At 47.7% G+C, this 141,499-nt stretch overlaps 3 protein-coding genes across 13 annotated transcripts; 1 reads left to right on the top strand and 2 right to left on the bottom strand.

Annotated features, from left to right (window-relative positions):
- Positions 1–8,518: 8,518 nt before the first annotated feature.
- THOC5 (THO complex subunit 5) lies at positions 8,519–33,532 on the bottom strand. 2 transcript variants are annotated; one of them, XM_090062283.1, is made up of 18 exons: positions 32,828–33,532; positions 32,612–32,707; positions 31,542–31,685; positions 30,296–30,409; positions 29,386–29,483; positions 23,573–23,719; positions 22,170–22,284; positions 21,491–21,623; positions 19,262–19,339; positions 18,684–18,724; positions 17,088–17,187; positions 15,940–16,048; positions 12,911–13,012; positions 12,264–12,360; positions 11,687–11,801; positions 10,723–10,826; positions 10,506–10,593; positions 8,519–8,682 (listed from the first exon to the last, which is right to left on the bottom strand). In XM_090062283.1, exons 2-18 carry the CDS (start codon positions 32,705–32,707, stop codon positions 8,534–8,536), a joined length of 1,830 nt encoding a protein of 609 aa, XP_089918409.1. In that variant the 5' UTR covers positions 32,828–33,532; the 3' UTR covers positions 8,519–8,533. The 2 variants fall into 2 exon arrangements, with proteins under 2 accessions (XP_089918409.1, XP_089918410.1); XM_090062284.1 differs by lacking the exons at positions 19,262–19,339; positions 32,828–33,532 and having other exon boundaries at positions 32,612–32,821.
- A 1,408-nt stretch (positions 33,533–34,940) lies between these two features.
- NIPSNAP1 (nipsnap homolog 1) lies at positions 34,941–52,678 on the bottom strand. Of its 4 annotated transcripts, none has more exons than XM_090062287.1 (10): positions 47,813–47,992; positions 45,000–45,130; positions 44,065–44,110; positions 43,000–43,094; positions 41,727–41,797; positions 41,258–41,398; positions 40,763–40,794; positions 38,984–39,078; positions 37,243–37,326; positions 34,941–36,847 (listed from the first exon to the last, which is right to left on the bottom strand). In XM_090062287.1, exons 1-10 carry the CDS (start codon positions 47,872–47,874, stop codon positions 36,783–36,785), a joined length of 822 nt encoding a protein of 273 aa, XP_089918413.1. In that variant the 5' UTR covers positions 47,875–47,992; the 3' UTR covers positions 34,941–36,782. The 4 variants fall into 4 exon arrangements, with proteins under 4 accessions (XP_089918413.1, XP_089918414.1, XP_089918415.1 ...); XM_090062288.1 differs by lacking the exon at positions 47,813–47,992 and adding an exon at positions 46,872–47,741; XM_090062289.1 differs by lacking the exon at positions 47,813–47,992 and adding an exon at positions 45,578–46,865.
- Positions 52,679–59,858: 7,180 nt separating this feature from the next.
- Positions 59,859–132,096, top strand: NF2 (NF2, moesin-ezrin-radixin like (MERLIN) tumor suppressor). Of its 7 annotated transcripts, none has more exons than XM_090062279.1 (17): positions 59,861–60,169; positions 79,863–79,988; positions 81,170–81,292; positions 83,723–83,806; positions 89,319–89,387; positions 89,928–90,010; positions 90,919–90,994; positions 91,401–91,535; positions 93,899–93,973; positions 95,465–95,578; positions 97,769–97,891; positions 98,299–98,516; positions 101,928–102,033; positions 107,613–107,734; positions 108,930–109,089; positions 111,079–111,123; positions 128,417–132,095. In XM_090062279.1, the coding sequence occupies exons 1-16, from the start codon at positions 60,056–60,058 to the stop codon at positions 111,112–111,114; spliced, it is 1,764 nt and encodes a 587-aa protein (XP_089918405.1). In that variant the 5' UTR covers positions 59,861–60,055; the 3' UTR covers positions 111,115–111,123; positions 128,417–132,095. The 7 variants fall into 7 exon arrangements, with proteins under 7 accessions (XP_089918408.1, XP_089918405.1, XP_089918404.1 ...); XM_090062278.1 differs by having other exon boundaries at positions 107,610–107,734; XM_090062277.1 differs by lacking the exon at positions 111,079–111,123 and having other exon boundaries at positions 59,862–60,169.
- Positions 132,097–141,499: the final 9,403 nt, after the last annotated feature.

The raw sequence follows: 141,499 nt of genomic DNA, 5'->3' as shown, positions 1-141,499 counted from the left end.
TGCAGTGGTGGTTTCTCTGCCTGAGCTCCCAGCCATGGAACAGCGGGAGGCAGCACCTGGACTCTGAGCTCCCTGGGTCCATTATGGGCACGATAGCAAAGAGGCAGCTGGATTGGTTCACTGCAGACTGCTGACAGGCATCAAGGCTGCAGAGAAAGTTTCTCCTGTCCCTTTGCCAGTGAGAGCATTTACTAATAAGCTAGAGCTGGGCAGGGTGAGCTAGGGCCACTGGGGAGATCTCTCCTGAAGTCATGAGATCATCTGCTACAGCAAGGGACAGCTTATCTGCCCCCATCCCTGCCCAGAGGCTCCTCCCAGTCTCCCTGCACCCCCTTCCCTTCTGTGTGATCCCTATTTCCATGATCACCCATGCTCTGCTCCTGTTCCCAAGGTGGGACATCCTAGATGTTCTCTTCTACTTGTGGAGGGTCTGAGAAGCAGCTGCTCTTGATCCTGCTAGCCTGGATTGCCCCGTGTCAAAAAAATCCCAGGAGAGAATCACGGAAGCCGAGGGCTGAAGATGAACCTCTATGGCAACCTCTTTCAACCCTCACACAACCACAGGAGTTGCTGTTCTTAGCTCCATCCCAGGAAGATGCCCATCTACCCTCTTGCAGTCAAACATCTCTCTGACGATCCCTCTCATGCCTCCCATTGGAGGAGAGCATCTATGGGAAAGTTGATACCATCTTTGTAGGATCCACCAGGGATCCCCTGGGACCAAGAAGCACTCTGAGCCAGGGCCCTTTCTGAGGCTCCCCAGGTGTTGCTCCTTTCCAGCCCTGCTTAGCCTGTTCCCTCTGGGTAAGCCTTCCTAATAGCCATGGCACTTAGTTTTCTTGCTGACTCATGCCATGAGCCTGTGCCACCTTTATCCTGCAGGGAGCAGCAAGCCAAACTTGGTTTTCTGCTGCTTTGCAGTTCAGTGTTGAAAAAGGCTAGGCATTGCCATCAGGGTCTGAGCTTTTGAACCAAAAGACCAGCTTCCTTGGACAGCCCTGGTGACAGGGGAAATCAGGAACTTGCATGACCCTACCCAATGGTGACAGCTTGTCATCACCACAAAGGGCTTTTACCAACCAGGGAATGAGGCACCCCATCAGATCAGGGGGCAAGAAATCTTCCTGGAGGCAAATACACCCCTATCCATGAGTAACGCTGCCTGGAGCAGTGACTCTCAACCGGAGTTCCCTGTGGTGCTACCAGATCGTTTCAAGGGTGCCTTGAGGTGCGAGGAGATAAACATAAAAGCTAAGCAAATAAGCACAATCTCTTCTGCAAGGAGGTAAGCACTGTAATATGTACGTTTTGAAATTGGGTGCTACTCAATGCACAAAAAGATGTGGAAAAACTTGGGAAGGTCCAGTGAAGAGCCACCCGTATGATCAGAGACTTGCAAGGCAAACCATTCAAGGAGAGACTGAGAGACTACAGAAGAGAAGGCTGAGAGGGGACTTGGTATCAGCTTACCACTACGTCAGGGGAGTACATCAAGAGCTCAGTGAACAGCTGTTCACCAGGGCACCCTTGGGGAAGACCAGGAGTAATGGATACAAACTCCTGGAAGGCCACTTCAGGCTCAATTCTAGGAAAACCTTCTTCACAGTCAGGGTGTCCAGACAGTAGAATAAGCTCCCTCCAGAGGTGGTGCAATCGCCTACCCTGGAAATCTTCAAGAGGAGACTGGACAGTCACCTCGCTGGGGTCACCTGACCCCCAGTTGTCTTTCCTGCTTGGTGCAGGGGGCTGGACCCAATGATCTTGCGAGGTCCCTTCCAGCCCCTTACAATCTATGAAGCTATAAAATATATGAAGGGTACCACAAGTCCAGCGAGGGGGTGCCTGAAGCCCAAGAAGGTTGTGAACCACTGGCCTGGAGAGTCAGATGCTGCATCTACTCAAAATCCCTGTGAGGCCCAAAGCAGGGCCCCAACTACTTGATAGATAACAAGGGGACAGATTCTCAGAAAAGCCGAGCACCTGCAGCACCTAGGAGCTTTGTCTGATGTTTGGGCTAGAGAGAACCTCTAAAAAAAAAGTCAACTGGAGGGACTTTTCCTCCCAGTTTGAGTCAGCATAACCAAGTATACCAAGAAGCAACACAGGTATTTGTGGGCAGAGCAGCACCAGCCTTTAGCATTAGCTCTTTCCCAAGCCCAGCTCTGCTGTCTAGCAACAGCATAGTAAATCCTCAGTTATAAATTACAGCTAGCACAGTCCATTTCAGGTAAACTGAGAAGGACACAGCTACTCCCCCATATAATCAATCACTGTGGTACTGGAGCCAAGCATTACTGCACTGATCCTCACTCCCCACCCCAAGCAGCATGGTGCTCTTATTAGGCAACTGGTGCAGATGGTGAGTAAGTAATTTGACTGAGGACACAGAGGGAATATGTGTTGAATACGGGTTGAATTCAGCATCTCCCAAGCGAAGGCCCTGTGCTTGCTATCATAATTCATATTCCAGTAGCCCCTTGAAGTCCCAGGTGGGGGGCTATAGGCACATAAGGAGTGAGTGTCCCTCCCCTGAAGAAGTTATACTCTAAAGCAGGGATCAGCAGCCTACAGCCCCTGGGCTGGATCCAGCTTTCAGAACCAGTGGGTCTGGCCTACGGATATAGGGTTTCAGCTGTAGACACCTGCTCTGTGCGGCAGTGGAGACAAGCAGCAGCAGCCAGGTCATTGTGCCCACCCTCCACCCACTGGGGTGGGTTATTCTGGCCCACAGGCAGAAAAGGTTACCAACTCCGATCTAAAGGGACAAACAAGCCAAGGAAAATGTTATCTAGGCCCATTTCACAGCTGAGGAACAGCAGCAGTGAGAAATAAAGTGGCTTGTTCAGGGTGGCCCAGACAGTATGTAGTAAAGCTTGGAACTGAACACAGGAGTCCTGTGTCATAGTCCCATGCACCACAACTGTCATGCTCCTCATTCTGTGAGCACCACAGCTCTTCTGTCCAAAATTACATTTCTTACTAAGGCAACTGAGAATAAAAGCAGACTCCCTGTGAGGATGCAGTGCCAGGCCACAGTCACTTGGTGAATGTAGCCACTGCTTCTGTAGGCAGGTAGCTCCTAGGGCTTTCAACTGGCAGTACCCATGGTGAGAAAGTATAGCTTGTCCTCCACTGCCTCTGCCCCATTGCAGGGCTCGTGCTCCCCCATTCTTCTAAGGAGTGCCGTGAGATCCCAGGTCCCCACAGAGGAACAAGCTTTTTCATGTTCATCCCCCACAACTCAATTCACTTGACTCAGTGTTGTTGGGATCTGGAGAGGGTCATTCCAGGATGCCTTGATGCTTCTAGGCTGAGGTTGCATGACTAAATCAACCTCCTTGACAAGATGGGTTTGGAATTAAGGCCAGGCTCACTTTCTGGTACTGATCTGGTCTCTCACCAGGTCCGAGTGAATAATGGTATAATAAAGCAGCTCGCTTAGTCTCCGCAGTGATGCAGGAAGGATTCCAGGAAGCAGAGCCCTCCCCACCTCCCCTTTCTCTGCCTGCCTGAAAGCAGGGAAGCTAGATTCATATTTCTTCAAAAGCTCTGGGTACTGAATTAAGCTGTAACGCATCCCAGCCATCTACAGCGTGACAGCCTGTCCCGCCACCGACAGAATCTGTCCCTACAGATCTCTCGCTGTCACTCTCACTTAGCTTCCAAATTTGCTTCAAAGCCATGTTGGCTGCTTCACTGCCTGAGCCCTTGTCTTGGGAATGGGGCATTCAGGGGAGAGATAAGCAGCACAGCCAAGGGAAAGCAAATACTGCAGCTACTTGAAGATGAAGACTCAGGAGAACTTCAAGATCTGTGATCACATAAACTGTCATTGATGAGCTGGTGAATTCTCTCTGCTGCAGACAAATGAAGTTGCCTGCCACTGAGACCTGTGGCATCCATTCAGAGACAAAACAATCAGATCAATTAACGCAATGGAGTGGGAGCCAGGAGGAGTTGGCAGTTCCTGGTGCTGCCTCAGGTTTCCCAGGTAGCTTTGGTCAAGTGACTTAATCTCCATGCCTTAGTCTCCACTTTCATAAAACTAGGGCTGATGGTTCTGTCTCGCCTATTTGTACTGCAAGTTCCTTGGGTAGGGAATGGCCCCTGTCCACCACTGTGATCTCAGCTAACCTTCTCCAGCCATAGCCCTAACAATAAAGCCAAGATGATCCAGCAGAGCAGTGAGGAAGCAGCTCCCAAGCAGTGTCCTTCAGGCTAGGAGCTCCCCTGTTCTCCCATTCTACTGCCCCCACACTCCAGTGTCCTACACACTGCATCAGTCTAGGAGAGGCTAAGTCCATAGCCCCAGAGGAACAGGTCCTTCTCACCCTCTTCCCATTGCCTGGGAGTAAGATTACATGTGGGGGTCTATTTGCAAAGTGCTGTCTGATCAGGGAAAGGTGGTGGAGCACTTGAACACATCATTGACTCCAGGGCATTGCAGATGCTCTACCCACTACACTCTACTGCTAGACATGACCTGCAACAGTTGGTGTCTTATTTTCCAACAAAATGAAATGAAGAGAAATAAAATAAAATAAAACAATCATGTTCCAAGTCAAATCAGCCAAATCAATTCCAAATCCATGAATCATCCAAGAACCACATATGGCTGTACTACTGGCAAACATCCTCTACCCCAACCTGGGGCTTCAGATGTTTCCAAATCATGTGGCGGGCATCCTACATGCAGAAGCCTACAACACGGGCATTGTAGGCTTCTTCGGGTGGCTTGTTCTCTACAATTCTTCCAACTTCCATGTCACTTTGGCGTTAATGCAAAACGAGTGAGTCAGACACAGACCCCCATCTGGAGTCCCTGGTCACCCCTGCACAAACTGCCTGATTGCAAGAGCCCATTGGCCACTGCAGGGCTGCTGACTGCAAGGTGGGGGCAGGCAAGATGGTATGGCGAGGACATGAATTCAGCCAAAGGCACAGGGACAAAGCCCTGCTGCAGCAAGCACCCACGGGACCTCCCACAGCTCTGCAGGACCTTGGGATGAAGGTCTCACTGCAGAGCACCACCCCCAGCTGTGCAAGTGGCATGGGATGCCCTGCACTGCTTTAGAAGAGCACTGAAGCCCCTCTGCCAGGATGCAGTCCTGCTTTGCTACTGCCTAAGTGGCACTGCCCTCTAGGCTGGACAGAAGCAGTGCAGCACCCCCCTTCCGCCTCCCTCCACAGCCATGAAATCCATTTCCTGGCTGCACAAAGTGCTTTTTCTGTTGAGTCAGCTGGTGCACTGCCAGCACAGGAAAGGCTGAGACTCCGGCTGCAGTGCAGATTCTATTAAAGGGCTATTTTTATCTCGTCTCAATCTGATTCAGCACACGCAGCAGGGAGGGCAGGCAGCTGAAGGATGCAGATGAAGCCAAGACGAGATGGGGAAAGTGTAGAGGGGAAAATCTAAAGGGTGAATGCGCTGCAGTGACATTTCAGGAGGGGACAAAGGCAGACCCCAATATGGGGCAGCACCCTATGGCCTCCTGAGCCCACTGGTCACATACCAAGCTCCTGAGCAAGGCCTGCACCCACTTTAAACCTGTCACAGCCTCTTAGCAGGGGCCCATGCAGACTCCCACAGCAGCGGGCTCACTATTTCATCACCCCAGTCCCCTCTCTCCATGTCAGGGAACTCACAGGAAGAGTGGAAGAGGCTCTTTTATGCTGGAAAGTCTCCTCAGTTTCAGCTTTTCTGAAAAGATCCGCCTTCTCCAGAGGCAGGTGGGACAGGCTTTTACAGCCCTGAAACAAAGTCATCTCTCGGTCCCAGAAGGGTTTGGAGGGGATAGGTGGAAAGGACCTGATGGGCATAGAGATAAGAAGTAACAAGTGTCCAATGGTAATGAGCATCCTCTTCCCCAAGGGAGCCAGGCCCCCGGAGAGCTGGCTGGGACTGCTTCAGAGAGGCTGTGAGCACCCTGCACAATACACCCATTCCCAGCCAGCAAGCCAGGCATCCTTCTCAGCAGTGGCACAGCTACTCCCTTCTCTGCAACCCCCACCAGGTGCTAGGACCACACTCAGAAGCACGAAGCAGAGACAGGGGTTCCTTTATCTAAGATTTAATACTTAAAAAAACAACAACAACAAAAAACCTTCTGGAAACAAACCACTCTGGAATGAATGGATGGGAACTCTGAGCTGGGTACGAGACTAGCGGCTGATTACAGACTAAGGGGCTGAGGAGTCCAGTGACTTGAGGCTGTGGGGCTGAGTGATGCATCAGCGATGACTGAAGAAGCCCTGAGGATGGTTAAACTTGAATGGCTTCATCCGGCTGGGCCCCCTGGAGGAGGAGACAGGACAGAAGGTTAGTGCAGGGGTCAGGATGCATTAAGTGCTGATGGCTCCGTGGTGAGGGAGGGGCCTGTTTCCATCAGAGCCCAGCACAGAAACGTAGAGGGTAGCCTTGAAACCTGTCCCAAGCCCAGGGACCGAGGCTGATGTGGACTCACTGCAGCTGAGAGTTTTGGTTTCACTCGTGGGGCCTGTCCGCAAACACAGAACTGCCAGGGCAACTGGGCTCAATATAGGCCAGGGCAGAGACAGCTGGGAGTTGGGCTGGATTCTGGTGCAGTTGCCAGGAGGAAAGACGGTCAGGACTGAGATAGCTGTGCTGTACAGGGGAGGCCGGTACAGCGACAGCACCAGGGCTTAGAGTGTGTGGGGGCAACTGGCCACAGAGAGACTAGTGTTCAGGATCAGATGGGGGGAGATGAGTGCACATTGTCCAGACAGAACCTGCTGGGCAGAACCAGAAGTGCTCAGCAGGAACCCCCAGCAAGGGCAGACCCATGAGAGGCAGTTTCTGGAGCAGGACTCCTGTCTGGAGGATAAGACAGGGCACAGGGACAAACCAAGGAGGTTACTTGTGATTAAATGTTTGTCGAGGCCCCGCACAGCCTCCTTGGCAAAGGAAGAGGAGCTGCCATCTATTGCATCCCACAGCACAGAGCAAGGGCCAGCTACCAAAATGCAATAGTTTCAGCTCGCAGGTAGGGCACTGAGTGGCTCCGCCATGGACCAGAGGTACCTGAAGTTCAGGATTCAATCCAAGCCTTTGTGATGCAGCTCAGTCATGGGAAGAGAGAGCTTCAGAGATGAGAGCACAGAATGTGCTCCATGGTGGTGCTGTGCTGGCTCATCTCCAGGTGGGACATGAGCTCTATTTACAGCTCCTACCTTTGCTCACAGAGCTCCAGCAGCAAAACTCCAAGTGTGGGCACATGTGCAGCCCCTCTTCTCTGCTGGGAGCCACCCCACCTCTGCCCACCAGGGAAAGGTTCTGCTGCCTGGCAGCCAGTTACTTCCTGTTATACCCTTTTCATCTGCGGGACCCATGCCACTTGGCACATCTTAGTGCTCCCAAACTCCATGGCCTGCTCCTGGCAGCCAGCTGGGCAAAAGATCCGTGCAGATACTCACCTGACAAGCCGCAGGCACATCTTCTCCTGGGGGAACTCCTTAGGGCCCTCCACGCTGTTGTCATGGGACTCTGTTTCCAGGTAGACATCCAGAATGACACACAAGCGCTGCAGCTGATTGGTCAGGAGCTGGTAGCCAGGCTTTGGCCCACTCAGCTCCTTGTAGAAGACACTGACCTCGCTCTTCCATAGCCTGTAGGAAACAGTGGGTGAGACTACCCCTGTGAGGCCATTTTGGGGAGCTCCAGTCAGCTCTCATGCATTACTCTATCCTTCCTGCTTTAGGGCTCATCACCATCTCCACTTCCCTGCTGCAGGAACCTCAAGGGTCATGTACTCCCTCCCCCTCTACAGATGAAAGAGTCATTGCTTCTGAAGCATCCATTTCTGCTCCCTTTGTTGGCAGCTGGAGAGGCAACTCCACACCTTCTCTTGGCAGTCTGTTCCATTTCCTACTGTTCTCAGGGTAAAGATGTTTTCTCAGAGGTCTGATCTAAAGGTGTGTTGCTGTTGTTTAAGCACGCTGCCATGGGGTCTCCAAGTCAAGGGAAATAACCTCTCCTCTCCTTCACAGCAGCCTTTCAAATACTTGAAACCTACAGCTAGGTCCCCTTCCCCCCAGATATTCTTGTGTCAGACTACAAATAACCAGTTCATTCAACCGTTCTTGGTACAACTAGCTTCCCAATCCTTTCTTTACGGTCACTGCTCACCTCTGGACCTTCCCCAGTTTCTCTACATACTTTTAGTCACATGCAGGGCTCCAGCTGAGTCCTAACTAGTGCCAGCTTTCCCTTCCTTGCAAGGGGAGACTGGAATTCTGCCCCTAGAAGCCCAGTTCCTTTCCATTCTTCCCCCAAGCAGGCTCATCTTCTGCTTTCCTCAATGCCACTCCTACTCATGGACTCTATCTAGGTTGCTCACAAGAGGGGAGTTCATACTTCACTGCCCATTCTACAGGTTAAGCAGACCTGCCACCTAGGAAATGCCCTGTGATCACCTGGTTCCAACAGCCAGGGTATAAGTAATGTCCCAATCAGATCTGCCTGAACAAGGGAGCATGCCTCAGAGGCACACTACTTTCCAAGACCCAACCCCTCCTATGCAGCCCCTTTCCCCATCCCCCTGCTTACCCGAATGTTGTCATCATTGTTGTTGGTCCGTTCCCCTTTCCAAGTCAGGCAGAGGCTAAAGATGGGCGGCACAGAGGAGTAGCCAGGGTTTAGCACAACAGCTGCCTGGAGTTTGGCTGTGGCAGGAAAGAGAAGAGAGGTTTACATGAAGCTCATGTTGTCCATGCACCACTCAGACACTCCCCTTGGCTGGATCTCACAGGCAGTGGACAGCAGTCAACCAGCACACCTCTCTTTCCTCAGCCCTGTGTGTCACCTTCTTATCACATCCAAACTGCAGCCAATCAATTCTGCCACACTGTGAAATCTGGGCTGTAACCCCTACCCCCAATCACTGCAGAGGTGCATCTCAAGCCAGACCTTCGGATGCATGACAAGGTATGGTTGGCCTTGCTGGCTGCGGTCTGGCATTGGCGGCTCATGTTCATCTTGGAGTCAATAATGACTCCAAGATCCCTTTCCGCCTCTGTGCTTTCAAGGAGGGAACTCCCCAGTCTGTACATATGCTGTGGACTTCTTCTCCCAAGGTGCAGCACCTTGCATTTGTTTACATTGAACCCCATCCTATTCTCATCTGCCCACTGTTGTAGTCTGTCTAAATCCGTTTACAGCCTCTCTCTCCCTTCAAGTGTGTCCACTTCACCTCACATCTTTGTTATCAGCAAACTTGGACAGTGTGCTTTCCACCCCCTCGTCCAAGTCACTGATGAAGATGTTAAACAGTGCGGGGCCGAGGACTGAGCCCTGAGGTACCCCACTGCTCACCTTGTCATGCATCCAAAGGTGCATCTCAGGCCGGTCCGGAGGGGTGATACTCTCCCTCTATGTGACTTTGGTCAGGCTGCGATTTGGTTGGGCCCAGTACTGGGCGCCGCACCTCAAAAGGGATGTGGCCAGTGTGGAGAGGGTTCAGACGAGGGCCACCCGCTTCGTGAGAGGGCAGCAGGACAGGCCCTACGAGGGGAGACTGAGGGACCTGAACCTGTTCAGCCTCAGCAAGAGAAGGCTGGGGGGGGGGGACCTGGTGGCTGCCTACAAACGCAACAGGGGAGATCAAAAGCAAATAGGTAGAGCCCTTTTCTTCCAAGCACCACCTGGTGTGACGAGGAACAATGGTAATAAGCTGATGGAGAACAGGTTTAGGTTAGAGATCAGGAGGCAATATTTTACAGTTAGGGTGGCCAAAATCTGGAACCAACTTCCCAGGGAAGTCCCCAGGTCCTCGCCCCTACCTTGGTCAAATTCAAGAGGAGGTTGGATGATCACCTGTCTGGGGTCTTGTGAACCCAGCATTCATTCCTGCCTGTGGCAAGGGGTCATGCTAGATGACGTGTTCAGGTCCCTCCTGACCCTAGCTACTGTGAAACACATGAGCAGGAAGCTCTGGGGCACTCACTGGTTGTGCTGCTTCACTTCCTGAGGGTCCCTAATACCATCTTAGCCTTTTGGGTCACCTATACACATATGCGGAGGTTGCTCTGATGCACTGGAATTCCAGTGCATCGGAGCACTCAATTACTTGAGTCTGCTGGAGCATGGCAATTGCCACATTCCAGCAGCCTTCTGCATCTTACATTTCAGCACCCTGAACTTAAAAATGGTGGCAGGGGCTCTTGAACTAAAGCTCATTGAACAAGCTTCAGTTCAAGCATCCCCACTGCCATTTTTAAGCATGGGGACACTAATAAACAAGATGCAGTGGCACTTTAATTACAGCAGCTGTTTGAGCCACTCTAATTAAAGTGCCACTCCTCCACACCCCCAGAGCAAATGTAAAAGTGCTCTTGGTGATGGGCAGCCCCCTCCTCAGGAGGCTTGCCATGCTGTGGAAGGATTGGTTAGAAAGAGCTGCTATCTTGATTCTGGTTATGGCTTAAGAAAACACTGGGGAAGCCGAGGTGTCACTCACTGGCAACAGAGGAAGTAAACAGGCACCTACCTGTCCCCCTTTCTATCAGTGCCATGTAATAAAGGTGGGTGTCTTCAGCCAAGCCAGCCTCCACAATGTCTTTGGTATAAGACAGCTCCTGCAAGGGGAGAAGCACCCAAGGGGCTGAGCAGAGCAGCGTGCTCAGAGCCCTGGCAAGGGAGCCAAGGACAAGGACAAGGTGCTGGGAATGGGAAGAGGAAGCCAGCTCCTTGCCCTCTACACCTACCAGGTAATCTTCATAGGTGATTGCTGTCCACTTCACCAGGTGTGACACAACCTTGGCAGGGAAGAGCTGCTGGCACTCGCTGGAGACTGGCACAATGCCATGTTCTGAAAGCAAGTGACAAGCCAGCAATGACCTACATGCGGGCAGGATCCAGCCCAACTAACATTCTTACCAGGGCAACAGGAACAGAATGTGGCTGGCAGTGGGTTGATCACCAGAAAAAAACTGGGTTCCACAGGCCTTTGTCTGTCAATACCTAACGCTGACAGTGAATTGGCTGGGCTGTGATCACATCAGGCCTCACAAACTGGGTGGTGGTGGGTGAGGTGATGGGGAAGCCTAGCATGCTTCAGGAAACTATTTTGAAGTGATTCCTAGCGCAGCGGTAGAAGAGAGAAAATACAGACTGGGAGAGGTGGTCCAGGTATGGTACAAATCAGCTGGAGTACAGCTTGTCTCTTGACCCAGCAGAAAAGCATGGTAGCACTGTGGCTGCTGAGTCTTTACTACTGGCCACAGTGTCGAAGACAGTAAGATCAGCTGGAGTTTCTGAAGGCAGGTAAGGATTGTAGCACTGGCCAAATAAGACAAATCTGCTGCAGGTACTTGGGCTGGCTGCTGAAAGGGGAGTAAACACAGTGCTGTTTGTATAGAGGCACAGGAAATAGCTCCCCACAAGCTCAGAAGGGAAGAGGAGACATTCAAGGTCTGAGGGAAGAAAAGCAGCTGCAGGAATGCAGACCCTGGCTTTCCTCCTCTAAAAGCAGGAGCTTCAGAATAAAGCGTCGCGTGGTGGGGGGAGGGGATGGTGGCAGAATAGGAATGAACAGACAGGAACCCCTTAAAGGTTGTTGCCTCCCCAAAACCCCATCCAAACAGCTGTCCCTGATTTTACAGTCAAAGTCCTGGGCTGGAGTGGGGGTACCAAGGGGAGGGAGTCACAGGCAGGCTGGGACGTCCTCACCTAGTGAAGCAAACTGTTTGTGGAGAGCCAGCCGGGACTGCAGCCTTGTCCGGAGCAACTTCATGGTCATTTCCATGTGGCTTGCACTCAAGGAGTTATCTGCAGTCACTGTGTGCTGCAGAGGAAAAGAACCATTATATGCAGGCATTCCCTACTGCCCACCCCCCTACTCACTCAGAGAAGCAGACAGCTGTACTTGAATCCCTTGAGCATCATACTGCACATGCCTGGCAATACCTAGCCTCCTCTGGGAGGAAGAGCTTAAAACATAGGTCCCTTTTCCTCTGGAATGACTCTGACCCCTTCAACTTAGTTTGCCTGAATTGTGCACGTAGGAAGTAGACTGAGATTTAGCTCCCACCAAGCTAATGAGCCTGGGCCATGCCAGAAGCACATCATCGATCCCCCTCCCCCATTCATGTCCCCTAAAGAGCAGACACATGATCATCAGTGATGCTACAGTAGCAAGCAAATGCCATTGCACCCTGGCTCAAGCAAGAGCACTGCTGCAGGGACAGCCAAGGGAAAACAGCCTGGCAAGACTTCAGCAGCTGGAGAGCTGGAGCTTTCGACATACCTGTGGCTGGTCTTTGGGAAAATGCAAGCCTCCCAGCTTCTGCACCCAGACATAGGGGTGCCCCAGCTCTGTCACATAGTCATTCAAAGTCAGGATGCTTCAGAGACAAAATGGAAGCATTACACAAACATGGTGAAAAAGAAGCACAACCCCACCCCCTCCGACCCCTTGTGTGCAAGCCAGAGCTGCTGGGCCTGAAGATGTTCATCTGAACCGTCAGCAGCAGCCCCTTCCCTTAACGTCCTACTAGACAACATCTAATGGTAGGATACAGAGTTCCCAGTGATGCAAGGTACCCAGCCAATCATTGAGATGGTGCCCTCAAAGCCAGGACCAAGGTGTTTGTGCACCCTGAATTCCAGGCAATTGAGCTCATTTCCCAACTAAGAAAAGTTTATAAGATAGCCACCATCTTGCCCAGCTGGGCTTGAGACAAGCAGCCCACAGCCTGCCACTTAGCCTAACTACCCTCTTCCACTAGGCAAGCAGGCCCTTAGAATAGACTCTGATCTGCACTCAGGATGCGCAGCACATCATACAAAACAGCTGCCAATACCCCAGAATCCTGCTCTAGGCTGCACTGTCTTGACAGGCTTCTGCTGATGGCACTGGGTGAGACTGAAGGGACAGAGACTGGATCAACTTACCCAACTTTGTCAAACTGGAACTGATTGGCTGGGTTAGGAGTCTTCTTCCCATGATCCCCAGGATACAGGCAATTCAGAAGTGAATCCGGAGACAGGAGGTCTCTGCCAGAGGGCAAAGGGTAGAGTTAGCCATGCACTTTTCCAGGGCCAGAGTTCTTCAGCATTGTTATGAACAGTTTTGTACGGCCAGGGATTATGAACACTACAAGCAGGTCCCAGGATCACTAGGTTTACTTCTTGCGAAAGCTTTCACCAAGCACAGATGGTGGAGGCTGCTTCTACCTCCAGCTCTTGTGGCTGTAAATAACATAACCTAATTGAAGGCTGTCCAACTTCTAACCAGTTGGGTCCACCACAAGCCATACAGGCCGCATCAGCAAGGGCCACACCCATATGAGCCATGGGGCCCCTGGGCCACATGCCATAAGAGTGCCCCAGCCCCCACCCTCAGTTCCCCAGCTGCAGGCTCCTCTAACACTGCAGACTTTGCCTGGGCTATCATGCCCCACACCTGGGGCAGAGGCAAGAAGTAGAAGCTGGTGGAGGGTGGGGGAGCACAGGGACCCTAGCTTCTGCATCCAGAGTAAGGGAGTAGGGCGGAAGCAGCAGGGAGGGGGAGCCCAGGGGCCAGCATCTGGACAACCCTGACATAAATGTACCTGATGCATGAATTCCTGAGTTGGCAGAGACTCAGGAACAGCTGGGAGGTATGAGCCACAGCCAGGAATGCTACCTTGGGAACCCAATACAGGCAGTCCTCGACTTTACAGCATTTGAATTATGACAAACAGCACTTACAACGTTTATAAACTAACACCGTTTCTACTTTCAGATGATGGTTTCGACTTTATGACACTTAGCCAGACGCAGAGCAGCGAGGACGGGGTGGTGGCTGGACACAGAGCTGGGGGCTTGCAAGCAGATGTGACATGGGGCAGTCGGTGGCAGTGGCGGTTGCACATGCAGCTCCCTGGGCTGCTGACAGGCCTTACACCCAGCCAATCACACGTCACTTGTCAGCAGCCCAGAGCCGGATGTGTGGCCAGCTGCGTGAAAGTGGCGTGCAGCAGCACGAGGTGGTAGATGATGGCAGTGGCTGCCATGCGTGATAAACAGGGTATTAGGCTTTGGTTCAGGAACCAATCCCTCATTACTAACATTGTTCCTATGGGAAAAATCAGTTCCATGTTACAACATTTCAACTTAAGACATGGTTTTCAGGAACCAATTGTGTTGTAAGTTCGAGGACTGCCTGTAATGCAAATCGGTGGTGTTCTGAACACAGACCACAGCCATGATACAAATTAAACAGGACTTAAGAGCCCAACAAACCCAAAGCTACCTGCATGGATCTCACTGCTCATTCTCATATCAAATCAAGTGAAACCCGTCTGGATAAAAGCTGTCTTAACTTGGCCATGACCTCCACCAAGCATCAAGGTGCTGAGGAACCTTGCTGCAAGACTGAGCAAAGTACCTCAAAAAACAGTAGCTGGGGGGGGAGAGGAGAAACGAAGTGCCCCAACTGGAAGAGACTGTAGTCAGACCCCCATCAACTCACTGCAACACAGGAAAGGTTTGCCTCAAAGGGGACCCGCCCAGTAGGGAGTCAGCCACTGCCAACGTCCATGGCCAAGAGGAAGGTCATAGTAGCAGGAGCAAACATGCTAGCCTCTCATCTGCCATTCCAAGGAGCTCTCAGCACCCAGACCAAGCAGCTGGGCAGATGGAGATTTTCAGCTGAATTAACATCCAAGCCAGGCTTCTGCAACTGCAGTTCCAGCCAAATTCTTTCACTAATCAAGCTGAAGTAGTCTCAGAGGAATTCCCCAGGGATAAGGCCTTATCTACAGCACTTGAAACAAGGCGACCTGCAGAACAAGGAAAGGAGGGGGAGCAGCAAGCATAGACGTGGGGATGGGAAGAAAGCTATTCAGCTGCAAGATGGTATCTGCCCACCTCCCAGGGGGTGACCTGGGCACTGTGGCAATTGCAGCAGAAGCACGCCAGGAGGCCATTCAGCTCCCAACGCATGCCAGCTGTTCTCTCACTCCAAACCTCAGGGAATCTCTCCCTTTAACTCCAGCTCCTCTCCCTTCCTGCAGGGGATAAATCAGGGATTAAGAAAGGATTCTGCCTCTTGTCCTGAAAGCTCAAAGACCCTGGGGAGGAGTGCAGCTCAGCAACTAGCTGTGTCACCATCGTGGCTGCCTTGCACAGGCTGGTTGGGATGGGTCCTGGTTGCTGAGGGGAAAAATGCTGTGTGGGCAAAGGGACCAATTGCCTCCTTTGGGAAGACCTGGAAGTCTGCAGTTCCCCCTGCTGGTAAAATGGGGGAAGTACAGCTGCTTCCTTCTCCCATCTGATCAAGAACAGGCTGAGATGGGGTATTGAGCAACCATCTACAGCAGGGGTGGGCAATTATTTTGGGTAGAGGGCTGCTTACTGAGTTTTGGCAAGTGATCAAGGGCCACATGACAGGCAGCCAGGGGCAGGTAAATATTAAATTTTCTAAATTTTTTAGGGGCCCGGAGGGCTGGATAGAATGAACGGCCTGGCGGGCCACATTTTGCCCATCCTTGATCTACAGGCTCTTCCAAGTTCCTCTACCCAGGGCAGAAGCATTAGTTTGGTACAGAGCATCACAAAACCATAAGCTTGGAGAGAACTCAAGAGTGACCCTAAGCCATCTCAGACAGATGCCTGTGCAAGTAGCTAGTAACTGCTTCTCCAAGGAAGAGTCAGGGAGACGGAGGTTTCCTCTAAACACTGGAGGCGCTGCTCTGCACAGGCAGGAGGAAGGAGTAACCATTCAGCTCAGCCCAGATCCCGTGAAATGTATTCTGAGAGACACATTCACACCCTTTTGCCCTGGCTCCTCCACAGCTCTGCCAGCTAGTTGCTCCAAGTGAAACATTGTAAAGCAGCAGCATTTTCCTGGCAAGAGATCAATGCCAGACAATAATTCCAGCCACAGTACAAGGGCCAGGACAGACTGGGTTCTGTGCTCTGCAGTGTTCTCAGCTTACCCAGCGCTGATGGGTGTAGTCATCTCCACAGCAGTAGTCACCTTGGTTTTCACAGTCATGACATTGAGGTTCATTAAGTAATAGAAGGTCAGGTGCAGCACGCTCTCATCTGCACAGAAACAGAAGTGGTGGAATGCTGCCTTTTCTCCCTGTGTCCAGCCCCAGCAGCATTGGGGAGAAGGAGCAGAGCAGAGGAGAAAACCCCTCAACAGAAGTGGAAGCTCCATTAGGGTTTCTGCTGGTTCACCCACGCTTTGTGATTCTCCTAATGGAGGGACTTAGGATGTGGACACAAACAATTCTATTGCTTGTGAAGAGATGGGGAGACTTGCCAACAGCTGATTTGTTGCAGTCATCTGCCCCTTCTTGCAGTAAGTCCAGCAGAACTGCACCAATCCACCTCTGAATTAAATAGGCAGGAACTTACTGGAGTTTACCATATTTTCTTGCATACAACATGACCTGGAATAGAATGCACACTTTGTTTCTGAAAGGTACAATGAAGGGAAACAAAAGATCTTTCCTTGTATGAATAGAGTAGCAGCAACTCAGAAGCTGAGGCTGCCCACTGTTCTGCTCCCTATGAGTTGCAGCAGATTTTACTTTTGGTTTCCCTTGGTAAGCAGCAGAACCCACTTTGACTGTATTTTTCACATATAGGATGTACTCCAATTTCCAGCATTTGGTTTTTGGAAAAAGGTGCATGTTGTATATGAGAAAATACAGTGATTTCCACACTGTGAAAGAGACCCAGGTTGAAGCAGTTACAGCTGATCTATTAGCCCCCCTCCTTTAAAACTGCAGACTTGTCTGGTCTCAGACACTGACACTACTGGTGTGAAAACAAGGGAAGTAATAATCAAAGATGTTGGTCTGATTGTTCTTCTTCACCTATCAGGAATAGTTTGGCTCGCTCTTGGCAGGGCTACCATCAAGACCACTCTTCACTCCCACAGGGGACACTAATACAGCTTGTGCAATTGGGCATACAGCAAGTCTGTTTTTCCACTGTTTCTATCGAGTTCTAGTCCTGGGACCAGATTCTGAATTTGCATCTGCTAAAATAAGCCTGGAGTGGCTCAGCTGAGATCAGCCAGTGGGCTTATACCTGGATCAGAACCTGACCTGGGGAACCACCATCCTTGTACCTTTGCACTTCAGGTCAATGGTGACAGACAGCGGGTGTCTCTTCAGCATTTCCTTGCGCTTGTCATCCAGCTGAACTCCCAACGTGGGCCGGCGGCGCTTCTGCAGCAAGGGCAAGAAGAACCACAGCTTCTGAGAACATGGGTCCCTCTCACCCCTTTCCCCACTGCAACTCCTCCAGGCAGGCTTATGGGGGAAACTTCTGTCTGACAGGGAAAACGCTACTCACTAAGCACACTGTACCCAATCCACACAACACTCCAGTGTGCTAGTTAGTGCAGTATCACTCTCCACTTTTCAGATGAGGAGACTGAGGCATGGAAATTACGAGACTTGCAAGTGATTAAAGAAGGGTCTCGCGTCAGATCTTGGAATACCTGGTGCCTGCCCCTCTTGTCAGCTCACTAGCTCTTGATCTACTCCTAACCATCTGACCTCCCACATCCTACTTACATGTGCACCTAGAGGAGGGATGTTAAGCACACTGCCTGAAGAACCATTTTGTCCAGCCTGCCAGCAGTCCAGTGGAATCCCAGAAGTTGAGGGGTGGCCTGTCACAGAATTCGTAGTTTCTGGACCCCAATGGACATAGCCACTGGCATGAGGCCCTTGGCACCAAGCTGGTGCTCAAACATGGCCCCACTACAGTTGCTGCTGGCCCCACAAATCCTGCCCAGGGAAAGCCCCTGCAGTCTAGATCCAACCTGGGGCCTGGGGTGAATTTGACACCACTGCTCTAAAGCACTCGAGGACCTGAATCTTGGCAAAGTCACCTACGGATGATGCAGATTCTGTACAGCAAGTAAAAAGTTTCCAGTGTTAGCCAGAGAGACAAACATGTCATAACTATTAAGCTCATAGACTACATCTTTCCTTTCTTCTCCCTGGTCCAGTGACTATTTTTATAAAATGGAACGGTTCCAAGAGAAGAGACTGAGACCAACACTATAGACAGATGGCTAAAGCACTTCCCTAGCCTGTAGGAAATTGAGTTGAAGTCCCTGCTAGGTCTTATTTGGGGAAAGAACTTGAAAGCAGAGTCTCCTGTCTCCCAGGAAAATAGCCTTGCTCCTAGTCTACTGGTTGTTCTGGGGCAGGTCTCTCTTCTGCTCTCATTTGGTCATCAAGTGCTTATAAAGGGCTTAGTTTCACCCTGCACTAGAACAAATGCAAAATTTCAAATCCTGGAGATCTTCCCCACTGGGAACAGCTGCTCCATAGCCAGCTCTGTGCACACCTGTGTCATCCCGAAACATCCACAGAGCCACTCACACAAGACCTTCATATTTCCAAGGCACTAATGGCAATTCAGTGTGAAGTTCCCATTGCAACTGAAGACAGGCCCCTGAAAGGACTCTGCAAGCATTGATCCTCTGTCAATCCCCTTTAGGAGGCATTACTGAATGCTGCAGAAGTAGACATTCAAGCACAAAGCGACTCTGCCAAAGCCCCCACAGCAGATTGGTGGCAGTGGCAGAAACAGCCAGCACCAGCTCAGACTCACTCACTCTGGGCACTGGTGGAAACAGCACTTAGTTCAGTCCCATGAAGCAATATTTACTGTACAACCCAGAGTATCAGAGTTGAAACTGCCTTACCGTAGTCTGCTCCTCCTCAGCGTCAGAGTCACTTTCATCATCTGCAAGTTCAAACAGAGACGGATAATCAAGGGCCACACCAAGATACACTCCAAGTAGCCCAGCTCAGTGCATTTCCAACAGAGATACCCAGGTATGGAGTGCATCAGGGCCACTGACAGTGCCCACCAACCCCTGCACTACAGTGCTAAGTCCTCGAGGCATCAGCACAATCCACTGAGAGAAAGCTAGTCCTTCACAGGGGCATTCAGGGAAGAGACTCCCAGAGGGTCTTGGTAGGCTGTCAGCCCCTTTAAAGCCATTTGAAAATCTCTTTGTTCTCAAGTGCTCCCCCACAAACCACTAGGATGGAGAGACCTGTGTTAACAGCCCCCAAGCTGAATGCCATGCCGCTCACTGAGCTGTCAGCCTCTCCTCTAGAAGGTGCCCAAGTATCAAGACTGCCTAGGCAGCCAGCATGAAAAGAGAGACTAGCGGCCCCTCCCAAGGAACCCTCCCTGCCCCCCTGCCCCTCCCACTTTTATCAGTTGACTGCCTGCCAGACAAAGCAAGGCAAGGCAGACTGACTTGTGATGTACCTTGGGAATCCTCTGGAGGTTTGTAGAGGGCTTTGGCTTCTTCCACACTCCCTTCAATCGCTACAGACAGCTTCTTATCTGACGAGGGAAGATTGTCATTAACCCGCCCCCAGGGTGGGAAAGTCAGCCAGCCAAAGTGAGCACTGGCACTGCAGGCTGTCATGGCCCAGAGAGGTATTGAGGGTTGGAAAGGGGGAGGTGGACAGGGTGCTAAGAGGTTATCAAGTTATTACCATAGCCCTCTCACCACTTCATGGCTGGTAGATTCAATGCCTTGGGGACAAATAACCTTAACCTTCAGGGTCACTTGTGAAGTCACGCTACTGAGATGCTACTCCGACACTGGCTAGCAGGCTGCAGGACTGCAGCAAGAGCACACCCTTGGCCCAATATGTCATGCTCTTCTCCATAGTAATGACGACACTGGCCACCATGCAAAACAACAGTGTTTCAGACCCAGGGCAGGGGAGTAATTCTCCAACCATATTGGTTCCCATGGTTAAAGGCCTTATCTAAACTGCATAGATTAAAAGTAGGTGTGTGCTTCACCAAGGGGTAAAATGCTAGATGGGTTGTAGTACCATCTTAAAGTATTTGGGGCAACATAGCACCTTATCTAGGTGTTTCTGCCAGGCTCCCCCTAAGCAAATGCACTGGACTAAGGAATCTGAAATGAGTAGGTCAAGAAAAGAAAAAGCAGAAAGCAGAGCTGGTCTCAACAGGATTGAGCATGTTCATCTCCCTGCATTCCGCACTCAGAACAAGGGAGGGAAATTCAGAAGGCTGGACTGGTTTGGGACCATGCCAGTGAAATGCTCTCTCACAGGCAGTAGTTAGACTGCCGGACTTGCTGTCCACAGATGCTGCTGAGGCCCAGAATTTAGTGACTGTCAGAAAGGGATAAGGATATAGGTAACAGAACCAGCCAGCATTGGAGAATAAAGTAGCAGCAGTTTTGGAGATAGAGTCCAGTGTTCTTGGGCTCAAGCCAATCCTCAGCTGTTAGGGACCAAATGGTGGGAGGGGGAAGGGACTGGCTGGGCTCTTTCAGCTCCCCTGGGACATCTGAAACTGGCCAGTGGCAGACAGGAGACTGGGCTACACAGACACCAGGTTTGATGCATTCTGACAAGGTCTTGAGAGTCTCAGCACCTCAGGGACTCTACCATAGGGTCCCTCAGGGCACTCATTGCTATGATAACCAAGCTCCGCAGAGAAGACCCAGAGGAATTCCATGAAGGGGCCTCTCTGGGCTCTAAAATACTCTGCCAGGGGATAGGAGAAGAGGTTTTTATTTTAATATAAGCCATTTGGGTCTAATGGAGCAGCCTCAACCCCACCATGCTCCTGCAGCGCTTAGATACAAGAAATGAAAGGTACTCACCCTGCCTAAGAGGCTGGGAGGAGGGTTTCATGTGGGCTAAGGGGACAGGTCAGAAAAAGGGATGGAAAGGAGGGAGGGAGAAAAGGAGGACGAGGGGGGACAAAAGGGAAGAAGACAGAACAAAAGAGGCAGTAACACATCGCTGTGTATTGAAAGGCAAACAGCGGTTAGACAAGCTACAGCTTTGCCAAGTAAGGAGTGGGGGTTATCCTGGGCTGCCAATGCAGGAGCTTGGACTGAGGCCCGAAGAGAATGGGGTCTTGCCTTCTTGCTGCACAGGTGCAACGAAATCCATAGCACACCCTGGCTCCATCTTAGGCTATCTCTGGACCTAGCAGTTGTTTTTGGCTTTGCTTTACTTGGGAACCATGCAGGGTTAACACCTCTCCCCTCCCCCAGTGTGGACCCAAGATTAACAGTCCTGCCAAAGGGCAGAAGACCGCAGTGCTAATCCCCCCAGGGCAGGGGAAACTGCCAGTTATTTAAAATGGCATGGCATTCTGTAACTGGGATGTGGGCCCTCACTGCTGTAACAACCAGCTTCATGCAAGCTTGATGGGGGACACCAGCAAATGGAGTGGCAGAGATCTAGAATGAACTCTCATGGCAGAGATCTAGAATGAACTCTCATGGCAATTCCTCCAAGGCAGGCACTGGAGAGACTCACCTGAACAGCCAAACCAACAAAACTTCAGAAACCCAGTACTTTCTTCAGACATCAGAGAAACATGACAGGGGGGTGCACTCTACCCACCCCCTTAGATTGCTGGCTTTCAGTGACTTGTATGGAGGTTGCCTCAGACCCCCCAACATGCTCCCCGCAAGAATCTGATGTCAGTACTCACCACAGGCCTGGCCATAGGCATTGGCCTGGACAAAGAGAACATAGAGAGGCGGTGGCAAATGTCTAGCTGTCTCATACTGCTTGTGTGCCTGGTCAAATGGCATGAAGAGGTACTCCTGGACAGGGAGGGAGGCCTGGTGGGACACAAGGCAAACACATGGCATTGGTACTAAAGTAGTGTGCACAATGGCTACTCACCCAGCACCTCGTGTCTGTGGAACAGGACCCGGAGAACAGACACCGTGTCACTCAGCAGCAGCAAATAAGCAGTGCTGATAGCCTGAGTGAAACTTGAGGCAAGTCTCCTTCACTAGATAACTGGCTTCAAAGAAAGAAGATAACCCATCTCCTTCTCTTGCTCCTCCCAAACAAATCAAGGCAATGTTCCTACACACTGCTCTCCAGAAAAGGGCCCATTTAATGAACCCGTTGCAAAGGCTGCTGACAAGGGAGACTCAACGAAAAGTCCTCACCTAGGACAGGCAACATAGCCAAGAGCAGACATCACTCTTCTCAGCAGCCTCAATTCACCTTTCAGGTTTTCTCCTAAGTGAGCTACCTCCATTAATTGTGGGTTTTAGAACAGGACAGCACAATGTGCTCTGACCCACCCCAGATTCTCTGCAAGTGGCCCAAGCTTCACAGACAAAGCAGAGGGCCAAATTTGGCTCAGGGAGTACCTGCATGATGCTGTTCAGCCGAGGCTGGAGGCTACTCAGATATTCCTTCTTCACCTCAATCTCCTTAAGGATCTTCTCCTTGCTGGTTAGACATTCCTTATACTTTTCTGCCAGCCTGAATCGGGGGGGAAGCTCAGTTAATGACACACCAAATTCACAAGGAGAACAGTTGTTAGCTGAGAATGTTTGCTACTTATCAGTGTATTACTAAACCTTGACACCTTGTCTGATTCCACTGCCACTGGTTCCTGGATTGTGATAGCTCAGTCTGTACTCTGAAGTTAGCTTTAGAAACTACTTCAATCATTACCTGACCTCAATGTCACATCTAAAGTGACAAAATAAAGAAAAAGGTTTATTTATTTTTTTTAAGTCGGGGGTAAAAGGGAAGGCAGGAAAAACCTGAGTACATCAGGAAAATAAAACCAAAGAAAAACTGCCTCAAATCTAAGGAGTATAGAATGTCATTTAACAAACACTGCAACCCAGACCAAGTGCGGGTCTACTCTGAGAAGTATCTTATAATTGGCCCTCCTTACTTACCAAGCTTGCTCCAATACCAGTGTCACATCTGTTGACTTTACTGACAAAAATCTCTACTGCCTTATAGTTTCTGCTAGTCCTAATGAGCCAAAACAATTCCTCAAGACTCTTTTTCATCTTGTGCCCTCATTAAAATTGAGTTTGTTATTTTAAATTAAGCACAGATCAGTGATCCATTTGCAAACCAACAGAAGGCAGTGAGGTTTTACAGATCACTGAGAACCTTGTCTGGCCCATGGAACCATTCATGTGGACTATGACAAGTAAGATGGAGAGAGACCTGCTCCAGACTTAGAGCCCAGGACTCACAGCCTTTAAGCAAAATACTAATGGTTATCTGAAACGTGGGAGACCTGAACACTGGAATATGTTGATGTAGTGTCACTATAGTCCTGGGTGGGACGACTGCAGCTTAGATGCTTCATCCTCCTTGGTTGGAGACTCTGCCTTCCACAATGTACTCAACTCCCCTGCAGTGAAGGAGGGCCTGAATCAGAGCAGTCCCATGGATACAGCAACAAGTGGATCTCATGGATGGAACAATGGTCTCATGTTGCAGCAAGGGAAACATAGGTTAGATATTAAAATTCTCTCGTGAGGAGGGCAGTAAAGCCCAGGAACAGGCAGCTCTAGGAATAAACCAGAAGCTACATTACAAGTGAAAAAACCTGATCTGCATGTACTACAAAAATGAACAAAGAAAAAATATTCACCAAGTCTGAATGTGATGCTCATTTCAATTAGTAACTGACAATTTATTTTATAAGAGGATGCCTGTGGAATGTGACATATGCCAAATGCTTGGTGCCAGGTAAACAAAGGGCCAATTCAATTGCTGGCCACATGGTCTAAGAGCTCACCTTTTGCGTTGTTCTAATTCCCAGTCAAGGCGGGCAAGAGTCTGGTGGTGAGGATCATTGAGGGTGATATCAGGTTTGCTTATTTCTGGGGGAGCCTCTTTGTAAAACTCCTCCACACTCACCAGCTCAATTTCTTCGTGCTTTGATCTGGAGAAATGAAAGAGGCATCAGTCTCACAAGAAACCTGCTTTCCAACTTTCACACCCAATTTAAAACCTTAACAATTACAATTCCACTTGCAAAATGCAACATGTCCTATTTCATGCATGCAGTGTGTCTGCATGGCCAATTGTCCGGTGATTTCCTGAAGTCAGTCTGGAAAGAGTCACAGGTAACTCAAAGAGTTACCCAAGGAATGTGCATGAGCAGAAGCAACATTGCAGAAGCAATTCAGTTACTCATTTAAGAACCAGTCCCACGTCAACTTCCTTACATCTGCATGGTTCCTATAAAAAGCCCCATTTACACATTGTATCTGACTCCCCACTATAACCCAAGGTGTCCTTCCCATTCTCCCCCTCCCTCTCCCCCTCCCCCTCCCGAGAACTAATGCAAAAACCTCCAGAATGCCCACATCATAGCCAGATTCTAGTCTCCCACTACGGAGGCTGTAACAGGGTGACACGGCAACCCTGTTACTAAAAATGCCTGGGAGTTACCCTGCTGTGCCTAAATGACCAGGAGTAACCTGGCAGGGTCAGGAACAGGACAAGCACGTCAAATATACCAGTGCAACTGGAGAGAAAGCAGATGCTGGTAACTAATTACTTTGATTTTCGCAGGCAACTGCCCAACTTCCACAGGCAAACCCACAGGAGGGATAAAAGGCAGCCACTCCAAATGAGCGGCTGCCCCCAGGAACACTATGGGGACTAGAGACCCAACGCGACAGGCGGATCATAAGTCTCCAAACAGATCCCAGCCAGGTGAGCAGACCATGGCCAGGTCCCATCTTCAAGGAGGTAAGAAAAAATGAAATTACCACGACTGGATAGCCCCAAGACACCACCAGGGGAACCAGGGCCCAAAACCCTGAAGACGGGGGAAAAGGGTTCAAGAGTAGGCTCTCCAGGACTCAGGAAAGATGTTGGAAAAGTGGTGGGGTGCCGCTTAGAGACAGACACTTATTTCTTTTGTTAAAGGAGAAGAAATTGTTTAATAAAAGAATTCATGGTGACCAGCTCAGATCTGTTGGCATCGATCGTATATTTTGCAGAGGGAGGGTATTAACTCTTCTTTTCTCCCATCATAAAGTCATGGCAGGTGAGTCCCTTCCCAGAGACAAAACTGAGAGATTAACACGACAGACCCTCCTACAACTGGTGCACTGGCTGGGAATGCGTGGATGACAAATGACCCGTGGATAAAATGGATTCCTTGGAGGTGCAAACCACGATGGATTGGCAGCAGACCCATACTATGAAGCTGTGCATACTTGAGGGGCAACAAGCCCAGCTAGAAGAAATGGTGAAAATACAAAGCCCAGGAGGCAGAGACTTGAATCCGCCTCTTCAACTGGCAGCAAGACCTGAGTGAAAAGATCAAGGCTCAGTAGGTAATGTCCCGGGAGAGGGATGGAGAAAAGTTCCCCAAGATGAGCCCAGAGGATGACCCCTGAGGCATTCTTGGAAGCCTTCAAACGCTGGCAGCAAGACCTGAGTGAAAAGATCAAGGCTCAGTAGGTAATGTCCCGGGAGAGGGATGGGGAAAGGTTCCCCAAGATGAGCCCAGAGGATGACCCCTGAGGCATTCTTGGAAGCCTTCAAACGCATGACTGTGGCTCTGAACTAGGGCCCAGCTACCTGGGCAGTTAGGATCAGGTCCCTACTGATCAGATCAGCCCAAGCCGCCTACAGGGCTCTAACCAGAGCAGAGGCTTGGGACTACGGGAAAGTGAAAGCTGTGATACTATACCAGCTGGAGATTTCCCCTGAGACCTATCACCAAAAGTTCAGGGCCAAGAAACATGTAGAAGAACTCAGACCCCACCTACTGGCCCAAAGTCTGAGATACCTGGTAGGGTAGTGGCTCCATCTCAAGGAACGGACAATGGTGGGAATAACTGATCTTACTGCGTTAGAGCAATTCCTGGTGGATCTAGGGGACCAGACTCAGAGATGGGTCAGGGGACACCGACTAAAGAATACGGAGGAGACACTCCAACTGGCAAAAGACTATGTGGTGGCCAAAGTCAAAGGAAATAATGCGAGGAGAGAGAGGGGAACCAGGACATCTCAAGCCCTGAGGCCCAAAGGAAGTCAGAGGGTAAGGAAGTGGGAAACACCCCAGAACCCTACATGTAAGGGTAGAAACTGGGATAACAAAGAACTCATTTGCTACTGGTACAGGGAGAAAGGCCATATAGCCAGGGCCTGTCCTCAAAAGGCGCCACAGAAGACACCTTCCGATTGCCCCCATGAAGAACAGATGGATCGTAGCTTTGGGAGAGACAAAGGACCTTGGAGAAACAACAACCTGGTGACAGAAGTCAAGATGGGGGAGACCATAATCCCCACCTTAGTAGAAACAGGTTGCTCTCAGACCATGGTCTGAGTGGATTTAATACTGCCCCAAGTAGGGAGCCCCAAAACTGCCGTAAGCATGATACATATACATGGATCTTCCTATAGGTACAAAAGGCAGCGGATGAAACTCAGTGATGGCAGCAGATGAAACTCACAAATACAAATATGATTATGCCACCTGGTTCTCTGAAGCAGTGCCCTTATGAACAGTGACTGCCCCAAAGATTGCCAAGGCCTGGATGAAATGGGCGGCCTGGGTAGGGCTACCTCAAGAGATACTAACTGACCAGGGAAAGAACTTTATGTCTAGTGTCCTGAAGGGCATATGCAAGATGTTCTGGATCAAGCAGCTGTGGACTTCAATCTACCACCCCCAGACCGATGGCTTGGTGAAACTATTCAACCAGACCTTAAATGGTATGATCCGGGTGTGTATACAAGGGGACTCCAGTAAGTAGGATGAAATGCTATCAGAGAAGCCCTGCAAAAAAACATTACTGGGAATTCACCCTTCGAACTGGTATATGGGCATCAACCATGGGGGATCTTAGATCTAATTTGCAAGAACTGGACAGAGCCTGAGGTAGGGAGGCTGAGATGGCCCCAAACAGTGACAGACTTCCAGGAAAGGTTAGAAAAAGTGCAAGACATAGCCCAAGGTAATTTGGAGCGAAGCCAGGCTCAACGAAAGAGGAACTATGATGTTCATACAAGAGAGTGGGAACTTAGGTAAGGGGATTGGTCTCTGGTATTACCACCAGACAGCACTCACAAGCTGTTGGCCCGGTGGCAAGGTCCTTTTCAAGTCTTGTGGAACCAGTTGTCACCAGTTAGAAGGAAACAAATATATCACATCAATTTATTGAGAAAATGGCACCAGTGAAAGAAGTGGCTAATGCAGAAGGATATGAACACTGAGGATTTTGAGGAACTGGGAGTACCCTGGGAACAACAGGACCCACCTGGGGAACTGGGGATAGGTGAAGATCTAGGCCCAGATCAAAGAGAGGCAATATGGAAGATAATTAGGGAATTCTGGGATGTCTTTAACGAATGCCCTGGGGAAGCCAAAGGTATAGAACACCAGATAAAGACACCTGCCAGTACAGTGGTATGGAATCACTGGTGAAGGCTGCCATGTCACCTGTGGCTGGTAGTTAAGGAAGAAATTGATAAGATGTGATGCCTAGGAATCATAGAAGAATCCCAGAGTGCCTGGCAGAGCCCAGAGGTGATTGTCTCCAAACCAGACGGGTCCATGTGCCTCTGCATAGACTACTGAAAAGTAAACGAAGTTGCAGACTTTGATGCTTTCCCTATGCCCCAAACAGACAACATGTTGGAAAAGGTAGGCCAGGCCCAGTTCATTTCCATGCTAGGTCTCACAAAGGGCTACTGGAAAATTCTGACTGCACCAGCAGACTGGGACAGCATTTGGGACCCCATGGGGGTTGTGGCAATTCAAGCAGATGCCTTTCAGCCTCTACAGGGTAGAAGCCTCCTTTCAGAGGCTTAGGACAAATTGCTGACTGCCCACCAGGACTATGCAGCAGCCTACATAGACAAAATCATAATATTCTCAGCAACCTGGAGTGAACATTGCCCACACCTCTAAGCGATATTGAAGGAACTCCGACAAGCCGGGTTGACAATCCCTGCGAGTGTGTACTGGGGACAAAAGAAACCCAATATTTAGGGTTCATAGTGGGGCAAAGGAAAATCCAACCAGTGGCAGATAAAGTGGCCGCCATACGCCAGTATAAACTGCCTAGAACCCTGAAGCAACTAAGATCCTTCTTAGGATTCGCTAATCATTACCATGTTTTATTCCTGAGTTCTCTAGGATTGCACCCCTATAACTGAATTAACGAAGGGCAGACAGAACCTGGTGAGGTGGACTCCCAAGGCTAGCTGAACTTTTGAACAGGTGAAGCAGACATTGTGTGAGGACTCCATACTGTACATGCCCGATTTCCAAAAAGCTTTCTTTTTACAGACAAATGCATCTAACACTGCCCTGGAAGCCATTCTATTCCAAAAGGAAGGCCCTGACAAAAGGCCCATTGCTTATGCTAGTAGGAAACTGACTGCTGCAGAGGTCTGATACTCCACTATAGAAAGAGAAAGTTTGGCAATCCAAGTGGGGGGGGAGGGTGTTGAACTGTTCTGCTATTATTTAATGGGCACAAAATGTATTTTGATTATAGACCACGCTTCATTGCATTGGCTGTGGACCATGAAAACAGACAATGCAAGATTAACTAGGTAGTTCCTTGCTTTGCAACCTTTTATTTTTCAGTAGAACACCAGTCAGGGAAAAGGAACAGGAAAGCGGACTTCCTCTCCCACCTTGAGGAATGACACACTGGGAACCCGAGAACCCGCAACAGGACAAACCACTATGTGTACATTCCAAGTTTTTTTTCTCTTTTTCCTTCTGCTTTCCTTTTTCCGTGTGCTCCTGCTCCCTCCTTAGTGATGCCAAAAACTGAGGGGGGAGGTATGTAACAGGGTGACACAGCAACCCTGTTATTAAAAATGCCCAGGAGTAACCTAACAGGGTTAGGAACAGGGCAAGCACAGCGAATATACCAGTGCGGCTGGAGAGAAAGCTGACACTGGCAACAAATTACTTTGATTTTCATGGGCAAATCTGCAGAAGGAGGGATAAAAGGCAGCCACTCAGAACAAGTGACTGCCCCCAGGGGCACTACAAGGACTGGAGAGGTCTGACATGATGGGTGCATCGTGAGTCTCCAAATGGATCCCAGCCAGGTGAGCACACGACAGCCAGGTCCCATCTTCAAGGAGGTGAGAAAAGATTCATTACTTCCCATGGCTGGATAGCCCTGGGGCACAGCCGGGGAACGGGGGCCCGAAACCCTGAAGACAGGGAAAAGGGTTCAAGAGCAGGCTCCAGGACTCAGGAGAGACGCCGGAAAAGGGACAGGACACGACTTAAAGAGACAGACACTTATTTCTTTTGTTAAAAGGGAAGGAATTGTTTAATAAAAGAATTCAGGGTGACCAGCTCAGATTTGTTGGCATCTATCGTATATTTTGTCGAGGGAGGGTATTAACTCTTCTTTTCTCCCATCATAAAGTCGTGGCAGACGAGTCCCTCCCCCACAGACGAAACTGAAGGCTTGACACCACCGACCCTCCTACAGAGGCAATTTATGATCTTTAGGCAATGAAGCTCAGCTCTGCTTTTAACCCAAGGCTCCACCACTCTGCAAGCGTCTAACACAAGCCCCAAATTACTCCTTGCTCCCAAACTTTACTTACTTAAACTCCAAGCATTTGGTGATCTCCTTTTGCAAGTGCATGACTTCATACAACAGGTTCTGGAGCTGCAGGTGATAGGCATCTACCTTCTGCTTTGCCTGAAATAAGAATATGATCAACTGAATGTAAAAAATAAATAAGGCAAAGTTCATGGACGAATCAATAGCAAGAGACAGATGCTGTCACATGGGGAGGGTAGATGTAGGTAAGGTCCCAATGACCATGGTGCTATCGAGCCCATCGTTAGTAGAAAGACCAACACATGGGAGGCAGGAAGTGTTTAAAAAAATGGAAGCTGCCAGATCAGAATAAAACTAGCTTTGAAACCCTAAGAGCATGCTGAAAAGGATTCCAAGCAAGGGATTGTGGTCCTATGGATATTCCTCACTGCAGCAATGTCTTGAAAAACTGCAATTCAATTCCCAGCTCTGCCAATGAACTGCTGGGGTACTTGGGCTGAATCACCTAACCTCTTATGCCTTGGCTTCCTACTCTATCCAATGAAGGTAAATACTGTTCACCTCTTTATAAAGATCTTTGGGATCTGCAAATGAAAAGCTCTGTAAGAGCCAGGTTTTACAATTTTCTCAGAACTACTGTTGGTCAGGCTGTCAAGACAGCAATCTCTTGACTTTATTTGCATTCAGTATATACAGAAAGTGCTGTTTCTCTGCAATTCACTGTAGTTATGAGCGCACCTGATTCACTGAAATGTAATTCCCTTGTATGCCTCTAACTCAAGGACAACTAAAGCTAGTCCAGTTTTTGGCAAGATACTGGGCAATGATGACCACCACCACCCAGTCACCCATCCACACACACAATCCCTTATAGGCAGGGATTACCCTAATTCCTTGAGGACTTCACCATCCACTTCTGCATTTCTTTCAGCCTCTGGCCTTCAGCATACCTCATGGGTTTGATCTCTCCCCTTCTTCAGCCGGATGTGAGCCAAACGGTTGAGTTTCTTCAGCGTCATGAAATGAACACAGCTCTGGATCCGCCGCTCCTCAATCTCAGCAGCCTGAAGGGCAAGAGTGGGGAGTCTGAAGTGGATGACGTTCCTTGCAAGCAGCTCTTGTGAGTAACTAGCTACTGCAGAGCTAGTTGGTTATTTAGCAGAACCTAGAGCAAGCAGGGAGCTACAGAGATGAAACTTACAGGAGAAACACTGGTAACATCTCTTGAGCTTCTGCCAGAGCCCCCTCTCTTTCCCAGTCTCAATGTTCAGTCATTAGAAATAAACAGAGGTCCTCCCCACTGTGTCCATTCCTTAGTCCACGATTCTCCATGTACATAAGACAGAACTCAGTCCCACTAGAGGGCCCTGGGTGCTGCTTTAATGAGAGCTTTCACTAATTGAATCCCTAATTCAGAGACAGTTTTACACTCTGGTTCAATAAAACAGGTTGGTCTAAGACTCCCTGAAGGTCAGATGCAGACACACAACCTTACATCAGTGTAAGTCACACTATTGTGGGGAAAAGTTATTCCTCACTTTTCAAGGCATACCTGATGCAAGTTACAAGAGCTGTGTGTGTCTGTAGGAAGCTATACACACTTCTCCATTTCTCAATTTCACCCCAAGGTAGCATCTGCTCTGGTCAATTTGACCTGAGCCCTTTAGTGACTGACAGTGTAATCATATCTACTAACTTGGGAGAGCTGGTCATATGTCCACTACTTAATAAGGTATAAATATCCTATGGAATAAAATCTGGGACTAGTGACTCCATTGCAACTGCCTACAATCACAGATATCACTCAGTGACTTGTGCACCTTCTTTCTGTTGTCCTAAATATAGCAACAGCCGTTAACCTGACAAGAATCAGAACAGACACAGCATGGGTAGTTACCACATGAGGGGAGCACAAGGGGCCTGCAGCCTTCATACTCTTGCCTCTCTAGCCGCATTGCCACAAACAGAAGCAGTCAGCCACCTGGGATATTCCCTGTCTAGGAGGAACCAGAACAAAATGCACCTATTTGTTTTGCACAGGAATTCAAAGAAGTATCAGAGAGTAGTAAACAGGGCTGGATTCATATGGTTAAAACTTTCTGTCCTAACCCCAATGAATTATTCAATTTTCCCACTTTAGTGTTTTGTTGTGAGCAAGCACTTCACTGGCACAGTACTCCAGAGGTCTCTCCTTACACTGTCTTTGCTGCCTTTACTCTTCAGATCCTGGATTTCTGCCATAAGCCTCTGCAGCTCCTCGCAAGTTTCCTTGTAGAGTTCATAGTCTTTGCCAGGGTCTCTTAGATCCACCTCTGTCTCTTCACTATAGTACTTAACATCCTGTAAAACAGCAAGAAAATAGGTTTCAACTGGACTCCCTTCCCTTCTCAGGAAGAGTCCCACAGAAATCACACTGCAGGTCTTATATTTAGCCTCACTCTGTCCACTCCGGAATCCAAATGCTTTATACATCAGTGACCCAACCGCTAGTACTGCAAACTCCATGGGAGAGCCAAGCCTGGCAAGTTCATGCTGTCTCACCCATAATCCCATTAAAATCAGCATCCAATCTGCACAGGTCCTAGGTAGGCAACCAAGCAGCTAGGGAAGAGGGGAGGGAAGGGAAGAGCAGCAAATAAAACATTTGTAAAGGGTTCAGAGATGCTTGCAAAAAAGATATGAAAGCAACAAGCAGAGTCAAACAACTGTGAGAAGACTGCTGAGGACTGAACTGCCTGGACACAGATTCACAGAAGTTTAGGGCTGGAAGGGACCTCGTGAGATCATCGGGTCCTGCTCTGGGCGGGAAAGACTGTTGGGCCCAAACCATCCCAGCAAGGAGCACGTCCAGTCTCCTTTTGCAGGTAAAAGACACAGTTTGCCCAGCACAGAACAAAGGCTTTGGAGGGGAAGGGCAGACAAGCTGAAGGCAGCAGGTGCATCAGAAAGACCCCGCACCGCGTCCAGGAGGGTTTGATACAAACTTAACTTTGCAAGTGGTGGAAGCAGCTGTCACTGCAGAGCAGGGCCCCGCTGCGTCCAGCAAGCTGGTGCCTCGCTCCGCACAACCTCAATGCTTTTCAAAACCAACAGATGCCTGCTACTGCCCAGCGGTCAGGCAGCGAAGGCTGCTCCCAGCACCAGCTCAAGTGAGGCAGGCCCTGCCCTGCGGCACAGGGCCGGTCGCCCCGCACCCGGAAAAGCTCGGGCCCCTCCTCCCAGCTCAGGGGCCGCAGACAGGCCAGGCTGGCCTCGCCCCACGGTACCTGCTCGGCGTCGGCTTTGCTGCGCTTGCCGTCGGGCGCGGCACCGTCCGTGCGGATCACCTTGGGCTTCCGCTTCTTGCTCGAGTCCGACGACATCTGCGGGCGGGAGGAAGCGTGAGAGGCCGCCGCTCACCGAGCCCCGCCCCCACCTACCGGGCCCCAGGAGAGTGGGGGCCCCGCGGCCGGCGGGGAAGCACGAGCCCGCAGCACGCTCACCTGCGTCCCGGCTACCGCTCCAACCGGAAATGGCAGCGTAACAGCAGACAAGGCGCACGCTAGAGCGTCCGCCCGGGCCGCAGGCGGCGGAAGGAGGGAGCGCCCCCTGCTGCCCCGTGCAGACGCGGTCTCCCCTGGGGAGCGTCACCGCCCCCGACGCGATCGCTGGCGTCTCGGGCCAGTACCCTTCAGCGCTGCGTCCTAGCGCCGGGCACGGGCAGACGGGCACGAGCTCCAGCAGCCCCGCGCAGCGCTGGGGGAGGCCCGATGAGCTGCCTCTGGTCACCCCCGTGCCCCCTCAAAGCGTGTGGGGCTGCTGGGCTCGCCCTGGCTTCGCTTCTGCCACCAGGGCCTCAGCTTGTCCGTCCGTGAAATGGGCCTAATGCCTCCATCCACTGCAACCATGAGGCTTTCTCCTGTCAGTACGGCTGGGAGTGAAGGAAGGGGCAGGACAGAGGCCCTTCCCACTCTCAGCCTGGCAGATGACCCAGCTGGGCAAGGCCTCCTCCCCACCAACTTGCCAACTGCTGGCATCTTTGCACAGAAGCTGGGCTGAGGCATCTGGGGCAAACACTGCTGCCAGCTGGGCCACCATCTTCTCACACTTGACACTGTAGTAGGGTCTGGTTGCCAGTTTTGCCTGTTTTCAAGGGGCTCAGGCCAAGCTGCAGAACTGGGGCTAAACAGAAGGCCCCAAACTCTGTTTTCTGTACAACTAATGTAAACCTTTTCAGCTATAACAACTAGCTTGGTCAGCAAAGTAAGAGGAAACCATCAACATCAATTAAACAAAGCATGAGGCCTGAAAAGAGAGGTTATAAGGGAAGACCATAAATTAAATAATGCACATATAGTATCACAGCTTTATCTTAAAATAGTAGCAGTGATTGATGTAACCAAATGTATTAGATGCTATTTTGCAATAATAGATATATTTTTGTTAAGGTGCTTAGATAATTTGTAAAAACAAAACAACGTTGTCAGAAGAGACTATAAGCTGAGGTAAAAAAGAAACAGGATAGTGTTGAACACCATTCCATAATGGGGAAGGAAAGAGGTAAGAAACCCCATCTTTTACTTTCCCAAGGATATGACTCTCAGTTGGCACTTCCAAGTCCACAAGAGATCTGGTTCAGTTCAGTTCAAAAGTTTCAGTAAAACAAATTTAAAACCAAATCAAAGGTCATTTCTTGCGATATTAGCCATCTATAACTTTTTTTATTTTTAAGGAAAATTATTTGTGTCCGAGGTCAAATTAGCCAGATCAGGTTCAAATCCTTTTGAATCATCCAGGAACCATATGTGGCCCTGCTACTGGCAAGTATCCTCCACTCCAGCCTGGGGCTTCAGATACTTCCAAATCCTTTGGGAGGCCTCCTACATGCAGGCCCAAGCCCAGACTTGGGGTTCAGATGCCCCCAAATTTAGTTTGCCCTCAGCCATATGGCTGCAGGAGCAAGCTAGGGAGAAGTCTCCATTTTCATAAAGTTGTTGTGTAGCTGAGATCCTCCCACTGGAAGCTGGCCAGTGGGAAGCTAACTACGAAGCTCTTGTAGGGAGCCCCATCTGCAAGCAGACAAGGGGTCACCATCCACTACACAAAGTCATTTCTAAGACACCTGCTTGGTCAGGGTACTGTCCCCTGCCACCTTTGTGGTCATGGTATTTTTCCTGCCAGGTAAGTAAATATGGGGGTCTAGGCTGGAGGGAAATATAGAGAACTCAGCAAATTCAAGACCCGCTGCCAATCTGTGAGCTGCCCTCCCACCTCTCGAGTCACAGGTGACCACATAGACTTTGGGTTAAATGTTTGTTTTTGTGTTTTGAAGTAAAAGCAAATAAAAGGTCAGCTGTAGACCTGTTTCTGTCTCTCTTATATCAGTAACCAACCTACAAGGTTACCTGTAATGTGTGTAACACACTCTTGTGGAGAAGGCAGTCATGTTAGGGGCCTAAAAAGTTGTTTGAGCTGATCTTGTTACTTCTTGGTAATAAGGCCAAAGCAAGTCTGGACTCTACCAGCTGCCATAACTAAACCTGTACAGCAAATTGATGAAGGCCTGAAAGACCCCACCCACCAGATACAAGACCCCGCCCAAATGCAAGACTCGTGTTAGCATATTAAATATTTAATTACATTTGCAATCAGACCTGTACAAGTTCCTTCCAGGAAAATGCTTGACACAAAATAAATGCCCGTGCTTTGCCACTTTCCCATTAGCTGCAATTACCATAAATGTGCTAGAGGAACTGACATCTGTCTGATAGGCCCCCCCTGAATGACAGCTGCCTCTCCATGTGTTCCAACTCCCCTTGCTCACTCACATACACATATAAATGCCCAGGGAGCAAGGGCATTTGCACCCAGTACCAGTGATTGCGCTAGGAGATACAGACACTCAAATTCACCTCCACTGCAGTCCAGTGGAAGATGCAGCACTGACAGGCTTTAATTTCCAATGCAAATGAATTTTTTACTGCTTTGTGGTTGAATGCCATTAGTCCAAGTTACACAACTGTTGTTACTACTCACTATCAAAACTACATGTTCCTTTCAGGTTCAGGCTTTGTCTTTTCCAGCCAGAGTCAGTTCTGCTGACACAGTCCAGCTTGTACCTTTCATTTCTACTAAGCTTATGCAGTTCTGGGAGGCAGGTGCTAATGTTAGCTAATCTCTGATCAACTGCATGGATGACACAAGGGGAAGAAGAACTCAGCTTCATTTTAATTCCTGAATTAAAGGCTTGATTCTGGTGGGTGTCTAGCATTCCCAGCTCCCCTTGAGCTCATAAAAAAGGTGTGTTCAGCACCTTAGGAAGGCAGAAGGGGGAAAATTAAGTATTCCAGCACCCCCTCCATCTTAGTATCAGGCTGAGGCTAAGTAGCAGGATAGAAATATATATACTGTTAAGGTCTGTATATTAAGTCTAGGAGCCACTGCGAATGAGGGTTGGATATGGAATACAGCATCATTTCATCATGAGGGAGATAGCTCAAGGGGATGGACAGCCTCATCATTAGACAGGAGAGATTCTTTCTCCCCATACAAGCTTGCCCATGCTTCCACCAGAGCAGAATGCCAGGGTATCTTGCTCAGGGATGGGCTTCTTGCTTGCAGCAGGCTATCCAAAGGTAGAAGGTCATGGTGGCAGACACAGAAAGGAAGCATGGTAGAGGATCGCTCCCAGAGGCAAGGAAGAGACTATTCCCTGTCTGTGATGGAAGGGGGTGGGGTGGAATGACTTGCTAGAGGGTTGGGCAAAAAAAGACTGAACCCTGTCTCTTCACCCAGAGAGCAGCTGGGTATCTGTATCATGCCTTCTGCAGGTGGCATAGATCAGCTGTGTTCATTTCTATGTGCAAAAGGGGAATTTGAGCTCCAAAACATTCATCTGTTCACAGCTGGGGATCAACATGAAGCCATATGCTAGCATGATCCACATCTCCCAGCAGACAGAAGCAGCCCAAGGCCTGGACTACATTGCAGCTCTGCTGGAAGAGCCACAAGTGCATCCGCACTCCTAGGTCTCCTGTGATGGCAAGAGCCATTAGCTTTGCAAGCAAAGACAAGCAACTGCTACCACAGGAAAGTTGTCAGGAAGTGGGTGTAGATGTGTCTGCACTTTGTCATCTGCTGCAGCCCTGTTAACAACTGATCCTGCCCAGGGTGCTCTGGGTGTCCTGCTGGGACAGCTGCTGCCATGGAGCTATATGTAGTCACATGAAGCTGCATGGGTGAGAACATGCTCTGGTGGCTGCTCTCTACCAGCAGAGTTTGTAATGCAACCAAGGCCCAAGACCAGGCAGGTGTATGGGCTAAGGGGATGGGTAGTGCCAAGAGGAAGAGAGAAGCAGGCTCCTTCAGTAGAAGTGCAGAGAGACCCCAACAGGCCATGCACTCTTGTCCATTTGTATCCAGTGCTGGAGGGAGAACACACAGGGTCAGGGTGAAGGGTCATTGGAGGGGTGAGATCTTCAGGGGAATCATGATTCGAGACTCCATGTTCCGAACAAGGGGCACTGAAAAAAAAAAAGTGCATGACAACGCTGGGCACAGGGCATTTTCTACCAACTACCCACAAGTAACTAGTGAGCTCAGAGCTATTCCAGTCTGTCCCACTAGGAGGCACTGAAAAATTATTTATATGCGACACATTCACTCCAGTCCTAGTCTCTGCCAGGAGGAGATGAAGAGCAGTGCATTACAGAAGTGGTAGTGGCTGTCACATCAATTGAGTACCCAATTTCTGGCAAAGAGCAGTTAACACTTAACACTTCATAGGAAGGTATAAATTCTGAACCACAGAACTGCTTTCTGATTCTAGCTGGAAACTGGCTTTGGCCCAGGGATGCAAGAGTTAAAACTTGTGGCTACTCCGTGTCCAGCACCAGCTACTCAAAAGAACAAGGCCCACCTGTGTAATACACATTCTCATCCCAGCCCCGTTTCCTCCAAGCTGCATTCCTTGTCTCCTCCCGAGACTGCAGGTCCCTGTAGGCTGGAAAGAAAAAAGGGAAAAAGAAAATTAGAGAAAGAGCTTTTTTCCATGGAACTGCCCCAGAGCAAGTTCTCCCAAGAGCTGGACAGAGAGCAGCAATTATGTTTTGCAGAATTTCAAATCCTCTTCAAAGCAGAATTCCTCACTTGTACCCAGCTCTATTTACTATGCACAATTCTAGGGATATGTGGCAGCACCCTGCCTCCAGAGTCACTTGTGGGTGACATACATATTTCAGTTACACTCAGTACTATAAGCATTAGCCTCTAATCCAATGGAAGATCGGCCTTTTTGGCAGGCATGCTACAAATTAACTCCACCCCCCCCCCAAATGTCACTCTGATCCTTTTCCTGCACTCTGATCTGCTGCTTTGATTTCTATTCCCTGGCCTATCTGCAGCTCTGCTGCCTGCTTCCTCCCTAATCTATCACCCACCACACACAGAGGCTGCCTGTGCCACTGGTTGGCCACCCATGTTCTAACACAATGGGGTGACGGGCAAAAAACCAGAATGGGGTAGAGATGGAGATAAGAGGAAAACAGTAAGTGAGAGGCAGAGACAAGACAGGAGATTTAAGTTTAGGAACCAACCTCAGGATCCCCTTTAAAATGAGCAGGGTCCTCAGATTATTACATGCGGCGCTCAACCAAGGCTGGGGTGTGCAAAATACGGCCCGTGGGCTGGATCTGGCCCACCAGGCCATTCTATCTAGCCCACGGGATCCCTAAAGAATTTAGAAAGTATTTATCTGCTTATGGCTGCTTGTCGAATATGACAGGAGGCAGAGGCAGTAGGACCTAGGGGGAGCTGGCAGCAGGAGGCCAGCCTCACCCCACCCCCTGGTCCAGCACCACCTGGCTCCTGGCTGCATTGTGGGACTGGGGTCTGTGCCAATAAGGGTGGGGGGGCAGTGTTCATAGGGCAAGTCCCACATGCACACTCCACCCACAACCCCCCCTTGCACTGCCATACACACAGATCCCCACACCTTCTCACACACCCCAGCCACCCTCCTGCCCACAGTCTCCCACAAACCCCATACCCACCCACACTCCACATATCCACACCCACCTGCTCCCTCACTCCACACCCCAGCTATCCATCCCCCAGAGACACACCCACACCCTTCCCCATGCACCCACAAACTTATACCCCCCACAATATACAAGAGTAAGACTTAATTTTAAGCTATTAAATACAATCACTTCTATGTACACTACAGAAATGCATGTAAAACCAGGACAAAAATATTTTTTGAAGTCAAATTAAATCAATGTTCTGGATGTTCACTTTTTAGAATATAATTAGGTATTTTTTGGGTTCTGAGATGGCAAAATCCCTTGCTGAAAGGAGTACTTCTGGAGGCAAGGGGAGGGACTTCTGGTAGCAAAGGTCAGGGGGCAGGACTTCCAGCCTCAAGATGGTGGCCAGGGGGCGGGGCACCTGTGAAGAGATAGCGCTACCCCTGCGGCCCTCGGCAGCTCGCCAAAACTTGATAAGCAGCCTTCTGCCTGAAATAATTGCCCACCCCTGACTAAGGCACTTTCCTGCCCTGGGATGCACCTACCACAGCAGGGTGGGGCACTGCTGCAGAGGGGGCTCACCATGAAGCTCTCATCAACACAGAGGAAGAGGTCAATGCAGAGGCTGCCTACCCCAGAGATGGTGCACCACGTAGAGCTCTCCGATTTGGGAGAAGAACCCACCCACAGCTTCCTGGTTCTCTTGACGGTACTTAATAGCTCGAGCCCTAGCGGAAACATAGGAGAAGAGCAGTCAGTCAGTGCGGCCTGGAGACACAGCTAGTAGTGCCAGAGGTTTGTCAGAGCTCCAGCAGAACCCCAGCTGCCTTTTTCAGTGACTATGGACTGTCCATTAACTGGATGTACCTGATGGCATCCACAGGAAACAAGCAGGGGCACCTGCACATGGCCATGGTCATCAGCAGAAACTGAACCTGTAAGCTCAGCATGACACAGGCCTTTCCCATCAGCTGATGGATGCAGGCAAGGTACTTAAGATACTGTAGTGATGAGAGCCAAAGAAGCATCTAACAAGCCAGCATAACTGATACAGTTGCAGCTTCCACTCCAGGTGACTAACCAGGAGGGCACTTGTATCCAAAAGATGATACATGGAACTCACCAGTCCTTTGCAGAACAGAGTCCTGTGCCATTCACTGGCTATCCCTGTACTATGACGGTTCACCTCTTGACTATTCCCAAAGCCTTCCCTCAGGTTCATTAAGCAGAACAGGACTGCCTCGCATTTACAGGAGCTTCCTCAGTGCAGGTTCAGTGTGGTTCCTAAATGCCCCTAGAAGCAGCAGTCTAGGAAACCCCAGCTGCCACCCAGACCAGCAATGTGCCAGGCTCTTGAACTCCGACAACTCCTGACCCAAGGATGCCCTTCCCCCCTCCCCCCATGACAGCTCTATCATTATCTCTGCCTCAGACACAGAAAAACGCAAGGCCAAGTCAGTTAATCTGGTCTTGGCAAAATTGTATGGGTGGCCTATGCCAGATCCAGTGACTGCAGTTCTCCCAAGTCATTGGGGCATCTAAAAGTTCCCTAGCATTGGCCTACAAATTGCCACTGATCTTCAGTGCCACTCTGATTCCAGCTTGTTGCATCCCACAGAAGCTGAAAGCATGTTACCACTGGGACATAACTGGCCAAACTTCACCTGGAACAGCACTCAAATAAAAATGGAATACCCATTAAGGGGGTAATTCCCAAGAATGAAGCTGGGTGCTAAGGAGATGACAACAGTCCTTTGCCTTCCAAGAGCTTACAGCCACACTTCTTTGCTCCTTCCTGTCTATCAGGCCAGAAACTGAGTACAACAAGATGCTATGACCTGTCCAGCCTCACTGAAGGAACATGCCTCCAGCCAGCAGACTTACTCCAGTGGACATGACTCTAGCCAGCAGACTTACTCACCCATCTCAGGAATACTGGGTTTCTACATACTAAAGGTGTTTTTTTGAGCCTCTCAGGTTTTCAAATCTTCCTGTATTTTGGAACATGGTCCCTAGCCCTTCTTGGAAGAGGAGTATGCCTAACATATAAAGCTGGGGAAAGTCCTGTCACTAAGCCAGGGGCCAGTTTGCTTTCTGCTCCAGTGCCCTGGGACTGTGCTGGGCTGGAAACTCTGAGGTAGCATGCCTTACTACAAGCATGCAAATTGTATAACAGTGGAATCCTGATCTGCTTGCAATATTCAGGCACTACCACAATACCATCAGCAAGGAAGGCTCTGCCAGGACTGGGACTCTGGTCTCCTGGCCTTAAGTCCACTGCTGTAACCACTTGGGCAACATAACCCCAGCCATGGTCTGCATTCTTAACCCCAGCTTTGAACTTGATTTCCTAGACGGTGTGGGATCTTTTCTATGCCCCGCTGGATGCAAAGAGTCTCCTCTGCTACTTACCAGTTATTTCCCCACTCAATCATGGTCCCTGGCTGGAAACAAAGAGAAGACATGAAAACCCAGGTCACAATTGCCTTCACTACCAAGTTACAGCTCAAGGTCTCCCACATTGTCCCTGCTGCCCTCTGAGATCAGAAAGGAACTGGCCCCACTGGGCACCAGGGCACAAGTGACTCACTGTACTGCCAGGGTCACTCATCCCCTTGAAATCACCAGGGACTGCTGCTGGAGGAGATGGGAGACCTGACCTAGCAGAACCCACCCTTGCTCCTCAGCCTCCCCCTTAATTAGAACTTTCTATGCGAATTCAGGGGCTGAAGGTCTGCTACCAAAGCTTCTCTGGTTCTCCCCAAGAGCAAATCCCACATCCTCCAGAGGATGTCAGGCCTGGTCTGTGTGAGGCAGAGACCTTGAGAAGCAGAGGGGCCAAGACTTTGGGCAGATGGAGTAAAACACCAATCTGCTAGAGAGGAAGCAGAAAAGGGAGTGGTTCACCTTTAGCTTGTAGGTTCTCAGCTCGTAGATGTTGGGCCCTGCCCGTGGCAGAGGCTCATTCCAGAAGCTGAATTCCAGGAGGAGCTGGTTCCGGCGAGACAACAACATTTTACTCCTCTCCTTCCGGAACTCCAGGTATTCCTGCAAAGAGTAGCAGCTGATGGAGTCATGCTGGTAACTTCTGGGAATACAAGTCCCACCCACAGCCACCACAGACACCCTCAGTGGCTGTGTGCCACCCCTCGTGTGCCGCTGGGGGCAGGTGAGATGCTCAGCACCTGCAGGGGCAGAGGGTCAGTCAGCCAAATAGAGTCAATGACAGGCTACTCCAAGGTAGGAAGATTAGGGTCACTAATTAGGGAGTCAGAACATCTGTGTGTAGCCATTGGGATGGGAAGGACATGGCAAAACTGCAGCCAGTTTGCTCCAGTGGAGTTCCAGCTCAGAGCAGTGTGGATGTGCACACTACCTTGTTCTGCTTCAGCTTATTCATGCAGTCCGAGAGGGCCGGGTACCCACCAGAGAAACGCCACAGGTGCACTGCAATGAGACAGCAAGACCTGGATGGGGAGGGGCTTGTGGCTTTTTCCCCACCGCAATCACACTCCCAACAGCCCATGTGACATCCCATTTCTACCACACCCCCCATATGGCCTGACCAGCAACATCAAGGGAAGTCAGTGAAGACAGAGAGCAGCCCATCCAGGAGACCTCCAAACTCAAAGCTTCTCTTCCTGGACTAGTCCAGAGAGTCAATGCAGCCCTGAGCATTGCTACAAGCCACTCAGCCAATTTCACTGTCCTTGGGGCTTTCCCTGCCCTCCAAGCCACTGCTGACCCACTGAGCCAAGCTGGCCAACAAGAACTTTCTGAATGACTTTGCTTTATTCCCTCCAATTTCCCCTGTGCAACTAACACTACCACAAAGGCGGGGCTAGTTGTGCCCAGGAGAGAAGTGTGCTAGACTGGTACCATCCCCTTTCCTGCAGGAACTGCTTTCAAGCCCCAGGTGATTAGCCAGTTGGGCTGACACCACAGGTTTTTCCACAAGACAAGACTTGCACAACTGTCAATATCCACTCAAGATACAGCCCAGAATAAAACAGCAGGGGTCTTGGAGCAAGGCTGGAGGACACCACTGGGCCTGCAGGAGCCAAGAGTGGTACAGGAGAGTTCAACTTAGGGTCGAGATGCAATACAAGAGCTGCATATGAGCAGCCTTGCTGGCTAGAACGAAAAGACCTCCTCAGGCAAAGTTCCTATAGCAGACATGACTCTAACCAGCAGACTTACCCATATCAGGAGTATCAGGTTTCTACATATTAAAAGGGAAGGGGGTTTTTTTTGTGCCTCTCAGATTTTCAAATTTTCCTGTATTTTGGACTGTGGTCCCTAGCCCCCCCCCCTTTTTTTTTTAAAAACACACATCTGGACTCTGACCTCCTGCGTTTCAAACTATTGCCACCAGAGGGCAGGAGATCCCAACGGCAGGACACCGCACCAGCATTACTGATTCTGCAGCACCGGACACTGGGGACCAGCCACAGGCAAGGAATATTGGTCTCCATCTTTCACTCAAGCTCTCATGAATCCAACTCTTCCTCCCCCTCACCCTGCTGGGAAGAGGAATGTGTCCCTCTCCCTGTTTTCTGTAGGCCTCCATTTCCAGGCTGTGCAATGGGACTCTGCTCAGCCCCAGGGCAAGCCAAGCCATAAGCTCCTGCCAGGCCACTGCCCCTCACCTGCCTGGTCCTGCTCTCCATACCACGTGTTCCAGTTCCCAACCAGGTCACAAGGGTAGTCAGTGTCCGAGTGCAGCTTGGGCAGCACTTCCTCCCTGCAAAGGATAAACTGGGGTCACAGTGGCCAGTGCTTGTTGGTTGCTGAACCCAGGGAATCATAGGGCCAATACTGGAGAGCTGCATTTGATGACCATCCTTGGCCTCCTCAGGACAAAGGGAAGGATGGAAGTGGAAGCAACAGGACAGGGCTCAAGAATGCTAATTAAAAGAGTTGCATCATTCCCTAGTGTCCCCTCCCACCCTGCCAGGTAGGGAGCACCCTACGTAGAGAGTGGCTGCAACTGCAAGGCAGACATAGAGGGTCTGTGTGGGGTGGGGAGGCGGGTATTTAAGAGAACAGTTAGACTCCAAGGTGACCGCCCCCCACAAGGGAACAAGGACCAGTAGTGCCACCACCTTTAAGGAGTGACAGGCTAGTCCCTGGCCATATCCTAGCTGTGCCCCAGCCCAACCCAGCAAGAAACATCCAGACCATGCAGAGCTCCACCTGGGCAGGACCACACATATCATGGGAAGTCAAGGTCAGGCTGAGAGGCACTTGTGCTTCCCTGAGCAGTGCTGGGAGCCACTGACTTGAAGCTGACCCACTGAATTTGGGGTTCAGGGTGGGGTGGAAAAGGGACTGTGGAGCCAAGAGGCAGCTCTGGTGTTGAGCACCAGCCAACTGAGGATCTGCAAAGTGTTTTAAACATGCAAGAGGGAGTTTGTCTGTCTTTGCTTTGAGCGAGTCAGAGTCACAACATTTTTTGTGTACGTGCACAAAAGAGAGGGAAGAATGAGACAGAAGCAGAGCAGGGAATAAGAAACTAGGAGCCCTGACTTCTGGCTCTGTGCCTATCCAGGGACCCTTTCCTACCCCCACCCTGGGACTGGCTCCACAGAAGCCTGCCTTGAGGACACTTGATCCATCAGGGCCTGACACTCTCTGTTCGATCAGTCAGAGCCTGTCACACCATTGCGAGCCAGGCTCCCAGCACCACAGATGTGAAAGGTGAGGGGACTCACGTCAGGCTGTTGTAAGCATCCAGGCATTCGGGCTTCACATTATGAACTGCAGAAAACAACAATAAAGAAAGTCACATCTTCATAGCAGCATTTGGGCCCAGGTTAAAGAGGACAGGACTGAGAGCAGGTAGCTGTCTTCAGGGCTGGGCAAAATTGTGAGCTCACAGCTGCATCAGGTTAAGCCCTTAGCCAAAAAGAGCTGGCTAAACACTCTCCAGGCAGGAAAGCTGCTGGGACCTCCTGCTTCCCCTGATCCATGTGAGGCCACACTCACACACTCTCCATGAGCTTAGTGGCAGTCTAATCCAGTCCTGTTTGAATATTTATGCCCATTAGGGATCACCCCTCTCATTTAAGACGACTGAGGATCCCAGCTTCAAGGAACACCAAAGAGCACGAGTGATCTGAGGAAGATATGGCAGTAAGGGGGGCCAGAACAGGTAGCACTGCAGCTCAGCAATTAGGTGCAGCAACTGTGGGAGCCCTGTAGGCACACAGCCACTGCTCCATGGTTTGTCTGGCATAGGCATTCAGTGACCTATCCAGCTGGCCAGGGAGGATTTGCCAATCAAATTCCTCTCCCTGATGCCCCCCAGCTTGCAGGGAACACAAGCTTACCCCAGCCAGACTGCTTACACCTACTCTTCAGAGGTGGTTCCAAGGAAAGCCACTTGCTACCTGGGGCCATGCAACTCACTGACTATCTCTTGTATCGTGGGGAAGGGTAGGAATCAGAGTCCTCTCCTCCAGCAGGATTTGGAAGTGGAATTGGGCTCAAGACCTTTACATGTCCAGAGGTCAAGACGACTACAAATAAGGCTGCCTCTGAACACAGCCCACCCCTCCTCATTCTCTTTAGAAGTGGGGAGATTCTAGCAACACCCATGGAAAAGAATGTGCCAGGCAAGGGAGGGCCAGGAAGAGGGACAGCTCACACTGGATCTTGTACAGGTTGCTGGTCTCTTTCTTTGACAGGAGGTTTGAATGAGCATCCTTCCGGGGATCCACTTTGTGGACAAAAAGTGAGCGGAACCAGCTGCTCTCATTGTCTCTGCTGGCATAACCCCTAGAAAGAGGCACAATGGTCAGCAGTGGCAAATAGAGGGTTACAACAGCAGCGGTGGGCAGGGAGATGGATAAGCAAAGGGTAGGAACTAGACCTTCACCCAGCTACTGGAGGCACTTGCCTTGCAGAACTGTAGCCCTTTGCGGATATGGCCCACCATGTAGGAATCACCAAATGCTAACCTAAGCGGTGAAAGCAGGATAAATCCAATCACCAGAAGCAGGGCCTTGTAGAGAAAAGTCACTACACAAATGAGGTTGTGACATCACCAGTCTACTGAGAATATCTACAACAACAGGACACCGGCATGCAAGGCATCTGCAGCAAGCAACATGTGAACCCCTCCTCCTATCCTACCAGCCACCCATCTGTGAATTTAGACAGGCCCCCTGCCATGAGATCAGAAGGGGAGCAAGCTGGCTAGCACCACGTTGGAGTTTAACCGACCTACAGGGCAATCTGCAGCAGCTATTTGTTGACACAGGCTTTTTTCCTGAAGAGCCCAAGGGTTCAAGGTTCTTTTCAAGCAGAGATTGTAAACTCTCCTGCCTGACTTTGAGGCCATTTGCCGCATTAATCTGTGCATTTCTAATTGGGTCCATGAGCTTGGAGACCAGGACGGGCACATTTCATCAACCAAAAATAGATAGACAACAGTGACTGCCAAAGGCTCAAATAAAGGCCAAATATTAAAGCACAAAGCAACATTTGTAAAAGGAAAACTTTAGTTGAGATCAGGGCCCTAATATCTGAGCTTAAAGTTACACATACAAAAACCCAGGGTTCAAACATTCACTTAACAGTGAAGGAAGGACACTTCTCTTTGTGAATGAAGGAAGGAAAAAAATGTTATTGATTTCCATTTAAATAGGGACTACCAGGCAGAGGCAGGAAGGTAAATGCACAGTGGAGACTGAATGTGAACTACTGCAGTACTGCTGTTCACAGCTTTACAGAGCCCTCAAAGAGCTCTTCACAGTACATCTCAAAGCACTTCCTGAAGAACAGCACTAGCCTCACCTCCATTTTACAAATGGACAAACTGAGACAGAGAAGGAGAACATCTTGCCCAAGTCCATCCTGCAGGCTTCCAGCACAGCTTGGAACAGAACTGAGGCTTTTTGAGGCTCAGTCTAGTGCTCTACCCATTAGACAATGCTGCTTCTTAGGCTGCCACACAGCTAGAAGGATCCAAGTGTAGTCAGTCTTGTCTGCCCTCCCCCACTCCCATCCTGAACCCTGGGAAAGAGGAGAACTGATGGGATTACCCGTGTTTCACCTGCTGATTAAGACATCTCTGACCCCTAGAAAGGAAGGATGGAAGGGGTAGGGCAGAGCAGGCCCAACACCATCCTCACTCCTTCATGGGAGGCAGAGAGCTGAAGAAGGAGCCTTCTCCCACAGCAGTCAGTGAAACAGAAAAACTGGCTTCTCACATCCAGTGGACATGACCCAGCAAAGGGGCTTGCATAGGCAAGATGGAGCCACCCGGCAGGGTGGAGGCAGCCACCCAGGAAAGGAAGCAGGGGTGGGAGTGCATTACTCCTACAATGATACCTACCCTCACACCATGCTTCATATATTGGCTCCAGCTACTAGGTTTAGCCCCCTGGTTACTTGTACTTTTGTCAGTCACTGCTACAACCAAGTCTGCAGCCCACCCATGGAGAAGGGCACTAATGCATGTGGATTCTTATCACAGCAGCTGTCCATGTTCTTGGCCCCCACAGCCACCACTTACGTTACAGGCCCTGCAGATGGGATTTGCATGTCTGCCTAACGTATGGATCCTGTGGAAAAGCAACCACCTCTTTCTGTGGTTGTTACAGGCTCTCAGGCGAGTGAAACCTGCCAGACAATCCCCTTTCCAGGGACTTATCAGGTAAGCTCCTTTTCGGCCCAAAGCACTTTCACAGCGGTGTTCTTCCAACACCTCTTGCAGCCCTTTATCAGCAAGTACAAGGTGGTCTGCAGGGGCGATGCCTCGAAGAGGAGCAGAGCACCTGCATGGGAGCTATGGGGTCTCATCTCAGATCCACCCATAACCCCAGCATAGCTGGGCCTTCATCCTTGTAAAAAACAAAAAAACAAAAAACCACCAGCAGCAATGCAGCCTCCACAGGCTTCTGAGTTAACATCCCACAGAAACCAAGGGAGCGATTCCCACCTCTCCCCATTGTCTGAGGCCACCTGTCAACTCGGGAAGACCACGCTCCTACCACGGCCGGGGCAGGCTCCCAGGGGTCCGACACAACCGCGCCCCACGGGCGGGAGGGCTCTGGGAGCTGCAAAACGCAGCTCCTGCCAGGCCAGACTTTGCCCTGGGGCTCACGCTCTAGTCAAGCATCGTAGTAAAGCATTAACAAAGGTAACGGCCTGGTCCCTGCGCTGCACGCGCCTGTCAGACGCGGCTCGCGAGTCCCACCTGCCCGGGCTCGGCACCCCACGGAGACCTCCGCCTGCCCGCGGGCCTCCCCCACGGGGCCCTGCCCCTTCCGTAAGAGGCGGCGGGGCAGCGGCAGCGCTCCTACCCCCCGGGCTGCAGGCCCCCACGCCCCGCTCCCGCCCGCCCAGCGCCGGGGTCTCGCGCGGGCAGCAGGGACGCGGCTCCGCTCCGCCCCGCTCCCGCTCCCGCAGGCGGCCGGGCCAGGCCAGACCGGGGCCGGGCGGCTTGGGGCTCACCGGGCTCCGCGCAGGGCCCGCAGCAGCCGCAGCGCCGGGCTCCCCCACGCGCGCGTCGCCATCTTCGCGCTGGGCCGGCGCTGCCCGGCCGCTCCCCGGGGCGGGGCCCGCGCTCGCGGCCGGACCCTGCTTTGGCTGCCGCCGGGCTGATACCCACGCCCCTCCCGGCCCAGCTGTGCTGTAATTTGTATAGCCCCGAGGCCCTTGCACCCGCGCCGCTTTCCGTGTTGGCTTCTGGCGCGGGCGCGGTGCGAGGTGTCAGCAGCGTTTCCGAAACGCCCGGGTGCGAGGCGGAGACACCGGCAGGGCTTAGATGAGTCGTCCCCAGATCCCTGCTCTGCTGCACCGGGGCTTTGCTTGAGCTAGCCGCCACCTCGCCTGTAGCAGAGATGATATCTTTTGTATTAGACCAACAAGATTTTTGCAAAACAAAAAACCAGAAACAAAACATCTTTAATCGCAAGCTTTCAGGCACAAACACCCTTCATCAGGCATTGGAGAAAAGACTGTAAAAGTTCTCCTGGGTAGAAAATGAAAGTTCATATTTCACAGGAGTCAATAGATGGAAAACTCCTTTGGGCAGTCAGTAGCTGGTCTGGAGCCTCCCACCTCCTGTGAGGATCTGTGATGATGCAAATTACCTTGAAACAAAGGCAGGAGCAGGATCTCAGTTTTCAGGTGGTTACAGTTGCTTCCTGCTTGGGAACATTTATATGAGGATGTATTCTTCATTCATAGAATTGGCCAGTACAAGCCCGGCACAGACATAGGATCTGCTGTTCCTAAAACATCTTGGCCAGGTGCCTACTCCTCTTCCTCAAAACTGCCCAAGGCAAAGATCCCCTAACTCCGGTAAGCAGCCTGTTTTGTTCCCCTGCTGTTCTTACAGTCAGACCGTGAGGGTGAATAATATATACTGTAGAAGCACCAGGACCCCATTGCGGTAGGTGCAAACATATTATTCCTGCCCCAGAGATCTCACAATGACAGGTAACAAACAGAAGATGGCACACGAGGAAAGAGTAAGACTATTTTGAGCACTGTAATGCACAATTTTTTTCAGGAGTTAGACCCTGACCCTACAGACACAAACATCCATACATAAATTTCCATGTATGTGTGCCCCATTTAAAAGGTGTGCCCCATTTAAAAGTACTATTCCCGTGAGTAATTACTGGGGCCTCTCCAAAGAGTTTGGCTGAACTGCAGCTATGGGGATGGAGGCTTCTGGCTCAGTGTTACATCCCCTGTATGCAGATAGGTGTCTTGCTTTCTTGTGGCCTAGTTCAGCTGACCTAGCACCTAGATGGATGCATGTCAGGATACCTGGGGCCACCGCTGGACAGGTGTCTGGGTACCAGAGAGAATCTGAAAGTGTTGGGACCTTTCTCCTGGTCACCCACAGTTCTGCCTTTTACACTCCTTATCTTTATTCTTCCCCTCCAGAAAACTACTTTTGCATTGACTCATATTACATCCTTTCCACTTTGGAACTTAATCTCAAGAGTGGTTCTTCTGTCCCTTTGAAGAACATCCTTGAGAACAGCTCTTTTCATCCCGGAAGAGCCCTGGCCCTTGCTCTCACCAGGCCCTTGGAGAGTCGCTCTGAGCATAAAACCTCCCTGATGTAACTAGAATGTCTTGGATTTCAGCAGGGCTACATGAGGGATGGCAGCAGCCTCCTGCTCCTCCTTTTGCAAAGAACTTGTCACCAGCTTCCTGTATAGCTGCTAGATCAAGGACACAACTTTTTTTCTTATTCTATCATGAGGACAAAGACAATCTTCTAACCTAAGGCTTTGTCTGTATTTTGGAAGATCTCCAGTTCAGTCATTGTTGTGAAGTGACTGTGCTGGTACTGACAAGGCCAGACAGCTTTGTGCTGATTGCCCAAGTTAGTCAAGGCATATCAATCCGGGTAAACCTCTTTGCAAACCTCTGACATGTCCTTGTCACCAAGGGGTTGGCAGTGGTGCAGCTACACAGATTGCTAGCCATAAATGGCTAAGCTGGACTATGTTCAAGCACATATGAGTCCTAGATCCAGTTGTAGTCAGCCCTCAGTCCACAACAATCCTGGAGATCTGGAAACAGGCAGAGCTGGATTCTTCCAGCAGCACAAAGGGCTTGAAAATGGCTAGTGAAGGATTCCCTGTGCACTGAGGAACTTCCTGTCAGTGGAAAATGGATGGACCTTCCAGGACCAGCCTCTTCCTATCCCTATCATAAAGGGAGAGGGCACAGCAGGGATAACCTTAGGGTAGGCTATGACCAGTACTAAAGCTCTGGCTGTCTTTACCAGATCAAAATCCCAACCTGATCCCACCTCCTGCTGCACCATGTGTTTTGGTGATGCTGTCTTGGAAGCAGAACCCTCTGGGAGGGCAGCTGCAGTCACCTCCCAGTGCTCTTGCTTACTTTCACACCTGCTTTTCTAGATCCTCTTCATTGCTGTGCTATGACCTCAGTCCCCAAGGGCAGCCCATAGAAAAAATCTGTGTGGCTATGTTTGTATTATAGAGCCCATTATAGGGATCCATCTGTAAATGTTCTGATACTTTCATTTCCAGCTTTCTCCATTAGGAGCTAGTTCTGAACAGCACACCAATGTCTATTGCACCAAAAGGAACAGTATCCCATGAAACCTTTCCAACCCAGACCTACAGCCATGATACTGGAGTTCCTTGCACAGTAGCAAAAGATCCTGCTGCCACTAGCAGATCTTGGGTCTTGCTCCAGTCACATGTCCATTTCCATCCTTTGTGAAGCCCATTTTTCCCCCCCGGGAGATGACATATTACAGTCTAACAAGGAAAGTGGAGCATCCTCAAAGGCCAAACCCAAACTGAAGGTTACAGCTGGCCTGTGGAAAATTACCCCAGAGATCCTGGGGGTAAGTATGGTTCCCCTTCCTACTCATGGTGCAGCCACTAGCAAATTCCCATTGACCTCAGTGAGAGGCTGACCTGGCCCTCTGTGATAAGAGTTTTTTGCCCAAAGTGATTTTGACATTTTAAGTATATCAGCTGCCAGGAAATCTTGATTTGAAAGGTACTTTATGAATGACAGCTATGGTAAGAAGTAATTTCCCATAACCACCAACAATGTTGCAACCCAGGTGAAGATAACACCCCCCACATGGATTTTACAATGTGGTGTCTTACCTCCATGGATCTAGCTCCACTGCACTTCTCTAAGTTTGCAGACTATAGTCACACTGGTGCAAGCATTTAACACACCTGCCCCTAATGTAATATCAATGGAGGGAGGTTTGAGGAGGGCTGACAAACTGCTCTGAGGTCATCTCTTTGGTCTCTCCATCTCATGGTAGATTTCACCCAGGTTGGTCCCCTGTGCTCCCTCAGAGCCACACGGCCATGGTCTGTCCCTGTGGAGGTCATTACAGAAGCTGAACCATGCCCTGTATTTTTCTCCCCCATATTTTTCAGCACTGGTTACTCTCCCTGCAGAAAACAAGTCTAGCTTCTCTCTCAGATTTGTTTCCCATTTAGGGCATTTTATTCCTCCACATTAAAAGCAGTTTAGGCTGAGGTAGGGTTGCAGGTGGACAATCAACCTAAAGGAGAGAGGATATTCAGAAAAAGAGAGACTCTAGCTGTAGAAAAAGAGAAAGCAACAAAAGACAGACAGGATGGTTCAAAAGCATGGTCCATCGCGTGCCTGGTGAATGAAAAGCACATCAAAGGAAGGGTTTGGTACAGAGGTGAGGTGAATGGGATGAGGCAGGAAGCGTGGCCTGGTGGTTAGAGCAGTAGCACAGAAGTGGGGGGACCATGATTCCAGTTCCCCTTTGCCACAGAATTCCCTGTCATTCCAAGCAGTAGCATAACTGGGCAGGGGGCAAGTGGGGCTCCTGCCCCAGGCACCAGCTTAGAGGGGGCACCAGAGTCACAAGCCCCCACATTGGGAGTACTTGCTATGGCAGACATAGCCCAGCACTGCCCAGCCATAGAAGCCAGGCAGCCCTGCATCCCATAGTGTATGGGGCTGCAGTAGAGGTGCTCCCAGCTGAGGGACAAGTTCACCACTTCCTGGCTGCATCAGCCCTACAGTACAGGCTCCCCAGGGTCTACCCCTGTAATGCAGGGGAAGGGGGCAGTCAGATCAACCCTTCCCCGATACATACATGGGACAAAGACTCCTTGGGAGCCAGGGACATTCTGATGCCCCCTGCTGAGCCTGCTCCTCAGCTCCAGCAATGTGAGCACCTGCTACCACAGTCACAGAAGCTGCCAGCAGAGTGTGGAGAGAGATGGGGAAGGTAAGTCTCTTTGGCCCCCCGTGGTTGGCAGTCTGCCCAGGGTGCTGCAGGAGCTTGCAGTGCTTCTGATCCCAGGAAGGTCCCTTGGCCACTGCATATCAATCTCAGTTTCCACATCTAAAATGAGGATAGTAGTTCTGCCCTGCTCCTGAACACTATGCTGCCCCACTCTGTCCTACTCCTGAACACTGCATTAGGGACATCATGGTCCTCTTGAAAAAAGAAAAGAGGCATACACACAGTGGAAGCTAGGGACAGTCCTCAAGGAGGACTATATAACAGTGATCTGCACCTGTAGGGAAATGATTAGGAAAGCTAAGGTGGTGACTAAGTTTAAGTTAGCCAAGGGAATCAAGGACATTAAAAAGTCCTTCTTTAGGTATGTAGGGAGCAGAAGGAAAACAAATGGAAGCATGGGGCCATTGCTTAACACTTCGGGACAGCTGGTAACAGCCACTCAGGAAAAAACTGAACTCCTGAATGCCCACTTTTCTTTGGTAATTTCACCTGCAGAACCCCTGGCAAAACTCTTTCAAAAATCATGGCGCACAGGGGAGATGCCTGAGGATTGGAAGAGGGCTTCAAGAAGGGGAAGAGGGAAGATCCGGGAAACTATAGGCCAGTCAGTCTAACCTCCATCCCAGGGAAAATCCTGGAAAAACTCATTGAAGAATCTATGTGCGATACGCTCGTTGAGGGTAAGATTCTGAACGACAGCCAGCATGACTTCATCACGGGTAGGTCTTGTCTTACCAGTCTCATCTCCTTCTACAAACAGGTATCTCGCCACCTGGACATGGGAGAGAAGGTTGACATTGCATACCTAGACTTCCAAAAGGCTTTTGATCTAGTATCCCACAAAACCCTTGTGAAAAAATTGGAAGATTGTGGACTTAACTGCTCAACAATTCAGTGGGTGACAAACTGGCTGCATGGTAGGACCCAGAGAATTCTCATGAATGGATCTGTCATTCTAGCGAGAAGTGGCCAGTGGTGTCCCTCAGGGGTCCGTGCTTGGACCTGTGCTTTTCAACATCTTTATCAATGATATGGATGTGGGGGTGAAAAGCTCACTCACCAAGTTTGCGGACAACACCAAGTTATGGGGGAGCATGGTCATGCCAGAAGATAGGTTGCAGATATAGGCAGAGCTGGACAGGCTGGAGAGTTGGGAGGACTAGAACCAGATGAAGTTCAGCACTCAGAAATGTAAGGTGCTCCATCTAGGGGTAAACAATTCCCAACATACCTACAGGCTCGGTGGCAACAATATGACTTGTACCACAGCCAAAAGGGACCTCGGAGCAGTGATTGACTATCGCATGAACATGAGCCGGCAGCGTGATGTGGTGGCCAGCAGGACAAACAACATGCCAGCATGCATTAACTGTTGCATCCTATGCAAAACTAAGGAAGTGATACTTCCACTGTACTCTGCACTGGTGAGACCACAGCTGGAGTACTGCATCCAGTTCTGGACACTGAACATGGAAAAACTTGAAAGGGTCCAAAGAAAAGCCACCCGTATGATCAGGGGCTTGCAAGACAAGCCATATGAGGAGAGACTGAGAGACCTGGGCCTCTTCAGCCTACAGAAGAGAAGGCTGAGAGGGAACTTGGTTCTGGTTTATCACTACATCAGGGGAGTACATCAAGAACTTGGTGAACAGCTGTTCACCAGGGCTCCCCTGGGGAAGACCAGGAGCAATGGAGACAAAATCCTGGAAGGCCGTTTCAGGCTCAATTCCAGGAAAAACTCCTTCACAGTCAGGGTGTCCAGACTGTGGAATAAACTCCCTCCAGTGGTGGTGCAGTCACCGTGAGAGCCCGGAGGGCACTCACCGGGGACGTATCCCGGGCCAGGGACATGAACCACCTCACATGGCAACGTCTATTCTACGGCGAGAACTCCCGATCTGCAGCAGCTCAGCTTTACCTCTGCGTCAGGTGAGGCGAACTGGGGCCAATCCGCAGTGTGGGCTATATCTGGAGGCCAGAGGAGGACCCAAGGGAGGGTTGAAGTAGCAGGGGTGAGTAGCCGAGGAACCAGAAGTGTGGATAAGCCACTGGGCTGAGGCTTAAGAGGCGGTGGCACCCTCACCACAGGAGTGAAGCGGAGGGTGGAAGAGATCAGGCACAGGAGGGGAATCCGGGGATAGCCCCTGGGAACATCAGAGGCGGGGGAACTGCCCGCTGCGAGTTTTTTTTTAATCTTTTTCTTTTCTTTTTGCCTCCCATGGATGTCCCCCAGCTGGTCGGAGAGTCTGGACCGAGGCCAGGCACCTGCCCAAGAGAAAAGGGGAGCAGGCCCCCCCCAAAGCCTTCACAGCTGAGGCAGGGCAGGCAAGATCCCGAGCTGTGAAGACTGTGTCCGCCCCAGCTGATTACGTCTGAGGGAATCCTCTGCCACTCCAGCAGCACTTGCCAGTAATGAGGCTCCCTGCAGCACAATTTGAAAGTCTTGGGAAAGCGACCCGGGCGGGGAAAGTGGATTGTGGAAGAGTCTGGGTTAGTGGCTCCCAGCTGGTCCTTCCTTCACTCTTGGATTTGGGCCCCAGGGTACGGGGCAGCCCCTTGTGACTAAGCTGGGCAGGAGACAGGCAGTCACCACCTCCCTTTTATAGATCTCTTATATCATCAAAGTTGTGGCAGGCGGGAAAAGAAGGGGCATCAGTTCTCATCCAGCTCAGCCATAGGACCACAGCCACCCTGAGGGGCCGGTGAATGTCAGCAGGACGTTGGGGCATATGCCCTTACACGGTGACCGCCCAACAGTCACCTGCCCTGGAAATCTTCAAAAGGAGACTGAACAGTCACCTTGCTAGGGTCACTTGACCCTAGCTGTCTTTTCCTGCCTAGTGCGGGGGACTGGACCCGATAATCTACAAGGTCTCTTCATGTCTCTAGCAACCTATTAATCTATTAGGATAAATGTGTTAAGGATTATGAAGTGCTTTTATATTATAGAAATGGAGGCCAGGTCAATGCCTAAATTAGAAAGACATACTATATTCACATGGGTGAAGTTCCACAGCAGCTTAAGTGTTTGTAGGGTTGGGTGTTTGAGGGGCCCAGAATATTGCATGTCTTTATCTAGGTGAACAGTCTTCCAGAAGTTAACAGGACTATGCATGTGCTTCCAGTTAAGCGTGTTCCCAAGTGTTTGCACTTTGATCATACCTCTTAGGACCCTCTGATTGTAAATTCCCTGGAGCAGGGTCAGCGGGTGACATCCTGGTTGTAAAGCTCTCATTTGTTTTAATGGTGCCAGGATTCCACCCTAGACTTCTATTTATGGCACAGTGTTGAGCAGAGGCTCACTGCTTGACAGTTAACCAGCTAATAAGAATTATATCCATAAAGTGAATGTGACCAGCTCATTTAATCATCCAGGTTGGAAGAAACATGCAAAATTGACAGCAAAAATTAACCTAAAAACCTCTTCCCAATTGAATAATCTAAGGTCTCTTTGTAAAATCAAGGGTCTTTTTGGTGGTGAAAGGGGAGGGAAAGGGGAGGGTTTCATATTAACAGTGCTCTTTCAGTAAAAGTTTGTCTTTCCATTATTTCTTTCCTAATATCACTCACTCACTGGAGAATTAGAAAGGCTTCTTGTAAAGTCCTTTGAAAATAGAATCACATATACTCTCTGTTGGGTGACCTGGTATTCTTGTGATCTCTGCTATTGGTTTTGTCTAGTGCCCCCATCTTACAAAGGAGAGCTGTGTATGTGAACCCCTATGACTGCAGCAATCCCCATCATAACTGCTGGTGGTCTGTACAGCAGCTGGGCCTCCTTGGGTAGTTTTCTTGGTGGAATAAGGCCTTAGAGTGTAAGGGCACATTTTTAAAGTATTTAGGTGGTTAATTCCCATGATTTTAATAGGAGTTGCAGCCTAAATACCTTTAAGAAGCTGTTCTTAAGGACTGTGGTAGAGGGAGGGTCATTTACTAGGAGCCTGTACAAAGCCTAGCATGCAGGAGGTCAGATTTGCTTGGGTTCTTTAGCTGCTACCACAACATAAATACAAAACATTAAAATCTTGCTAGCAATAAATGAATGAACTTCCATAATGGCTAGTACCTCTTTAGTTGTTTTTCTTTTTGATGTACAAAGAAAGCCAGAAAAATATTTTCTATTTATTTTTTAGACAGCTAAAGGACAATTCTGCTTTTCTTTTGGTTTTTATTTTATAAATTGAGATCCTTTCTAGCCGTTACTTTCCCTAGAGCAGAGCTGTCCAACCGGCATCCTGCAGACCAAATCCAGCCCAAAAAGGGTTACTCGGTGGCCCCTGGGTTTCCACCTAGCTGCTACTGCTTCCATTACTCTGGTTGCGGTGGTTGTGGCTGGGGGTCTTTGGAACAGGGAAGCATGGAGGGTGGCACAGTTTGTTCAGTTTGCTGCCTGTGCAACAGCATCAGAGGTTGAGGCTTGGGCAGGGTAGGGCATGGCAGGGGTATCACCAGTGCAGTGGTGGCTGTGGCAGTGGGAGGCCCTTGGTACTTAATTTGGCCATGGGGTTACATGTGGTGGGGGTCCCAGAGAGCTCATGCAGCCTGGGGCCTGTGACCTGTACAGCCCCCAGTTACTCTGAAGTTGGACAGCTTTGTCCTAGAGGACTGTATGGATTTGTGGAAAACTGTTAGAATCATGGAATCACAAGCACCTGGGAAGAAAAATCTCCATTTCTCTGAGTTAAGAAGAGAAACTATTTTAATTTATAGCATTTATAACACAAATGTTTAATAAAAGCAGTTGAGAGAAAAGCTCTTGTTAAATAATAACTCCCACCCTTCTGTAAGAACTGAGTAAAGAGCAGAGATCTTTTGGGGAGCTAAGTTAGGGAAGAAAAGACTCTATATACTCTTATTATTTCTAAGGCATAAAAGTAAGAGGAAAATAAAGCTGAAAAGCTTTTATCTATCATAAAGAAGCAAATAACAGCACAAGACCATTTCTTTTTCTTTCACCTGGTAGGTCACCTCTAAATTAATTCTGTTTGGCACTGAGAGTTTATGCTTTACAATAATACTTAATATGCTGTGTTCCATGTGCCTCCTAGTACAAAATCTCATGTAGGTTTTAAAGCAAAAGTACTTGGCAGGAAACCAGGACGAAGCATTGCTGCTTGCACTCTTCATTAAAGAGTTCCTCTCTGAGCCCACAAGTCACCTGTAACCATGGCCCCCATTAAGTGACACAGGAACAGCTCAATCTGTTACCATAGGCATGGTTTCAAAATTACAAATGGAAGCTCAAGCCTCATTCTGCACATTCTGCACTCAGAGGACCAGCAAGGAAAGGTGAGTCATGAAAGCTTTTCATGGCTTTGACTTTCCTTGAATTTCTAAATTTAGTCTGTCTGACAATTCAGAGGATGTGGAACAAGTTAGAGGCCTAAAGAAGCAGATGCATTTGGAGCTCTTTGGTTGCTGGGTTTTAATAGAGTTTTCTGTCACAGGCAATAGACTCAGTAGCCTTAGGCCAGCCAGGGATGGAATTTCCTTGCACTCAGAAGAATGCACCTAGTGATCTTAGTTTCATATCCTGCCTATTCCTACACTGTCCCCATGTACTGAGATTTAATCAAACTCCCTGTATCATGGGGAGATTCATTCAACTGTTACCTCTTGGGGGCAAAGAGTTCAGAATCTGCAGAGTGCTTAGCACTGTGGAGCCCTGGATCAGAACAAACTCCAAGGGTCACAATTCAAGTAATAAATGAGTTGGAACTTCCAGCTGCTAGGACAGATCTGGTATTTGTAGGGCTTGTACCTAGCGGAATAGAGGATGCTTACAGTACTGTTAGCCTCTTTAGTTGACTTATAACAACAATATACATGCATAAGAGACTGACTTGGTCCACCTGGCTCATTAGCTGTGTCTCCATTTGCCTCCTGTTCCTCCATACAACACTCTCTGATAACTTTGATTCCCACTTCAAAGTTACTATTTGTCATTACAACTGAGATTCAGAGCTTTGCACTTCTGGGACTGTATTGTCAGTTTGTGAGGGTTAGAAGTTAGCATTGCATGACTGTTTTTCACAGCAGAAGCAACACAGTTGAATGAATAAAGGTCTGTAGTGCTAGCTGCAGAGGGAGTTGACTGGGTTAAGATCAACCATAGCAAAGAGCAGAGAAAGTCTGGGGCCTTGGCTGCTGCTTTGGTCTGCATAGGTTGAAAGGGCCAGGAGTTTGTCAGTTTTGATTGGGCAGAAATGCTGGCTTTCCAGGGCAGCTTGTTACCGAACTGTGCTCTAAGTCAGTGTTTCTCAATCTGTGGGTCATCATGACCCAAAAGTGGGTTGCAAGAACTTATGAAAGGGCTGTGAACAAACTTTAAAAATGAGAAAAAAGTGGGAAACTGTGGCTTTTTCCTTGCAGGCTGGCAGAGTTCAGGGTTGCTTGCCCTCCCACCCCCATGCCCCACACACTGTGGGGCTGGGGCCTGGGGACAGAAGGCAGCAGGTTGAGAGAGGCACTGTGTTGAGACTGATTATTGATGTTTACAGATGGGTCCTGGTGAAAAAAAAGGTTGAGAACCACTGCCCTAAGTGGCCAAGCCAAGGTAGGCCTGACACGCAACTCCACAGCATTTTATAGGATCAGAGCAAATTAAGGCTGTAAAGGACCTTGTAAGATCATCTAGTCCAGACCCCTGCTCAAGGCAGGATCATCCCTGTGCATCCAACCTGCTTTTGAAAGTTTCTAAGGATCAAGTCCACAATGTCTCTAGGTAGCCTGTTCCAATGCCTGACCACTCTTCAACCTAAATTTCTCCTACTGCAGTTTGAGACCATTGCTAGTCCTGTCCCCTATGGCCACAAGCCTATCTCCACGTTCTCTGCAATCACCCTGCAGGTAACTGAAGATAGTTATCAAAGCACCCTTCAGTCTCCTCTTCCCCGACCTATATAACTCTAGCTCTTCCAGCCTTTCCTCCTAAGTCTCGTTTTTCAGGTCCCTGATCATTTCTGCTGCCCTGTGCTGAACTCCTTCCAACCCGCCCACATCCTGCGTGGAGTGCGGGGCCCAAACCTGGACAGGGCACTCCAGGTGAGGCCTCGCCAGTGCTGAATACAGCAGAAGAATCGCTTCCCTTGATTTGCAAGGGATGCTCTTGTTTATACAGCCCAGGATGCTGCTGCCTTTGTTTTGTTTGGGGTGTTTTGGGGCAACAAGGGCAAGCCGTTGGCTCCTATTCAGCGTAGGGTCCGCCACAACTGCCAGGTCCTTCTTGCAGCCCGGACAGTCATCCCCAGCCCGGATCTGCGCTGCCGCCTGCCCGCGCCAGGGCAATGGGACCTCGCCCGTTGCCTTTCAGCGCTATGGACAACAGCCCACTCAAGGGTCGCCCCCTTGCTAGGCCAGGCCGAGCCGGGCCCCAGGGCAGACCAGGTCCTTTCCCCCTTCCCGGGGCGGTGCACAAACAAGCCCCCCCGGCCCGCCCAGTGCTCCCGCGCGGCAACAGCCAGGCCCCGCGCCGCTCCCACAGGCCGGGCGGCGGGAGCCCCCATCCACGGGGAGCCGGAGAGTGGGCCGCCCTCACCCAATCAGAGACCAGCCCTGCTCGGCGGCCTCTCAACCGCCCTTGCTGAAGAGGCGGGGCCGGAGCGCAGGAGTGACAGCCAGGCTCGGTTACTCGGAGCGCGGCCAGCTCCGGGGGTGGGAGCGTATGGAACTTGCAATTGGCTGAGCGCCCCTCCAGGAAGGCGGGAGGAAGGAGCGCCCCGCCTCCCCGGGTCGCTGGACCAATGGCGGGGAGCGGTGGGGTTAGGCTGCGCCGGCAGCAGCGAGGGGAGGTTGGTGGGGCAGGGAGCGGCGGTCCCGGCCCGGCCCGGCCTGGCGTTGCCCCTCCCCCTTGCCATGTCGCCCTCGCGGCCCGGCCCCCCGCGGCCCCGCGCCCGGGGCTGATCCGCCCCGCCCTCCCCGAGCCGGGCGCGGCAGAGCCCGCCATGGCCGGGGCCATCGCGTCCCGCATGAGCTTCAGCTCGCTGAAGAGGAAGCAACCCAAGACCTTCACGGTGCGCATCGTCACCATGGACGCCGAGATGGAGTTCAGCTGCGAGGTAGCGGGCCCGGCCCGTCCCGCCCTGCCGGGGGTGCGCGGAGTGGGCCGCCTCGGTGGGGAGCGCCCCGGCCCCGGCCCGGCCCTTCCGGCTCTGCCCCTGCTGCGGGCACGGAGGCGAGCGGGGCAGGCGGAGCTGTCCCGGCACCTCTGGCTGGGTGCGGACTGGGGCGGCCTCCTGCCCGCTTTAGGGCTCTCCCTGCATCCTGCGCCCACTTTGACCTGCCCCCAGAGCCTGCGCGGTGGCTCCCCGGTTGAGAAGCACTGCTCCAGCACGCGTGCTTGGCCGAAGTGGTTTGGGTAGTGATGATCCCGCCTCGAGCAGGGGGCTGGGCTAGATGAGTTCATGAGTTCCCTCCCAGCCCTGCGGGCCTATGAGTTTGGTGCTGCTAGGTCCAGAGTTGTTCCTAGTGGCCGTGGGCATCTCCGCATCGGTGCGCTGCATCGGTTTTGAGGAGCAAGCGCAATTGTTCCATCTTTGTCTACAAACAGTGCATTAATTTGAATGCGCTCAAACGTGCTCCCAGCCCACAGTCTCCAGACCAAGCGTGAGAGGTCAGGAAGTACAATACTTAAATGGTGGTGTTTGCTATGCAGCCCTGGAAGATGTTAGGCAGGCCCTCGCAGAGCCCCTTGTGGTATCTTGCCCCTAGAGTGTGTGTTGGAGGTTTGTGGACTAGCACATTGTATACAATATGTGCTGGCCACAGGCCTGCATGGTATAAGTGGAGCCCGTCGGGCATGGCCTGCACACAGTGCTAGGGCTGGAGCCAGCATGTGTGCTGCACACAACGGGTGGGACCAGTCTGGGGCATATGCTTCCTGCACCACGTGTTGCTGGACTGGCCATGCACGCTGGATCCATGGCTGGTCTGGATTGAGCCATAGCTTAGCTGTAGCATGCAGGTCTGGGCTAGCATAGGTGCCATATACAGCATGTACCCTTGATTGGTTCTGTGCGCTGCATGCTTTGTGGGGTTTGTCTGGGGCATGTGCTGTATGAGATTGGCCTTGAGTGCTGGATCTCAGGCCGGTCTGGTGTGGGCCTGTAGACCAGCCCCAAATGCTAAATTTGGTACAGGGCCCTTCCCCGTTATGATGCGGGGATTCAGTCAGGCCATTGATATTCCTAAATGCTATGTTGTAACTTGGGTGATCTTCTTTTGTATGATATTTTAGGATTACAACATTCATAGATTAATATCTAAATTTGATAACCATTTGACTGCTTCAGGGGTAGCTGCATGGATTGATTTTTCTTCTTCTTTTTTTTTTTTAGGTTGCCATTAAAAGATTTAATTGGGCAATCATTTATAATGTGTTGTACTGTGTGAAAAATCACACCACAATTGCAACCCAGATTCTTTAATTCTCTATTTATGGGGTAGGTGTCCACATTTTCCATTAAGTGTCTAGATGTGATTCAGGGAGAACCAAATCTTTCTGAATAGGTCAAATCCTGGCTGGAGAATTGCAGGGTTGTTGACTATGTATTTCTGCGGCAAGTTGGTATTCACCCAGGCATCCCTCCATTGTTTTTTGGTGCTCGTTATCACCATAGAACTTCTTGGTGTCTTTCCAGAAGCATTTTCACGGTGGTGGTAAAGTTGTCTCTCAGTGAGGGAGGTTCCTAGAAGCAATTCTTCAGTGAGTCCCTTAGCCAGAGTAAAGGATTGGCTCTTCTGGAATATTGCTGCACATTCATAGATTTCATAGATTTTCAGGGTCAGGACCTCAGCCTCAGGCAGTGAAATTGTGTGTCAAAATAATCACTGAAAATATTGCAAAAGGACTGAACATCAGCTCTGGGTCACCAGTAATGCAGGTACTCCATTTTCTCCTAGTACTTAAAGGTGATCTTCTTGCAAACCTACTGTGCACAGTAGGTGAACGGAAAGCTGTGAACAAATATGAGTAATATTAATTTTTTACAATGCTGAGCAGCAGACTCTCTGAATGACTGCTTGGGGGTATGAAAGGATGAACTTTTAGGCTAAGTAGTTAAGAGCCTGAGGCTGAATCCATTCAGTCTTTGCAGGTTAGTTGAAGTTGCGTAGATTGAATTAATAAGCAACTGAATGGATATTCATTTTGATTTTGGAAATGCAGCCGCATGCCTGCAGTGGCCTAAGTCAGAAGCCAAGGGGTGCTAGAGCACACCTCCCTGGTCAGCAGTAACAGATAGCTTGGGCCAAGGCTGTCTTGCTCTCCCTATGTGGGGTGGGAGTTTGTTTCGTAGTTTCTAGGGTCAGAAGGGACCTGAGAAGATCATCAAGTCTGACCCCCTGCCATGGCAGGAAAGAGTACTGGGGTCAAACGACCCTGGCAAGGTGTACATCCAGCCTCCTCTTAAAGACCTCCAGAGTAGGAGCCAGCACCACTTCTCTTGGAAGCTGGTTCCAGACCCTAGCCACCCTGACCGTGAAGTAGCGCCTCCTGATGTCTAACCTGAATCTGTCCTCTGCCAGCTTGTGACCATTATTTCTAGTCACTCCTGGTAGTGCTTGGGGCAACAGGGACTCCCCCAGTGCCTGCTGGTCTCTGACTAGTCTGTAAACAGCCAGTAGATCCCACCCCCCTTGTGGAGGCTGAACAGGTTCAGGTCCCGTAGCATCTCCTCATAGGGCCTGTCCTGCTGGCCCCGATCATGCGAGTGGCCCTTCTCTGGAGCCTCTCCATGATGTCCACATCCCTCCTGAAATGTGGTGCCCAGAACTGGACGCAGTACTCCAGCTGCGGCCTGACCAGGTGGCTGTGGGCCTGCCAGAGTCCTCCATTATTTTTTGTGTTTGCTAGCCATGAGGATTGTACTGCACCTGCAAAGGTGCAAGCTTCTCAATAACATGACTGGCATCTGTGTTTCAACCATGGATATATATTCTATCCCCTACTCTGGAATCCTGTTCCTGGGATTCTTGCCCTTCAAATCATTGAACCCCATTCACCTGCTGGCATTTAGTTACCATGTCTGCTAGCAGCTTTCAAAAGGAGATTGATGCTAAAAGGTATCAGAGACATTTCCATGCCAGAGACGATAGATCTCAAACAGAAATGAGAACCAAGCATTTTGGGATGCTGGGGAACTGTGAGTTAACTTGAATCTGGAGGAGATCTGGACAGATGTTCAATAAACTGATTTAACCTAAATCAGTTAATTCTGATATTACATCCATCCAGGTTTATCTTAACCTGGTTTCAGCTATTTTGGAAGTGATTTATGTGTACTGAACTTGTGTTATGTTACAGATTTGAAACAGTTTCTAATTGCTTATACTGGTTTCTGTGTAATTTCTGTCCCTAGCCTTAATGAGGGTCTAGCATCCATGTGCATTTGGCCATTCTGCCCTTGTATCAGTTGAAACAACCCAACACATTGGCTCCTGGAAAGCTTTATTTGATGTGAAATGCAAATGATTAACTGCCAGATTGTAGCTAGCAAATTCAAGAGTTGTAGGATCAAACTAAGGAATGAGCATGGTAAAACAAGCAATTTGTCCAACATTTGCTGGGGTTAGTTTGTATTCCAGCTTCACAGTTTTCGCAGTTTGCATGACACAATTGATGCTGTTTACTTTTGGAAGCACCCAACAGGAGGCGATTACAGAGGCCAGCAATAAGATTTAAAGTTATTACCAGACACCAAAGAGCAGGAGACTGATACAAACAGCATGGAAGAGGATTTGGGGGAGGTATATTGTTTAAATCCAGGACTAAAGCAGAAGACCTAATTTTCTCCACTGCAGGATGTAGCGTGGTTGTCTAGGGTCATTGTCTCTAGACCTGTCTAGGGTCTTCATTTTTTAAATTAGCCTCTAGATAGTTTCAACTATAATTTAGTGGCTTCCTCCTTGGCTTCACCTCTAGCTATGCTAATTATGGGGTGTGGTTGGGGTTGGGGTTGAATCTTCTGGTTGGTCTGTGTCTAGATGCACTCTGCTCTCTAGCCTGTGTTGTTTTCTTGCTTTCAGAAGGTAATGATAAAAGGTTGCTGCCTTTGTAGAGGGTGTCACTAGATTCCCTGGTCTTCTCTTCCTTTCCATTATCATTTGTGTGATTTGAGAGGAAAAGCTTTTCAAATGCTTCTTAAAACATGGAATTAATAAGAACCCCCTCCCTTAGTTTCCTATTCAGCTGAAGTATTGGACAAAACAGCTGGGGGCAGAATGAATGGTTAAAGATTCAGCTTTTCTGATTCTTCAGTTGAGGGCTGAAAAAAAGCTTCAGTTATGCTCACAGTTAATGCTGGAAGGGAGCTCATGGGTCAGCTAGTCTGCACAAATGCAGGATTTGCTCTTCCTATACCCATTCTCTGGTCTTTCAGGAACCTGCAGGAGAAGGAGACTTGATTATCATCACTAGAAAGCAGCATCCCCTGTTCCACCAAGTAAAAAAAAAAAAAAAAAAAAAAAGCCGTTTTCAGACCTTCTTTGTACATCCTAAACAGAGAGGGCATGAACTCATTTGTTAGTTGCTACTGAAAAGGTGAAAGTTTAGTATCCATTCCAACCTTGTCCCACTCCTGCTTCACTTAACCCAAAAGCACTTTTGAATGGGTTTTCTCCCCATTTGCTCAAATGATAATATATTGCACTTCAGCTGACACCAGGCATGGAAAATTTAAGCCCAAAGGGGGGTACTTTTTCAGAAAGTTATGAGTAAAGCAAAACAGGTGTTGTTTATAACTCTAGATTTATTTTGCAGCCATAACTACGGCACTTGCTACCAAGCAACCACTAAAGTAGCCCTTTGTAGAGCTTGAGTTATATTGGATGGTATGGCTTAAATTTAACATGGTTCACTTAAAATGCTCACCAAATGTTTCCTGTGAAGATAATGAATACAGCTTTCAAACCCCATATGGTATATTAGCCCTGTCTATTAGATGAAAAGTGTTTAAGAAGGCATGGTAGCTAGAGAGTTTTTATTCTGGTGTTTGCTTACTTTTCCATCTGTTGTTGTTTCTTTGCTACTTCCATTTTCTAGCTCTCAGTAAACACTTTGGCTTAGTGGTTGATATTTAACCCTCTTGAGCCTAGCTTCTTGTTGCTATGTATACTAATGATCAGTGAGACCTCTAAATTGGTTGGGCAACAATTGGAAACTTGCTGGACTTTGCATTTAAAAAACATTATAAAAATGTCATGGCTCCAGTTCACACCCTGAAATTCCTTCAGTGCAGTTACCTTGTAGGCTTCATAGGTGGCAAAAGGTATAAATCTGTGTTGGAGGATGAACTCCTCTTATCCTTATAAGAGGTATATCATACATTGCATCACGCAGGCTTCCGGCAACTCTCCTGCCAGTGTTCTTCCAATTTGCCCTGGAGGAACCCCACTGAGGGCAAGAGAGGAGTTGAGTCTTCCTGGCCTAGTCAGTTCTTGTTCCGCCTATTAAGAGTGCTAATAATAATGCTGTTCAATGCCAAATGGTGCTTTTTGTAGCCTGGTAGCTAGTCCTTTCATGTAGGTTGTAAAATATTTGTCAGATGGCAGGAACCTGCTGGGTTGGATTTGAATTGGCGAGTCTTAGCATCTTCAAATGACTCCTCAGGGAAAGGCCTGCAAAGTCCTAGTTTTGTCTCTGCTAATTGGCTTTCACAGCCTTTCCTGAATGCATAGAGAGGAGTTGACAAGACCTGCATGAATGATCCTGCCTGGCCTCACTGTGGCCCATGTACATGCTCTTGTAAAAATAACATACGCAGGAGCACAGGTGCAGTTTTGAGCACCTCAGAGGGGTCTTGAACTGGGGGAAAGATAGAGAAAGGAAGAGCTATTAGTCTGGTGGTAGCACATCAGCAGTAGCATTTCTCCACAGTCCCTCACAATGTTCCCTCAAAGGTTTAGCGATCTGTGAGCAATCCTGGCTGGGATTCCCCCTCCCTCCTGCAGCAGCCTGTGGCTGGGTTGGGGCGGGTGGCAAGTGGCCTGATGTGAAGCTGGGGGAAGGTGGGGGGGGAGCATCGGTGCCTCCTTGCTGTGGCATTGGGTGTCTCCCCCAGGCTGGCACCCAGGGGACATGGCCCCCTACTGCCCCTCCTGTGGGTACGCCACTGTGTACGTGGCATTAAAAAGTTATTGTGTGGCATGATTTTTTATTGTGTGTGGCTGCACATGCATGCAGCTTAGAGGGAACGCTGGTTCCTTGTCTAGGCCAGAAGCAATGTGGAGGGATTACTTGAGCTGTGGATCTCAACTTCTTTAGGCTGAAGTTGCTCCTTGGAAAAATGCCAGCTCTGAATTTTCACTTGTATTTTGACTACAAAAAAATAATAAAGCAAATCTGTTGCAAAGACCTCAGATCACAATAGGTCAACATGATTTTATTGCTGTGGGGTTCTATTTGAAATATCTGGGTTTATCTTGTCAATCATGTTTGTATATTTAACACTGCAAACTTTGTGTGGCACCCTTGAAAGGATCTCAAGGCACCCAAGGGTGCTGTGGCATCCTGGTTGAGGAGCACAGTACTCTAGGGGCTTGTGTGAGTGAACTGTAAGCATGTTCCGTAGAATATGGCCTGCAGCCATTTGAGGAGGGAGGTCTTGGAAGAACCTTAAAGGCATGGGGAAAAAATAATGCCCAGCTGTCCATGTTCACATCTGAGTAAGTGTGGTGAAGAGGCTTTCTCAGGATGGAAAGGAAGGTTGTGCCCCTAAACAGCAAGTCTTTGGAGTGAGGGGATAAATGTGGTTGTTTCTTAGAGATGCCCATTGGGGGTTTCTTTTTTAGTTGGGCTTCTTTGTGAAAAATATAGTTCTTCCTCCATACTGGCTGGTATGTGAAGGATAAATGGCCAGTTTGCCTGTATAGGAAGGGAGCCCCTTCTGTGACTTGCTAGTACAGGGTTTCCCTTTTCAGGTGAGCCAGGTCTGTCTAATGTAGTGGTTTCCAACCTTTTTATGGTGAAGATCACTTTTTTGTAAGTAAAGGATACCCCAGGATCTACTGCCCTCTGGCACCCACGCCTGCTCCCCTGCCTCTCGAACAAGCCACCTGGGCTCTGACCCCACTCACCCTGCCTGGCCCTCGTGGCAGGGGGTGTGGCTCAACCCAGCCATGTGGGTCCTGCTGTGCTCAATCGTGGAGCCTCTGACAGACTGAGATCACCTGTCAGAGGCTCCACGATTGACCAGTTGATCGTGATAGACTAATTGGTGACCACTGGGATAATGGCTAAGGAGGGAAGCACTCCTTTCCCAACCCCTTATTCTCTTCCGTTTCCTTATTCCCCCCTCTATGCCTGCCTGACTTGACCTTTCACCCAAGTTCTGCTGCCCAGTGCAGGATTTCCCATTGCTGCTGTGGTTGTGAAATATTTGGAAAGATAAGTCAGTAATTTACTGAGATTTGTAAGTTTTCTAGGGAAGAAGCCATCTCGTTGCTCTGTATAGCACCCAGCACAGTCAGGTCATTGTCCGTGTAATCACTCTATAAGCCCAGTTAAATAATAATTGAACAGGCAGAGGGAAGGATTGCTGCTAGAGTTTACTTAAAAAAACCCCCATGTGCTTCCATAGTGATAGATGCAGCCTGGGTTGGACTAATTGTGTGTGTTGGTTGAGCAAGGAGAGCTGCTCTGATGGTGCTTTGAACCTTCAGTGGAACTCCGGCTGGTGAACCTGGATGGCTGACAGGTTCAGGTGTAAGCTCAGCTTGGGTGAGTCTGCGAGGATACTGGTATTTGGGTAGGGGGGCAGGATAGAAGCAAGGAAAGTTGATTCTCTGTCTTCTCCTTTTGATGGATCCACTAAGCCTTGTAGGAGGGTGGAGCCTGTACTGCTGGTTGTGGTGGGGCCATGAGCTTATCCTTCCCCTCCGTCTTTTCCTGTATTCAGCCCCCGCTGCTCTACCCCCCAGGCCCTCTCCTCTTACCCTTGTGTATTGCTTTCCTAAACCATTGGTAACTTCACAGATGTGATCTCCTGCATTTCTTTCCCATGCATGCTGCTTCCTTCCATCCTGCCCTTACTTTTTGTTATCCTTGTCCTCAGCATGAGTGAGTGTAAACAGAAGGATGTGCACTGTAGTAAGTATAGAAGTGGAGAGTTTCAGTGCGTGTGACAGTTCCAAGGTTGCATGGGTTGGATTAGATCTTGACTGGTGGTTTCCTTAATTTGTATTGATCATGCTGTGAGGGAATGCACTTGACCAACCCTAGCTCTTATGTAATAAAGTGTGTTTGCATGGAAATGCCATATCATTATCCTTGCCTCTTCAGCACCTTCCATCAAAAGATCTCAAAGGACCAAGATGCTTAAGGTTTAGTGTAGGTGGAATCCTCATGCCTGCATCCAAGCAAGCAATCTGCAAAATCCTCACTACCTGACTAGGTAGATGAGGAGCTACAGGCTCATGAATTTCTCGCAGTAAAGTTTTCCAGGCACGTGCAGCTCTGCAATTGTTTGCTGAAAGGTACCACCATTGTAGCAGAGCTGAGCATCTCAGCACTTGTTTCACAAGAAAGGCTATTTGGGATTTGCCAGCCAGGCATCCCTCACCAAAGTTTCCTGAGGGGCTTCAACTGGTAGGTGTGTTCAAAAAGTGCCTAATGCATGTTGTTAGCATTTTCAGTATGGTGTCTGGGGTGCTTTCATTCTAAATCATGATGAGAGGAGAAGGAGAATGTAATGGTTGTTCCCACCTCACATAGGAGCCTAACTTAAGGCTGGAGGCAGGTGCCTGAGTCTGGAAGAGGGGCAGGATGCCAGATACACTCCTTTTGCCTCTTCCTTTTGGCTGGTTTAGGTGTCCCCCTGTTTAGCATGTTTTGAATCCCATGCTGAGGTGCATCATTCTTCCCTATGCAGTTTAGAGGAAACTTAGGCACCTTACTCAGTTAGGAGTTCCTCTTGCAAGAGCTATTATTTAAGAAGAGTCCACAGAGGGTTTAAAGTGGCTTGTTATAGTTGGTAGTGACAGACCTGGAAACAGCACAAAACAACCCTCCCAAAAAACGTGCTTTACCAGAAGAAGCAGCATGTTAGTTCAACCTGGCTCCTCAGTGTCTGTATAGATCAAATGCTTCAGTGGGGCTTTCTGGTGCTTTTGTTTAATAGCTGATTCAATCAGCTATTAGACAAAAGCACCCAAAAAGCCCCACTAAACAGCCCGATCTATACAGAGGTTGGACAAGCCGGGTCCATTTAACACGATGCCTCTTACAGGCATACTCTGGGCTCAGCACTGGACCTCACTGAGTTTCAACTAAAGCACAGTTTTGTTTTGTTTTTATAACATCTGTAAGTAGCCTAGAAGTCCTGACTTGTGGTCTCCTTTCATCTCATTTTAACCTAGACTCAACAGAGTAGGTTTTTTAAGTACATTCTGATTTAAATTGGTTCCTTACCAATTCCCAGATGTGTATTTTAGGAGATTAAATCTGCTTTGCATCTGTCTGCATTGCAAATAATGTCTCTAAATTAAACCCAATTCTAAAATAATTTATAGAAATGGAAACTTAATCTCTCTTACATTGTGATGAAACTTAATAATCACATTTAGGGTTTTACTATAAAGACTTGTAATTTGTTTAGCAAAATCTTAAAGGCACAAATTAAATATTTCCCCTTTTACTATTTTCATTATAGTCATTTGTGTGTGACAGCTAATGAATCAAAAGCATATTAGGGATGGATACACATATTTGCATACCTCTTAAATTACCACATATAGCTAAAGCTGTATTTGTTTCACTATCCTGAGAATTTGGTCAAGATTTTTTGTGTTTAAACAATTTTGTACAGATAACCTGCTTTGAGATCAAGAAAAAACTTAGTGAAAGATTACATTTCTATGCAGTTAGCACTGTGATAGGGTATAAGCCAGGCTTGTCCACCATATGGCCCGTGGGCCGCCACGCGGCCCTCCAAGCTGTTTTCTGAGGCCTGATGTGCTGTGATGAGAAACAAAAGTAAACACTGTACTTTTGTTTTGGGGGGGTGATGTGATATTACTTCCTGTGAGGTCTTTGAATATGGCTCGCCAGCCCACTGAATGATAAAAAGTTTATGATCCAACCCCACGTTCAAAAAAGTTGGACACCCCTGGTGTAAGTTGTCTAATTCATGTAGCAATGGTACCTCAGTTCTGTCTATCTCTGCAAGGGGTAGCAATGAAATGTGCAGTAGCAAAGATCTTGGACCACAAGTGGGGACCTACCTAAGTTGTGGTGAGACAAAGGGCTTTTTGCAGCTTATTTGCTGTGTGTGATTTCTCAGGTGTTTCCTGACAGCCGTGCCCCATGCTGCTGGTTGCCTCAGGATGCCTTCACTCAGTCTACATTATTACCAGGGTTCCTGGTTTTCCCTGATTTAAAAAAAAAAAGGCAAATTCTCAGATAAAAACCCAAACCTTGTAATTAAAATTAAAGGGCCCTCCATAGCGCCCCCCCCAGCCCTATTGGTGCCCCTCACTCACCCCAGCAGCCCCCCCAGCCCTGTTTATGCCCCTCACTCCTCCCACAACAGCCTCTTGGTCCTATGAATGCCCCTCACTCATGCTCCTGCCCCTCCAGCCCTGCCAGAGGGGCCCCCAGCGGCCAGGGACCCAGGTCTGCAGCCCTTGCCTCTGATAGAAAGCAGTGGCTGCCACAGGAGGAGCACGGAGCCAGCTCGTGCCTGTTGTGGGCGTGGGCAGGGGTGAGGCTGGCTCCCAGCTGCAGTGCGCACTTCCAGCGACAGGGGGAACCCGTGTCCTCCAGATCTATGCGTAGGGCGGGGGCAGGGCAGGGGCACATTGTGGGCTTGTGCTCCCCACCCTGCTGCCCTCCCTGGGGCCTCTGCAGCACAGCACGTGCAACTGGGCGCTGCAAGGCACAGTAGGGCTGCGCAGGAAAGCTGCTTGCCCCATGAGTTCCATGCTGCCCTGGCAACACTTCCCTTGCCCGCAGGGGCAGCAGTGTGGGGCACAATCCCATGCCACCCACACGCACAGGGGAAGTATTGCCAGGGCAGCATCCAGCTCACAGGGGCAAGCAGCTTTCCTGCGCTGCCCTGCAGTGAGTGCCGGGTTTCACACGCTGCACTGTGGAGGCTCTGGGGGAGGGCAGCAGGGTGGGGAGCACAAGTCCACAGAGCACCCCTGCTCTGTGTACAGATCTGGGGGCGTGGTTCCCCCCCTGCCCCCCCAGCAGTGTGCACTGCAGCAGGGAACTGTCCCCATCCCCATCCCCCGCCCCTAAACAAGCCACCTGCAGCCTTTTCCTGCTCTCCGCTGGGTCTTTGAAGCTGCACATTGCAGCCCCAAGCCCCACACGTTGTCAAGCAGGGCAGCAGCCTCAGCCTTGCCCAACTCCCTCCTTATGGGGGCCTCAATTCCACCCCCACCTCTTACCTGCAGAAGCTGCTGTCCAGGCTGCCTGGGACCATGTGCATGTAGATGCACATGGTGCCCCTTTCCTGACCACCCTCCTCCTGCTCCCCCCTGGCCCTTGCAGGCTGGAGTTGTGCCCAGCTGCAGAGGCCTGTCTGCAAAACTACAAAATCTATGGATTTCTCCGCTAAAATGAGATATCTGTGTTTTACTTTAGTAAAGGGGGAAATCCCTGATTTATTTCCGTGGGAAATGGAAAACCCGGATCCCTGATTGCTACTACTTTTTTGGGGGGATTATTTCATGGGGAATTGTGGCCAATGGTAGATTTCCCTGCAATTGTGGACAATGCTGTTTCTGTGAAACGTGTAGAACCGCAGTTTAGGTAGGTCCCTAATCATGAAGCCATAGTGGCTTTTTGGGTTTTTTTTCTTTATAATCCCCAAGTGCCCTACAGGTGTGTTTATTTTGTTCATTCTGATTTTTTTTTTTTTTTTTTTTTCTTAAATGAATTGGATCATATTGCAGGTTCACCTTCCCAGGCATTTTTATGCCTCATTCCCTCCCTTCCTCTACCTCCCCAGAATTAAGACTGGGTTAGTTGTCTTATTCCCTTATTTTCTGGCAGGCAAGAGACCCTGCTTTTTTGGTTCTTAACTTGGTTGTGTCCTTTCCTGCCTTTAGCCTCTTCTTTCCTTTGCAGTGTGGTTTACTGTTGCATCACACTTTCATCATCTTGTCTGGGGCAGCCTTTCTTATGGGGTTCCCAGTTCATCCCTTTCTGTAACAGCTGTGAGCTTGGACCCCCAGGTTCTCTTTGAATTGTTATTCTGCTGAGATGCAGCTTTTGCCTCAGCCGGTTCCCTGACCTTAATACGTTGACAGCAGGAGCTTTTATGGATCTTATGTTAAAAGGGAGCTGCAAAGCTCTACAGCAAGTAATTGAAGCTCCCAAACCGGTAACAGGATACAAGTTTGAATAAGTGTATTTGTCAGTCTAAACTGGCATCCTGTTACCAGTTTGGGACTTTAATTATTTCTCTTATTGGTTGTAAAGCTTTGCAGTTCACTTTTTAAGATGACAGGACCAACTCTTGCAGTGTGCAGTAAAGGATTAGCATCTCCCTTTTCAGGAATTAGGATCCAATATTTTTGCTTAGCTAAGCCACCTAGACCTGTCATCTCAAACTGTAGAAAACACAGGTTCTGTTTAAGGCAATTTCTAGGGCCAAACTTGTGTCCCTGGGGTTGCGTAGGACCGGGGCTAGTGGTATAAATTAGGGAAGAGTCTGGTGCTTGGTGTCTAAAAGAGGTGACGTTGGTAAATGTTGTCTATCAACAGTCCTTCCGGGATGTACCAGTACTGGTAGCAACAATGGCCTCTCTTAATGCAGTTGAGCTGCAGCAAACAGCCAACAGGTGACTCGTTAGGGAAGAATCTGTTGTTGACAGTAGAAGTAAATATTCCTGACGGAAAGGGAAAGAATAACTCTTCCCTAACTACAAAGTGAATTTCAATGAAGTCCTTGAGATGCCAACTGGCAGACTGGTGTTTGATTCCCTCGTGCTCTGCAGCTCTAAGAGTGTATTGAAATTGCATGCTTTTTGGTTGTTGCTGATTTTTTTTTTTTTTTTTAAATACAGGATTTTTTTAATGGAGAATGGTGGCTTCTGTTCTCATTTGGTTTTGTGATAGGTTGAGGGGGGAGTACTCTGAAGGAGAGCAATATTTACTCTGAATTTGAGGAGTGTGGGGTGGACAAAGGGATTCACAGATGCTTTTTGTCCTGTCATACTGCAGGTTTGTCTCCCCTTTTTATGTTTGTATGAATCGCATGAAATGTACTATGAATGTAGCTTTTCTGCATCTCCTTTGGCGTTGCCCTTTCCCCTGGAATGTCCTCTTGGATTGTGTACACTCCATCTCTACCTTTTCTTTCTAAATGGGTGTTCAAAATTGTCCTTTATATGCCACACTCTTCTAATTCCCTGTAAGCCGTGACAGTTTTAGGAAGCCTGTTGGATTCCCAGTCTCTGTTAATTTTTAATAAAAGGAGAGACTTATATTAATTTCTCCTTCAGTCTGGGGTGGGTAGTGGTGGGCTAGCTCCAGGCCCAGCTCCATGGGAGGGGGCTGTAAGGGGGGTGGCCTGGCCCTGTAGTAGGCTGGGGGGATGTAGTTTGGCCTTGTGTGGGGAAGCGGATGGCCAGTCCCCAGCCTGGCCCTGACCAGTAGCCCGGGGCTTGGGAATTTGGGGGGTGGGGTGGGGGGAGCTGTATTAATGGTTGCCCCTTCCCCCACCAAACTTCCAGATCCATGGGGAGCCCTGTGGGACAGATACTAAGGCCCACAAACTAGAGGTTAAGCACCTGTGATCTAGATGAACTTAATCCTGGCTTGGTTCAGGAGTCTGGGCAATATGGCCTTCTGAGGTTCTTTTTTGGTGTTAAATTGTGAGGAAGCTCTGCTCTGAGCACTTTGATTGACTGCAGCACTAAGGTACATGTTCTTTCAGATAAGCATGCCCAGGTCAATTAAGGCCTTTGTAGGCTAAGTTGTGTTACTGACTCCTATCTAAGTACATCAGGAATAACCACTGAAGTCAAGACAGTAGTACAATATTTCTCTACCACTTGAGTTTGGCTGCCTGTATTCCTAGGAAGAAACTTTCCTAACACCCTCACATTTACTGGTGAGGGGAATCTTAATTATTCATTGCATGTTGTTTTGAGAGATTGATGGAGGAAACTTGACCTTGTAAGGGATAACTGCATATGACCTTACAAATGCTGAGTTTTGGCCATCTGAAGTTATTTTTGAATTTCTTTTTTCCCTTCCTTATTCTCTTAGAATTACAATAATCAGTGCCTCAGCTCAACTCTCTTTGCTCTTCCCCCTGGTAAGTCGCAACTTACTGGTTGAGAAGTGCTGAGGTAGCATATTGGTGTCAGTAGAAGATCAGTCCCGATGCTTTAAACTACTCTTAGAAACCAGCAGGTAGTTGTTGCAGGTACTGCAGCAGCATGGTAATGTTGCCAGTGCAGTACTTAATATAACATGGAGGCAGCTGCATGCTATACGAATTTTGGTCTCCAGATGGATTTAAGGGTAGATGAGAGCTCTGCAGCTTCTAAGCAGCTGGGAGACCACATACTGTGGCAGCATGAGTTCTCTGGGCCTCTAGCCACACAGATACTCCCTGCTACTTCATTCAGGTACCTCATCCTCCACCCTTAGCTGCAGGCTCCCCTGGCATTGCAGACTGTGCTGGGATGTTGTGCCCATCCCATGAGGTAAGGGCAGGAAATGGAAGCTGGAGGAAGGAGGGGGAGCCTGGAGACTCCATTTGCTGCTGCAGCTGGAGCAGTGTGGGGACAGCAACAGCTGAGTGGGAGCCTGGGGGCTGCCAGCTGACTCCTTGGTGGGCTATGGGACACACGTGGCCCCCAACTGGACACCCTTGATTTAGATCCATGTAGAACACATTGCAGTTCTGTCAGGGTGACCAAGGCACAGATTGCAGGAGCAAGGGAAATGACCAACTGATTGATACTCAAGCTCCGAGCCAGATTCAAATAGGAAGAAAGAGCTATTTCCATTTGCTGCCACTTGATTTCTGCTCTGACTTTCACACTGCAAAATCAAGTGCGTTTAAACAGCGAGCAAAATCGGGCATAGCATCTGTTGTCTTTATTGGTATCCCTTCTGGGTGCTTTCCTCCCCAGCCTGCTCTTTTTACTCCTTATCTGGATTGAGCTTCAATAGCTCACCTTCCATATCCTAGCTTGTCTCAATCCCAGGCAGACACTGAGAAACATGCTTGACTGCACCATCTGGGTTGATGTACTATGGCGAGTTTTCAGCCTCTGTAGTGGTTAACGGAAATAGATTTTAATTAAAAATTCATTATCATGTTGTCATATAACATTAGTAAATAAAAATAATGTACAGCCCCTTCTTGTGGCTTGGTAAGTGCCAATTAAGTATTTGACATCTCTTTACTGTGAAATAGTGAAGACTCTTTAATATCTTATTTTTGGTTTGCTATCAGTGGCTTTGAAATAAAAAAAAAAAAAAATGTGGTGGAATTTTTTCTTGATTACTATGTATAGTTTTGAAATTCACCATGATGGGTAAATACACTTCACAGGCTTGGATTTGCCTCCTGTGAATCAGTGAGCTGCTTTGTGAGTCTGTCTCATTAGCCAATGCCCAGATTTGCACATATAACCTTCCTTTTTTTTCACAGCCCAGTTACTTGATTCATTCTCCATGTTTAGGAAACAGGGCAGTTAATATTCACCTAGGTTCATTTCTCACAGCTCTCATCCTACCTACCATATACCAGTGCTGAGTTTTGCCAGTGATTCCTACCTTATCTTTATCTCTCCTCTCTCTTCTGTTTTGTTTTGCCAGCTCTGTTGCTCTTGACAGTTGTCTCCTTCCATATTCCAGCATTATAGCAGCTTCCTGTCTTTTCAAAGCTCATTTCATCAGTGGGGTCTGGAAACACAAATATGGCACACTTAAGACTAAAACCATCTGCATCCTCACTGTCCTGGCCCCTGTCCTGCATGTACCAGATTGGGCCCCATTGTCTCAGTCTTGGCTCCCCGTGCTGCAGGGCTTGAAATTTGGCTGTGGGGGAGTGATGGCAGCACATTTCTTTGTGACTCGAGTAAGTTTGATTGGAGTCTTGTGAACAAAAAAGATGGAACAGCACAGCATTTGTAGTCAGAGTTGATCCCTCCTTGCCCCTTACACAGTAGTTGCACCCTCTTGTATCTTGGTGCATGTTTTCACTAATGTTTGCCTTCCTTGCTCTTCACCCCATGCTAATTATGCAAGCTCAACTAACCTTCTTGTTTGTGTTTGCTACTATTCTGCAGACTGTATTCGCCTAAGAAGCAGTTTTGACCCTTGGAGGAGGGCTATCATAGCAGAACAAATTATCTTACTGATGGTTCATTTGCTTGCTGGTTGCAAATGGCTCTTGGTGCAGGGTGTTTTCTGTTTGCTGTGGAAAAACGGCTTTCTGCTTTAATGGAGAAAAACACGGGAAACCACAGGTTTCCACTTGCAGACTGGCAGGGTTCCAGCCTGTGAGGGTTTTCTTGGGGTGGGGAAGAGTGGGATGCAGGGGCACCAGGTGCATGTGCACACATACACGTGGCGGTTAGGCAGTGGTGGAGAGCAGCTCCCGCTGCTCCCTTCAGGTAAGCTTATGGGGCTGGGGGCAGGAGGCATAGGTGACACATTGGCAGGATTGGGTGGGGCACAGGCCACATGGCGGGGGCAGCACAGGTGACAGATTTTTTAATTGGAGAATTTACAATTTGTAAACAGAAAACCAGGATTCCTGGTGATTAAATAACATAAACCCTATTAATAGATCCCAAATCTGACATCGCCACTGGAGAAAGTGATTGTGCCAAGACGCATGCTGGAAGTCCCCTGTTTCACCAACTGGCTTTGGAGTTTTAAGTGCTTAGTTCTGTTTGCTTAAAACACTCTGTGTTGATAAATTACAAGCACGCTGCATTTAGTAAAGATCATAAATTCCAGCTCCACAAAATAACAGCCTTGCAGCACTTAGTCCTGTTTATAAAGTAGTTCATCCACGTATTCCTCCAAGACTTGCAAATATATCTAACAACCACGTTAAGATAAAGTTAATGGGGTAGTACAAAGCCACATATGCAAGAGCATTCATTCACAAGCCTCTGGCGCAAAAGGGACATTGAAGGAGTGTGTTGTACCTGGCTCCTTTCTGCCTAGCCAGTAGCAGAACCATTGTGGATTCTGTGTTTAGATTAAGGTCACTCCCCTACTGTCGTTTTTATTTGGGGATTTATGTTTGCTATAGCTTTATGGCAACTATTCTAGTGTATGGCTGAGATTTTTTTTTGGGTGCTTGTAATGATCATTGTGTCAAAGTTTCTCATCATTGCAGGATGGGGGATGGAGGTGGGTGGGTGGCAAGGTGTTTGCCTCCTATATTTTAACCTTCACATGGGGGTTAATAATACTTGCCTATCAAGTGGGGATGGTATGGGGCTTGATTCATGAATATTGTAAAGCATCTTGAGGTCATTGGTCAGAAGCTGCTGGTAAGGTGCAGAGCATTTTGGCAGTTTGAAAGTGTGGAATGAAGTCTGCAATCTAATTTTCATTTTAATTAAGGTAATTAACCATTGGGGGGATCGCATCAATATGATGGTATGGCTGAGAATTTTAACACTCTGCAGTAAGATTTTCAGATGTATGATTGTCACAGCAACCATAACTGTGTCTTTGTGTGTGTTAAGGCATAAATGTAACAGCATAAATAGTCATTCAAAAGGCACGTTAATATGCAGGGGTCAAATCACAATTGTAGGGGGAACATACTTAAATACAGACTATCAATATTTTAAACTGAGCATAAGCGTGTTCCTGGGGAGGAGAGAGTCTTTGAATTTCTTTACTTGCCTTAGTTAATGCAGTACTCAGAAATGGGGATTTTAAAATGGGTTTCTGAACGTAATTATATAACTGCAAATCATTTGTAGTCGGCAGACTGGTTTAAACTCCAGCTGGGAAGGCCTCAGTGTAGTTTGTAGTTTAAAGCACAGCTGGAGTTTCAAAACATTGATTCCACAGAGTATGAATCTGCATCTGTGGATGAAAGCCTCCCATTGACAGTGTGCGGTAGCCTCCATTTGAAATGCTTTCTTCCCTGTCTCTTTGGATGATGGATAAATGTTTGTGCGCACACACTCATTTGTCCTTTAAAACAATAGGCTTAAAGTTTGCCTTAAAAAAAGCTGATGTTGCTTTACAGAAAGCAATTTAGTCCTAGTTAGGAAATAACCCCTTGCTAAAAATGTTGGCAGCCTGGATCTGTGTCCTAATGTACCAAGTTGTATCCCACTTGAAGAAAAGGGAGGGTATTTGAATGTTTGAAGGTAAGGTTTTTATGATGGCAGCACTGGAAAACCAGTTCTTTCTGGTGTCTTTTCAACTTCAAGGTCTTGATTGTATCTTATGTGAATCACAAAGTAGCTCTGCCAGGTCACGCAGGAGTTGTATGCACCTGAGTGCCTGTCTCCTGTTCTTTGGGACGTTTCAGTAGAGTTTGTGCCTGTGTTAAGAAGAGAGCCATTGTGTCTGATGCAGAGCACCAGCTGAGTAATGGGCCTGGACTATTCCTTGATTGCTTTACCCACAAGGTGGCAGTGTGTGACAGCAGCAGCAGAGCTGGTGTCCATGAAGAACAGTCTGTGCCATGTGTGGCATTAATATTGATGCTGTCCAGGTGGTACCAGGATTGAGGAAGAGTGACAAGAAGATGTGCTGATATCCTTTTGCCTTAGGGCTTTAGAATAATGGCCATATGTCCCTATCCAGTAGTCTTTCTTTTTGTGCAGATGGAAGACCAAAGTGGCTTTGGCATATTAGAATTTCCTGTTTTATCTCCCTCTTCACCTTCCTGTTCCCACCACCTTCAATTTGTAAAAATAAGACTGACAACAAGACGGAAGCAGCTGGGGAGTTGTATGAAGGACGTGGCTTTTTGGGTTGGAGCAGTTTTATCGGTTGCAGGGATTACTTTTGTTAAGAAATGTTTCCAGTGTAAATTGTAGTTGCGTTTATAAAATTGGCCTTTTGTTACTTATCCTGTCTCCCCTTGTGAGTTCAGGTTCAGAGCTGCTGGCTCTAATAACAAAAATGGATTTTGTTGCAGTTATTCCTGTTAACTGTACGTTACCACAGTCTCTGGGCATATAAGATAGATTCTACCTATCAGAATTTTTAAAAAGTCCCAGCTGTATCGCCCATATCTGCAGTGTGTCACCTGTGAAATCTCTTCTAAGTCTTTGAGTGAGGTGTGGCAATAACTGAGACAAGATTAGAAGACACTTGGGGCTGTCAAGGGGCAATGCAGAGTAGGATTTGCCTGCTTGAATTGTGACTGTTCATAGAGATGCATGAGTCAAAAAGAATCCAGAGCATATTTCAGATCCTAGGATGAGGCTTAGTGCATTGGCAGACAAAAAAGACAACATCTCCTTAATTTTGAATTGAGAGGTGTCAAAATCTGACCCCAAGATGTCATACTTTACTGTCGCTTTTGAGAGGAGAACCACATTTCATTCTACCAAAGAGTGGAGTTGGAGGATTTAAAGTAGAATGTGATCTCTTACCTTGTTACATTCCCACCCTTTCCACATTCCCAGTGATAGTGTGTGTATGTTGGGGTGGTAGGCAGGTGGGGGAGGGTAGTGCAAATACATGTTCAGGAGACAGTAAATTTAATTTGGATCAATGGAAAAGGGAAGGGGAGAAGGGAACTCAGACTTTTTGTAAATGCAGTTTGCTGTTTGCTTTTTCTGTTGCAGGTGAAGTGGAAAGGGAAGGATTTGTTTGATTTAGTATGCAGGACGCTAGGACTCCGAGAAACCTGGTTCTTTGGACTACAGTACACAATCAAGGATACCGTGGCATGGCTCAAAATGGACAAGAAGGTTGGAAAATAGTTTTCCACTGAAGGGTTACATGTTCTGGGGAGAAAAGATATACTTCCTCCATGTTGTGTATTAGTAAGAAGCCTGAGAGGGCAATGAGAGCAGAAATCTGTTTGGCTTGATATATAAAGACAGCAGTCAAAAAATCTAACTACAATATACCTGTTCTCACCAACACTCCCTGTGCTGGAAGGCTTTTTACACTATCCCTGAACCACAAACAACCTTGGACTATGCATGCAAGATCCCTTGTACCCTATTAAAGTGGTGCTTTCCTTGATTGTTATATACATTTGATCTAATAGTCTTTTAAAAAAGCTTTCCTTGGGTGTATAAAGAACAGACACTAGAGACTACAGTTTGTCTAAATGTTTTTGGTCATACTGTGCAGATAGTGGAAAAGGGAAGGTTTACCTATACCTTCTTTCTGCTATCTGTTTCCTAGTGGTAGAGAATTTGTAAAAAGCTAGGAAGCTAAGAAAATAGCAAGCGTATAAAGCAGAACAATTAAGGAAAGGAACATTTCCCAGCAGTGGACCTTTAGGCTCTCAAATGTTCTCCTCAAGGAAGTGATGATGAATGTCTTATTCTAAAAGGGAAAAAATAGTAGAAAACCCACAATAACAAATAAGCGTGTATAGTTTCGCCTGGGAGACTTGAATATTTCTTCTTGTCTTTGTGATTTTTGTCTTGAGCATTATTGAAGCTAGAAATGGTTGTGCTGCTTTTTCTAAACTAAGGATTCAATCTAGTGTTCTGCAGACCAAAATTAGGTAGTGAGGAGCAATTGTAAGGTTTGGGGGGAGGAAGTGGCCCCTCTAATTTTGCTAGTTGTCAGTGCAGCTGGAAACTGCAAATTTTGAAGAGTAACTTAGGAGTTTTCACGGAGGTCAATACGTTAGAGAAGAAAAATTAACCCTCTGCATCAGGGAAATAAATACCACCCTGCTACTGTGATGTGTGTCTTTCTGCCATTTTTTCTTTCCTTAAATATCTGAAAGTAGTAAACTTCTCACAGACTTATGCGGCAGTACCTCCTGGTCTTCCTAGAGTTGTTCACACCATGGAGGGGAATAGAAGAGGAGTGAGGGGAGGTAGAAATTTACAACATCTAAGTCTTCACTTTAAGAGATTGTGGTTGGGGGCTTGACTAAGTAACCAAACCGTGCATAATTCTACAGGTCCTTGATCATGATGTTCCGACGGAAGAGCCAGTCACTTTTCACTTCCTAGCCAAATTTTACCCTGAGAATGCTGAGGAGGAGCTGGTTCAGGAGATCACACAACACTTGTTTTTTCTGCAGGTAGGTACCTCACTGGTCAGCCCTTGGGAAGAAAACAATGGTGGTGAACCAGAAAGTTTTCAGTATGTTTGAATGCACCCAGATCTGGCAGCTCAATTCTAAACCCAGTAATTTCAATACAGACAGGATGGTGTGAAAATAAAAACATTTATGTAAATGAAGCACTGTTCAACATAATCTGTGAAATCATGGCATCTTTTCCTTGGAGTTAACATGTGACTAGCAGTATTAATAGGTCAGCTCCAAGGGGCTGCATCTTGAGAAATGGACACCTTCATGAACCAGGCCCTGAAAGACTGGACTCCACACAGCTGCATAAAGGGTGAATCAGTCGATCAGAAGGTACAGACTGTGTGTGTGTATGTATAGTGTTTTTGTTACATACGACATGAACGGTTTCCTAAAGAAAAGCAGAATGTCTCCAGCATTTCCTGTGTTCAGGGTATACTGCTAAACTAATTTTTTCACCACATAGTTTCGGAATAATTGGAACAGGTGAAGATCCCCCAAGCACAGCTGGTCAGAAACCAGGAGTTCTCTACCCTGCTGACTCTGCTAAGGCCTACTCTGCACTGCAGCATTTTGCCAAGAGAACTCCACTTGTGCCAAGAGCACTCCCAAAAGCTTTTGCCTGGTGGCAAAGCCCTCCTTTCTGCTGGCAGAGTTAAGTCCCTTCTGCTAAGTACAATAAGGCTTTTGCTGTTGCTGGCAATCAGCAGAAGGCAAAGGTAGATATTCTTGTGCTGTCTAACTGCCCAAGTTCCTTCAGTAGCTGGTATGTCTGGTTGCTGCTACAGCACGGTGCACTCAAGAAAGTGCTCTAGAGAAAGTATACAATACTACTCTGGGAAGGCAACACTATGCTTCTGATAATGGAGGTACTTTAATCAAAAGTCCTATTTTTCAGGCAAGTTTGACTTTTTGAGATGGCTACCTCTTGTGCTACAGCATTCCTGATTATCAGCCCTTAAGAAAACTTGTGCATGTGAAAAACAAACAAACAAACAAAAAAACTAGGAAAATGTCAGGTTATCACATAGCTACAATAGGATTTCTGGGTTCTGATTATGGATTTCTTAGCTTCAGGAGCCTTCGTGTTGGATCTGCTGGTGCCTCAAGTTAATAGGTAGCCAAATATTTTGATCTGTTACCCCAGAATTGAGGCAAGACGGGTCAGGGAACACTTTTGCAAATGTAAGCTTTACTCTATATTTGCAGCTTTTTGTCCTGTAAAATAGGTTTGAAAACTCCTTCATCAAGTTGCTCTAAGGCTTAGTTAAATATTCATAATTTACTCTCTCTTATCCAGCATAAAGGTATTGCATCAGGACAAAGTATTGTTAATTTTTAGGCCTATTTTGTACAAATATGCCTCATGTTGGTTATTTTTAAATGTCAAGCTTGTCATGGACTTAGTCCTTGATGAGAGAAACTGCCTTTGACATGTTTGAAGCTGTCTGGTTTAGAAATAACAAAGTTAGAGTAGCTGAAAACTTCATTGTGCAAGTACAATGTGGGACTTTCCACTGGGATTTCTAATAACACATTGGGAAGATGGTGCTCTAGCTGTTTATTTCAGACAGAGGCATGCATCAGTCCAGTTTATTTACCAGCTTATATTAATTTAGGAAAGTATTCTCAGTGATGGAATAGTAAAGCATTCCGTGATGCAAGTGCAAAGTGATGTTACTGTACCTTTGTGACAATCAGTTTAAACCTCACGTGGAAATAAAATGCACTTGTTATATTCAGAAAATCAGGCATTTAAAACAAAAAGTCAAATATGGCAAATTTAATTTTTAAATGCATATAAGTCAGGAAGTAATGGTTCTCAGGGCCTGTAAGTTTTTTGTCCCTCTTGGAAATGTATGCAGGTGTTGTACATGCCATTAAAACATTTTATCTTGGTTACATACAGCTTTCATTGTGGACAGTGGGATTTGAGTGTATTTAGTATCTAACCTGACTGGGTGTAGAATCAGTACAATTTGTCCTGTATGTAATGCGCGTAATGAGGTTCAAATATAGTTTCTGTACAACCATGTAATGTTAAGGTATGTGCGTCAGTGAGAGGGTGGAAAGCAAGAGAGAACAAGTGAGCGAGATGAATTTTAACTCTTAACTTTGGTTGTAACAGGTTTTTTCCTCCTTTTGAAGATGTAGAGAAATCTTGCGTCTAATGTTGGGGTACAGTGTTTTACGTACGCAGAGAAAGTTTTGAATCCCTCTGAAACAGCTGGCCTATGAGAACCTGACTCTTTTCTCTCCAGAACACCAGTCTGCATTGGTCAGAATTGTGCCTTGTGTCAGGAAAATTGGTTAACTTGTTTGTTGGCAGCTCTAGTTGAAACAAACTAGAGCCATCTGCTGTGAGTCACCCCTTGCACAGCTCCACTAACTCAGCATTGTCTCCTTTGTTGCTTTATTTAGGTAAAGAAGCAGATTTTAGATGAGAAGATCTACTGTCCTCCTGAGGCATCTGTTCTTCTGGCCTCCTATGCTGTCCAAGCCAAGGTAGGCACAGAGAAATGATGGGAATTTTTCATCAGGTCACTAGTGTTGCAGGGATTTAGTTTTGTTTCCTCATGCCACTTGAAGTGCCAGCTGCTTAGGGATACTTTAGTTTGCAGGGGAAATAGTAGTGCTTTAGGTGCTTGTAGACTTAAGTGAATGGCAGAAACTGCTCCAGTATTGTTACCTTCAGTCCATAGGATAGATCCTGTACTCCCATACCGGTACTCTTTCAGTGCTCATTCTAACTGGTGTTGTGATTGGCGATAAGTCCCTACCCCTCACCTCTCTTTGTCAGGAACACTTTCAGGCCTATCACTGCTCTTGCTCCTCTTCACCTGCTTCTGTTATCCGACTGGACACAGCAAAGCCAGGTTACTTTGGAATTAAGTAATTCTTCTACTGATATTATAGAAGACCTGCTGTCTTTCTGGTGTTACTGTTTTATCTTCAGAGCTACAGTTTAATTATGTCAGTATTAGAGTGCACTGATACATCGGTCCATATCATATCGGCACCAATAAAAGGAAAATTGACGTTATCAGCACTCGGCTTTTTTTGGCTATTGTGGCTGATAATGTTGCCGATTAAATGCCATGTGCATGAGTGCAGCCACAGCATGCATGTGGCCAGTCTGGCAGCATGGAGAGCAGCATCCAGCTAGTAAATTTGTTGGAGGGAAGAGGTGGAGGGGAGGGAAGGGGCATGGGGTGGGGAGCAGATCAAGGCTCCCATGGTGAGAGGAGCGGGACAGGGCAGGGCTCGGAACCGAGCTGCAAGTGCCTCATCCAGGGGGCAAGGGGAAGGGGGTGGCTCCTTCCATTGTGCACACCCCCAGTGGAGGCATGGTGTGGGGGGTGGCGTGTGCTCCTCAGATCTGCACGGGATGAGGGCGGGCTGCCGCTGGGGGCTGCGCTTTGGATGGGCAGTAGTGGCACTGGGAATGGGGCTATGGTGGGGGGAGGCTACAGTCACCCCAGAATTCTCCATAGTATTTCCAAAACACCCCCTTCCCTCCCCCACAAGTGCCGCTGGCAGCCGCCCCAGCACAGCCCTCTGCTGGAAAGAGCCCAGTGCTGCCCCAGCCTGCCGTCTCCCCATACACAGATCTGGGGGGCACATGTGCCCCATGGTTCTGTCGGGGGTGCACACAGTAGTAAGAGCACCCCCCACTGTGCCTCCTGGATGAGCTGCTCATGCTGCCCAGCCAGACTCTGCCGTTGCCCCTGCTCCACTCCCTCCCTTACCGTGGTGGGGCCTCAATCTGCCCCTTCCCTCCAACAGACTTCCCAGCCGGACGCTGCTCTCCAAGCTGCCGGGCTGCATATTGGCAGTGGGATTGGAATTGGCCAATATAGCTCATTAATAATCAGCCTTCAATATCAGCCCAAAATCTTTGTTGGTGCACCCCTAGTCAGTATTATTGTAATCTAACTGGGGAGAAGTACATGGTTTCAGTGAAGTATGTTTTCTCTCCTTTCTCCCATTGTTTTAAGCATTTGATTGCAAGTGCTTTTGCCACATGTGACTTACCTTGGTGTCGGCAGCCATGGAGTTTCCCTCCCTGTGGATCAAATTCTGTGTCTTCATTCCAAACCTGAGCTAACAATATTTGTGCCCAAGATCTATGTGAAACTAATTAGAAGGGAAGGGAATGTGTCATAAATGTGAGATCAGCCACATTCTTGGTTGCAACTCTCAGGCTGCAGTCATAGCTACAGCCTTTATGTGCCTTTTAAGCAAAAGCTTTGGCCAATGGAGCTGTGCACTGTCTGCCTATGTCCTTGGCTTGCTGTCTCCAGGAACTTGCAGAATACTGTTACTGATCAGCATTTTGTGATCTACTGTATGCATACAGCAGCAGGGGGGGTTTGTTAGCTCATGGTGGCTCTTTTGCTTTGCAGTCCTGGAAGGGAGGTTGTTTGCCCTTTTAGAGGGGTGATGTTCACATCCTTCTGTCGCCTTTACGTGTCTGGCTCGCTTTCTCATAACCCTTTGTTCAGGCAAAAAAACAGAATTGGCTTTATTACCTCTATGTAGTAGAGCAACATTTGAAACAAGCTCTTATTGACAAATGTTGAGACTTACTAAAAGTGTCAGGGTGTGTTTGACAGCTAAAATATTGTGGCTATTTCTAACAAAACGTTATCCTTTTATTTAGAGCACTTATCAGCCAGAGAAAATGTCTGTTTACAAAGGAGTGATGCAGTGAGCATTTGCTTAGCATCCTTATGTTTGAGTGTGTGAGCAAACATTTATTTCATTTTCTCTCTGTTCACGTGGTAAGGAGAATATACACAGAGCAACTTATTCAGTCATCAAAATTAATCAACTGTTGAGTAAATATTGTGCAGTGGTAGTTCATGGCCATTGAAGCTACCCTTCACATGTTTGGTAACAGCCTGCTGGTAGGCAAGATACTACTGTGCTGCCAGCATACCTTTTCTCCCGCTCCAGCGACTCCTGCAGTTCATGTGCTGGCTGCGTGCTCAGTCACATGCTGTCAACTTTCTTCATGCTTAGCTTCTTGTAGGGAGAAGCAGGGTTTACTAACCCATTACTTGCAATTTCCCAAGGAGGTCACAAGTGGTAGAAAAATTACCCCCTTGATTTTTTTTTAAATTTTTTTATTTTTTAGCATCCTGCTTGCATCTCCATCTGTCTGCCTGCTTTCCATGGGGCTTTCTCCCTACCACCAGAACTCATTCTGCCCCTATTGGCTAAGCAGAGGCTCAGAATTGCACTTGACTTATCCTCAGCTGAAGGAAGCAGGGCTGATTCTGGAGAGGTATATTCTGATCAGAGGGATAAGAAGAGAGAGAAATCCCAACAGCTGGTTTCCATCTTGCCACTAGAAGCCACCATCTTCCTGTTAATCTGGGGGAGGTCACCCAAGGGTGTTTTTCTCTAATGATTAGCTGTGTTTGTTGATAGAAGTGTAATAGTATCACAGTGCTTAGGGTCAGAAGGGACCTAAACAGATCATCAGGTTCGACCCCCTGACCCAGGAAGGAACGGGTGCTAGGGTCATATCACCCCAGCCAAATATCTGTCCAACCTCCTCTTGAAGATCCCCAAGGTAGGAGAGTGTACCACCTCACTTAGGAGCCCGTTCCAGAGCCTGGCAGTCCTAACTGTAAAGTAATTACTGTAGTGATGAATACAAACACAGTGATGGTTGATTTAACAAGCCGATTGACAGGTGTATTCCTTTGTATTGCTTTTATGCACCTACTTGTAAGTAGAGACTAACCATTAAAGAATATATTATACAAGAATTACATCTTTTTTTCTTTATCCTTTTTTTTTCCTACAATGTTGCATTCAAACCACCTGCACCAATTTCAAATGTTGGATCAGTTTTTGGTTTTAATTGCCTAATAATAGAAGAACAGAATTTACTGAAATCTACTAAAATATATACATCTTTGATGTATATTTTACTATAAAATCCAGTAGCTTTGTTTTCCTATCTTAAATGTGAATAGTTTCGATTCAGAACCTATTCAGTACCTCAGGTATTTGCAGGTGCTGGGATCCTAGATGTGATTTTTTTTTTTTTTTTTTCCCCTTGTTGGTTTATCTTTTTCCCAGGATAAAGCAACATGTTGCATTATATTTAAAATATCACTGTGTATGAATGAATACGGCATAGCATAAGCCAGATGTTTAACTGATATAAAAGCAGTCTTGAAGTATAAACACAAATATTAATCATTGAACTCAATTAACAAGAACCAAATTTCCATGACAGTTTTTGAGTTATAATTTAATTGAAAGTTTTTATTTTTAAATGTTTATCCAGTCACTTGAACTAGCATAGCTTGCAATACTTAGGCTGTTTGCTGATTTTTCATTTTTGAATAATTAATGTTCACTCCTAGCCTTTCTCTTTGTCCAGACATTCCTTTGGGATGTGACAGTGTTCTTGACCATGCTAAAAGCACATAATCCATACTTAGTCTTGGATCTCCATGGTAGATCACAACTCAGAATAATCATATTAATCCTATTTATTGCTTTTTTCATCCAGAAATAATTTATTTTCAGTCTCTCCAAGGTTATTGGAGCCGTTTCTTTTCCCAACTCCTGCATTTTTATTGCTGATTTCCATTTTTATGTGGGTTCAGTAGATCTACTCATGCAGATTGTTTTTTAAGAAGCATCTGCAGCTACAACTGAGTGGTGAGCCGGCCAGCACCTCCCAGGATCCAACCTATGGCATTTCTGTTTGCATTAATTTAAGTCTGAGTCAGTTGTTGATTGTTGCCTGCTTCCTTTGCATCTGTGTTGGCTCCAAATCAATATTTCCACTTTAATCCCCACTTGTCTTGTACGAGATGTTGCTGTTGAGAGGATGTATGTATGGATTGTTGATGCAGAACTCTGGTGTTAGTATATGTCATCACAGCTCTGGCATTAAAGGGAGACTGATTTGCAATGTCACCTGACTTCCTATGCTTAACTCCATTTTATTATTTATCTGTCTTGTAAAAAATTGCCACTGTTCGTTCTTTTCAAGCTCAGTTTGGGGATTGCAGAGAGAAGATGGACATTAATGACTGAGTTAGAGAGAGTGTCCTGTTTTTATACTTGGCCACTGCCGTGTTGGGAGTCCTGAACAGAGAGATGAATGAAAATCAAAGTAAATCGTGCATATAAATCATCATCTTCTCTTTCAGTAGCTTGTTTGTTTCAGGCACTATGACTTGGTCATTATATGTACCAGGGTATTATGTGGGAGAGATCTTAATTTTCACATGCACTGCAGGGGCACCCAGCATTTGAATCTTTATTAAATGCTTTTATTTCTAAAGCAATCATTTTGTCCATTCATTTTATAGGAAGCTTGGAAGATATATAGTCTTCATGAACATTGATAATTATTGGGTACGGATATCAAATCAGAGTGGTATTTTGTGACCAATTGAGCAAGAGAACTTCTGGCAGTGGAACAAACTCCTGTCTATGAGGATGGGATCCAAATCTATTTTCAAATGTTCTTGGTGTCCTAATTAATAAATTTTTAATGTTGAGTACTGACTGGTAGGCTACTGTCATCCAGCTGCATCAGAAAAGTTGCTGGTACTGGTTGGTTCTTAATGGGTAGAGAGAATTGATTAACGCAGTTGCTCTCCCCACCCCATCTTGTTGGAAGCTTTAACTGAATGGCTGCAAAGGGAAAGCTTCCATCTTTCTGTTAAAAGGGGTACCATTAATGGGAGTGGTGGATGGAGGGAAGCTGGTTCTACTACATCTGCACCCTACTTATTGCATGGATAAAAACAAAGAAGTAGGTCTCCAGAGCCAGGTGCTCAGGATTAAACAACGCTAAAATTATAAAATTGTGATACCAACCCTTATTGACCATCCTATATTCCCTACTTTTACATGGTTATTTGAAAAGGTGTGGGTAGGTGGCAGCTGTTTCGAGTGATTCAGAAGGGATTGCTTTGTACTGCGTAGCTTGTATTGACACCATCTTCATCATGTGATATCTGTGGGTTTTTTTTAGTATGGAGATTATGATCCCAGTGTTCATAAGCGGGGCTTCTTGGCACAAGAGGAGCTGCTTCCAAAACGGGTAAGGTGCTCAGTCAAGTAGAAGACTAAGTTCACAGTTGAGTTTCTGGGACTTAATGGCATGTTATGTAGCATAACCTTTGTGCAGAAGGTAGATGTAGGATTGACTGCAAAATTCACAAAGGTAGACCACTTTACCTTTAAGACGGTTGCTTTATCAAGGCAAATGATACAAAAGGGTTAATTGAATGAGGGCAGTTTAATTTGAATCTAGAATTTTTTTCATGAAAACATAGCAAATGTTTTCTGCTCACTGGATCTTACAGCTGCATTCTGCAGGCATTCCGTAGTGGTTTGAGAGATGCTCAGGAAGGTTAGCTGAATGCTGGTTAATTAAAAGAGCAGAGGGCTGAGCATAGCTTATTCATGAGGCAGAAGGAAAGGCATTTGAATTGGAGATCAGACATGAGGATTGGGATGATGTATGTGAAAGGGGAGGAAGGGTCAATTTTTGAATTTGAAGCTTACTATATCCAGTTTGTAGTGAGAGTGCCAGAACTGTGGTGGTATGAACCAAAATTTCTCTGCTTTTTTTCCTCAGGTAATAAACCTTTACCAGATGACTCCAGAGATGTGGGAGGAAAGAATAACAGCATGGTATGCAGAGCATCGAGGCAGAGCAAGGTGAGCATCTGCTGGCATGACCTACGGATTGATGTAAACTCCCTAGCCCAGCATCAGGCCATTCAGAGTGAAATAGTCTCCTTGAGCCTTCACAAGCTATTCATGAGTTTTGCTAACAAAGACCTTTTAGCAGAGTCTAGATAGGTGACCCAAGTTACCATAGTAATGCTGTCTGAATGGGAACAGTGGACCCACGGTATTAGTTGCACCTGTTGGAACAGAAGTCTGTTCCAAAATTGCAGTCATATTGGGGTGGCTGTATCTTTTCAGCTACACAGGTGAGATTTAAAGTAGAGCAATGCCCTTGTGGGGTAAGAGCTTTCTTCCTTTATAGTACCCCTGCTGCCCGGTTGTTTCACACTGATGGAATTCCAGATAGTAGCATTCCAATGTCACTATGGTAAAACCCGCTTGTGAAAAGACCTGGAAGCTTTCCTTCTGGACAGCCATTGAGATGCAAGAGATGTTTGAGTAGGAGAAAGCAATAGGAATCCTTGCTTGGGAAATCTTAGGAGTCTAGCAATTCCTTAATACTTCAGATTAATCTGGTGAATTGCTGCCTAGGGTAGTAATCTTCTTCTCCTCCAGACTGAGCACAAAGGAAGATGCATCTGAATATAGGACTGCAAAAATTGAGTATATTTCCATTAATGTTGAAGGACCTGGAATGGATACGAGGCAAAGCTTGAAGCAATGTGTTGCTGTTCAGGCATTAGGATGCAGGCAGGCTGTAGTGTGGGATTTGCTCTGGATCTTCATTGATCCTGCTGGTAAAGACAGACTTGACCTGTGCAAAGGAGCCAGACCATGCTCCAGTGCATTGTGTAATATTAGGCTAAGAGAAGGCACTACCTCCTCCTCCATTCTTCCTCAACATCTGTATCTTTGATCCTTTTTTATCTGACAAGAGATGAAGCTGAAATGGAATATTTGAAGATAGCTCAGGACTTGGAGATGTATGGAGTGAACTACTTTGCAATAAAGGTGAGTCTGGGACAGGGTGGAGTTTCTTTAGTTTTACATGTCTCCCATGTGCATCTGAAACAGTGGCAGTGACAGATAAAGGGGTGGTTCTTCCATTATAGGCTCACCTTCAAAATGACTTTGAGATTTGCTGGCTGGAATTTTTGTGCACTGTGCTAGTTACTTTTCTGTAGCCAGGAGAGCTAGTGGAAGGCTGATTCCTGAATTTTCCCAAGACAATGAGCAAGGCGCCACCACCATACACTCAGTCTACCTGCCTGGTGCTTGGGAAGCATAAGTCCCTGTAGGATGCATGGCAGTTGTCAGTGCTCAGGGCTGGATGATGCTAGTAGAATGTAACTGTTTGTGTCAGATTTTTCTTAAGTGAATAAAAAGATGTGCTCTGCTCTGTTTTTCCCTCCTTCAGAATAAGAAGGGCACTGAACTGTTACTTGGTGTTGATGCCCTGGGGCTTCATATTTATGACCCAGAAAACAGGCTGACCCCCAAAATCTCTTTTCCATGGAATGAGATCCGGAACATCTCTTACAGCGATAAAGAGGTAGGACATGTTTGCGCTTATCTTTAATACAAACACCAATCAGAGTATGGCAGCAAATTAATGTGACTTCTCTTATCTCCAGTTTTGCTTGCACTTGCTATGACTAGTACAGCCAAGGCTGCTTCAGCCTTTCCAGTAGAACCCTTAATTCCAAGGCTTTTAGAAGTTTTCTGAAAGCAGGCATGCAAGAGCTCAGCCAGAAGCTATTTTTATTTGTTATTTTTAGAGCATTTACAAAACCTCTGCTTAGCCATTTCATGAAGAACATTTCCCTTGGTGTGCTCAGCCCAGCTGTCTGAAAGTTCAGAAGGTGAGAATCCTGTCTTACTGCAAATGTAGCCTTGTATTGTGAAGTATAATTAAATATGTTCCTAGCAAGAACGGTTTTGGATCCCTTTTGCCTCATTATAGTGTTCTGAGCTTCCGAACTTTCAAACTGCCTGGCTTGACACAATGATTGGAATTTTTTTTCTTGGAGGGTAAAGTGGTTTAGTTCCAATTCTTACAGAAGATTTTTGATTAAGCGCTCAATGTAAATACGAATCTGTTACCTGAATTGTTGGACATTGAACACTGTTTGGAATAAAATTGACTATGGAAAGTAAAATTGACTAATTCATTTTCCAGTTTGAAGGAATTGTACAAAAGAAATGGGGTACATTTGTGGTGGGAAACATTAGCTTTTTCTATTTTTTTTTCTTTTTAATTTAAACATAATATCAGTGAGAGCTAAAGATTTCTCATTCCATGTTTTGTTACATCTTGAGTGATTTCTTAGCCCATGCTGTGTATGGGGGGGGGGCGGTTTTTTTTTTTAATTGAACTTAAAATTAAAACTTTCTGTAACATAAAGAAACAACCCAAACACAACAGTTCATTTCCTGAGGCTCTTTGCAGCCCATCCGCAGGTCAGAGAAGTGAAAGCTCTCTGACCATGCATTCCTCCAAAGAATCTGAGAACTGAAATCTCTATTGCTAGACCTTGACATAAGACTGTAATAGATCTTTCCTTGGGGAAAGGAGCTGTCATCTTCTATCGTGTCAATAATCCTTGTAATAAGATGACCACAAGTAGACCTGACATGATAGTAAGCAGGCTTAATAGCTGTGTATGACAGCTACATCAACACAACAGAGATGTTTAATATGTTACAACAAAGATCAACTGGTTGTAGGGAGTTGGCGTTTCTCTTCTCCCCCTCCCCTTGTTGCTAGCAGTGAATATTATGGGTTCTGCTGGAGTTAAAATCCAAAGACATTCATGCACGTCTGCCTGTGTGAAAGATTTAAAGATTGCCTTTAAACTGACAAAACAAAAACACTGAGATGCGTTTTGCTGAATTCGTTTTCTGGTAGTACAATGTATTGAAAAATAGACCTGGTTTAATGGCTATAGACTCTGTTCAACAGGATTATCAGTTCAGTCAGCTTTTTTTTTTGGCGATGTGTGGGGGAGTGAGGGAATATATTTCTGGCCTCCAAAAATTCAGTGTTATTGAGCATTGGAGTTTCAGGTGTCCTTCTGCTAGTCCATGGCCCTCACCAGCATAGCAGAGAAGGGACTATCTTGCTAGAATCCTATCCCTGGTGCTCCTGTCAGCATGATATCCACTTTAACCTGGAGGGAGATAATCATAGCTGGAAAGGGTTTGAATGGTATAAGACCCAGAAGGGGGTGAAACCATTTAGGGTGGCATAAGAGAGTTTAAATACAAGAGAGAGGACAGGTATAACATCTAAAACTGAGAACAGTCTTCGAAGGGAAGTAGTGACACTGTTTTATGTAAGACTGAACTAGCCTGTGTCCTAGAAAACCCAATAGAAGCAACAATCTTACACTGGTCATCAGGCCTGAAAATGGCTAGATAGAAAAATTCTGCTTTCCTTATTTAACCCGTTCCATTAGGCTGTTCAGACAGGTTCCTCCAGTATTTCTGTTCTGATGGGCCGCAGTTTTTTCTCTTATGTTCTCAATCCTCCTTATCCTGATGGACAGAAGCATTTTGTCTTTGCCTGGAAGGATGAAGCTCTGTCTTCGAAGCCCAGTGCCTCTGTTGGGGATGGTCAGCAGAAGAAAGGCATTGCTTTCTGTAGACAGGCATTTTTTGCTCCTGAAGCCTGAGAAAATGTTGCTTATGTGTGTGGCACTAGAGCTTTCCTGACCAGGGGAACAATACTCCCTTGATTGCTTTTGATCCTAGTTAGCCTGCTTGGCAGCTAGCCATGGGAGACAGCTCTCGGCCTTGTTTATCTGGCACTCCGCTGACCTGTTGTTAGGCAGCACTCTGTAATTCTTGTTGCGGCCTTTTTTTTTTAATGCTAGGCTTTGCTTGATACTTTCTTTTTTTCCTTTCCCTTTTCAGTTTACGATTAAGCCATTGGACAAAAAGATTGATGTCTTTAAGTTCAATTCATCGAAACTGCGTGTGAACAAGCTGGTGAGTAAGTTCACAGACACAGTGATTTTTATTATCTGCAACTGACTCCTGGGGAAGCTCCTCTAGGCAGAGTAAGACAAGACACTTCTTTTTTAAATCGGGCCATAGTTCGAGGTGGCAAACTGGACTGCTGCACTCTAGGTTAAATCCAGTGTGGTATATGCAATTAAGTTGCAGCCTGCTTATAAGAGGAGGACTTGCTTCTTCATGTAAATTCATCCCACTTCCATTGTTCTTCTTTTGGTTGCATCTGCCCAGTATTGTGGCAGAACTTGGTAGGTAAAACATCTTTTTTTGTCTCTCACTCCTCTAAAATCCTGTGTGCCTCTTTGCTGACCTTTTTGCTTCTCTGCTGAAATATTTCTCCTTGATCTGGGGTGATAGCATTTGCTGCTAGGCAAATATTAACTAATTGGTTGGTCCATGCTGGGCCTCTTTCAGGAGGCAAGCCTTGAGTTGGGATGAGTGGTTGCCCAAAGAGAGAGGTAGGTGACCTTGGCTTGGTTCTGTTCATTATTTATAGCCTTTTTTTTTTTTTTTTTAACCTTACTGAAAACATTAAATACCCATCATAATTCAGAGTCAGGAAACTCATAGTAAGATAGGGCCAGATTTACAAAATTAACTCCATCCACACAGCCATTCAGGCATTAAAAAATGGCCTGATTTTCAGTGCTTCTCTCCATTTTTGGGAACAGTGAGAGTTTCTGGATGCTGATTTGCTTTTTGAAAATTTAACCCAGAAGCTATAATAACCATTAATTGTATTCACCAGCTTCAGAGTGATGTTGTAAGCCAGGTTGTTCAATGGTGGCCTGCAGTCCATGAGGGATTAATTTGCGGCCCCCAGGTTCCCACCCACCTGCTGTTCCCCCAGCAGCTCCAGCTGTAGTAGCGACCAGGGTCTCCAGGCTCCCTCTCCTTCCTCGGCTTACGATTATTGCCCCTGCTCCAGGGAGCAGAGTAGTGTGATATGGTACAGCCTATAGGGCTAGGGGAACCTGGAATTGGGGGAGCCCATGTGGCAGGGCAGCTGAGGATGAGGTTGGGGGCCCCCCAGCATGCAGCATTTGTCTGCTTTGAAATTGGATGGCTCAGCTGTAAGCATTCTGCTGCCGCATGCAGGTGGTTCTTGAACCCAAAAAGGCAGCAGTGTCCATTGAGTAAAGAACCAGAGTGAAGTGTATAAGACTTATTTTACTGTTTGAATTACTGAGGGACCTAGATCCAGAACAAAAATATCCTTTGTGACCCTGAAGAGTTTACAGTCCAAGTTCTATTCCTTGGGCAACTCATTCCACCTTCTTGTGTCTTGATGTTCCTTATCTTTGAAATGGGGATAATCATTTTGTAGGCCTGTGCAGATTTCATGCTTGAAAATGCTTTATAAGAACTGGCTACTACAGCTCCACTTTAGGTGCCAGAAGTAAAAGCCACACCTTATAAGTATATAGTAATTTCCTTCCACTCTTCTCTTTTTGACTGGGACAGATTCTTCAGCTGTGTATTGGAAATCATGACTTATTCATGAGAAGAAGAAAGGCAGACTCATTGGAGGTCCAGCAGATGAAAGCACAGGCCAGGGAAGAGAAAGCCAGGAAGCAGGTGAGATGCCTTACAATCCAGCCGTCCCTTGAGCCAAAATCAGAAGTATAAACTTAGTAGGGAGAAGCAGATTGCAGGACATAAACAGCGAGCAGCAGGTTGAACTATCCAGGTTTAGGTTACACTTAATTTCTTGTTAAGTAGCCTGCTCTCTCACTACCAGTCATTCTCTATTTTGTTACATGAGTTGATGGCAGAATGGCTGCTAAGTCAGCATCCTACAGGCTCAGGAGTATAATTAGGAAGGGAAGGGATAACCTGTGTATACTGTAAATGCATGTTTATCCACCCCTAATAATCCTGCTTCTGGGCTCTTTTGCTGGAAAGTTTAATGTCTTGGGGAAGTTGATCGTAATTAAGGCAGGGCCTGTGAGGGGAGCTGTGCTTTGCTTTTGCTCTGTGCTCTCATTTTCTAATTAGATGGTGATGGAATGCACACCGACATTTTGGGGCATGCAGCTTGCATGCTAATTCAGTCCTGGCCTCCTTTATCCACTGCAGGTCAGCCTAAGCGGCAGGAACAGCACATTGCAGGCAGCAGCATGTAGCCAATGAGCGTATATCAGCAAATTGGATTGTATGAATCATTGTTTTCTGCTCGTAGACCTTTTCTACTCATTGAAACCCACACAGCTAATCTGAGTGCTACTGCTTAGAATATAAATTTCCATTTCTGGGTAAGCCACTAGGTAGCAGCAGCAACAGCTAAAGCAACCAGCTACACCAAGAGAAGTCTAAGCTCAAAAGAGTATTAAATTAATGTACTTAACTTGGATCTGAGTGTGTCCATTGAGGGTCACCATACAGTATTGTGGGGCTAGAACTGAGTGCTTTTGACCAGCTTAGTGGTATGATCTAGATGGTCTTAGAGAAGACTTGTGTCCAGATCTCTTGTCTGAACTGAGGAGATCTGAGTGGGTGGGTTCCAGGGTATTGTCTTCATCTTTTGAGAGGAAAAGCAACTTACATCCATCAACCACCTCTTTGGCCATAAGAAACTGGCTTGAGCAGAATGAAAGAAGTCCCCTGCAATTGTTCTTGGCATGGAGGGTGAAGAGGGAACCTGGAGCCTTCAGCATATCAGGGGAGTAGGTATTTGGAATTTAATGAGTTCCTTTTGGAAAGTGGAGGACGTCTCAATAAATTCAACAAAAGCTTGAGATCCTGCTGGCAACCTGGGAGGGGCCTGTGGTCTTGGGGGAAGCTACATGGGGTTGTGACTGCCTGGCATTGGATATGGGGCAACTAAACATTTATTGTAGACAATGAAATGGGCAGTGTTTTTGCAAGGCTGTGGGAAAAGTATGCACTGCACAAGAAATGTCATGGATCCTGTGGTGATGTGCTGTCCTGTCTCGATTTTAATCCCCATGTTTCACCTCAGTCCTCAAGCTCTGGAATTGTTAACTAGCTCTGGGCAGCTCTGTAACATCAGGGGCCTGTGAGTGCCTATGATACAGATTGTGATGATAAGTCATAAATGATGAAGGACATCTTTAACAGAGAGAAGCAGCAGTCCTGTTGCAATGAATAGCATGCTTTCAGAGCACAGCCTGTGGCTGAGGACCAGGAAAGTGTCTTGCCACACTTTTTTCCTTTTATTAAACTCTGTATGTCCTATGAATAATGCAGCGATCCTTACATGTAATCTAGACATTTATAATAGATCTATTACTGTGGTATGTGGCTACCAGAAACTGTCATACTAACTGCCTTTGTGGTTCCCCTTTACCACTTGGCCTGAGCTTGCATAGTATGCTGCTGCTGTTTTAAACAGCCAGTATCAGAGAACTGCCTTTTCACTCGACATTCTTCTAGGTTTCAGGTGCAGGACATTCTGATAGGTTTTGTTGCACTGAAGAGGGTATCGTGGCTTTTTGTTGATGGCGTCAGAGGTAGCGGCTTGCCTTGTATAGGAGTTGGAACGTGGGACATTGTACTCCTTTCTGGCTTCCGCGGTGAATGAATGCAAAGCAGAAGGAACTGTTAGTGCACTAGGCTAAATATGTTGTGCCAGTCTGAAAATAACTATGCATGTTCTTTCATATTCAGGATTACTCAGTCCTGCAGTTTAACCACTGAGCAGTCCTCCCTTCCTGTCCTGTGAGATGACACTATACTTATGTGATGCACCGAACTTTTATTACACTGATATATGTGGCTTTTCCCTTCTCTAACCCTTGTCCATAGATGGAACGACAGCGTCTGGCCCGGGAGAAGCAGATGAGGGAAGAGGCAGAGCGAACAAGGGATGAGTTAGAGAGGAGGCTTTTGCAGCTAAAAGAAGAGGCCACAATGGCCAATGAGGCTCTGGTAAGTCTATGGGGAACCTTCCCCAGGCGCTGCAGCCATTCTTGATCTCTGCTGCTGAAGTGTTCTAGGGGACATGCAATAAGCACCTTGAGGTTGTAATCAAAGTGAATAGTGATCAGGGAGGCAGATGGGTATGAAGCAAGAGTTCTGGAGGAGGGTTGATTCCTGCTGTATCAGGATCTCCAAGGAGGTTTGATTAGAGAGAGAGATGCTAATATTTTTTTGAGTCTTGAGAGCTAGTATGCAAAGGCCAGGGCACTGCAGACTACTGTGGAAGTGGGAAGTTCAATTACATTTGAGTCGGAGTTAAACTGGTGGGGGAGGCACCTCGGTTTCTGTAACTGGATCTTAAGTACATTGTAGTGGAGGTCCTGTACACAGTGACAGAGATGTGCATTACTTCTCAGATGAGGTCTGAAGAAACAGCAGATTTGCTGGCTGAAAAAGCCCAGATCACAGAAGAGGAGGCCAAGCTCCTGGCTCAGAAAGCAGCTGAGGCAGAACAGGAGATGCAGCGAATCAAAGCAACAGCCATTCGGACAGAAGAGGAGAAACGCTTGATGGAACAGAAGGTGCTGGAAGCAGAGATGTTGGCCCTGAAAATGGCAGAAGAATCGGAGAGAAGGTCAGAAGAAAGAACTCTGCACCTGCTTTGGTGCTTCATTTTCCAAGTCTCTCAGTGAGCTTAGCCGAGACAGTTTACTCAGATATCGCCACTGCATAGACTTTCCAGATGGTTGACAGTGAGCCCCTGGCATCCCCTGCGCATGCAATGGCTTATGGCCCCAGCTGGTTCCTTCCTTTATGGAACTGTTTGCCATGGTTAGCCAGTCACTGCATGGTAAATTGATGCTACTATATGTAGAGATAGATGCAGATAAAGATATTACAGAGATACAGAGAGTATAGATATCCCTGTGTTTTTTTTTCTCTTTCTGGTGCTTGCTGCTTCTCTGTGTTCTTCTGGGGAGGAAAGAGATACTATGCAGAGTGACTAAGAAATGGGTCCTCAACTAATAGCTTGGGGAATGGGTGGAATATTTTGTACCTGGAAGACATTGTTCCTTTAAACTGTGCAAAAGTCTTTCCCCAAGTCGTCGTCTTGGAGCAAGCACTACATAAACACGAACAACTGTTGGCTTGTGCTCTCTGGCAACCCTACAACTCCTTGACAAACACCCTGTATAGTTTCCAAATCTTTAATTAACAATACTTAATTTTGCTTTTAGCTACCAAATTCAATTAATTATTCTTCATTTGGCCTGTATGTTGCACTCCCAGACTTCTTATTGTCCTGACAAGTCACAGAGCTTCTGTTGCATGTTAGGCTTTAAAGGACAACAAAAAGTCCTTCTATAGGTACATAGGGAGAAAGAAAAAAATCAAGCGCCCCTGTGGGACCCCTACAGAATTTGAGGGGGTAGCCCGCAGTTGATCCCGACGAAAAGGTAGAGCTCCTAAATGCTTACTTCACATCGGTGTTCCTGAAATCAAACTGGAGCTGTTCACCTCTCCAGAGGCGCAGGGAACATGGGGAAGACAACAGCCCACATAATCGGTTCTGAACAGGTGAGGGTACTCTTAGATCATCTGGACGTATTCAAGTCTTCTGGGCCAGATGACCTGAATCCAAGAGTCCTGAAAACTGGCTGAGCTCATAGCAGAGCCTCTGGCAGAGGTGTTCAAAGAGTCATGGAACTCGGGAGTAGTCCTGACCAACTGGAAGACAGCTAATATAGTACCCAGCCTTAAGAAAGGGAAAAGGGATGATCCTGTAAACTACAGACTGGTCAGTCTAACCTTGGTCCTGGGAACAATGTTTGAAAAAATTGTCAAGGAGGCCATCAACCACAAACTTTGTAACTGGTGGGGTGTTAAGCAACCAGCAGGGATTTGTCAAGGACAGGTCATGCCTAACAAACCTGGTGTCCTTTTATGACCAGGTAACTAATTAGCTGAACAAGGGGCATGAGGGTGACATCATTTACCTAGACTTCAGCAAAACCTTTAATACTGTTTCCTATGAGAACATATCAATTAAGCTGGAGGGTACTGGCTTAGACCTGTCTACAGTGAGGTGGGTTGGCAGTTGGCTCAGAGGTTGATCCCAGAGAGTTGTAATTGATGGGATGGCTTCATCTTGGAAGGCAATCTCCAGCAGTGTCCCCCAGGGATTGGTGCTTGGGCCTGTGCTCTTCAACATCTTTATCAATGACTTGGATGAGGGGGTAGAAAGCTCAGTGATTAAGTTTGCGGAGTACACCAAATTGTGGGGAAACGTGGACACATCTGAGTAAGGATCCGAGATGACCTCAACAGATTGGTCCTATGGGCTTAACGCAGTCAGATGAGGTTCGGTAGAGACACATGCCAGGTAGGAGGAACCTTCATCATATCTGTGATGGGTTGTGGTCCTCTGTCTGGCACTGTATCTGAGAGGGACCTTGGGATGACAGTTGACCAGAAGGTGAATATGAGTGAACACTGCGATGAAGTTGCCAACAGGGCAAATAGGACTCTGGCATGTATCAGCCGATGTGGTGCTAACAGATCCAGAGAGGTGCTTCTCCCCGTGTATTTGGTGTTGGTGAGGCCACAGCTGGAGTATTGTGTCCAGTTCTGTGCACTACCTTTCAGGAAGGATGTTGATAAACTTCAAAGGGTGTAGAGAAGGGCCACTCAGATGATCAGGGGCCTGGAGGATAGGCCCTTTGAGGACAGATTCCAGGTACTGGAGCAAGAGAAGACTGAGGTGACTTGATAGCTGCCCACAAGTATTGCAAAGATGAACACCAAGATCTAGGGGAGCAGCTCTTCAGTAGGGCACCTCCAGGGAGCACAAGGACCAACAGGCACAAGCTAATCGAGGGAAGATTTAAGTTAGATATTAGGAAAAACTTCTTTTCTGTAAGGGTATCTAGAATCTGGAACACTCCCAGTAGAGGTGGTGCAGTCTCCATCCTTGGAGGTGTTCAAGAGGAGGCTGGACAGGCACCTTATTGAGCTTGTTTGAGCTCAATAACCCCCTGTCCATGGCAGGGAACCAGACTTGATGATCTTACAGGTCCCTTCCACTCCTCTGATTCTGTGATTCTGCCCTTGGTGCTAGAGTTTGTCATGCATTACATTTTGTGTTTCTAGCTTTAAGATGCTAGAGTTCCTTTTGTGCAGTGCATTCATTAGTGGGTGGAGTAAAAATAGCAGCTTCCTTCCCATTATTGCTATAGAAATGCAATAGGTTTCAGATTTCACTTGGTCAGGAACTGTCCCTAGTCCCTTCTCTACCTTGATCTTCTGTAAACTTTGATTCAGCAAAGTAGGCTTTCATCTCTCCAACCTTTCCTCCCAATCTTTCCCTTAGCTTTCCACCCAGGGCATATCCTCAGGAGCTGTGAACATCAAGGGTAAATGCTATAGTAAAACCCCAGGGCTCTGAGATGAGTGTGAAGGGCCATATAATACTTGTTGAGTATTTTCTGTATAGAGTACCTGTAATTATTGCAGCTCTCAGTAGATGGTTAATATTCAGAAGACAAGCAGGAGCTTCAGTCTGCTCTGCTTCAATTTTTGATTGTTTGTTGTTATTCCCAAGTTGCTCTTTCTACTCTAACCAGCTTGACCTGCTCTTTCAAGTGTTAGTCACTTTGCAAATGTTGGCATAATGCCTATATATGCGCTTCCTGATTTTTACCTCCTTGCTGTTTCTGGAAACATTACCTAGGGTATCTGGTTATAAACTGATATAAAAGACCCTAGTAGACCATCTAGTTGGTCTCTCATGTACAGTAGCCAGCACACGTTTGTTTCTGTTATGTTTTGTCCAGTCTGGTTTGAAAGTTTCAAGTGTTCTAGTTCCCACCATTTTCCTTGTACAATCTATTCCATAATTTGACAAGTCTCATTGCCAGAGAAATATCAGTTCTCCCTACATCTAGACTTTGTGCTTCATTGCCTTTCTTCCAGCTTTTAACATGCTCCATTCCTCCCTGCTCAACTTTGATCTGGTATTTGTCATTATTGGTGCTCCTCTATCTAGGGCGAAGGAGGCTGATCAGCTAAAGCAGGACCTTCAGGAAGCCCGTGAGTCAGAGCGGAGAGCAAAGCAGAAACTCTTGGAGATCACCAGCAAGTCATCCTACACAGTAAGTGATCTATATTATAGTTCTATCGCTCCCTTCCCCTGCTGCTACAGGAGAGGGCACAAAGGTCCCTTTGTGGAGTGACATGAGTTGGGTTATTCAGTTGCGTAGGAATGGTAATTGCCAACAATTTCCTGTGCTGGCTGACCAGAATCCTGGGCTCCCTGGCTGGTAGAGAGGAGATGGCTTCATTTTACCTCCCCTTTACCCTTTTTCATAATCAAAGAACAAGGAAGTTCCCCAGTTAAACTAAAGGCAGCAGGCTTTAAGCTAATGAAAAGCAGTGCTTTGTTAGCCTGTAGTGCTTGCTGACATGAGGTAGTATTTGTGGCTGAGGGCTTAGTAGCAGCATTCAGAATAGGATTAAATACTTATTCATATAAGAACATCCTCCATTTCATTAGATAGGATAAAAATTGCTCAAAACCTGTAAACTCATGCTTCAGGGCATAAACCAACTGCTGACTACCTGGGTTCAGGAAGTAACTTCCTTTGGGAAGGGATGATTATGTAATTGCCCACTAAGAGGTTTTCACACCTTCCATTGAAACATCCTGTGTTGGTTGCTGTGGGAGACTGAATGCTAGTCCAAATGACCACTACTCTGATTTGATCTGGCAATTGGCTTTTTCCTGTTTTTCCTTTATAATGCAATAAATCACATTAGGAACTGCTTTGCTATCAAATATTTTCAGCCTCAGCAGCTTGCACTTTCTGGGGTTCCCATACTGCTGTTTGTCTTGGAGGGGGATGGGTTGTCTTCCTGAGTGAACTCACAGGTTGCTTGCAAAAGGGAATAATTATTAAACCTTTCCCCATTGCAGGTTTTCTTTAAACCTCCCTCCCTTCACATAAGTGTTCAAAGAGGTAGTACAAAGAGAGTTTGAGGTGCATCACTTTTCATCCAGATTCTCCAAAGCTTCCTGAAAATGTTCAGAACCGTTTAAGAAATTACAGAGATGAAATAAGTCAGACACTTCCAGCTTGAGGGCCCCAAGTTGAATGCTCACTGCTTCTGTGCTTTATAAGCTGCCTTTGGAATGCTCCTAGCTTTACTACCCCATAGATCAACAGGCTGCTGAAGGTCCACTAGCTCTCTAATGATGGCTTTATTGTACCCAAAGGGTGGCAGATCCTTGCTTGAAAGCCTAATGGCCGTATCAGTCAAGTGAAGAGTTTATATCTCTAAACTCCCTTAGGCTGGTGGGTCCATCTTGCGTTAAACCCACAGGAAAGTGACTAGAAAGCTTTCTTCTCCTGCCCCATCTTCTGTGTCTTGCTCTGTGCTAATCAGTAGCCAGCATTGATATATTCTTGCCTCTAGAATTGAAATATGATTAAAGGGAATATTGCAGGACAGAATCAAGCTGGGTTCCATCCCTCCAGCTGTATTGATCCTGGAGGCATTCCATGTAGAACTTCTGCTTCTACCACACATTTTGTTGCACCCTCTCCCTTAAAGGGATGTGAGCTTTTCACAGCAAAGCTCCCTGTATGGGGAAGAAAATAGGTGTCTTCCTCTTTTTTTCTGGTTACATTTTTAGCTGTCCCCTGTAGGCTGCCACTCGGATTAACTTGATAAGTACCAATACATCACATGTGCTCAAAGGCTGCTATTTACCGTGATGGCAAATGTCAGTAGTATGCAAGTGTGGCCATTGTAGTTGCATAAGTAGAGTACTGCTTAGTTTGCTGCGTATTTCTAAAGTGCTCTTCTCCTCATCTGCTGTTATGCCTGTCTCTTTTTCTTCCCATGTGGTTTGCCTTGCTCTGCTCTGTGTTAGGGGGCAGTCAAGTGAAAATACTGAAATCCAGTACTTGCACAGTGTTTCAGAGAGGTGGCTATAGGTAAGCATCCCTTCCCTGCTAGCACGCGGAGGGACCATGAACAATCAGAGAAGGTGAATAAGAATGTAGTGACGTAGAGGAGTTGGGTTTCTAAAACTACTGCATCTTCGTGTTAGGAGGCTACCCTTAGGTAAATTGCAGCTCTGCCTAATATAGGGTATGGTATGCGGACCTCTCCCTGCCTTTACCAGGTTGTAACTCTAAATATGTTCTTTCCTATTTTGTCCCTGTAGTTGGGTTATATGGTCTCTCAGCAATCAGAGTGAGCGGGATCCTTTTACTAGTCTGCCAAGGGAGGAAAGTGAGAAAGGCATGGAAGAGCAGAAGTAACTAAAGATGCCAAAAGGACAAGTGATCATTAATAGTTTTGTGACATTCCCATCTCTGACTGGCTGTTGATGTTCTTTACAGAGCTTTCTAAAGTGTCCTTGTAGCTCTTGGAGTCCATGGCCAGCTGTGTGGTGTGTTTGTGGTTTTTTTTTTGTTTGTTTTTTAATACTAGCCATTGGCATGTGCAGCACAAAGGGAACATGAATTTAAGTCTCTGGCCAGCAGGGATACAATTGCTTTGTGCCATTCTTTATTGATGCAGTTGGCAGTGTCTGGCTCCAGAGTGAGTCTCATCCAATTCCCATCTGCTGGCAGAGTGCAAGAGGAATAAAAGGAGGGGAAGAATTCTCATCACACTCAGGAGGACTTGGCAGACCCTTCACTGATGTCCTCTTTCTTTCCAGACCAGTCTCCTTATCCCTGTTCTTCAGCAGCTCCCTGTACCCCAACTCCCTGCCTGGTGATTTTTCCTAAACCCATAGGGAAGAGAGGGAAGAACATGATGTTAATGACAAAAAATGGGAATGATGATTTAGAGAACAGAGCTCCTGAAGCTCCTCTTAAAGGGTGCGTGTATATAAGTGCAGAGGCTGCTTTGATGCGCTCTAATTACAGTATGTCAGAGCAGACTCAATAATACAGTCTGCTGGAATGTGGTAATTACTGTACTCCAGCAACCTCCTGTGTCTCTTGTATCTGTCCCTGCATTTGAAAATGGCTGCAGGTTGCTTGAACTAAAGCTTGTTGAACAAGCTTTAGTTCAAGCTGCCATTTTTAAGCATGGGGACACTGATACATGAGATGCTGCAACCCTTTAATTAAAGCAGCTGGTAGCTGCTTTAGTTAAAGCACTACCCTCCCCCACCCCTGGAGCATGTGTAAAAGTACCCAAAGTCTGTAAACATTTGAAATCTCATAAATTCTCTAAAATGATTTAAGGCCAGAAGGATGCAGCATACAGGCTGAGGGACTTTGCACTGGGTAAAATTGTTAAAGTGCCTTAGTAATTAAGGTGGGGTTTTTTTGTTTGTTTGTTATTTTGTCCCTACTTTACCTCCACACTGTGCCCATGGATGTCCCTGTTCATGGTCCCACAGCAATATTGACATTGTTGTTTGTGAGCAATGCAGCCATGAAGTAAGTTGTGCCCTGGAGAAGAAGCAGGAGGGGGAACTAGTGCATATAATATGTGCAGAGTGCCAAACTTAACGTAACCCTCTGGCCAGACCAAGCTTGTAGCTTTAGTTGCTTCGTCCTTGTTTACTTGTAATTGTGCAAAAGTTCGTATTTCAGCTTCAGGTGTAGAATTTTATTACCCTTTGTGGACCTTGATGGTGACTATGCACATATGTACCTGCCCAGCCAGTTCCTCCATACTGAGCATGCAGATGTACACTTCCCATTGCAGGGGTGATCAAATTGTGACCTGTGTATAAGTGCCAAAAAGGCTAGGTCGCTTGGTCAGTACCATTTATTCCATGGAGGATGTTTTTACAAGAGATGTTTACTGCACAGTTGATGAATTAGCTGTGCAATAAATAGCCCAGCATCTACATGTGGGCCCCTATTAGGCTGGAGTAAATTAATTTACTTTGCAGTGGGAAAGTACTTGTAAATATAAGTACTGTCCTGCTGCATAGTAAAAAACTCTGTAGTAGTGCATATGTAAATGCTGCCCCAGCTGGTTGGGGTGCTTCAGTGCAGGGGCTGCCTGCTGGCTAGCCTTGCATTGAAATGCCCTTGTGCCCCAGCCAGCCCCTCTGAGCTGGGGTGGGGAGCAGTTCTAGACTGGCAGGCTGACTGCCCCTGGGGCTCCCTGCCAGCCGGGGCTGCTCCAACCCGGCTCAACATGCTGCAGTCCCGGGTGCACGTGCAAATGGCAATGAACTCTAGAGTTTATTGCTCCCATGCACACGTTCAAATGGCATGCATGAGAGCAATAAACTTATTGCTTCACATTAATGGCACATGTAGAGTACCTGGAGGGAAATATAATTCTGTCCCAGGTCTGCAGAACAAGGGAAATGCGGACTCCTCACATTCACTGATTCCAAGACAAATCTCTACCACCCATGAATTCCATGCATGTGGTAAGGGAAGGACTACTGTATGGAGTAAAAATGTCACTTACTTCATTTCTGACTGCTGTTGCCAAATAGGGAGATTTTGCAATTGTAGGTTCATTTCAAATCTCAGAAGTGAGGGAAGGAAACAAACAACCAAGAATAGCTTCCTAATCGGTGAAGTGCACAGACATCCCAGCCCTCAGTCCCAGACTCAGTCCTCTTTTTGACCTTACTTATAGTTGTCCAATCTTTAAATAAGCTTAGCCACGAAGCCCAAGACCTTTGCTCTGATCTTCAGGCCAAAGTAGGGTAGATCTTAAAGGAACAAATAGTGTATTGCAGGAATTACTGCCGCTGATGCAGTGCATGATGCTCTTCAGTAAACTAATTCCTTGGCCTATGGCTAGAGGGCACAGTTTGTTGCTTGAATTGATGTCTTTCAGATAAGGCTTAAAACAGAGATCTCGGCTGTTTGTGGCCATTGAGGATACTGTGGAACTATGCCATAGGCAGGATGTTAAGTCAAAGGTCCTCACCAATTTCTCACTCCATTCTACCAATTTATTTCCTTTGCATGTAGGATTTTTTCTTTCTTAGTGTTTTGTATTGGCATAATTCATTTCCTGTCTTTAACTGTAGTGTGGCTTTTACTATTAAATACCTGCCAAGATTCTCCCAAGAGGTAGCTACATTTAAACAGTCTGTAGTGACAGCTATAATATGTTAATAACATTGTCTAACTCCTATGTAGTAGTTTTCATCAGTATATATCAAAGGTCAGTATCGTGATCCTCATTTTACAGATGGAGGCACAGAGAGGTGGCTTGTCTTAAGTCAGCCACCTGGCCAGTGACAGCTGGGAATAGTCCCCTAAGTTCCAGGGCAGTTCTCTAAGCACTAAACTACATCAGCTTTTTCTAATACTGAGAGCATTTGGAGAATCTCTCAGCATAAAGGGTGCTATCATCAAAGTAGCTGTATGGCATAATTTTGACAGTGAAGCAGACTGGGTTTTGTGGATGACCTTAAGAAATGTGAAGGCTACCTTGTCTAAGCCCACTTCTTAACCCTGGCCACAGCAGTGGAGACACTTTTTTGCTCACATCTGTTGGAGCCCATGCAGCATCCTGCAAAAGGGATACAGAGTACTAGCATATGATCTGAATTGTCCATACCGTCAATGAGCTAGCTCTTCACTGAAGTACCATTAAGTAGCTTCTTGCATTATGGGGTCAGCAGTTGCTTTTTCTCTGTCATTGTGCCCTTCTGTTACTAAATGTTTCAGGCAACAGCAATTGCACGTCCAAAGATGATTAATCTGTACTCTGTCTTTAGCAGCCGATGAACTCGAGCACGACAACGCTTCCTGCCGATCTGCCAAGTTTCATCAGTGAGAGTCTGTCCTTTGACTTCAAGGATACTGATATGAAGAGACTTTCCATGGAAATAGAAAAAGAGAAGTACGTGGTATGCTTCCATTGCCTGTGTGCATGTGTCGCATTCAGTCCTGATATAGCATACATGCAGTTAATGGAGGTTCACCAAGGGTGAATTTGGCTTGTTCTGAAAATGTCTTTCACGTTGGTACCAGTGTAAGGCAAAAGAACAGGAAGGTCTTTGCTAGGTTCGGCTGTTAATTGTCCCTGAAGAACGTGGCGTACACGTTAAGAAACGCTGTCCTCTATCTCCTAGAATAGTGTCCTGAGTGTGTTGAGACCAAGAGTTCAACAGGATTCAGAACCAGTTTGGCCTTAATCTGCCTAATGAAAGTAATCCATTGCACCAAAAAACAGAAGGGATGTGTTCTCATCTGCTGTGGGCATAAGCCAACTGCGACCTTCTTGGGGTTTTAATGCAACTTCTAGGGTCCAGTAAACTGCAGGAATGTGCATGGTCTTTGGGAACAGGGATGCATTTGCCTCACACTGCAATGCATCCCAAGATGTTTTAGTGTCGTTGTTTGGATCTTAGTACTCAATTACAAGAGTAGTGGCTGATTGTTGTGAACATGGAATAGGTACTCTACAATGAAAAGCAGTTAAGACTAAGTTTCAAGAGTGACTAATTCTTGGTGCCTTAATTTTGGGGGAACTTGACACTTTTAAGGGACCCGGTTTTAAGACCGTGCTGACTCACTATCATTTAAAATCAGGGATCCTTTAAGATGTGTCAGATTGGGTGTCTCAGTTTGAGGATACTCAAATTCATTAGTCACCCTTAGAGAATCAGACACAAATTCAGTTTCGAACATGTTTCAGTAAATTGAGTTTATGTATATACTGTACAAAGGAGTAGAACAGCACTATTGAAAGCTGCTGAGCTCAACGAAATGGCAGAAGACTATCCTGTGTCGTAGTGCAGCTCCTACTGGAAATGGGAAGGGTTATATCTTCTGGAAATGCTCAGTTGGCTTTCTCTCATACCTGTGTGACTTATGATCTTGCTCTTGGATTGGATACCTGGCTCTTATTTTTAATAGTGAACAAACTGTTGCTCAGTGATGTTCATTCTAGAAGGCATGCAAGTGTTACCCGTTTTATGCTCTATAAATGATGAAATCCTAACCTGTATTAGAAGTTCCTTATTGGCTGTCTTTACCACAAACCTTGTGCAGATGCACAAATGTTTACCACAAGGCTGTTCTGTGTGTGACAGGGTGGAGTACATGGAGAAGAGCAAGCATCTGCAGGAGCAGCTGAATGAACTAAAGACAGAGATTGAGGCACTGAAGCTAAAGGAGAGAGAGACGGCTCTGGATATATTGCACAGTGAGAATGCCGACCGAGGCAACAGCAAGCACAACACCATTAAAAAGGTACCCGAGTTCCCCAGCTACTGCCTCAGCTCAGTGAGTCATTTAAAGAAAAACAGGGCTTCAGCTTTGCTCAATGTGTCATCATAAAAATGAGATGCAGGCTTCCTTCCTAAATCCTGGCTTGGAACTAAGCAGTCAAGAAAACCATTTGCTGTAGCACTAGGCAGTTTCAGGCTGAGTGTCTTTTAGCCTTGGAGCTGAGACAGCCAGAAAGAACCATGGGGTCTGTCCATATCTGCCAGCTTTACCAGGAAGTCCCATTTTAAATTCATAGCAATCAAATCCAGTCTCTTCCATGCTATGAAAAGAGACATTATACTGCTAAGGCTTGAAGGCTTCCTTAAGTCTTAATCAAAACAATATAAAGAGATAGTTATATAGGGCATCCTGCCCAAATAACTCCAGGTGTGGAAGGAATCACAGCAGTGAACAATAACAATAAATGGAGACATATCCCCATTAAATAGCACCCTCAAGATAAACAAATTAAGTCTTGAGCTTTAGTGCATAGCAAATGGAAGAGCATTCCTGAATTGGGTGTGTAAGGTGGAGAAGGATTGTCTTTGACTTTTTAATCCTTCCTAACTAACTTAACTAAGGCATATAACTAACAAGGCATATATAGGTGGCTTCCTCAAATAGGTTGATCTTAAGCTTTGCAGTGCTTTAAATAGTCAGATCTTTTGTATACATTGTATAAAAGGTTTGCTCATTTCTTTCTTCTTTCAAATTGTTACCTGGGTCCAAGAGCCAATTGTGTGTAGTAACACTTTCTGAATGAGCATCAGCCAAAGGATTTAATGCAACATAATGTATTAGGAAGACGGTAATTGTGAAAGGCCCTGATAAAATTGGTCTTTTTGGTTTTTAACTGTTCTTTTTTTTCATTACTCCAGTACTCAGTCCTTGCAACTAGACACATTTTTAATAAGGGACTGGTCAGTGAAAAGATACATAATTGGACATTCAAGCATGTGAAGAGGCTTTGAGCCTGCCTGCCTTATAGTCTCTTTGCCTTTGAAAGCTTGCAAATCAGAAGATGTGTTGCAGGGGCTATTATATAAAGGGATATCATTGATGATAAAAATAAATAGAATTAAATTAAACAAATTAAAACTAAATCCTTGCTTGTGTTTCTAATCCTCACCCCAAGAGTATTGGAAATGAAGGCACTTTAGAGTTTTCATTTACTTTGATTTTCACCACTGGCAGTTTATTTCACTTTTTGTATCTCATTGAATTGGGACAGTAAAATCAACTTAGTCGGTTTCACTTTCCACTTTTCCTGCACCAATCTTAAACTGTTTGGGCTCCTTTATCTACCAAGTCAGATAGCCTTACTGGCTGCATTATGTTTTGTTCAAGTTCTTTGAATCCTGCACTGCTGGTGAGTCCCTTTTTTCAAATGGAAAATAGTAAATTTTACCTTTGTAAATAAATCTCCAAAGCTGCTAGCAGAGGCAGAGAGTTGATGGTCCCATTTGTCTCACTCAGAGGTGGCTAGGCAGTCATTTAGATGTCTGCCAGTGAATCATCGTTGTAATCAGGGCTGTCTGGGTTGCCCTTTGTTCACTACCTGAATCTTGGGTCTTCTCCACTCCACTTCTGAAATCTCTTCTGAGGGGGCTGTGACAGCATAGCTTCTGCATCTCAGCTGGTGGATCAAAGGCCTTGTTTTGTTTTTAAGTACTCTATTAGCAAGACAAATGAAAATAAGCTTTCAGACCACCCCCGTGCCCTTGGGACCAGGACAGATTTAATTTTTACCATTAGGATAGGCCATCCAGGCATCTGAAAGGGAAATTAACTCAACTCTTTTCCCTTGCCTAAATGATATGATATCCACCCTCTGCTTCCCCTGGAAACTCTGCTGACCTCTAGCAGTAGGGACTGTTATGTAGATTGCACGAATGCCTTAGCATTGTTCATATCACAGAGGATTTTTGTTTGTTTGTTTGTTTTCTTGTTCACTTTATTTCACTGGTATAGCCTCAAGCCCAGGGCAGAAGACCTATCTGCATTTGAGACTGCAAAGTAGGTTATTCTAAGGTACTCTGCGTGTGGTGGTGGGATCACTGTCTGTGATACTAACCCGTGCATGAGCTTGCCTGTGAAATATGCTACTGTAGCCAGTTCTCAGTGTGGCATCCCCTAAAGCGCACTGTAAACCTGAAGCACGCCAACAGTGTGCTTTGCAAGTGTGAGATCTAGTGTCGTGTTGGCTGAAGTGTGGCACGCCAGCCCTCCCTTGGTATATCTGGAGAGCATGTCATAGACAACAGAAAAGCCCTGTTTCATCCTCTGTCTGTGGGGTTCAAAGCTTCTGTCCATTCACTTCTGCCCAGAGTCCTTTTCTTCTGGTGATGTCCTCCTTGGTGGAAGCTGAAGTGAGACCATAAATGAGGTGTTGAAGTAGATGCTTAAATGTGGCATACGTGCACAATACCACTGTGCTGCATGTGGTGAGAAACCAACCAGAGAAATGGATGTCTAATGCATTGTACAGGCAAAAGTTCTTTCCCCTTGATTTGCATCTGATGAAAATTCATGAGTTAAATCTTAACCTTCCTCTGGCTGTTACCACTTGTGCTTTTAAAATTGCCCCGAGGCCTTGAGAAGCCACACCCCTGTCTTGGAGTAGAGTAGCAGGTGCACACAGAATCAGCATCTCTGCTGCTTGGTCAAGAGAAGTATCTAACTGATAGAAAGGACACAGTTGGAAAGAGCCAGTATGAGGAAGCATCAGTCATGAAGCAGCACAGCTAAGACTATTCCTGTGAGAGTAACTCATAAATAGAATTGTTTGCTGTAGTTGCTACCCAGGGACAAGCATTCTTTGTTTTAGGTGTCCCGTGCCTCTTGGCTGTCTGCAGTTGTGTAGTATTCTGGAAATTGAAACTGAAAAGGATTTATTCGGTTTCTTGTCCAGGCCCTGGGGGTGAAATTATTCCCCACAGTCCTGCCCCTTGGTATCAACCAGTTAATTTTAAATTACTTTAAGAGTGGCACATCTGCCACCTCCATCGGGAAAGCTTGAGCAGGTATATTTCCTAGATCAGGGATAGGCAACCCCTGGCACGTGTGCCAATTAGTGGCACGTGGAGACATTTTCCTTGGCAAGCCTGGAGGTGTGAGGAAATTTGTTTTAAAAACATTTCTTTCTTTTAAGTTGCTGCTCCAGGGTCTCTGGAGCAGCCACAAGTCCCAGTGCCACAGCAGGCACTGGGGATGGACTCGGGAGACTACAGGCAGGGACGGTGTCTTCGTTCTGCTGACCTCGCCCCCTATCCCCAGACTACAATGTCCAGCCTGGCCCAGGCCCCGGAGGGGACCTGGCGGTAGGTGAGGCCGGGGACCAGGCAGGCACTGTGGAGGGCCATTGTGCTGGAGGCTCCTGGCTGGCTCAGCCCCAAGGGCTGCCCACGGTGGCTGTTCCTAGGGCACGAGGTGGCTCCTGCATCTGGGCCCTTGAACCAGGGGTGGCTCTGCCCCACTCGCACTGTACCCAGCATGCAGGGAAGCCTGGAGCCAGAAGCCCCCTGAGCCTGGTGTCCTACCCAGGCCAGGAGGCATCCCCTCGTGGGTAGGATGGCCCTGGCCCATCCCCGTAGAGCTGCGGGGGTTGGGCTGGGCTCTACCTCAGGTGCTGTTGGGTGCCCTTGCCCACCACAGCCTGAATCTGAGCAACCCTGGAGCAGCCTGCACTTCACACCCGGTCCTCTTTCTCCTCCAACTGCTGCCTTCCCAAAGGCCCAGCCAGGCTGGCCTCCCTATGGTGCCTCCCTCTGCATCTGCTTCTCCCTGCACTGCCCAGAGCCTGCCCTGAGTGCCCAGCCTGGCACTCAGCATCCCGGTGCTTCCCCTGCCTGGGTGGGATGCGGTGTCTGTCTGCCTGAGGCCTGGCTGGGCCCTCCTTCCCAGCCCTGGTCCTGGGCTTCTCCCACTTGGGGGCTGTCAGGGAGGCCTCAGTCCCCCAGCCCTGGTGGCTGCTGCTTGGATGTCGCTGCCTCCCTCTGCTGGACAGGGCCTGAGCCACAGCTGGGACACACCTTTCTCTTTTTCCTTTTCTCTTCTCTTCTCTTCTCTTTCTTTCTTTCTCCCTTTTCTTTTCTTCTCTTTTTCTTCTCTTCTGTATCTTTCTTTCCGTTTTTCTTCTTTCTCTTCTCTGCTTCTCTTCCATCTTTTTTCTCTTTTTTTCTATCTCCTTTCCCTCTTTCTTGCTCCTCTCCTTTTTTCTTTTCTCTTTTCTCTTTCTTTCCCTCTCTCTCCTCTCCTTTTTCTCTCTCCTTTCTATTCTCTATCTCTGTTTTTCTCTCTCTCCTCTTTCTTCTTTCTTTCTCATCATGACATGCTTAACAAAAAAGAATACACAGGAACAAAGGTAGTATATGAAGCTTTATTTATTGACACCAGGTTTAGAATGTTTAGACAACCTGGTATTTACTGTAAAAAACAAACAAACAAACAAAAAATACAACAACAACAACAACAACAAAAAACACAAAACCAAAAAAACCCCCCCAAAACAACCAAAAATACCCAACCCCTCTTCCCCCCCAAAAAGCAACATTTATGATTATATAAAGATGCAGTATATCCTGCCATGTACCCCCTGCCCTGGTTTTATTTTCTGGCATGCTGGCACTCCAGCACCTTACAAGGTAAATATTGTGATTTTTTTCCTGTACTCTGGCCAGAACCGTTGCCTACCCCTAACCTAGATTTCAAGGTTAGTATTACACAGGCCAGCATGGTCAGTGTAAAAGTCTGGACAGTGAAACAGCAAATCTTTTTTTTAATTGTTGTAGTCTCTAGGGTCCAAAACCTTCTCTGTCCCAGGTGCACACACCATTACTATTGACAGGAGCATAATGTGGTGTTTGGAGTATCAACTAATGCTGACACCTGTCAGAATTGTCTCTCTTCTGTCTTTGATCCCTCTGCTGCTGTGCTCTTTCCCTAACCCCATCTCCCTGAGCACTCTAGTGCTTTTTGCTCTCTTAACACTGTATCTGTTGCCTACAAAGATGTGCTTTCCTGTAAAGGTTTCGATTCTCACATTGGCCTCAGTTTGTAGCTGGCATGTGTGCAAGTGAGAGTTTCATATGCCTTTTTTGTGAAGTTCACTTTTATACCTCACACAGCTCCAAGAGTAGTATCTCTTTTTTGCTTTCTCTATGGCTGTGGTCGGTGGCCCCTGATCTCATACAGCAGAGGGCTACAGCAAATCCTGAACATACCATTGAAAGAAGAAGCTGTGTTACTGCGTGTCGTGCTAGGAGCCTCTTAGATGCAAGTGGAAAACCAAAGTCATTTTGAAATCAAGTTCTGTGTAACATAATAGGGATCATGCACCTTAAACACACCTAAAATTCTTAGTTCAAAACCAGGAAGACTCATTTTATTGGCACGTGGCTGGTTCAAGCACAGATGTCCTTAGGTTGGGAATCAAGAGGCCTGGATTTTTGCTAGCTCTGTCTTCAAACTTGAGGAAGTTACTCCTCTATGCCTTACCTTAATTTTAAAAAAGGGGAAAGGAAATGGTACATACCTTGTGGAAAAGCCCTCTGAGGTCTATGGATGATGAGATCCAAGAATTTGTTGTTCAGAATCTGATGTCGTCAGTTTTATTTTCAGTTGAATATTTTCTGTTACTCTTACTAAAAATCTGGATGGGGCAGTTGCCCTGGATGTCAAACTTTGGAACATGTAGTCCCAAGTCGCTTATCTCCGCTCCCCACTCATGTTTTACTCTCTTAGTGATCTATGCCACAGTAGGATCTGCCTGAATCAAAAATGTTTGCCCTGTGTGACAGCTGGCAGCAGTCAGGGTAGCCAAGAGCACTATTTGTTTCTCCTATTGAGAACTAATCTACAGCGCCTATCTTATGGATGTGACTTGCATTTTCAGGCTGATTTGTGACAATCATTCTACACAAGTTTGAAGTTTGCCATAGGAATGATGGGGCTAGCCATTGGCTGTTTGCTGGCCTAGCAGCCTGCTGTAGTCATGGGTAGCTTTGGATTCTTATTTGGATGATCCAGAACTCATGGGTCTGCAGAGCTGGCCAGGATTTTGCTTAAAAGATCCATTACTTATTGCTCCCTATTGAGTTACAAAGTGCCTCAAGAGCTGTTCTTGAAGTTTTGGTATTTCTTTGCCAGAAAGGCAAAAAGGCCAAAAATGAAACTAAAATGGGGAGAACTGCACTGAAGCACTTGATCCAGTTTTTAATCAGCCTTTGAAAGGTTTGGGTCAGATGCTCAGCTGGGATGAGATGAGCATTTATGTTGTCAGAGCCTGCTGTCCCATCTTTAATCTGTGGTTATTTTAAGAATCTCAGTGTCATCTTTACTTTGGGCAAAAGCCATTTGCGGGCACAACACAACTGAGATGAAATGAAGCGCTGGCAATTTGTGAAGGGAAAAATCTATCAACTGTAAGAAATCCTGTATCTGGAAGGAGCCCCCCATAATTAAACCAGATGCACAGTAAGTGCTGTTTGTGTGACCTCTGGGTTTTGTTGCCTGCCTTTGAAGATGCCTGCTAAGTTTTTCATGTTTAATTATGTGGTTAACATGCTAATCCTTTTTTATGAGCTCTGTGGGCACAGTACAAGCACCTCATCTGGAAACTGATTTCCTTTCCATAAAGCTTGCTCTCTCCAATGTGTGCTGGCTCTGCTAACTCCAGCTGGCTCCACTTCAGTAAGGTTTGCTGCTTAGACTGTCTTCGAATACAAAAACCAAGAGAGTTTCTATCTCCTTCCTTTTGCTGGCAACGAGGGGCTTCTCATAGGGCAGGTAGCAAGTCTGCTTAAAGCTGAATAGGAGGCAACAAAATTTATTGGAAGCATTTTTTTTTATATTTGGTCCTTTCTCTCTTGCATGGATTTCACCCAGTCCCATAACTATTATTCCTTTCAAAGTACCAAGGCTTAGGAGTGAGGCACTGTATCTGTGCCCAAAGCCAGTAGATTTGGCTTTTAGGAGGTGCTTTGGTACTCGGTAAATGAGAGTAGTTCCTCTGTGCTAGAATGGTGAATCATGCAGGTCCCACCATTGTCATTGGCCAGGGAGTTGCTAAGTCATGGGAAATGTTGGGTTGAGGTGCACTCTCTGAGAATCTTCAGGTGTAGCTTAAAGATCCCGTGACACTGTGTTCAAATCACAGAGCTCCTTGAGGCTGCATCAGGATTAGTGCATTCAGTAAAACGACTCCTAATGTCCATGGCTGTATGTGGGGTGGATCCAGGATGGGTGCACTTGCACCCTTCTTTGATTCCTGGTCCATCCAAAGTTTAAAACGAACTGCCTGGCACTGGCAGTAGTATCAAGTCAGGCAGTGCCAAGGGAGTTAGTTGATAGCTCATTATAATCTACCAGATCCTTTCTAAACTCTTCATTCCACAGGTGTTAATGACCCTGCTGTCTTTTTAATGGTTCTGATGTTCCACCAGTCAAGCTGTCCTTTGTTCTACATTTCTGCTGTCTTTTAGCTGCTCCTGGTAATGAAGTTTCTATTTCACAGCCCTGAAGATTGTTTTTTAACTCCTTCCAATGAAGTTATATTTGTTTTTGCTAATACAGCCCTAGACCCCAAGCTTCTAGTTTATTTTAAAAATGTGTGTTGTGTTGTATATGATGGTGAACCTCACCGTGTGTACCCTCCTTTTCAAAATTTTGGATCTACCCATGGCTTTGTATAAGCTGTTGCTGACCCTGCATGCAGTAGTTGTGATGTACCAGTGCAGTCACTGGATGATTCTTTTCTTTGTGCAAAACAAAGATGCCTTGAAATGTGGAAGTCAAGACATTAAGATCTTACAGAGCCCTTGAATGTGGTATTTTCTTGCGTACCACTGGTACTTTGGTGGTCCACTTCAAACTCCATTTACCAGCAATAGGCTGGCTTTGACTTCTCTCTTTTGGCTGGAAGTTGTACCCCCTGCCACGCTGGGCGAGTATAACGTCTTTTCTAACGAGGTTAAACCTCTGGAAGCCGACTAGTTACTGAATAATGGAACGAACAAGGCAGGCTTCCTTTGGAGTTGAGTTCTTGTGTTTCTCTCTATTCTGCTCTCCCTGAATGCTGCTAAATGTGTATATTAACAGTATGGTCACACAGAGCAATGTACTGTATTTATCACATGGCACTACAATCACATCCCTTAGCAGGGTGATACATGCCACAAAATGAGGAGAATGCAACTGGAGCATACCTTTATCCCTTCTTTGAGCTACCATTGCCCTGACAACCATCTACCTTGGATGGTTGACTGTAGGGGTGCACAATTATTTTGGCTGGAGGGCTGCTTAATGAGTTTTGGTGAACTGTCTAGGGCTGCAAGGGTAGCCCCACCCCTTGGCAGATGCCCAGGCCCCTGGTCACCTTCTTAGGACCAGACATCTCTCCCATAACCTCTGACCTTTGCCACTAGGTATCCCTCCCCTTGCCTCTGGAAGTACTTCTGGGGGGGGGGGTGTAAGGGGGGGGTTGCCATCTTAGAACCAGAAAAGAATAAATTATATACTATAAGTCAAACATCTTCTATAACGTATTTTAATGTTATTTCAAAAAATATTTTCATCATTAATTATGTTTGCATAGTGTATATAGAGGTGATCACATAATAGCTCAAAAATAAAGTCTACTGTGTATGTGGGGGAGTGTGGGGTGTGGTTGGAGGGTGTATGTGTATGGTGGGAGTTGAGGGGGTGTGGCTGTGCGTGGCGGGGGGGACTGTGTAGGGTATTTTGTGGGTGAGGGTGTACATATGGGGACAGGGTAAGGGGTGTGGGAATGCGCATCCTGAAGTTAATTCTGCTCCGCTGTTATGGTTTTAGGCAGCAGTAGTACAGGACAGCTGGGGATTCAGATTTTGAGGTGCTGAATACCTACAATTACCCTTAGTAACTGTAGGGAGGAGTGGATCCTCAGTGCCTCTGAAAATTATGCCTGTGCAGTGTATATGTGAGACCTTGAGGCAGAGGCATATTAGATTTATTTCTTATTGTGGATTGCACTGGTTGGGAGTGCATATTTAGACAAAGGCCCTAGTTTCTTTACCACTGTCTTCTAGACCTCTCCTGAGCCAGAACATGAAGCTAAACAGGCACCCAAAGGAAAATGACCAGCTGCTGCTTCCTATCACACCGAGGAAAATGAAACAAGGAGATATCTGAATTTTTCTTTTACCAGTGTTTGGAAAGTGCAAACTGAATGCCATCTCTTTCCTTCCAACGTGCTCATCACTGCTTGGAGGATGAAGAAAACCTGTGTTCCGGCCTGTATGCCCGAGAGAACCAACTGGTGTTGGAGTGAGAAAGATGCTCTCCGAGGAAAATAGGAAACGGCAGGAAAAGGGCAAGGAGGGGAGCAAAAATCTTCAGAAGCATTTTTTTAAACTATAGGGGGGTAAGGATGGAATTAAACACTCTAGTTAGTAATATGTGGAGAAGAGCTGGAGAGACATGTCAGCAGCAGGAGAGACTGTTCACAGATTCACAGAAGTTTGTTGTACACAACACTTTGAGTTCATGAGTTGATGGGGACTGTAGATCTTTCTACCAGCAGCCTGAAAATATACCCAAGTTGGAAAGGGGGGAGGAAGAATGCTTTCCTTCCTTGAGGGGCTTTGGTCACTCTGTCCTTGAGGCTGGCAGTCCTGCAGCATAAACAAGGAAATGATGGGGGAAATTAGAATTTTAAAACTCTTTTGTAGTCATCTGAAGTGGCACTTTTGTAGCATAGGTAAGGAAATTGCTGTTTAAAAAAAAAATCTAGGTGTTAATCTGATCATCCCATCAATCAGAAACCTCCTCTGTTCCCTCTTTTTACCCCTATTTGAAAGGGACATTTTTATTATGTGAGTTAAGGAATCAATTCATTTTTTCCTCTAGTAGTTTTGTAGCATGGTTTTTCTAGAAACAAGCTCCTGGACACTGATTTGTATGGTTTTTTATAACCTTCTCTATCCACCTGCCACACTTAATCTTTCATTATTATCAGGGAGGGAGTATACCTGGATTTGGTGGTCTCATTTCAATTGCTTGTAATTTTTGCTGTGCTAGCAGAAGTCCTTTCCCTGGCACCGTTGGCTTAGCTGCTGTAAAATGGGTTTGGGTGGGAGGTACTTACTGTTTGCTTTAAAATGAAATACCGCCTGGACTCCCTGGGTAAAGGCAGAAGCTCTGAGAAGCTGCAGTAGAGGGGCACAGGGAATGAAACTCTGTTCCCGTTTCCAGATCTAGATTCATTTTAGCTCTAACTGCTTAATTACCCTCTCTCTCCCTCTAAATTTCCTTTGATGGTTCTGGTAGTACATTGTGGAGTCCATCCCACCCTCCTTGCTGCAGGAAGGAGATTATCATAATACTGCCTTGTAAATCAATTTTCTCTCTGCACTGACAAAAATGTAACTCACTCTTAATCGCTCAGCTTTGCCTGCACAGCCTTACGTTACATATATAGTTATTTATTCTTGTATCACTGGGAAAATGAAATTGAGGTAAGAAATGCTTTAAGGAGAGCTTGCAGCTGTTCAGTACCAGGCATTCCAGAATTGGGGTAGTGATGGGGGAACGGGGGTAGCTTACAGTTCATTTTCTGCCACCCAGAAGCTGTGGAGGGAAGGGCTGGGTGGAGTTCGCAGCTCTGGATACCAGCTGAGAGCTGCTATAGGGAGCACTGTAAAACCAGTAGCGAATCTCAGCTATTCTGGTCCCAGCTTCCCCTTGCGGGCAACAGTGTCTGAGCACTGTAACATCCCCTACAGCTAGTTGCTCACTTGAATGTAGTCATGGTGCAGGGAAGGAAAGAGTGAAGTCAGTTTCCAGAAGGAGGGGTGGGATTTCCCTGAGAAAAGTTGCCTGGAGCCAGTCCCTTTTGCAGCAGAAATAAGGTAAGATAGCTTGGTTCACAGGAGCCCACTGCCAAGCCCACTTCTGTAATACCTCAGGCCACTCAGCAACATGCAGCAAGATGAGTCAGAGTGCCATGAGTCTTGTTTCCTCTGTGCTGAAGCTGGGAAGAGCCTTCAGTAGCCTGGACTTTCTTTTTACTTGAGTGGATGTGTCAGGGTTTGTCATAGCACGCACAGCTTGGATGCAGTCCCTATGTGTAACTTCGGAGTAAGCACACAGCTCTCTCTGAGCAGCCCTGCAGTGCAGTCACTGTCAAAAGCAATAGGCATGTTGGTCAGCAAACTGCAGGCCAGGATTAGAGCGGAGTCACCTGAGCATTTCTTGTCAATGCTGGAGGAGGAGGGAGGGAGGCCAGCCAAAGCCTGGACTGGAATTTCTCTACTGTGGAAAAGAAATAACAAATATATTTACAGGCTCTTGAATACTATATTTTTTTTGCATGTAGTACACCCATGTATATAATACATACCCTATTTTTGAAACCCCGAGAAGGAGGGGGGAAAAAAAAGGCTTACGTTGCAGTACAGGTAAGTAACTAATGTTGGGGGATTGTGGTGGAACTGAGTGTTGCCTGCTTCTGGTGTTGTTGTTGGGGGGGCCATAGGGCAGGGCCTGATCCTTTGGTGCCACTGTGCAGGATTGGGCCTTGCCATGCAACCCCAGTGCTGGCATGCTGATGCTGGGGCTGCGTGGTGAATCCAGGACCCTGCCCTGGCTCTGAAGCCACGTGTAGGGTCTGGTCATGCCAAATCTGAGACTGCACACCCCACAGCCAGCATGTGGGGCTGGACCCAGCGCAGTAGCCGAGGACCAGCCCTGTGCGGTTGCCTGATCTGGCACATGTTTGGTGAGAAGAGCTCCCCATGGGCCCAGAAATATGGTGCAGGGGTAGGGGCAGAGAGGGAGCAGTGGCAGCATTAATTGCCATGGCTCCCAGGAGTACAGGAACTATCGCTGCTGGTGCTTTGCCGCCCCTCCCCCTCAGCAAATTTCTATATCTGTGGGGAGCCCGTTTCCTCACATATAATGCACACCCTGATTTTCCCCAGCTGGTTTTGGGGTGTAAAAGTATGAGTTTTATATGTGAGAAAATACAGTACAAGTTTTCTCCTTCCAGGAGTACTGGAGCATTGGTGGCAGAAAGAAGCAATCTGCTCAGTCAAGAGCAAACTTAATTTTTCCTGTGCTGTTCAGGCACCTGATTTTAATCGGATGTGAGAAGGCAGCTGGCTGAGAGATGCAGATCAGCCCCAGTGCCTAGTTGGAGGCAACTTACAGTTCTGTGAGGTCTTGGGTGATGACTGTCAGGAGTTGTCCTCGTTCCCTGAGTGATGGGGCAGTGTGACCTTATGCTGCAGTGTAGCTTTCTAGCATGGAATTGTGGCTGAAGCCTTCTCTAACAGCCCAAGTTCTCACTGCTGGGAGAGTGAACCCATCCTGCCCAGAATTGCTCACCTACTTTGTGTGTGATGCTCTCTAGGAAATCCCTGAGGCTGATATTTAAAGGCTTATTGATCCTTCTGGGTGTGACCATAAACTGGGAAGGGATTTTCTTTCGTGGAATTGTGCATAAGGGGACAGGTTTTATGGCTTTCTCAGAAACCATATTGTAGATGGGGCACTCAAACAACGATCTTTGGTATCCTGCTGTTACAGTTAACTTGATATAGGTCAGAGTCTTATGGCCAGTTTCTCCTCTCGTTAAACGGGGTACCCTTTTGTCGGAGTCTGTAGTGCTGCTGGCATCTGAGAGGGGAGGCTGTGGCCCTCCTTGCTGAGTAATCTTCTTTGTGAGGGCTCAGTGGGTTGTAGCCATTATGCCAGAATCCGCCACAAGTGACCTACTCAACATGGTAACCAGGCCCACCTGCATTTTGTTTCCAGCTCTCCCTTTAACTCGCCCCATGAACTTGGGTAAGCTGCTTCCTCTTCTCGTGCCTCTGTTGTACATGGAGGGAGCAATGCAGAGCAGCTCATAACCTGTGAAAGGTCCTGAACCAGGTCTCTTCTTTCTCCTTGTGTCTGTGCTGGATCCCTTCACTGCTGTGCTTATGTGCTCCCTCCGCCTCTTGCCTTTGCAACAGCATTTAATCAGAGTTGTTCAGCTCTGGCACAGCTGCTGGTGCATGAACAAAGAAGTAAATATGAATGACTGTGTTGGTTTAAAATGTACTAGAAACTAGATGGGAAGAGAATTCAGGGAAAAGACTACACACATTAGAAGGTATTAATAGCAGTAGACAGCTGAGTCAAAATATGACAATCTCCTTTGAAACTAGGGAGATGCACCTTTTCCTTCCCAGAGTCAGTCTGAACTGTAGTATCTGAACACTGAGTCTGTAGTTTGTCATTCGGTGTCATTTCTCAGAGCTAGCAAGCTTCCGCTATTTCTTTTTAATGACATGGGGGCCTGTCAAAACCAAGGGATATGCGGAATGATGGTCCTGAGCATTCCTCTTCCAGGCTGCTCCTGCTCTTGTCCATGCTGCACAAGAGAGTATCCTAATAGTGGAAGGTGTTAATTGCATCACTAAAGTTAAATATTGTTAACTTGGTCAGAACCAGCCGCTCAGAGGCAGTTGTGCATTTTATTGTGGTCACAGCTGCGCTGAAGGGAAGGACCAAAAGACTACAGTCTGCTTCAGCTGGCCATGGAAGGAGGAAAGGGAGAGGCTTCTCTCCTTGACACTTGGAATTGCATATGCCAACATAAAAAGTTCATGTGGACTCCACACACGGGACCTCTTGGTGCCAGTACCTCTTGTTAGCATCCCAGTGGAGAGTGTCCTTCTGTAACCATTTCCCTCTGTCCTCTTCCTGATTTGATGACCCCCTCTTCCCCATTTCCTCACTGCCAGGAGGGTTTAGACTAGAGTGATACCAAGTGGGGTAGGCTGAATCAGTGATTCCATCGGAGGAAGCGGCAGGGAGCAGAGTGGGTCTCTCAATGCAGCATTTGTACTATGCTGAGGCAAGGTGCATCCTGGCACCGTGGGAACATTTTGGGGGAGGAGAGTCAGCCAATTCCCTTCCCCTGCTCTATCTCTGTTGGTACAAGTGGAGTATTATGGCACAGTGAGGCCCTCACAGGAGTTGCAACCAGAAGGAAGAAAGAGCCTGGCAAGCTGAAACTGCCTTTAGGGTTTGTCTTTGTTTTCCCAAGCTGAACCCTCTGGCCTTATAAGCAGGCACGTATCTGTCAGTTGCCCTTTGTAGCAGACCATGGTTTCTATTGGGAAAACCAGGACTGAGTTTGCCCTGAATTCTGGTGTCCTCCTGCTTTACTCTGTTGTTCTTATCTAGCAATTAAAAAAGGGTTAATTATGCCCAGAGATTGCAAGAGGGTTAATTCCAGCTGAATCTTGATAATTGTTTCTTAGATGAGATGTTTCTGCCTCTTCCTTTCCCAGCTTCATGCAATGTGAATTTTAACAGTTGGTCCTGTGTGTATCTTGGGTCAGGCCCAGAGACTTGTATTCAGTGAGGGGAAAAAGCATTTTGCTTCCTTCTCTTGCATGCATCTGGGATTGAACCTGGAGGCAGGTCTCAACCAAGGACCTGTCTGATGCCTCAGAGAGGAGTAATTGCCCGTTGCCAGTTGAGCAAGCCCTGGCCATGGCCCTGCTTGGAAGTGTTCCAAGAGAAGGCATTAAGCCCCTGCAGAAATTTCTTCTGCAATACATGTTTTCAGAGCAAAATAGAACTGTGAGAAATTATTAAGTAAAGGACATGGGAGCAGGTGGCAGGAGGAGGGGAAAGCTCGACAGCCTGAATTGTGGGGCTTATAACTTATTGTGAAGGGATTCTAGGATTCCTGTTTCAGCAAAACATCACCCCTCAACTGGTGGCATGTGGCTTAATCCATTTGAAATGAAATGTTCTCAATTAGCCAGGAGGTTTGATGTGCTCCCTGCCTCAGCTGTTCTGCTCCCTCCCCATCCCATTTACTGATTCAGCAACTGTTTGGAAGGGAGAAATTATCCCTGGACACTCATTTTTATGACTACATTTAAATACTGTGACTCCCTTGTGGGGCCAGCACTGTTGCTTTTGCCTTCCTCCCAAGTGCCTCACTTCATAAGAAAATTGAGTTGTGGTTCTTGCCGGGACAGTATTGTTTAAAATGCCCTATGTAGCACCACAGAATGAGCTGCTGCTTCCCAGGCAGGGAGTGGACATATTCTATCCCCTTCAGAGCACTGAGGATGCAGTCTTGAAAAAGGAAGATGCTCTCAGTCTCGTATCTCATGTCCTCAGCTTCTGCTGCCTCTAGAAGAATCAAGGATGCTCAGCTTCTTGCTAGATCTGGCCTCAAGCACAAACAAGCAGCTGCCAGGCCCTAGGAGATGAGAGGTATGCTAAGGATGATGACAGGCAGTATGACAAAGGCCTGCCTACTGTAAGGCTTACAGCCATAGAGAGTCCCAGGTGGCCTGCTTTTCCAAAGGTGCTGGACTCTTAGAGCTTCAGCAGGAGAGTTCAGCACCTCTGAAAATCAAGCCACAGCTCTGTACGTCAGAGATGGGGCATAGGTGCTGACCATTCCTGTCTGCACACCCATTGTGTGGGGTAGGAGAGGTGTACTGAACTCCTTCCTAAGGATGGGCAGATCATTACTCTGAAGGATATAACTGTAGCGAGACCTTCACTCTGTTAACTATAACAGCCACAGTGAGAAGTTTAACTTGGACAGCACCTGGATTTTGCAGTGATGTGATGAATCAATTTGCCTGGGTTCCCCATAGACCTCCTACTAGGAGCACTTACAGCAGGGCTTCCTGCCACTTCCCCTCCTGTTTTAATCCTGGTGGAATTTTCCCATCAAGCTTCCAGCAGAGAGGCAGACAGAGCCAAAGTTCCCCTGGAAAGAGAGGCAGGTTGGGGAGCACAGCTCTGGCTCTGGCTAATTTTAATAGCTCATTCCCACTGTAGCATGCCATGGCTTTCAGTGCAAGACTGTCCCAAGAGCAGGGCTATGGGATGTGACTCAGTGCGCCATACTTAAAAGCTGTCCACAGTCTTGTGGGTTGATAGGACATCACTCGGTGCCTAATTGGCCAGTGTCAGCACTCCCATTGGATTCAGTGGTAGTGGGATAAGATCCACAGGTAGGACCCCCCATATACTTCACAGTGTAATAAGCCTAAATTCTGCAGTAGCGTAATTGTATTAATTACATTGATTTAATTGGTTGCTATGGAGCATCCTTTGCTGCATATGAAAGAGGTGTCAGAAACAGAATGCATCTAAGTTCCACTAGATTTGTCAAAGCTGCTCCTCTCTGCTCCCCTGCTGCTTGTTGAGATCTCTTGCCATGGTTTCCTTGGGAAGGGAGGGACTGGAAAAGCCTCTGAACCAGCCTAGCATGGCAGCAAACCCAGGAGGAATCTCTGAGGCTGGTTCCCCTGTTATGCCCCAGAGTGGCAGGGTGCCTCCAAAGAGGTCTTAATACTATGCAAGGTAGGGTCTACAATCCGCACAGCTAGTCTTAAAGTGGCTGGTAGCATGCTGATTCTGGCCAGCCTACTTCCATCCATGCTGACATCCCTGACCAGATATGCCTTTTCCCACTTCCAGGGCTAAACCAGGCATCTCTATAATTTCCCTATATTGTTTCACTTGATTTCCAGCCATTTCTGCTGCCAGACATCAGGGACAACAGCCAGCGCAGATATGCCTTTTACAAGGATCTTGAGCAGTGGTTCTGGGCTTTGCTTGTCCTGCAGTTTGTCAGTTGAGATGCAGGACACTACCTGCCTCTTCTGGGCAACGCAGTAGACAACAATGTCAATCATCCAGCTAATGCCCCCACTGCAGAACCAAAGATATAGCAGTAAACCAGCTTTGGCAAAATGATGGGCTTGGCTTCAGTACAGTGAAATCTGGTGAATTTGTGCCTTCTTCATAGACCAGGGGTTTTCAACCTTTTTGAGTCAGTTCCTGAGGTGCTGCTGCTCAGAGCAGCCCACAATGATCCAGGCCTCCCAAGCAATTGTTCCCAGTGCTCTTCCCTCCCACCCATTGTACCCTTGGTGGCCAGTTGAGAAGGTAGGAGTCCCCTGGCGGCCAGATGAGCTGGGGGGAGAGGGCAGAGTGGGGGGACTGATCAGCGAGTGTGCCGGCAGTGGAAGTGGAGGCTAGCGCCCACTGCTGGATACCCCCAAGGCCATCCCACGTACCCCTGGTTTGAAATCCCCGTCATAGGCTACCAAGTTCCACAGCAAATCCCTGGAGCACATGGAAGTCTTCTCTGGGGTTGAGCAGTGGTGGGAGGTCACATGCTAATGAGGGGGAAGGAATGGCAGCATGAATGTTTGGTGTTGCTGTAGCAGCTTCAATCTGAGTATTTCCCCCTCTGTCTCTTGTGAAGGAGGTTGCTGTGGAGAGATCTTTAACCCACCAGCTATAAGGCTCCAAACTGGAGGATGTAGCAGGAATTACTGTAATGTGGATAAGAATGAATAGGTCCTATGGTTGATGGACTCAATTTCTGAGGTGTGGAGCTAGAGGACCTTTGTTTAAATGGTGCTTCCTATGTCATCATTCTCCTGTTTTTATGGTCAGTGGTGTCCAGGAAGAGGCTAATTTTGGGTATTCTCTGAGCAGAGCATAGGGGCATTGCTTGCATGGCATGGCAGAGTGGGTAGTCCACCATAAGCCCACAGCTCAGAGTGGTAGTCTGCTGGGGAAGACCCTCTTAAAAGTTTCACCGGCCAGCGTCTGGGAGAATCCAGTTCCATCACTTCCCCCACACAGAGGAGAAGCAGTGATAAACAGCCTAGGCCTGCAATTCTGAGTTGTAGGCCCGACTGAAAACAACCTCCTTGCACCAGCAGATCCCCAAAACAAAAATGCCTGATTTCAAAGGACTGTTGAGTGTGTTACCCAGAAGCCTCTTCAAGTGGAGATCCTGCAGAGTTTCAGCAGCCGATTGAAATAACTCGGCCCCTGAGGTGTTTTCTTTGGCAGATCAAACCGCCATGTGTTTTCACTCCCTAAGGCAGTATTCAGAGGAAAAGGGAAGGCCTGAAATTTTTTCCTGGGTGTCCTATCTGGAGCTGCCTGCCTGCAGGTATGTGTGTGCAACTAGCATCCAGGCTGCAGGCTGTGGCGGGGGAGAGCTGAACTGCTATTACTGGCCCCATTGAGGGGGGTACACGGTGACTTGCGGCTTCATTTCATCTCGAGCGGTGCCTGCTCAGTTCTGTAGCCAGTAAAAATCAGGTTTACATGGGGAAAGGTGCCAGAGCTGCCTGTGAATTCCATCAGCCTCAAACCTAATGTGTTTCATCTCCCCTACCTTTAAAGTGTTCTCTCCATATTCATCCAGACTTTCTTGTATAATAACTTTCTCTGTGGGGTGACTCCCTTTCCTTTAAGGTAGCGTGATGATGAAGTCTTGCAGCCTTCACAGAGGTGTCAAATTAGATGGTCTGGGAAGAGTGCTAGCCTGATGGTAGAGCTTCCCTCTGCCTGGCCTTGTAGTCTCCGTCCTGCATGCCAAGCAACAACTCCCTAGAATTGTCTTTGAAAACAAGAGCTGTTGGGTGTCAGGCCATGTACTGACAGATGGGAGTTTACATCACAGTGGCTAAGATTCCAGTTACAGCCTGACTAAAGATGGGTTATAGGTCAAGGCCCGCTTGCTGTCCTAGGAAGCGGTGCCTTCATGGCAGGGAGGAGGGATGGATGTGGGGCAGAGTAAAGCTTGCCGCTCATATACTGTGCTATGGCTAGAGAAAGTGCAGAACCCCATGGCTGAGGGATGGTTCTCTGTGACTGTGGGGGCCTTACCTCGTCTTTTGTTCATTCATGCATCCTGGCAGAATCCACCGGATCCAGGGACTGGAAGGATGGCCATTGTCTGGGGTTTTGTGCTCAGTGTTCCCCTCCATTGAACCCTGTGACTTGTACCTTTATCTTTGTTGTGTTGTACCTGTAATCTTTTGATGTTGGGGTCCTCTAGCCCCTCCTTCCTCTAATTGGTTGGGCCTTTTCATGCTTTGGGTTCTGCTCACCCTTCCTAGTTACCTGGGATGCTGAATGATGAGACTTTTGCATTAAATACAGCTGCTGCTGCTTTCTATTGGGCTGGCAGGAAATTCAGCTTTCCCTCAGGCCTGTGGAAGATGGCTCCTCCTTACATAATTATTCTCCCCACTTAGGGCTCCTTGAGACTTGATCTACTTTCCTGAAGCAAGACCTGATCTGGGGGGATCCTGTGTACCTGTGATACCTGGGGGACTCGCTGCTCCAGGTGCTCAGTCCTTCTGTGGATCAGACCTATTATGCCAAACTCACCTGGTCTGTACCATCCAGTGGCACATGCCAAGTTAACCTTGCATGGTGCGGGGATGCAGGTCAGACCCTTTCCTCAGCCTCCCTCTCTGCTCTCTTGCAGCTCACCTTGCAGAGCACCAAGTCCCGTGTGGCCTTCTTCGAGGAGCTGTAGGAGATGAACCAGCCACCCTGCGCTGCTGCTTCCACCAAGCCAGCCATCAACCAGCCAGAACTGCTCTGACCAAGGACACGTATGCACATGCCACTGGCTGGGGAGCCAGGTTTGAGCTCTTCCACCCACCAGCTGGGTGCAGTCTGGGACGTGCTGCCATTCATGTGCAATGGACTTGGTCCATCAGCTGTCCAAGGATTTCAGCATTATGTTCTCTAGCTTAGTATATATTAATGCCCTGTAGTTTTTAACTATCTGCCCTCTTCTCCCTTTTATAATGTAGAGCCGAGCTATCCCCTGCAGTCTTTTTAATGGCATTTTACTTGGTCATGACTCTTGCATGACTGTTTTGGGAGATGGCAGGGTAGGAGTGAACATGTACATGGGAAGAGACTCCTTTCCCACCAGCCCTGGTTCAGGAGACACCACAAATGCTGTGTTCTCCTGCAAGCAAAGATGTGGCATGGCTGGCAGTTCCTGGGGGCACATCTGCTTCTGGCCAGATGACCACAAATGTCAGCCAGATTTCAGAGGGGAAGAGTGCCTCTAGGACCCCTTGGGAACACAGCGTGCTGTGATGCAGTTCTGTAAGTCAGCAGGGCAGCCTCACCTTAGAAAGTGTGCTCAGCTCTGGCTGCATCATCTCTGAAAGAACCTTGCAGGAATAGATCAGAGATGAGCAATGATAACAATTGGAGGCTTATGGAGGCTTCTGTACAAGGCAAAATTGAAGCAATTGAAACTGTTTACCTTAGGCAGGAGATAGTGAAAGTACACAGCAGTGAGTACACAGCAGTGAATATGGGAGGGAGGATGGGATCACTTCTTCTCTTGAAGCATAAGAATGAGTCAGTGGTTAGTTGAATTGGATGATGGCATGCTCAAAGCTGGCCAAAGAAAATACCTTCTCAACTTGTGCAATGGGTCTGTGAAACTGCTAAAAAATGTCATTCAGGGCCATGAGCATAGCAGGCTTTAGCTGGATACAAAACCAGCCAGTTCTGACACAGTGTTACAAGGTTGAGCTCCGATCCCCTGTCAAGGGAGGAGCCCCTCGATCACTAGGACCCAGAGAGAGTTTTTTGGGGTGTAAATCATCCCTTAGCTGCATGCTACAGAGTTGTTTTGCCTTCCATGGAAGCATGTGGTTCAGGTCATTGTTGGGGACAGAATACTAGACTAGGGATATGTCTGTATTATCCCTGTGGCAATCCCCAACCCACTGCCCACTCATTTGCTCTCTGCACGTGCTGCATGGTGTTATCCTATTGCAAGGCTGCTTTTTGGCACAGAACGAGGGATGCTCTTAAGGTCTTAGTCTTGGGCAAGTCCCTGGGAGCAGCTCTGGGTGTATCTAGCACTGCTCCGACAGTAAAGACATGCAGCACGTGTGGGGCAGGAACTTATGGGAGGATCTTGCTTCTCCATGGCACTCTCAGGATCATCATGGAGACCCTATGCACATCCCAAGGTGTACTGCTGAGCTGACCTGTTATACGTGCTTCTGTTCATGAGAATTGCAGCTGCTCGGCCTCTTTGCAAACCTTTGCTCTTGCTCCTTTGTCACCTTAGATAGCACAGAGAGCTGGACTTCTGCTGCTGTAGCCTCTCCTGGGTGTTGAATCCTGCTGAGCCCATGCCATAGGAGCAAGGTGGCTTTGTCTGGGGCAGAGTCTGTGGTTTTCAGTCTCTTAAGGAGCATGCTAGGAGTACTTGTGGCTCCTGTGGCCACCCTGGCACAGAACCACACGAGATTTGTCCTGATGTGGCCATGGTGGGATTGGCTGTTAAGTGCAAGGAGTGAAGTAGCTTTCTAGGCAGCCAAATGGATGAGGTCAGTGGGGGCCTCACCTTCTGAAAAGAGCAAACCCAGGCTACCTCCTGCCCTTGGGAGAGGAATAATGCCTGTCACGTGCTTTGCCACCCCCCTGCCTCCTGTGCCAAGACTAACTCCAATCAGCCTTTGCTTTGTTTTCTCTGTGTTGGGGGATGTGCATGGATAGGTGCTAGGAATCATGTTTACAATTGATCTTCCAGGCTGGATCGCCCTTCACAAACTTCAGAGTCCTGCCCTTGAATGATGGCTTCTGATCTGCCACCCATGCTGAACTCCCTGCCCATAAGAGGCTGCTGTCCCCTAACACCCCTCTGGTCCCATTATTATTGCATTCTACTTTGGTATAAAGCTTTCCAGCCAGACCAAATAGAGCAGCTTCTCGTGTGTTAACCCAGGTGTTGGCCTTGAATCCAGGGGCAAAGAAGTCCCACATCTATAGCAGACCTGGGGATACTTTGAGTTTTGACAAGTAGGATCTTTCCCAGTTGCCCATTGTCAGTGCTGTCCATGTTTACCTGGTGAGTGCAATCATATCCTGTTTACCATTTCAGTTGCCTTTTTAAAAAGATTTCAGTGGTCCATTGGTACCCACGTTCAAACCTGTGTGCTTGTGTATTGGTCACAAGATGCCTCCATGGTGCTGGGCCTACTCGTTTCCAGAGTGGCGTATAAGATACTATTTTGGAGCGTGTTGCTTTTTGTAGTGCTTGCAGGGGAAGGAGGCAGAGCAGATGCCCAGATTTCCAGCTACAGAGTCTGACTCTGGGTCCTGGGGTACTGCCAGGTCCCCACTGGGACCCTCACATCCACCTACAGACCCCAGAAACAGTGCAGTCACATTTACTGAAAGGCTGGGCTCATGTCCTGGTGTAGCCTAGGAGCACTGAAGAACAATTCACCATGAGCGGGCTGACGGCTAGAGCTGTGAATCCCAGCCTCGCTACAGCCGATGGAAGCATGACACTTTTTTTGAGGAAGCCAGGATTTCTCTCAGAGTTTTCAGTTAATGCACTGGGGCAAGTTCAACCCACATGCTGCCTGCCAGCATTTAACATCCCTAAACTCTGCTCCCCACAGCATTTGCACAGACTTTTAAGCCTGGGCACTTGGACGGTACTGTGAAGTCCAGCATGATCCTCAGCTGGATACAAATTGCAGTCTATTTTGCCTATGCGTGAGGTTTGACTGGGCAGCTCTGGGGAGACTGGCTAATGACTTTTGGAACTGGAGTAAATTTCCTATGGAGATGGATGAGGAGGTGTTTTCCCCTTTTCCCTTTCAAAATCCAAGCACTTTCCTTCAATAACACTAACAGTGATGGCCCACCTGTCCACACTCTGCAAGCAGCAAAAACACTAATGATCCCACTTTAACCAGCACAACTAACCTGCTTCCCCCTACCTCCTTTTTTTTCTTTCTTTCCACAACTGTCTGTTTTAATCACAAAGGATTAAAGGATCACATTCATCCCAGCAGTGACTTCAGGCAAGGTCTGGCTGTGTTGGCCCTGAGGTTCAGCTGATGGCTCAGTCTGCCATATCTCTTCCGGCTTTTAGCAGATCATTTCCTGACATCTTTTTTTTTTAAATTGAGAAGGTCCCTGATTTTTATTGACTCACCTTCTATTTGAGAATGTATGCATCTGAAATTCAGATAGATACAGTAGCCCTTTTCCTTGGACAGGGGCCAGTATGTAAGGCCCTTTTTCTATTCCCGTGGATTGTTCCGAAGAATTGATTGTTTTCTCATTTGTTTTAATAAAAACTCAAGGCACTCCAAGAGGCACTGTGGGCTTTTTTGGGGAAGTGGGGGGCCAGAATGAATACAAGAGGGCTTTGTTCCTGTAATACTGCAGCAAGTTGTAAAGCAGCTTTAATGAGTGACAGGACTACAGCTCCTCCAGAATGGAAGTTCATTTATGCTGCATTTACCAACACCAAGATACAATGCCATCCACTAGCTATAGCAGGGGTGGAGGGCCACTTACCGAGTTTTGGCAAGTCATTGAGGGCCACATGGGTAGCTCCACCTCTTGACAGGTGCCCTGCCCCCGGTCGATATCTTGGAGCCAGAAGTCCTGCTCCCTAACCACTGACTTTTGCCACCTGAAAGACTCCTTTCAACTCGGAACCAGAAAAATACTAAATTATATTCTAAAAATCAAACATACTACAACACGCATTAATTTCATTTCAAAAAATATTTTTGTCCTGATTTACATGTGTTTGTGTAGTGTACATAGAGGTGTTAGTATAATAGGTTAAAATGAAGTCTCCCACTTGTAGATTGTGGGAGGGTGGATATAGAATCATAGAAAGGAGGCCTGGAAGGGACCTGTAAGAGCATCAAGTCCAGTCCCCTGCCATTTGCAGGAGGTAATTGGGTTCAAACAAGCTCAATAAGGTGTTTGTCCAGGCTTTTTTAAAAAAAGACGACCAGAGATGGCAACTGAACCACCCCTGCTGGAAGCATGTTCTACATGCTAGTTATCCGTATGGAAAAGAAATTTTTCCTTATGTCCAGCTGAAACTTTTTCTTGACTAGCTTGTGTCCATTGGTCTATGTTTTCCTCAGGGGTGGGGGGGGAGCTTTTCTGAAAAGTTGTTCTCCTAGATCCTGGTGTTGTCCCTTGACATATTTGTAGGGAGCTATCAAGTCACCTCTCAGCCTCCTTTTGCTCAGGCTGAACAAACCCAGATCCCAAGGTCTTTCCTCAAAGGGCCTGTCCCCCAGGCCCTGGATCATGTGGGTGGCCCTTCTCTGTACCCTTTCAAGCTTGTCCACATCCTTCTTGAAGTGCGGTGCCCAGAACTGGACACAGTACTCCAGTTGTGGCCTCACCAATGCTGGATAGAGGGGGAGGAGCACCTCTCTGGATCTGTTAGCATCACATCTGGTGATGCATGCCAGAGTACTATTTGCCCTGTTGGTGGTTTTGTCACACTGGTGACTCATATTCATCTTCTGGTCAATTGACACCCCCAGGTCCCTTTTGGATGCAGTGCCTTTTGGATAGGTTTGTGGGTATGTGGGGTGTGGGTGTCTGTGTGGGATTTGAGGGGGGTGGATAGGTATGGGGGGTGTGGTGTGGGTGTGTGTGGATTTTGTAGGGGGCTATGAGTGTGTGGGGGGAGGGTGGTTGGGGAGGGTTTGCCCACTGCACCCTCCCTCCCCTGCAGCAGGCAGAGCCCCAGCCAGCACTCCTGCAAGCCTAGGCTTTGCAGTCCTGCTTCTCTTGTCCCCAGGGCACCATACGCCCACTTGCTGCCACTTCCCCCCATTTGCCAGTGCTGTTGTTCTTCTGCCACTTCCATGTCCGGCCCCACCCCCAGCACCAGGTTCCAGTTTCTCCTGCAGTCCCAGCGATGCAACTGGGAACAAGGTGGTACTAGAGCTGCTGGCAGGCGAGCAGGGGGGGAGTGGGAAAATGGCTGTGGCAGGTGGGGGGAAGGGACAGCAAGCAGGCATGCGGAGCACAGCAACAGCTGGGTGGGAGTGGGGGCCGCATGCTGGTGCACCGGAGCTAGTGCCAGTGGGGCAACAGGAGTGCGGGGTCAGGGCCAGCAGAAGTCCATGGAGCCAGGCTGGCTTCTTTCCCTGCTTGAGCAGTGCAGCCTGGCTCCATACAGCCCCTGCCAGCCCAGAACCTATGCTCCTGTGCAGAAACTGCTGCTTGGCATGGAGGAAAGCAGCTCCCTCCCTTGCCGTCACCAGGCAGTTTTAGCTGCATCTGCCTAGAGCCTGCACTAGGCTGTGGTGTGGCTCCTTCGCCACCTTTGTGCTGCCTAGCGCAGCAGCAGTGGCCATGTGGAGCGGCCACAGGGCAGCTCACAAGCGGCAGTGAAGGAGCCATACCGCAGCCTAGCACGGTGCAGACTCCCGGCAGCCTCAGCAAAAACTGCCCAGCAGTAGTGAGGGGGAGGAGCTGCTTCTCCTACATGGAGCAGCAGTTTCTGCCCAGCTGCTCCTGCTCAGCCCAGACATGCAAGCCCAGAGCTGGCATGGGGCCCATGCTCAGCAGTGGCATTGCGGGACAAACTGCTGCTCAGCACGGGAGAAAAGCAGCCCCTCCCACTGCTGGTGCTCTCTGGTGCACCTGCTCGGAGCCCATGTGGGGCTACCTGTACCTGCTCTCTGCTGCCACTGCTGCCCCACAGGATAGCCCAGAGGTGGTGATGATGCAGCAGAGATGCAGGACAACCTTGCATGGGCTCCAGGTGGCTGCATCAGGAAGCATTGGCCACTGGCGGTGCTTTTCTCCCACACCGAGCAGCAGTCCGTTCTGCACCGCTGCTGCTCAGCCCAGACAGGCAAACGTGGGGTCAGGGCTGTGCGCGCTTGTCCCCACCTGTACTGTGGGGTTGGGGCAGAGGGGACTGGGAGCAAGCAGGTGTGCAGGAGCCAGCGGCAGCCAGACAGGAGTGCGGGGCCTGCACTGGTGTGCTGGAGCAAGTGCCAGTGGCACAGCAGGAGCATGGCGTCCTAGCCAGCTGGGGCTCTATGGATCTGGGCCAGCTCCCCTCTCTCTGCTGGTGCAGCCTAGCCTGGCTCCATAGACCCCTGCCAGCTGGAGTTCTGCATTCCTGCCACCCTGCTCTGGGCCGCACTGGCACTGGCCCTGGGACAGCAGCGCGGGCACTGCATGCCCGCTTGCTTCCACACTCCCCATTGCTTTCCCCACTTTCCCACCCACCGGCCGCTCTGCACCATGTGGCTTGCAGCTGAATGGCCGGACCGCAAGACTCAGCAAGAGCTGGCCTGGCCTGTGGTCCTCCTCTGCCTCCACCCCTTCTTACCTGAATTACCCACTCTGGCACAGGGAGGCACAAACTGCCACACATTCCCTGTGGGGGCCTTGCTGTTCAGGGTCCTGTCATGGTTTCCCTTGGGTCCTACTGCCCCTAACTCCTGTCATGTTTGACAGGCAGCCTGGGGCAGATAAATATTAATTTTCTGAATTTTTTAGAGGCCCTGTGGGCCTGATATAATGGCCTGGTGGGCTGGATGCAGCATGCAGGCCATATTTTGCCACCCCTGAGCTATAGGATGGCCCAATGCTGGAGAACCTCTGGAGGTAAGAGAATAACATCCTGTCTGTTCTATCCATGCCAGTGGTTCTCAACTGTTTTAGTCAGGACACCTTTCACAACTTTGTATGAATTTGGTAGTTTCCCCACTTGAGAACCATCATTGTGCTGCTTCTGTGTACCTCAGTGATTCTCAGCCAGGTGCTGCTGTACACTTCTGCCTGTAGTGGGGTTTTCTGATAAACTAAAGCAGGCAGTAGCAGAGGCATAACTAATGAGATTTGTGCCCTGGGCAAAACTCCCGTGTGCCATTGGGATAGGAAGCTCCTCTGACTAGGCAGTGCAAGGGGCTCCTTCAACCCAACCCAACCCCTCCAGATGGGCAATGAAAAGGGCTGCATCCAGAGCACATGCTTTTGCCATAGCTGCTCCCGCAAGTGGGAAGCTGTGGCACAGACCTGTCTGCCTGGCACAGCTCCACTTCTGGGAGGAGTGTGGGGTCAGAGCAGGGAAGGGTAGCAGGAATGTGTGCTTCAGCCACACCTGTTCCCCAGTCTGCCTTTACAGAAGATGTGTGAGACATTTCAACCGGGCTGTAGCAGCCCCCCACATTATACACCCTAGTTAAGAACTGTTCATTGGTGATGCCTTGTACACTGCATTGCCCCATGTCCACCATGTCTGCTCAGGAGAGAGTGTAATGTACCCCCTTCCTGAGCAGGGTAGATCTGTATTGTATAGACTAAGTAAATTAGAGATCTATGTAGCACAAGCTTTCAGGAGCTGGAGCTCACTTTATCAGCTGCTGAACTGTAGGTGGCATGAGCTGACAAAGTGTACATGCCACAGTTTTCAGCAAAGGGGAAGCGAACCCTGCAGAGTCACCATTTCTTCCCTGCTACCTGGAGGTAGAAGGGAAGGACAGCATCGAGTGAGCAGTCTTGGCTCTGCCTTCTCCATGCACTGTCCAGCATAGCACTGTCTGTTTGCCTGGGGCCATCCATTTTCTCCCAGAGAAGGAAAAGAGCAGGAAGTAGACTGGGACCCTCCAATTTGCAGTGTGCTTCCTGCGGTGCTGCTTGCTCAAGGGAGCCCACAATGATCCAGGCCTACCAAGCAATTGTTCCCAGTGCCCTTCCTTCCCAGCCAACACTAAACCAAAGCCCCAGTACAACTGAGCTTAGGCATTGTGTAAGGGAGCAGCTGATGCAGAAGATGGTGCCTTCTACTTGAGACCTTAGTATCCAGCCCCAGTGGGGCTAGCCCAGGCTCAGTGTGCAGCTGTATCTCATATTCCTTGACAACAAGCTGTGTAGTCTTGGGCACAACTCAGCAGCTGTTGTTACCTACCTTAGAGGTGCCTGGCCCCTGCTGACAGGTGAAGCAATTGCTCAGTGCACCCTGCATCCATGTGAAATGCCACCTTAGGGCTGTTTCAGGGTGCAAGGTACTATCATGAGCTCCAAGACATTTCATTACAGGAGACACGGCTGCAACCCCATGGCTCATGTTAATAGATTGGCTTGTTCTGTCTTGTAAATGAAGTTGGTAAATCAGGCAGAAGCTATTCATTACAGCGGAACCTGATCCGATGAGTCCTGGGAACACGTGGGTCTCTCTCTGCTTTGATCACAGTTGTTTTGCTCTCTGTCACGGCCCTGAGGTTTAGCATCACAGGCGCTGGCCCAGAAGCAGCTGTCAGCTCATTGAGATGTGGACCAGACAGCATCTCCCTGTGTTTGCTGCACAGCACCAAGCACATTGGTGGCCCGTGTACCCCCAGCTGTGATGCAGGTGCCCAGTCTCCAATCAGCTGCCTTTTCGTGGCAGGCGTGTCCCATTTTTGAACACATCAGCTTGGGCCGCAGGGAGTTGCTGAAGAGCTAGGTTAATAGCCACTTGACCCAGCTGCTGTCTGAGCTATGCTGGGAGCAAGAAATGAAGCTTAATTTTTACTGGTCTCCATAATTTACATGGCTCCAGAGGATGGGAGGCCATGCACACCCCACCAAACAAGAGGCAGACCCCTCCAGTTGGCCCCACGTGGGCCCCATCACGCTGATGCGCTGGCAGGTTGGGAGCCACGTGTTTGCCTATGTAACCTAATGAATTCAGCAGCAGAGTTGTTTATCTGCTCCATGTTTGCACAGCCCCAGCAGCAAAGCCCCTGGAGATTAAATTTAGCTCTTGACGAGGGCTTGTCCTAGAATGATGGTTCTGTTTGTCACATTGATGTGCTGCACTTTTTTTTTTTGCAGTCAATAATATACTTGGAAGAAGTGGGTGGGCTGATTGCGCTCTAGTTTCTTGTTTTAATGGGGGGCCGGCTCAGGGGAGAGAAGCCGACTTTAATTCTGGAAGGGATAATGAAGAGGAAAGCGGGGGATGCCCAAACTGTTCCATAAAGAACAGACTGCAAAATAAAGGGAAGGCAAAGTGATGCTGACCTAATTTCCCTGGTATCAAATGCAGAGAAGGCCTTACGCCGCTGGAATATCTCTAATATAAATAATGTAGCGGCTGCTGCGTGTGTGCAGATTAAGGCAAGAGTCTCTGATCTTGGGGAATTTTCACTGGTAAACAAAGACTAAAAGGTTTTTATAAACTCTGCAAATCCCAAGTTAGGTTCTTCATCAGAATTTAACTGAATTCTTGGCTGCAAGTAGGAGTTAACTATGCAGGGCTAGGGGAGGAGAGGAGAAGGGCAGCACTGCAAATGGTGGGGGCACAGCAACAATATACTGGGGACACAGCAGCAGCCTATCTGTGCCTGCCATCAGGGCTTGCTTCTCAAGTGACCATAGATCCCCCACAGGTTCAGTGGGGAGATAGAGCTATGGGGCTGCATTTCTGGCACTAGCTTGATTGAACCCTAATAAAGCTTTCCATTCCACTGAAACAGCCATGGCTGCAAATGAAGTATATCCCGCAGGCCTGGGGTGGGGGGAGTGGAGGAACACCCACACAGAAAAGAGCACTGCACCAGGGACTGTGCTAAAAGAACCGGCCTGATCGATCCCCAGCCTTTGAAAAATGTTATGACAGCTCCCAAGCAAACTATTATTTTTAAAGTGCTGCAAAACAATCTGCCTGCATGAGATCAGCATGAAGGATGCTCATTACCTGGGCAAGTTCACACCTGAGTCAAGAGCTACCTTGATCCTTTGAAGACATCAACACCAGGAAAGAGCAGTAAGGGAAAGTCATGTGATCCAGCCTGGCTTAGCCTTTTCTTGTCCCTTGCTTGTTAAGGACACAAATTGTGCGAGGAGTTCTCAGACCTTAGAGTGAACAAGCCTAGTGCAGGGATCAGGGAAAAATCTCTTATGTCATCATATCTCTTTGCTCAAAAGACAAACTGGCCTCAACCAAAGATCCTACCTAACATCGACAGGTAAGGAGTGTTTCTGGGTGAGCAAAGATAACTAAACTCATCAGCATCTGTTATGTTTAAGCTATATATGTGTGTACACTCTCTCTCTCATCATAAAGAAAATGTTTATCTCAAAGGTAAACCATGTACTTGGTGTAGTGAAGTCTGCCTGAGTCTGCAGACAACTCCAGTGTCTTCAGGTTCATGTCTGTAACCAGACTGGTTCGAATTCTGATAGCAAAGTCCCTGCTACCGCAAGCTTTGGGCAGAGGTAGGCTCTAGAATGAGGAAGAAGTGAACTGAAAAAGGAGAAAGAAGCTGGAGAACAGGTTGAGAGGATGAGGTTCCAGTTACTATCTCACAATATGGAGAGGAAAAGGCAAAGCTTTCCAGGAGCCAGGGGGGTATGAAGAGAGTTTCAAATGCACCAGGCTAGAGACTGATAACCTACAGAAGTGATGCTACATACAGTGAAGCAGCAGCACCTACTTTCTACCACCTGGGTCTTCTCTCCACCTCACTGTTAAAGCCATGGCTCTGAAGACTGGCCCATGGTACTCCAGAGCCATATGCAGGAGTTGGCCAAGCCTAGGGAGTCATGCTTCTGTCATGAAGCTGTAGCAGACTCCTGTCCAATATGGCTTGAAGGCACATGGGAGGATTGGTACCACCCTCTCAGTGCTGAGAGGAGCTCTACCCACCTCAAATCCTGCATCACTCCCTCCTGTGTGGATGGCATCCTGGCTGGTGGAAGGGCTGATAGATTTCAAACAAACCTATGTCACATCCTGGACTGGCTAGTGTCCTGGGGAGGACACTAGAGGAAGCAGGCAATGGCTGTGTTGTCACAGGCCTGTCTTGCATCCTCAGCTGCATCAGGCACTATCCTTCTCAGAGCTCTCACGCTCCTTCCATCACACACTTCCTGCCCAGGGCTCTGCTGTTGGTCCCTCCCTAGTCCTGCAGTTGTGTTCAGCCTCTTTGTTAGCTCAATCCTATTAAAAGTCACTGGAAGCCACCCCCCACCCTTCCAGCTTTAATTTTAATCTTGACTGCAATATGCATACATCAGTGACTTTGGATTCTCACACCCCACTGGTATTCAGAGCTGGGGCCATCCCATATACTCCTTGTGCTTTTATTTAAATTGTTTGTCCCCACTGCATCTTCAGCCCTCCCTCTTTTATCCTCTCATGCCCTTTTGGATCCCACTGGGCAGATTTAGAAGCCTGATTTCTCTGCAGAAATTAGCTTGCTGGAGGGCAGCAAGGGAGGAGAAGGGATGGGGTTTGCATGTCCTTCACGTCTGCCAAGATCCACTTAGCCCAGGAGAGAGAAGCTGCCTCCTGCATCCCAGCCATGAAGAGGAAGTGGCTGGAAAGCAAATCCACAGCTAAGGCTGGAGTGAGTGGGGGAAGATTCGTTGCACACGACACAGTGGGAAACCCACTAGAGGTCTAAAATCCTCTGACTGGAATTGCAATGAAGATGCATCCTCCCCACCAGTACCCTCCCTGATTTCCCCAGGAGGAAGCTGAGTGTTGTCTTTGGGGCACAGGTTAGCTTGTGTTTCCCAAAGGCAAACTCCTCCTTGGATAATAAATATTCTGAGTGAGACGCAGCCTGGTCCCATGGATCTCTTGGAAGGGGCGAGTGATTAATGGCAGTACCAGTAATGATCAGGGCAGCCTGTCATCCTTGCCGCTGCCTGGGCCCGAATGCTAAGTAGAGGAGTCTGGGCAAGAGCTGCTCAGCCAGGTCCTGCTGCTTGCAAGGATTTTGTGCCTATGCCAAGCCTGTCACTACCACAGTCTATGTTGCCCTGCACTGCCTAATGGCTTGGGTCCTGGGGAGTCTCTAGGCTGCTGGGAATCCATGAGATCATTGTTCACTTGAGAAACAGGAGTATCCCTGGGACAGCAAGTAGTCTCAAAGGGTGTAGCCAGGTGAAAGGCCAGCAGTGCATTACCAGAGGCAGGGAGAGATGAGTTCCAGGCCCATGGTACTCCTATGTGGCCTCGGGGAAAGTATTTAACGGTGACTAACAAGGGCAAAGGTCCCAGCTTTGTGTCCTGTTTGCTCCTTCCATAGGATTTGGACCAAGACTTCAATTCATGAGGCTTTATTCTCTGCTTTGATTTTTTAGAGGCTTTGGCAAGACATCACCTATTGTTGCTGCAGCGCCCAAGGGCAGACCAGCAAGTGGGAATTTTCTCTCTCTTTAAGAGCTTGAGCTGCCTTCTATTGAAATCAGCATGAGTCTAAACAAGCATTAGAACAAGGCCTGATTGAAGGCACTGGGGGTAGGTGTTGAATATTGAAGCAAAGGTGCTTTCTTCACAAGGTGGTGTGTTGGAGCCAAATAGGTGTCAACAGAAAGCAAAGGAACCTGCTTATCAGCCTTCCCACAGCTGAGCTTTCACCTTCTTAGGGTCTGGGCACAGAACACACGGAACTTGCACTGGTTTTGTACGTGGCTGGGAATCGGCATGCAGTCAAGTGATGACCAGGGGTAGCTGTTGCAGGAGGTACATTGACAGGTCAAAGCTGCATCCAGGCACCTGCAAACACAGGACACCTGCACTGGTGGCTTTACTGCTTTTCATTCTCCTGGAGCAACCAAGTACTGGATTCTAGTGAATTTCAGCAGTGCTAGGATTTATGTTGGGTCTCCGTTTCTATTTTATACCAGTATGGATGTTCTGTGCGTCCAGGCCCTTGGTTATGTCATCAACCTACTGCTTTTCTGCTCATTCATAGAGTCTTCCAGGGAAACCTGTGTCAAAAAGATTTAT

Source organism: Crocodylus siamensis, chromosome 9, assembly GCF_052110815.1.
Source record: "Crocodylus siamensis isolate JL-2025a chromosome 9, ASM5211081v1, whole genome shotgun sequence".
NCBI lineage: Eukaryota > Metazoa > Chordata > Crocodylia > Crocodylidae > Crocodylus > Crocodylus siamensis.
The sequence above is the reverse complement of the archived record's forward strand: the minus strand, read 5'-3'. Positions and strand labels throughout refer to the sequence as shown.

Bases quoted from the DNA above. Each gene is read 5' to 3' on its own strand.
- THOC5 (XM_090062283.1), bottom strand. From the start codon at position 32,707: ATGTCGTCGGACTCGAGCAAGAAGCGGAAGCCCAAGGTGATCCGCACG. The intron at 31,686-32,611 runs GTACCGTGGGGC...GCTGTTTTACAG, and splicing joins GCAAAGCCGACGCCGAGCAG to GATGTTAAGTACTATAGTGA. The intron at 19,340-21,490 runs GTGAGTACTGAC...TTCCCTCGTCAG, and splicing joins TGCCTATGGCCAGGCCTGTG to ATAAGAAGCTGTCTGTAGCG.
- NIPSNAP1 (XM_090062286.1), bottom strand. From the start codon at position 48,263: ATGTTTTGTTTCTGGTTTTTTGTTTTGCAAAAATCTTGTTGGTCTAAT. The intron at 41,798-42,999 runs GTGAGGGGCAGT...GTCTCATTGCAG, and splicing joins TGGAGAGCAGGACCAGGCAG to TGCACCTGTGGCGTTTCTCT. The intron at 40,795-41,257 runs GTGAACCACTCC...CTTTGTTTCCAG, and splicing joins TGAGAACCTACAAGCTAAAG to CCAGGGACCATGATTGAGTG.
- NF2 (XM_090062276.1), top strand. From the start codon at position 60,056: ATGGCCGGGGCCATCGCGTCCCGCATGAGCTTCAGCTCGCTGAAGAGG. The intron at 83,807-89,318 runs GTAGGCACAGAG...GGTTTTTTTTAG, and splicing joins CCTATGCTGTCCAAGCCAAG to TATGGAGATTATGATCCCAG. The intron at 93,974-95,464 runs GTGAGTAAGTTC...TGACTGGGACAG, and splicing joins AACTGCGTGTGAACAAGCTG to ATTCTTCAGCTGTGTATTGG.